This window comes from Oxyura jamaicensis, chromosome 1, assembly GCF_011077185.1.
Source record: "Oxyura jamaicensis isolate SHBP4307 breed ruddy duck chromosome 1, BPBGC_Ojam_1.0, whole genome shotgun sequence".
In the NCBI taxonomy this organism is placed as follows: Eukaryota; Metazoa; Chordata; class Aves; order Anseriformes; family Anatidae; genus Oxyura; species Oxyura jamaicensis.
Window position 1 is genome coordinate 53,397,932 of NC_048893.1, and position 130,866 is coordinate 53,528,797.

Here is a 130,866-nt window from a genome sequence, read left to right on the forward strand (position 1 = left end):
GTCTTCAGGTTTTTATGGGTGACCTCTCATGGTTAGGGGGTTGGTGCTGCTCTTTGACAGCCCGGTGAGAAAGGAACAACAACCAGCGGTATCTGGGAGGGGAAGTAAGCTAGAAAATGGAAGAAGTGATGGCAACATCCTAGCATGCTCAGTGCTGAGAACCTGTACGTGTCCCAGCAAGGTGTGAGTGTGAGAGAGTCCTTCTCACCAGATGTCCCCTCTTTCCTTGTGGAACACCCCACATTTGCGTTCGGGAGCAATCCATCACGTCCGAGGAAGCTCAGCTTGGTTGTTTTTCTGAGAACCCACAGAAATTAAGGCATTGTGAGGCTCCCAGCTCTAGGGTGCAAGAGACCTAAGCAGGTTCAAGCTGGTATACGCTGCCCAGCGGTGTGGTATTCTCCCTGGACCTAATGTCCTCCATTCTCAGGACACTCCTGACCTCCTGCAACATCTTGACGCCGGGGTCCTGGGCCAGCTTGTTGCAGTGCACTGGGGTCCCATCAGACTCCGTGACGGGGACAAGGGATAAGTTGGGAACGTGGGGGCCGCAATGCCCTGCAAGAACAAGGATGATGGCAGGGGGAAGAAGGGGAGCCCAGCCACATCCCTCCTTACACCCCAATCTGCTGGGGGGTTTCATTCTTCATCCTTGATCTCCGTCCAAGCAGCCGGTGCTGGTGGAAAGTGGGGAAGGCTGAGTTGGGGTGGGGGGCTTCCCACGTCCCCTCCCCAGCGGCCTGACCGTGTCCTGGCTCTGAGAAACGCTTGGCTCCACCTTCCGCCCTTCCCTCCCCCGGTGCTAAGCAGCAAAGCCAGCGAGAGGCATCCAGCCGGGGTATTAGAAAAAACCAAGCCTCCCTCCAGGAATGGCACTCGCCTGAGCGCCTCCCCGGCAGCGCACCCCGAAGCCGGAGGGAGAGCAGGGGGGCGACTGGGATTCTGCAGCCCTCGCAGGATTTGCCGGCCGCACCAGCCAGCAACGTAAGTTTTCCTACCTGAGCTCCCTGGCACGCACACATGCACATTCACTCCATTTTTTTTTTTTCTTTTACCTACTTTCTGCCAGTTTTTCAATTTCTCCAGCAAAGCTCCGTGCCACCCTCTGCAAACAGGGTGACAGCAGCCTTTGCTCCCCATTGACTTTCTCAGCTAAACCAGAAGCATGCTTTTCTAAAACTTTTTTTTTTCTTCTTTTTATTTCTGGTTGGGGGGGGGGGAGTGGATAAGGAGGCCTTTATTTTCGGAGCGTTTCTTTCTCAAAGAGGGCAGCGGCTGTGCCGTGGCAGGGACTTTTAGAGGTGACTGCAGACAGCGAGAGAGGAGGGGTGCGCGGGGCAGGCAGCTCGGATCCGTGGCTTCTCTCAAAGTTCAACTTCACATGTGCTTGCATCTGAATATCTATATGTATGTGATATACATGTATCCCCACGGATGTGAGTGGGGATGCGATGTAGATATATTTTAAGCCTTTGCTTCGAGAGCAGTGAGCGGTGGCCGAGGGATGGGGTGTCCCCGCGGAGGCACTTTCCGCTGCCTGCTGGTGCCTTGTGTCTCTGGAGGTGGCCAGGAGATGTGAGACCCTTTGGTTTATCAACATGGTGCTGGTGCCCCCCTCTTCCTAGGCACTGTGCTGGTGTTATAAGGCACATCATCAAAAGAAAAGGGCACCTCCTGACACAAGTTTTGTGGCCGTTCCCCCAGTCCTGCTCGCTGTGGAGAGCTGTGGCTGGGCAGGAGGCTCCGTGCATCCCTCCTCTGGGGTCTCCAGACCCCCTTGTTCCACTGGTTCTTGGCACAGCTGGGCAGCTGCTGTAGGCCCCTCTGCAGACACCGGCTTGGGACGATTGCAAAGATAGGAGCTCTCAATTAATTGGGGCCCCAGCCCATCCCCACCCCCCTCGATCACGGGTTTTGTGGTGTGCATGGCAATTGCTTTGCTTGTGCTTTTATCAAGCAGCCCCTGTCTCGTGGTCAGCTCTTCGGAGAGCGCAGAGTCCCTGTTGGATTTGGTGGTCGCTTTTCCTTTTCTCTCTTTCCCCTTGTTTTTTTTTTTTTTTTCCTTTCTTTCCTTTGTTTTTGTCTTCCTCCCTCCCCTCCCCAGTGAGAAGAAGGACACCGAGAAGGAAGAGACCATGGCCGACGACCAAGACCTTTCAGAGGTGGAGATGAGCCCGGTGGGCTCCGAAGACCACCACTGCCTCTCGCCGGGACCCTCCATGGCATCGGACAACTCTCCTCACCTTGCCGGCTCCGGGAACGGAGAGATGGGCAAGGTCAAGAAGGAACAGCAAGACTCGGAGGCGGACGACGACAAGTTCCCCGTGTGCATCCGCGAGGCGGTCAGCCAGGTGCTGAGCGGCTATGACTGGACCCTGGTACCCATGCCCGTTCGGGTCAATGGAAGTAACAAGAGCAAACCCCACGTCAAGCGGCCCATGAACGCCTTCATGGTATGGGCACAGGCTGCCCGGAGGAAATTGGCTGACCAGTACCCGCACCTCCACAACGCCGAGCTCAGTAAGACCTTGGGGAAGCTCTGGAGGTAAGAGCGGGCGCGCGAGGGCTGAGGCCTGGAGGTGTTCTGGAGTGGAACATGTAGTCAGGAGGAAGGATGGGGACGGAGTGGGATGGAGGGGGTGTCCCCTGAGAAAGATTTTTTTCCCCCACAGCGAGCCTCCTCCATGGTGGCTGAGGGAACGGGGCAAGAGTGGCTGTTATGTACCCCGTATATATAGGGAAGGATTCCTCAGCAGAGCTCACCTCCACCCCAGATGGAGCACATGCCTCCCTTTTCCACCAGTTTCCCTCTAACTTTCCCTGACCAGGACACTCATCCTGGTCCTACCTGACTGTCAGGGGAGACCTTGCCTCCTTGGCTCACCCTCTGTTGGGCAAAGCTGTGCATGAACAGAAGCTGGGCTGAGCCCCGTCAAACTTATCTCGCTTGTGGCTGCCCTGAGCCTGTTTGATCTCGGGTGCCCACACCAGCAGGGGTTATCTTCTGTGCCACACCACAGAGCAAGTGGGAAACGAAGACATGGCTGAGGAGGAAGGCTGGGGGAGGAGAGACAGGGGTCGAGCCACCCACCCGTCCTCCCTGGGGCAGTGCTGGTTTCAGCAGGCCATGCAGGTGCAGCGAGGCCTGTGGTGGGGAGGGGTGAGCAAGGAGAGACCCTGCTACGAAGGGGTTTCATGCATGCAAGGCTGGCCATGCCGCTTCACTCCCGTTGGGCCATTTCTCCCAATAACCCCACTGACTTACCACAAGCACTTTCTGCTGCAGGCCCCCCGCACTGTCAGCCCCTTGCCTTGCACTGACCAACACTTATCATGGCTATCAGCCTCCTGTGGGGAAGCCCTTTCATTCCCTCTCCCATCCTGACAGCATTGCATGGGAGGAAGCCCTCAGCCTCAGATGGGCCACGAGACATTTTTCCAAGCAGAACTGAAACACACGCTGTCCGGCGGGTCTCCTCCTAACTCCAAACCTCCTTGCTCACAAGGGAGAACTGAGCCCTTGAGCATCGGTTTCACCCTCTGCTCTCTCCCCCCATTTACACCAACCCGCCAGTGTCTGCTGTAACTGAAGTAAATGGATTGGGAAGCTGAAGGCAGAGGTCTCCTCTGATGCTCTTTCCCTCCTTCCCGCTTTGTTCCCCGCTGCCTTCTTTTTCCTCTGCCCAGCCTGCTGCTCCGTTCTCGGGCTCTGCTGCCAGTCTCTGGTCTGCAGGCAAAACTACGATGCGCAGCTCTCAGCCCCCTGCCTGCTCTTTCACCTCCACCCTGGTAGCCCACTGGTTTGCCCCGTCCCCCCCAGCTTTTGTTGTCCCGACACAGCCATCTCCACCTAGTATCGCTTCGCTGTCCTCTTCCATTTGTGCCATTATGAACCGATCTCCTTCGTACACTTTACCCTCATTGCTCTGCTTCCCAGCTCCCTCTGGCTCCCCTCGCCCACATCTCCGCATCCGAATCCACCTTTTTTGCTCCCAGAGTGTCATTTCAAGCTATCGTTCCCTTGTTGCAAAATACTGCCAGATTTTAGGGCAGCAGCCTCCCTTCGGACACGGCATTTCCTCTGAAAACAGAGCAGAGTGGTAAATCCCTCCAAGCTGCCGTGGGAAGAGTGCACGGAGACGCAGCCCCCGGCCCGTGGTGACATTTGTGCACCCGAGCCGGAGTCGGCACGGCTCCTGCTGCCGGCAAACCAGCGTGAGAGCGGCCGGGTGCAGCAGGGGACGTGGCCGTCAGGTGATGGCTGAGGTCCTGCAGAGGGCCCCGGGTGTTTCGTAGGGCATTGTGCGGCCAGAGAGCGCGTGCGTCACGCGGAGGAGCTTGCAGGATCAGTCCTGGGGTCGCGGCTGCTGGGTGCTGGTGGCTTTGCTGGGACACGGATCCTTCCCGAGTCTGTGCTGCTAGGGCAGACAGCGGCTCTCGGAGCTGTGCCAGCTTGTACGGGGCTGTACCGCCAGGGTTATGGCTGCAGCAGCACGGTCAGCATCTGAGCTGGCTAGGACGACGTGTATGTGTCTTTCTGTGGGGCTGGGGGCAAACAATAGGTCACAAAAGTCCAAGGGAGGTGGCCTGAAGGTTTCCAGGATTGCAGCCCTGAGCTAAGCTTTTCGGCCACGGTGCAGTTGGGTTTTCCCCCATTTAGGTTCCTGCTGCCCCCAAGGTATCGCATCTATGTGCCGGTGTAACTGGGCAGCCTGGCTGAGCTCTGGCTTAGTATCAATCAGTTGACAAATACATGGTCCCCTGCAAAGGGACCCGGATGCTTACAGACCATCTACAAAGTGACCGCCCAAACCCAACAGCCTAAATCCCTAGTTGATTTGGAAAAGATGAGTGGCAAAGTATTTCCACGTAGGTGGCTGTGAGCTTGTACAGGTACGGGCTGCGTTAGCAGTGCAGGGAGCGAGAGCTGGTGAGCACAGAGGCTGCCTGCAGACCTTTAAGACAAATATGTGCCCAGCCAACAGTGATGGGTAGGGATGGCAGAGCCTGGAAAATCTTCATGAAGGCTGGTCCAAGTAGTTTTTCTATTAGAAAATCTTCGTGCCGTGTTTGCTCACGGGGCTCGTGATCTCCAGCCGCGCACTGCGGAAAGCACTGGGGAGCTGCAAAGTGAGAGTGGTGCTGTCCTGCAGGAAATATGGGGGAAAATGGGCCAGAGGGAGCCGGGGAGATCCCACTGCCACACGGCATCCCTGCTGCCTCGTCAGATATTCCCCGGGGAGGCCGCAGGGGGGAAGGAATAAGAGGAGGGGGATTCGGCTCCCAGCCTCTCTCCTCACCCTCTCCCAGCGCAGACTTGAGTTAGGAGCAGATGGGGGAGAAGGGAGCGGCCAAGGGGGGATGTACAAGGGGTGTGGGGGCTGCCTCCAGCCACCCACAAAGCGAGGAGCAAGGAGCACACAGCCCCAGAAGCCCGCAACGCTGGGGAAGAAGGAAGATGGAGGGTGTGCTGGTGGAGATAGCTGGTGGCCCCTCTGGCTCTGTGCCACCGCCGCATCCTCCACGGGTCCCAGCCCGTGGTGGGAAGGGCTGTAGGACCCCAGGACTGGGGGGGGGCTTATGGCCCCTGGTTTGTGTCCACTTGGGATGAGAAGGGTGTAGATGAAGAAGCGACCACACTAAAATGGAGGGCGAGGGAAAGGGGAGGAGAAGAAGGGAGGGTTTCCATGCTTGACGAAAGCTCGCCTTGGCTGCTTTCCTTCCCTGGGGTGGGATGAGGAACAGCTCGCAAATGGAGGCTGGCTGCTGAAAATGTCGGCGTGACTCTAAGCCAACACGCCACCCAGCACTGTCTAAAGGGCCGAAAACAAGCGGGACACGAGAAGAAGGGGACAACGGGGCTGTTCCCGGGGACGAAGAGACCCGATGAAGGGACCTTTGTCTGGGGGTGGCAGCTCCCTCATTTTCTGCACCCCACCTCACCAAGGAAACGTGCCCAGGACAGGGTGATGCCCATGAAATCCAGGGCTGTGGACGTGTAGGACAAACCATCCCCGGCTGTGCCCCGGGAGATCCCGACCCCATTCCCATCACACCAATTCATCGGTGGCGTTTGGTGCCGGGGTGGGTGGAGAGGGCTGCGTTAAGCCCCACAAGGGCTTTGCTCTGTGATCCATAAGTTCTCTGCCCGTGCGAGATTCCTGTGCGTTAATGACAGGGGAGCGTGGGGGGCGGAGGGGGAGGGCAGGAAGTGAGTGAAATCCAAATCCCCCAAATCTCCTGGCCTTTGCCTGCTTGCACCAGTTTCACTTTGCTAAAGCCGATTTGAGCTCTGATCCCAGCGGGAGGGAGGAGGGAGCAGGGAGGCTGGGGAAGAAGACAAAGGCACGGGGAGTGACGTCCCGCTGTCCTGCTGGTGGCACTGCTAGCGGGAGGCTGTCGAGGGGAGAGGCGGTGAGGAGACCAGGCGCAGACCAGAGGGCAGGGATTTGGCTCCTGCGTAGACACGGGTGGCTGTGGTTCAGGCCAGATGTGGAAGGCTGAGCTTCGGCCTTCACTGCTGGCCTCCACTGGAAGCTCTGCTTTGAGTTCACTGATACATCCAGCAGATCACAGCTGGCAGTCCGGCATCCAGCCTCTTACAGAAGCACCTCTTGGAGCAAAAGGCAACATTTTGTTCCCAACCACAGCATCTTAATAACTCTGGCACCATCTGGGTTGGGAGTGCAGAGAAGCCTGATCCCAGCTGCCCTGTAGTGAAGGGCTGTAAGGCTGCAGAGTTTGCCTCTGTTTCTTCATCTCCCATGGAGAAGGGGTGTCCTCAAGGATGGTGTGAGCTTGCCTCCCAGTCCTTGATGCTTCCAGAGGTCAGACAGGCTGACCCTTCAGACCTTTCAGGCAGCCTGGAGCAGGGCTGGCTGAGGGATTAGAGCCCTCCAGGACGTGTGAGCATGGTGTACAGGGGCAGGAGGGAGACAGGAAAGCTGGTGCTGGATTCATGGTGGCTCAGTTGCTTTAATCTGCAGGATTAAGGCAGCGGAGGAATGCGGCGTGTAGCTGCGACCTTCTCAAGCTGCCTGGAGTGAACCCAGGTCAGCACCATAACGTGCTCCAGGCCACACCACACACCTTCTGGCCGATGGTCAGGGGGATGCACAGGGAGCAGTAAGAAAGGGTGTGCTTAGAAACCAGCCAGTTACTTGCTGGTGACCCCTTGGTCCTCTGCAGTTTTATCTGTGTGATCTTTGAAACGTCCCTCCCCTCTGTCTTCAGCTTTTCAGGCCTTTTCTTCTTCCACAGTGCCTACGGTTTAACAGAATCGCTCACCTTTTAGTGCTGAGGGCTTTGGGGTGCTTGAGGTACAAGTCACAGGAAAAGACTGGCCCCTTCTGAGAGCACTGGTTTCTGCTTGGAAGCAGGTTGACCCTAAGTCACAAGGATATTTGAGGGGAAAAAATAAAATAAAATAATAATAATAATTAAAAAAAAAATTAAACTGAAGCACTTCCAACCGAAGCTGCTAAAGCCTCGTGCAACCAGATTGTTCTCTTCTTCAGGCTTTCTGAGCTGCCCTGCCTGCACATTTCATGATTTTCTTGGAGATCCTATCTTAACCAGGGTAGCTCATGATCTGGCAGGAATATAGAGAAGGAGCTTACATTTCTACAGACTTTCATCTAGAGACCAATGCTCATCGATTTGTACACGGTCTAGCAATGTAGAAGCTAATTTTTTACAAATACAAGGCCACGTTCAAGAAGGGCTGGGAATTTGTAACATTTTACATTACATTTTACATAACATAAAACATAACATTTTACATTACTCCTGTCTACAGTGAGCAGGAGCTTCGGGAGGAGCAGGATACACCATTTTCCCCCTTCTAATTTTTTTTTAAATTCAATTCTAGGATATTGCAAGAGGCTTAAAGGCCCAGCGAGCTCCAGGCCGTAGCTTGGGTGGAGCCAACACCAATTACTACCATTTATGTTCAGTAGAGCCCACAAGAAGACTTAAGTTGGAATAAAAACAGTCTGGGGAGGAGAAAGAGATGTGGAAGGCCACGGTATGGGTAGTAAGGGTGTGCCACACTGCCATCGTTTGAGGCCTGCTCCAGCTTCCCTTAATTTGCCCTAAATCTTTGAAAGCAGCTTGTCCAGCCTTATTTTCCACGGCTGTGAAAGGCTGGGTTTTCCTTTGGGGGTGAAACTAAAATGCAAGTGAGGCTGTTGAGAAGTTCCTGAGAAGTATAATGCAGCTGGGGCAGAGGAACCAGCACTGGCACTGACCATGACAATGAGTTATTAATGCTGACCATTAACAATGAGGAGGAAAACATTGCTGTCTCCATTGAATCACTCCCAGCTCTCCCTGTTGTTCTGGGAAATACCCTAAAACAGGTCAACGCCCCGATGCCTGGATTTATATGCTGTGTCCCTAATTTGATGTATTGGGATTTTTTTTTTTTCTCACACACCTGCCCCTCTCCTTCCCCTCTTCCTTACCACCTTGGCCCCTGCAGGCTGCTGAACGAAAGCGACAAGCGCCCCTTTATCGAAGAGGCGGAGCGGCTGAGGATGCAGCACAAGAAAGACCACCCCGACTACAAGTACCAGCCCCGCCGGCGGAAAAACGGCAAGGCCACGCAGGGAGAGGGCGAAGGCCAGGTGGAGGCGGAGGCTGGCGGGGCTGCTGCTATCCAGGCCCACTACAAGAACGCCCACCTGGACCACAGGCATCCCGGAGAAGGGTCGCCCATGTCCGACGGGCACCCAGAACACTCCTCAGGTGAGTCCCAGGTTTCTGTGAACCCGCTGGCAGGTTACAGCTGACGGGGAGGCTCAGGAAAACAAGCCATCGCTGTAAAAGCCTTAGTGGCGTGGCTCACACCTCGCTCACGACCCAGCAGACTGCTGGAGTTGCTGGTATAGGGGGATGTCTGAGTTTCATGGCACTTGCATTCCTCTGCTCTGGTGGGTATCATTTTACCCTTCCTTGGTTTTGGCAAGATGATATAAAAAGCTTTGGTTTTGGCTGGCCATTTCCCTCTCCCTCCACTGAAGTCTCTGTGCAGGTGCTGGCATACTGGGAGGAGCGGAGCTGGCCTGTTGAGCTGCCCAGGTTTAAAGCAGTAACTCACCTTCTCCTCTCTCTTTCCTCCTCAAAATGTTTTTCACCTTGCAGGTCAGAGCCACGGCCCCCCCACGCCTCCCACCACCCCTAAGACCGAGCTGCAGGCAGGCAAAGCCGACTCCAAACGGGAAGGGCGCTCCCTGGGGGAAGGGGGAAAGCCCCACATCGACTTCGGCAACGTGGACATCGGGGAGATCAGCCACGAGGTGATGTCCAACATGGAGACCTTTGACGTCAATGAGTTTGACCAATACCTGCCGCCCAACGGACACGCTGGCCACCCAGGCCATGTCGGGGGCTACGCGGCAGCCGCGGCTGCTGGCTACGGCCTCGGGAGCGCCCTGGCTGCGGCCAGCGGACACTCGGCCTGGATCTCCAAGCAGCATGGGGTCTCCTTGTCCGCCGCCACGTCACCGGTGGTGGACTCCAAGGCCCAGGTGAAAACGGAGGGGTCCGCCCCCGGAGGTCATTACACCGACCAGCCCTCCACCTCCCAGATAGCTTACACATCCCTGAGCCTGCCCCACTACGGTTCGGCCTTCCCTTCCATCTCCAGGCCCCAGTTTGACTACCCTGACCACCAGCCCTCGGGACCCTACTACAGCCACTCCAGCCAAGCCTCTGGCCTCTACTCTGCCTTCTCCTACATGGGACCTTCCCAACGTCCCCTTTACACCGCCATCTCTGACCCCGCACCCTCCGTGCCACAGTCCCACAGCCCCACACATTGGGAACAGCCTGTCTATACGACTCTCTCCAGACCGTAGGGAATGGGGAACAGTGACCGAAGCAGCGACGGAAAGGCTCCGAAGAATCAGCACAGGCAGAAGAGCCTCCGAACTCCGAGGTCACTCAGTGCCACCATCCAGCCACCAAAACCCACTGAGTATCTGGAAGTGCCTTTCTTGACCCCGGCTATCGCTGGCTCACCCGCCTCGAGGAAGGTTTTTCGTCCTTTCGCCCTTTACCGATTTCACGCAGGCCACGCCACTGGCCTGCAACACCGTATTGGCCTTCTAGATGAGGAGGATTCAAGACATGGAGTGACTGGTCCGTGGTGGGCTTCGTTGTGTGCACCCTGGACTTAAGAGAAGAGAGACTCTCCTTTCCTTCCCCTCCCCAGACTCCTCCAGTGAGTTAGCAAGTGCTTCCAAAAGACCACAACGGCCGACTCGTTGTCACCTGCTGTGGGTGAAGGGTGGCTGCTCAGCCGTGGTGAACATGTTGTGGGAGGAGGAGCGGGGAGGACGGCACTGCCGGCTTCCTTGCGATCAGTGTTGTGCAGCAGTCCTGCCTAAGATTCACACATGCATGAATCTCGATCCCCGTTTGAAGACCAACTTATGCTTGCTTCCCCGCTGATTTCCACGACCGCACCCTAGCTTTTCTCCTCGCCTCTTCTCTCCGTCCTGCCTCTGTTTAATCCCACGCTCCTTCCTGCATGGATTTTTTTGTAAGGCTTGATTGAACAATGCGTAGGACTCAGGAACTGCATTGTCACTCTTAGCCTTTCCCATATCATAGCCTGTGTGTGCACGTGTGTTCGTGTATGGGGATGAAGGAGAGGTGGGGCAGGACCTGTGGATCATTAAGGTGCTGTGAGTGAATCCTCCTTTCTTACAATTACTTTATATCGTTCACTTGTGTCTGGTATTTCTGGCATCTCAGTCCTTTCTAATCTCTTCAGCATCCCGAACAACCTCTGAGCAAACCTGATCCTTGCTCTTCCAGTGCCTGACCATGCCTCCCTGGAAGTGGAGGCACCAGGAAAGTTACTGCGCACTTGCCACCACCCAGAGGCAATTGCAATGCTCACTTTGAACCCCTGCTCCAAACTCAGGCTGAAGGGGTGTGCATCCCTGCTCGTTTGTTCATCGCACATTGCAATCCGTCAACACCGCCCTCCTACCTTCACCGAGGATGGAAAGATGAACCTGTGGCTTTAAACAAGGTAGACACGCACCCAGTCTAGGATGAGTATACAGAAAACAAGCCTGGTTAGGTGCAGAACTCATTTTTGCCTCTGGGATTCAAACTGGAAGCAAGCAACTCTTGCAGTCAGATCAACCCTCTTTTTTAAGCCCAACGCCTGAGGACAGTCTGCTGACTTCTCCTTTGACACCTCCAGGACTGGGGTGGTTTGCCATGCCAGGGAGTGAATTGGCACAGAAGTTGCTGCAGGAAAAAAAAATATGACTCCTGGCAACTGATCACAGAGAAGGGACCTTCCAATGGATAATGCAGTCTAGAAAGATAAAATACTTTGACCAAGCTTGGACTGTGATCCGTGCCGCTGTTTCCCTCTGCTGTTATGACTGTCGGATGCCCTTCCTGCCTCCCTTAGCTATGGATGCCTTCTCCTCGTGGTGTCTGAAAAGATCATGTAGAATGTTTGCTCCCTGTACGCATGTAACCTGTTCAAGCCCTGTCCCCTTATTTATGCAAGTAGCACCTTCCTCCCCCAGCTCCCTCTCCCCAGTCTCTATGCTGTCCTAGCACCATTAACTCTGCATTAAACATATGGAATAATAAACTTAAAAGTTTCATTTTAATGTCTCTGGATTTTTTTGACCTCTTTCATGAAAGTCTCTTCCCCCCCCCCCTCCATAAGTCTGTCATGTGTCGCTACAACACCGCACAGATCCCGTGCACAGCTTTCCTCTGCCTGTCACTGGGAGGACACAGGCAGAACTCCAGCTGGCTTACTGCACTCCTGCACGGAGATGAAACTCTGCTGTTCATAGCCCAGCTCCAACCGTTTCCTAAGTGAGAGGCGCAGTGACACTGAATCCTGTTCCTGTGCCATTAAGAAGAGCATGATTTTGCAAGAATTTCTTAGCGTCATCGTTGATTCTCTCCAGAATAGGCGTGTGGGGTTTCTCCTCTCAGTTCCGTATCTCCAGGTGGCCATTATGTGCCTTCATAAAAAACTTCTCTTACCTAAACTTGTGTAATTTGGAAGCACTTTGGAACAACCATTAGTTTCTCTGTAGAAACTCAACGCACCCAGCCTCAGAGCCTATTTAGAGCTTTATAAAACTCACGGCACTATTGTGGATGAAGTCCTACATAGGGCCAAGAGCATCAGCAGCGGAACAGCTTAATGACATTAGATGATGGTGATGTCAAGCTAAACCGTTCTGTGCAAAATAAATCTGTGACCACTCGGTGAGCTGGAGGAGAAATCTCTACCCCGAACTACAAGCTGTGAGGAGAGTCCAGCAGGGAACTTACTGCACCGCTGAGCAGGTCAGGAGCACGGAGGGGACAAGGGGAGCCACGGCAGAGTTAGGGGTAGGACAGCTAATCCCAGGGGTGAAGAAGGGCCGTGGTGTGGGTGAACAGAAGAGTGGGAAAAGAAAGTCCTTAACCATACACAAGTACCCTTCTCCGGCTCCTCAAAAAGCAAACTAAGAAAGCGATGGGGTTCCACATCAACCATCCTCTAGTGGAAGGGGATGCCTCCTCTCATCTAGGAGTGTCCCCACAACGAAGACAGGACTGAGAAGAGAGACATGGCGCTGGTAACAGAGGGGTTAAACACTCCTCCCGCAGCCTAGCAGGAGCTGGCCCAGCATCCTTCCCTATCCCTTTAATCGTATCTGATACAGATGCAAGGCTGGGGAGGGGAGGCGGGTAGGGAACAAAGAAGCCATTTAAAAAAAAAAAAAAAGAAAAAAAAAGGACAAGAAAACGACCCCCGCGCTCCATGGCGGACGCCAGAATGATTGCACAAAGGCACCATTTCAGGGCTGAAATTTCACCGCACCAACGTGATTAAAGGATTCCATGGAGGGTGGGGGGAGAAGGCTGAAGGCCACAGAGCTGCGAATTAACCTTTTCTTGGTAACGATGGCCGGGATCAGGAAGCACTTGCGTTCTTTGGGGTCAACCCCCTTCCCACACCTGCGAGCATCTCCACGTTCCCCGTGACCTGTCATTTTGCTCAGGGACCCGTTCAGCCCTTGCGTTCTCGCCTCCAAAACCAGCCCCTCCTGCACACATGGCATCCCTGCACGGACCGACAAAGGGAGGATGGAAGGGTGGGTGCTTTTACAGGGACCTGTAGGAGAATGGCATACACGGCAGGTTATATGAGCTGGGTCCCCGAGCAGGTGGATGTGAGCTCCCTTTGGGATGCGGATGTTTGTCTGCAGGCACCGACCGCACGTACAGCATGAAGAATGCATGCTTTAAATATGAGCACAAGCTTTAACGTGAGCCGGTTGGAAAAAGTCTTCCTGGACCAGTGTAAAGAAAAAAAAATCAACGTAAAGCAGAAACAACAGGTGCACCTTACCTTGTCTTCTCTTAAAAAAAAAAACAAAGGCAAAAATTCCAAGGGCACTTTTTAATACGATCACCTATTCTGCCTTCCTTGTGCAAAGCAAGAACCTTGAAGCACAGAGAAAATTAAGAAATGAAAACCAGGTATTCGCTGGCTGGAAGCCCGTGCAGATTTTAACACATCCAGCCAACCCTTTTTGATCTGAGCAGGGAGCTATACGATTTTTCTCCTCCTTGCACATCAGAGGCGAGAACACAGGTACCTTCAGAGGACAAATCACTGATCTGTCATCACACTGCAGATTACCAAGGGAACTCTAGAATATAACTACTGTCGTGCCACATTAAGATGCGCTGGGCTTCGCACAGCTGAGATGGCTTGGGAGAGCAGCCGTGCACCGACGAGCGCTGGTCCCATGGAGCATCAGAGAGGAGCTGAATGAGGAGCGAGCGCAGCAACCGAAGCTACCCTGCCAAGCTGGCGGGACCGCGGCTGGCGACGGAGCTTCCGGCTGGGGCAGTGCCACTGAAAGGGGATCCCCAGCACTGATAAGCAGCAGGAGCAGGGAAACAATAGGTGATTTGATGAGAGCTGCTCTACGATACTCCTGAGAAGCTCCACGGGCAGCTCTGGCCGGAGAGGAAATTGGGGGTTTCCACAGCAACCTGCTGAGGGCACAAAGGCCTGACTGTCTGGGGGGAAGCAATGGAGGTGTCTCACCCTCGTGTTTTAAGAAGGGGTAGCGGTGGAGGGCTGGAGTCTTTCTCCAGCCAAAGTACCTGCAAGAGCATTGCTGTACAGCAGTAGCTCCGTTGGCTGTTGGTCCTATAACTGGAGAGGAGTGACAGGTGGAAACAGAAGAAAAGCACAGCACTTTGCTCCCTTTAGTAGAGCCCACACAGACTGACGCAGAATGAAAGGATACGAACCAAGGTGGTGTACAGACATAAGAAAGGGTTCAAAAGAAATCCTGGGCAGGTAGGGCAGAGGTGGGAAAAAAAGTGGGGGAGAGGAAAAAAACACACGTTCAGCTTAAAATGGGAAGGCTTATAATTTATTTACACAAATATAAAGAAAAATAGAAACATCTGTTGGAGAAGGAAAGAACCAAAAGCAACGGCTGGTCAGTCTGTGATAATTAACTCATCCACGCCCCAGTCTTCATAGCTCCCGTCAGGTAGATAACGACGTATGATTATGGGGATCTTGCGTGCTCTGGAGGAAGGACAGAGAGGTGAAAAGAAATGCCACGGCCTTCACTATAGCATTTCAGCAGGCAATGAAATTGAGGTACGCTGCCTTGCTAGCTTCGGTAAAGCTCATCAGGTTTAAGTGAGAGATCTGTACGGCACCAGAGATTTGGCATTACGCAGTAGAGGGAAGTACCAACAAAGTTTTCTTTTGTAGGTGCAAAGCACTGAGCACCCTAAGTCTCAAAACAAAGACCTCCAGAAGGTCAGTACCCTGCTGCCACTGCAGGAATTGAGCCCTGTGACCTGAAACCACTATGAGACAACACCAAGCATCTAAAAAAAAGATGGGAGGGGAAAAAAAAGTGACTTAAATATTTTTTTTTTCCAAGAAAAACCCAGTGAAGATTTTTTCCCCCTACAAGACACTACAGAAGTGTCAGAATTCTATGAACCTTAATTTAATGCTGACATCTACAGAGTGTTTTGCATGTCTGGGGGCATCAGGTACATTTTAAAGAAGGGTATGTGAAATATTGTGGACTGTTCAGCCACCAAAAGCTGGTAAAGCTGGGACAGAACACAGCGTCTGCTAACAGCAGCTCCAATTAGAAAGCAAGAAAGTGCTGAACAGAATTTAACTTAGTGGAAGCAGATTTAAATCTGCAGAATGTAATTAAGCAGTCTGGAATCTAACCAGGGCATCAGGTTTACGACCATATCAGACGTGAAAAGTAATACAACGTCTTTAATGACCACAATCAGGGCTTCTGTTTTTCTAGTGCCAAAGCAGCTCCCTCATGCCAAGAATCACAATTGAATTTTGGCACAGCACAGGATGCCACTGTGTGTCACACTGACTGCTTTCTAGAGCTCGCACTCAGACAGTGACCAGAAGCAATTTAGGATCTTGGAGATCTGACAGGAGCATGACCCATGGAGGTTTTAGCAATGATAAAAGGAGCTGCTGTAATAGAGATATAGAGTCTGCAAGAGCAACTGCAACGCACTGCGAAACTGGGGGAGCAGAGGGACAACTCAACTCAAGCAGAGGGACTTAATCAGGAAGGGAGTCTGGCTGGTCTGCTTGAAAGAAGCCTGCCCATGGCATACTAGCTCGCTGACCACGTCAGCAAGCTGTGGGCCAGAACACTCTGCTGTGGAAAGGTGGGCCTGTCAGCAGCCATCGAGAAGCTGATTTTGCTAGTCAGAAAGGATTTATTTAATCTCTCTGTAAGCAAGGGTTGTGCCTCCTGCAAGCACAATAAGCCAGGTGTAGAAGGATGCAGGTAAAAAAGACATTCTTACCAGGGCTTTCACATTACTAACCTCACCTTATTTTTAATGTTGCCAGCACTCTGTTTGAACACAGGGCTGTTCAGAAGGCTCCTTTGCATCAGTCCCTTTCAGGGAATTAAACTGATTCCAGAAAGATGAGGACCTTGCGTTCTCATCACAGAAATAAAAGACACTTGGACTCCCAAGTAAAAGAGATCAGAGCACTGCTAATCATCAGCACTACGCAAGAGCTCCCATGATGGAAGAGCAGCTGTGGAGAAGTCCCAAGGAGCAGAAAAGGAAGGCAACTGTAGTACTCACAGTTACTGAGGGAACACAGTGTTTTCCTGGAATGAGCTGCATGGAATAAGCTGCTAAATGCTGGGATGAGGAGGAGAGTGCTTGCTTTATGGAAATCAATACACTCACTGCCAAAGGCCAGGACTTACTTGAGCTCTTTCATGGCAATCAGCAAGGGATCTGTCTCTCCTTCCAATTCCACCATCACGGGGGCACACATCCTGGAACAAAACATCCACAACCATGTGAGAGAACACGAAGAAGGGACAGCTAAGCACGTGCCTGCGTGTTGCACTCTCGTCCGCTTTGGGAAGAAAATTTCTCCAGGGGACTATGGACTGAGTTTTTGCTTGAATGTTCTTCTGGCCCGGCCAGCCAGCAGGCTGGGGGTGCACAAGGAGCTGGGACGGGACAGAACCAGGACAGCTGACCCAGACCAGCCAAAGGGATATTCTGTAACACATGGCATCCTGCTGAATTAACAGGTGGTGGCTGGCCAGGGGCAGGGGGAACGCTGCTCAGGGACGGGATGGCGAGCAATTGCATCATGCATCACTTGCTTTATATATTCTGTTATTATCATCATCATCATTATTTCTCTTCCTTTTCTGTTTTATTAAATTGTCTTTATATCCATGAGCTTTTACTTTTTTTCCCCCCTCCCAAATCTCTCCCCCGACCAGTGGGATGGGAAGTGAGCAAATGGCTGTGTGGTGCTTAGCTGCCTGCCAGGTTGCACCACCTCAGAGGAACAGAGTTATCAAAACTGACCTCAAATTGATCTAACAAAGAGGGGTTAAATAGGCATCCCCCATGTTCTCACTTGCTCACATCTTTCAGGCTTTCTTTAGGAGAAAATGAAAGAATGGATTTTTGATGCAGTCTATGCCTAGGGGAAAAAAAATGCATTTTGCAGAGGGTTGTAAAACTAGAGCAAGCACAGCTGACGACTGTCTCTGGTGGCAACAGCAACTGGAGCTCACGTTATGCGTGGGTAAGGCCACTGGGGGGCTGCTGCTGGCCTAGAGTCAGCACCGCGAGCAGAAGTACGCAGCTGGAGGAGCAGCAGGCACCAGAGTGCTTTGGATTACAGGCCTGGCACATCCCCATCCCATCTCACCCATTTTTCTGGTCTTTGACCAGTTGAAAGAACGCGCACAAAATAGCCTTCTGGAGTGATAACTGGGCAAAGAACAACTCAGCAAAGTGACGATTAAGGAAAGATCATTTAGGGGCTTGTAGATGGTGGTCAGATGTGGAGAAGCATTACTTTGGAAGGTGAACGTAGCTAAGATGAAATTCAGAGATGCCCTTTCAGACAAATTTTAACACAGTTTCATAGTCTCGCTTGTAGGGCGGTTTTTCAAAAAGCACAAAACTTTTTGAGATGTATTATTAAAACAGATCTGGACAGGTAAATGGAAGAGGTTGAGAGCAGCCAGCCTTAATAGCACTTCAAATAGGATTTAAGTGGTATCATCTATCGTCAATGATGCCACGCTACTCCAAACACTTAACCAACTTACAGTTTGCCACAACACAACTGCACTCGGAGCCTTCAGGATGGCTATGCCATTCCTAATTCTTAGCCATGTGCTAATAGATGAAGGTGTTGTAGAGCATCTCTCCCTAAAGCTTCAGCTTTTTAGCTCGAGCCCATGCTGGCTGCCTTAGGAAAGGCAAAAAGCAGGATCAGCGTGTCACGTTCCCCACTCTTTTTGCCCGTGACATCTGTTAGAGACGTAAGGGCTCACGGTGTTGCTTTTCAGTGCTGACTGTGACGGTGATCCACAAGCTCAGCTGTCAGGTCAGGGACTACGTGAGGCCCAGGAGGTTTTAAGGAAGGGAATAAGCAGCTTTAACAGGGCTGGGAGACATTAGGAGAGGACAGCCTTACCGTGGGGATGCTTGGGAGACAGCGGGGAATACTCACGCTATCTGGAGGGCGCGTGTGCCCAGGACTCTGGCCCGCTCGTACTTGGTCATGTAGGGGGTGGTGATCCGCTTCTGGTTAGCCGCCTGCCGCTCTCCCGAAGGCAGGATCTCCACGTTCTCCTGTCCCTCCTGGGGAAAACAGCACAACGCTACGGCTCGGCTGCGCCTCAGGCCCGAGCGGCGGGCGAGCCGGGGGGGGGGGGGACGGACGACACCCACCTCCTCCGCGTTCTCCAGGTCCTCCAGACCCTCGTCCTCCTCCACATCGTCGAAATCATCCCCGTCGAAGCTGAGCGGCAGGAGGGGAGGGCACGTCAGGCAACGCGCTCGGCTCCCGCCTCAGGATCCCGCTCCGGATCCCGCTCCGGATCCCGATCCCGATCGCGACCCCGACCCCCGTCGCGCAGCCCGCCCCCTGCCCCCTCTCCCCCCGCCGCTCTCACTTGTCCTCGTTGTCAGACATCTTGGCTCCTTCCTCGCCGGCCGCCCCCGGTCGCTCCCCGTGACGCGCCTAGCAGTCGCCCGGCGCCATGGCGCCGTTGCCGCGGCGACGCGCCGCCATTTTACCCCCCCCCCCGGGTCGGCACCGGCCGGCCCGGGCGGGCTCGGAGGGAGGAGGCCGAGCCCGGTACAGCCCCAAAACACGGGAGCTGCTGCGAGGTAACGGGGCCCGAGGCGGGGAAGGCCGCGTTAGGTGGTGGGAGACCCGTGTCTGTCTGTCTGGTCCCTAGGGATCCCCTCCCTGCGCCGTCCTGGGTGTTACGGGGACGCGGGGAGCCCTCTGGGGCCCTGTTTTTACACATAAACTCTGTTTTCCAGCCATGATGGAGGAGTCGAAGCTGACGAGCTTCCAGAGGCGATGCCTGATGGAGTGCCTGGAACGTGAGTGCCGTCCGCCTCCCGTTCCCCCCTCGCCGCTGTGGTGAGCAGCTCGTGCCCCTGGCCCCAAGTGATGGGGTGCTCGCCCGCGGGCCGCTCGGACGGAGGCGTCCCGCTGCCTTCCACACGGCAGCACAGCTGCTGCTGTTTTGTGTAAGTATCGGGTGAGGCGGCCCCAGAGGTCCACCCATGAGCAGCATCTGTGGCACCGTGGATACTTCTTGTCCGTGCTACACCGAATCTTCAGCTGGTGGTAGCTGGGGGCCATCCAGCCGGGCTCCTCTGCGTCTGACATCAGTATTTTGGGTTTGTTCTCCAGGGGGAGATGCCCTGCCCCTCCAGTGCCACCCCACATCCAGCAAACAACCAGCGCCCGTGCCGCCTGCTTCCTCCCCGCCGCTCTGTCAGCCGAGCAGGCTTTCAGCTAAACCGCATCTTCGGCCTGCCAAGGTCTGCCAGGCAGGAGATGCTTACACCCGAGAGAAGTTCAAGCCACGAGCAAGGAGTAAGTCAGAAAACGTCGCTAATCATGACACCCAGTCCCTCTCTCTTCCCCTTATGTCCACCCCCTGCCTGCAACCTCAGCAACCATGGGAGGTATTCTTAATTACTCTTCATCCTCGTACTTTCTGACTTCAAAGGTGCTTAAAAAAGATTTGTGAGGGAACGTTCACTGCAAACGCTCACTGACTTCTGCCCGCTAGCTAGGGAAATTATAACTGATAGGAACTTGTGCAGTCCTTGTGTAAGAAGGGGGTGCTATATAATTTTCTAGCTTATAAATGTGGGTTAAACCTTTGATGTCAGTTTGTTTTTCCTCTTCGCAATGAAGATGCTTGTACAATTCAGTCTGGGGATGCACTGTCATTAATGTCACACTTCTGCTGTCATTAGCAGGGCAGCAGGATGGCCAGGCTCCTTGGTGAGGAGACAGGCTGCTGAGCATTTATTTTATTCCTTGTCATTCACAGGAGATTTGGAAAGGGAGAAGCAAAGGCTCCAAAGTATCTTAGCGACTGGGAAGGATGTGGTGGAACAGCAAGTGAAGCAGACGCTTGTTCAGACAAAGGAAGAGAAGATAACTGAGACTGACCGCTTTGAAGAACGTATGTCGTCATGTAGTCTAGCAGGGGGTACAGGGGAAGCCTGGAAGGCTGCTCCCCCTGAGGGCCGTGAGGCAGGCTGTGTGGCCCCGAATCTGAAGCCCTGGCTGGAAGGGAGCACAAAGCCAGATTCCCAGAGGAAGGACTTGACACCATTCCTCTGCGATCCAGCCTTCCTCGCAGAATTTCTTCTGCAGAGGCTTCCTGGCAAATGCAAGCTGTCTGGGTTGCCCGCAGAACACAAACTGCTGGCAGAGGAATACCGTGGTGATTCGCAGGGGCAGCCTGGGCAGAAAGCCCAGGTACTGTGGATCCTTTCTCTAGCCAGTGTGACTCAGCGTAGGCTAGGATGTTTACCAGCCTGACCGTGGTTTGGGCTGTGTTTATCTTCACTCCAGGATCAGTAAAGTTACACTAGCAGAGCTTAAATGTAGGGCAGAATTTTAAGCAGTGGTGGACTTTGTCCTGCACAGTGATGGCAAAAGCCCTGGGATGGCAAAGCCCTGCCTTATGTCTCGCTGTGCTTGAGTCTCCTATGTGTGTGAGCACTCCAGACAGCCCTTCTTTAACTGGGACAGCACGGATCGATAGCTACCAAGTACAGAAAACTCTCACATTACAGAAAAAATAAATAAGGGAAGTCACTGTTCCTGCAGGATAGGGAAGGGAGCTGTGCAGGGGAGGGGGCTTCCCAGTGTGTGAGGGACTTCCAAGGTATTTTGGAAGATGGGTGGGTGTTACAGCAGATATCACCCCTCCCCTGGTGGGACTGCTGCTCCCACAGAGCCGGGAGGTTGAGGGTTTGCAGCTAGCCGTTTCCTTGCCTTTTGGCTGGATCCTCTTTTCGCAGTGTTTTCTCTTTGGCAGTGGTGAATGAAGTTCGGGAGAGGCAGGAGTTCCTGGCAGAGATGGAAGCTCTAGGACAGGGCAAGAAGTATCAGAGAATTATCCTCACTGAAATCTCCCAGGTATGTGAGGGCCCTGGCAGCCGCTTTCTTTCTACATCTGCATGCACCTTCATCAGGGAAGCAGAACCTTTGCTCTTGCAGTTTGCTAAAAAAAAAAAATAAAAAAAAAGAAAAAAGCTCCTGGCATTCTCCTCACTCAGCCCATCCCCTTTGTACTTCGCAGAAAATGCGCGAGATGGAGATCATTGACAAGAAGAGAAGTGAGGAAGTGAGAGAGACCATGACAAAAGACTTTCCTGCTGGGAACAAATCTGATTCCCATGACTAGGCCGAGGGAAAATCGCAAATGCAATTTGTTCCCACCTCTTCTCCCACACCCCTGGCACTGGAGTCTCAAGGGCTGGCCTGTGCCTGCCTTTCTCTCAGTGGTTCCCCTGAAGAGGGAGCAGTACCACCTGTTGCCTGAAGCCAGAAGGCAGGAACAGTTTGTTCACAGCTCGTAACAGAAGCAAGCTGTTGTAAAGTCCTACCCATGCACCAGATCCCTTCTTGCTCAACAATATTAAAAAGATGAAAACGCACAGCAGCGGCTATTAAAACATGACAAAGCCTTTCGGTTATGCAATGCCTCCGAGTACAGCGCTCCACACAGCTCCAAATGTCATTCCTTCTCCTGCATCTCCCCAGAGGTGGAGGTTTCTTGCGGCAGCATGGCACTAACGTGTCACCGCCCGCATCCAGCACCCGCTCCAGCCCGCACAGCTCCGGGAACGGCTGCGCTGGCAGATGGCGAGGAGGAAGATGCAGCCGCCTGGCCTTGCGCAAGCACGAGCCTCCAACATTACAGCAGGTCAGCGTGACCGCGTGCATCAGCAGACTTCTCCGTGGCAGCTGAACTGGGCAGGCGCTCAGGAACACAGATTCAGCGTCGGGGGAGAGGGGATTTCAGCCCGGAGCGTGGTGCGCTTTGCAGCAGGCTTGCTGTGGTTTTTTGGTTCCTGAAATCACGGTATGCTGAGCAGCCGTCAGTCCCCCACAAAGCCGGGAAACGGTCATTGAGTCACCACCTCTGCCCGTCAGCAGGCTGAAGCACGACGCCCCCCTATTCCCTCATAAAGTCCAGCGTAGGGAAATGCAGAGGCGGATTTTAAGATCCCATCATCTGCTTTTTAGCAATACTCATCAGCCCCTCCACGAGCCAGGCAGCATGCCCAGAACAGTGAGCACAGAAAGGAATAAGAAACCTAAGCCGTGATTGGTTTTTAAATCCTTTTTTTTTTTTTCTTTTTTTTTAATTTCTGTTCAGGTGAATGGAAGTCACGGAGTTAGTACAGCGTAATTTACAAATCAAGGTTCTGACCGGGCACAGGGCCAAGGGGTGTCAGGCTGCGGCGATCCTGACGGCCTTTGGCAACGGCGACGCGACAGCAGGCTCTAAAACGGACGCGTTTCTCCGCGGAGAAGAGTTGTGCTTTGGGTTCTCCCCTCCCCTACCACTGCTCCTGATCAGCCCGCTGAGGTGTGGCAGGAGTGGCACGGCATCTGGGGGGAGCGGGGGGGGGGGTGTTTCCAGAATGCTACGCCAGCCGCGTTGCAAGGCACTGCTCTGAGTGTTTTGGCTGAAGCCTGCTGTATTTTTGGAAGGGGGCGCAGCGGTTTGTTCGGGGCTGACATGACTGATTTGCTAACGGGAAGGCGTGACGAACAGCTGACCAACCAAACACCCGTGAAACAAAACGTCTAATTCAGACCGATCGCACGACTCAATAAATAGCTCCTCGCCTTGGAGGAGAAGGCAGGAAACAGAAATGGAAGGAAGAAGGGATGGGTGGAAGAATACTCTCCACCCATTCCCTCCCCTGATGTACACACACGCACGCATACAACAAATAAAATAGGGATTTAAAAAGTTTCAGGGCGGGTTTGGATTCACGTAGTAAAGGAGGTGTAAAAAAAAAAAAACCCAGCCAGCCAAACCCTCTTTACACACTTTTAAAGTATATACAGACAAAGCTGGGGAAAGGTCAGTTGTGACTCTGCCTCTCTCCCCAGCCGCTCAAGGGTGGCACTGGTGAGCAGGGGCTCGCCCCTTGCACTAAGTCAGTCTTGTGCTTTTCTGCCCTCGCCTGGAAAAGGAATGTTCCTCCCTCCCCCTGACGGCAGCAGGCAGCGGTGGTTAGCAGCAGCGGGGGTAAGATGTCCTGAGTAGGGCACGCGGGCTGCATCCGAGATGTACGCGGTCCCCTAGGGTCCTCTCAGCCCTGTCATGCTCAAGGGGGGGGAAGTCTTCAGGGGGAGGGGACAGCTCAGAATAAATAGGGCACCGGTTATGCTTTTGGCTCTGGCTCTAGAGCCTTGTGACGTGAGAGTGTTTTTTTTAACATTTTAGTTTAGGCCAGTAAAACTTAAAGAATCCCGCTTCCAATGCCAGGCTTTTCTCTTGCAGTTAAAAACGGGGCAGGAAGGGGACAAGAGTGGGCAGGGAGGGTCGACCAGATCCCCCCTGGCAGAGGATGGAGGCACACGGAGCTGTCACAGTAAGAGCGGGAGAAGGGGGAGGGGGGACAGTTAGTGCAAGTTTTCCCACAAACACCAAACTCCTCAGCTTGCTTCTCAGGCAGTAACACGGACACACGACAGGGCAGCATTTCTGAAAAGCGGATCCATTTGCTCCCTGCCCTGTTAGCGAGGCTTCAGAGGGGAAAGTCAGCCTCCTCCACAGCCTCGGGAAGGGCAGCGCTGCCGTCAGGCTCCCCCGCTGCGGGCAGGGGGCCGGAGGCACCCTGGGGTGGCAGTGCTGGCGCCTGGGGAGGGAGCGATGGATGGGGAGAGGCGAGGGGAGCAGAGGGAGCCCAGCCCCTCGTGGCAGGCACCCTGGCTGCGGGAGGCCAGGGCAGTCAGGCAGCACGTCCCTCCCACTGCTGGCGGCCCCTGCTCTAGCTTTTCTCCTTGGGTGACTTGCTCTTGGAGTCGTGTTTGTTGCCCAGCAGCTTGAGCACCTTCATGGGCTTGAATTTGCCTTTCTTCTTGCTCTCGGCCTCCGTCTCCTTGTGGAACTCTGGGGTGGCAAAGGAGGCTTGTTACTGCGAGAGGATGGTGGTTTGCACACACGTGCACACAACGACAGGGACAAGGAATCAAAGCTCCCCACTGCACGCACACTTCCTTCTGCGTAACAGGGCCTCACAGCACAGCTGTGCTCCAAACTTTTCAGGGCCCTACAGGAAAGGCTTCATTGTCTGCACAGAACAGTGTCACTTCCTCCTCCTGCACGCAATTTCATGAATGGTTTACACGCTGCCCCTCACCCAGGTCAGCAGCGAAACCACTGCTCCAAAATCCTCCTGCTAGTTTCTTACCTTTCCTTTTAATCATGGCTTCCAGCATTTTATCCTCCTCCTCTTCCCTGAAAGAAAGAGTGGGAGACAGGTCAGCGACTCAGCCTTGAGCAGCTGCTGCATTGTTTAGAGCCGGAGAACCTCCCCCTCGGAAGCCGTGGAGGTGTAGATCCACCAGTGTCGTGTGAGCAAGTCCCACACGCTGCGAGCGCGGCCCTGGCCGTCCCACACAAACCATTCAAAGAGACAAGGACCAGGAAGCCTGGGAAAGACTCCAGCAGCAGGGACGTCTCGGGACATGCCCACGAGCCATTTGTGTGGCTCTGAGTCAGACGGGCCCACTTCTCCCCTCGCCCCCAGCCCGCATCCCTCCTCACCTCTGCCGGTCCTCGTCCAGGCAGTTGACGATGGCGTTCCTCTGCTCGATGATGGTCACCAGCTCCTGCATCAGCACCTGCTCCCTCACCCGGTCCTCCTCAGTCCAGTCCTTCTCTGCCGAGCCAAACCCCAAGGAAGGACAGGCAGTTAGATGGCTGCAGGAGCTCTGAAATTCAGAGCTCGGGGCAGAGATCCCAGAGATGAAGCCCGGGGGAAAAGCAGAGGCAGCTAGAGCCGGCACCACGCTTTACCTGGCTTGTTGAGGAGGCAGCGCAGCTCGTACTCCACGTCCGCCTGCCGCTGCTCCAGGTTCTGCTGCTTGAAGCTGCAAGGGAAGGGGGCACCGCTGGGACCTGCTGCGAGGCTCCAGAAAGGCAGAACGTCATCCCAAAATAGGGGGTGGCCTTGGGAAGAGCCGCCAAGGTGCCCGTCTGATCCTGGATAGCCAAGCCCCACCAGGGACCAACCCCGGCTGCTCGAGGCCTTCCTGGAAGAGACGCTGCAGGGACTTTGGGGATGTGCAGCGGGTCATTTTTGAGCATGTTTGGACACTTTTGTCTGCTTGCCCTCCTTCCCCTACTTCTCCAGGCCCTCCAGTTTTAGCAGCACTGAGACAGGACTTCCCACAGCACCGTCGGTGTCGCCTGCCGCACACACACACACACACACACGCTTACATGTAGATGAGCTCTGACTCGTGGCGCACCAGCATGTGCTTCTCGTGGATGAGTTTGAACCAGTCCACCAGCAGGCTGTCCTCGGGGCTGTCTGCCAAGCAAAAGGACAGTTCAGAGCCAGCCCCAGCCCTGCAGGATCCCGTCAGCACTCCGCGAGAGTCAGCCTGACCTCATCCTGTTCCTGAGCCCCAGGAAAAAACCTCGTCTCCTCTTTCACCTGCTTCCACTCCACGAGCGTGGCTGCGACCTTTCCTGGAGCCCCGCACAGTTCTTTGTGCTCTCCCACCCCCACCATCAGCGGGGAGGAAGCCGCCGCTGCCAACTCCCCAGCTGGACGCAGAGCAGCCCGCGGGTCCGTCCCGCCCCACGTACCATTCTCAGCGCTGCGAAGCTTCTCCTCCAAGGCCACCCCGCGGTGCTCCAGCTGGTCCAGCTGGTGCTCGATGGCATCCATCTCTCCGTAGATGTCTTCCTCGGGGATGTACTGATCTGTCTGCACCTGCCAAACCCCACAGCAGGGACTGCCATTACCACCAACCCCTGGCTTCTAGTGGTAACCCTAAGGCTGCTCTCAACTAATGGGTGCAGGAGGACAGCAGGACACCCCCCGGCTTCTCCAAGGGCCCTTTTACCTTGCGTTTGATCAGCGGGAAGCCGTGGCCCGGCGCAGGAGGACGCACTGGCTTGGAGCCTTTGGGAGGTTTCTTTGCGGAGGGCGAGGCAGCAGGCGATGGCTTTCGGTTGAAGGGGTTCTCTTTGCAGGAGGACTGGAGCGAGAGGACAAAGGGAGATCCGTGAGGGTCCGGCAAAGGGAAGGGACCGAGTATCCCAACAGCTGGGATCGAGCAGACGGGCAGCCCTAGAGCCTGTCCTACCCCACGCCCTCCCAGAGGAGGCACACAGCACCGATCTCCACCAGGAGCCCAGCCACGGGGTGACAAACAGCTCTCCTCACGTTTGGTGTGGGTTCCCCAGCCTCCCTCTAATGAGAACACCAAATTATTTTCTGTGATGGTTCCCTTCCCGTTTGCTTTGAGCACGCGGAATTTAGCACTTGGGGCAAGCAGAACAGGAGCACAGCCACCACTTAACCAACACATGCCCGAGCCTTGCTTTTGGGACACACACACACACACACACACAAAAAAACCTATGTAAGGGGCAAGCCTGGACTCAACCCCCCCTTTGAGGTCACCACCTCACCTTCAGCTGGGGTTTGGGTGAAGAGGGCGGCTTCGGGCTCCCGGCACCCCCATCGGAAGCCAAGAGGATGGGCGTAGGGCTAGCCCCAGCAGGAGGCCTGGGGGGCAGCCGGCTGGGGCTGGTCTTTAAGCTGCCAGCAGAGACGCTCCTGCTGGCGTGCGGGGCGCTGGGCTGCGCCTCCGCGCTGAAGCTGGCCAGTTCGCTGGAGGAGGAGAAGGAGGAGGTGGTGGAGAGGCTGGCTGGGGCGGCAGGGCTCTCGCTGGAGGAGACGCTGGCCAGCGGCGCGTCAGCGCTGGAGGTCTTGGTGGCCGTTGGCGTGTGGACAGTGGGCTCGGAGGAGCTCTTAGGCACCGGGGCCTCGTCGGTGTCGCCCAGCACCTTGGCCGAACTCTCGGAATTGATGCTCTCGAGGCTGAGGGCCGGAGACGGAGTGGAGGAGGATGGCTCGGAGTGCGACAGCCTGGAGATGGGGTGGTGGGCTGCAAAGCAAAGGGGGAGCTCGGGGAGTAAGGGGGGCAGCCAGGAGAGAAGGGGGGGAACATACTGGGGTTAGGGGTGTGTGGAAGGGGAAGCGGTGAGGAGGAGGGGTAGGGGGGTGGGGGAAAGCTCACCTAGCGGGGAAGCACTGGGGGCTCGCGGGGCTGGCCGCTTCTTTGCCTTGGGGCTGCTGGTGGGAGTGATCCCGTACCAGGGGTGGAGGGACTTGGCAGCAGCCTCCCCCTGCTCCTGCTCAGGCGTGCTCTTTTGGGCAGCAGCAACCTCCTCTTCCTCCTCCTCCTCCTCAAAGGGGTTGTACGGTTTGGGCTCTGCGGCATCAGGCTTGCTCTCCTCGCTCTTGGCTTTGCCCACCTCCTCCCCATCCTCCTCCTCCGCAGTCCTGCTTGGGGTCTCGTGGCCGCTCCCCGGGGGAGGAGGAGGAGGAGCTGGCTTCTTCTTGGGCTCTGCCTGCACTAAGGCCATCCACGGCGGGTCCTTGGCTCTTGCAGCAGCTCCAGCACTGGGAGAAGAGAGGAAAAGATAGTGAGAGGTGGCAGGGAGCTGCCCGTCCCGCAGCTCGGAGGATCCCTGCTCATCAGGGAAGCGGCACGGATCCGCTCCTCGGCACCGCGAACGCACTGTGCTTGTGCAACCTCTGTCTCAAGAGCGGGCAGCAGCAGGCTCCTGGAAGGAGCCCGGTAGGTATAAAGGTTCCCAACAGCAGCCAAGCACCCGCAATGTCCTTGCACTGGACCTTTCCCTGGACAAACCCTCCACAAGGCTGCCACGTGTCTCCTTCTCAGCATGCACAAGCAGGGCTGTTTCAGCAGGAAACGCTGAAATCATTTTCTGCACTCCTGGAGCCCCCAAGATTTTTATTGGCCCTAAGGGACAGAGCCCCTGGGAGGTACAAGCACCAACAGCGCGACTAACACTGGGCTGGCACTGGCCAGGGGAGGGACTCGATCACGACCTCCATCCTCCCAAGAGCTGGGGCTGACGGAGGGGGGAGAGGAGACCAGAGCCGAGCCATCCCCACAGCCCCACCTCGCGTGGGGGGTTCCAGGTGAGCCATGAACAGAAGGACGTACCGATCAGAGGAGCAGGGTCTCCCTCGGGGTTTTGGGACAGGGAGACTGGGTTCAGGTCCCCTACCTGGAAAGACACGGGCAGACTGTCACAACACCAGAACGACACATCGAAAGAGGTTAAATCAACACAAGGTGCATCTCCCTGTGGGAGGCTGGTTGTTCCCACTTTCTGCAAACCTCGTGGCATTTCTCCCCCGGGCAGTGCAGTCAGTCTCCCCCAAACACCCCCCTTTTTCTCCCAGTCTTATGCTGGAGTTGCAGCTGGAAGACTGATGTATCCCTCTGTTTTCACCCCTGCATGCTGCCCTAACACTGCCGCCCCGCAGCACCCTCTGGAAAGCTCCAGAGAAATAAAATGGAGCAGGCAGGCGCGACACCGAGCACCGTTCTCTCCTCCACGTGGTCTGCAGGCAGCTAAGGCTCAGTGTCCGAGCCCAAGACTTAACTGGAGGCAGAAGGGCGCCAGGCGGCAGAGAAGGAAGGAAACTCGTGGACGTGGGCAGCACCCCCGTGCTCTCACCGTTCACCATGCCGGGCGCGCAGTCGCTTGCCTCGCCCTGGATGGTGGAGCGGGGCCGGGGCACGGGGTGGGAGGCTGGAGGGGAGAGGGCTGAGGCATCCGTCGACCTCCTCGGGGCCGGGGTGGGCCGAGGGTCTCTGAGGCGTCCGTCCAGAGGGCTGGCTTTGTCCTGGCTGGGCGCTGAGGGCTTGCTGGGAAGGGGAGGCCTGGGGGGTATTTGGGAGGTGGGTGCCCCGCTTCCCGCGTGGGGCGTCGCTGTCTCTGCTTTGCTGGGTGCGCTGTCCTTCTCCTCCGGGCTGGCCGTCCCCTCTGCAGGCGTCTGGGTCTCCGCCACGTTCTCCACGGCAGTGCTGTTGTCCTTCCCCACCTCTGCTCCCGCAGGGAGCCCATCCTCACCCACGCTGCCGGCAGCAATTTCAGTTCTTAGCTCCGGCGACTGCCGGTCGGGGCTGGCCCTCCTGTCCATCTTGCCGCTCACGGCCAATTTACCACGATGGTGTGTGCAGACAAACGTCCCCGCCTCTGCGCCGGGCTTGTATGACCCTGGGAGCAGGGTGCTGGAGCACTCCTTGCACCTGCCAACGAGAAGAAAGAGCCCCGTGAGGTGGGAGAGGCCATCCTGCCCTCCAGGGAACCGACGGGGCTGAGGAGAAAGGCTGGCACTCAGAGATCTCTTCACCCCGGCTACCAAATCGCATCGTGATCTCGGGGAAGTCATGCAGGAAAGGAGAGGAAGAGAAAACCATCACCACACCAGCGTGTGCCCCCGGTGAGCTCACAACTCAAATCCTGCATGCATCTGGGTTCCTCTTTCAGCTCAGAAAGGATATAATGAAGGGCAGCATTGGTGCTGGGGTACGGCATGGTTTCCAGAGCCAGGAGAATGAGACTTGCCAGGCTGGAAAAGATGCACCTGGTGGGGGCCAGGAGAAGGGACAAACACTGAGCATTAAATAAAACAATACTACTTCTGACTCAGGAAATCCCTAAGCTGGAGGCTTGAAGAGAAGTCAGGAGAAGCAACGTTCACGCCTGGTCTGACGCTCGTCCACTCTCTCCCTGCTGAACCTTTGAATCCTCCCTAATGAAGCACTCTGGGTGCAACCCTAAGTACACAGCACTGGCATCCAGCTCAGCCCTTTTCCACCTGGGAAGGGAGGAGGACAGCGTGTATGAAAAAGAGCCGAGGGCAAGGGGCTGATGAAGCAGCCCCATGAAAGCCGAGCTTGTTTCTTCTTGCCTGAACACTTGGTGCTCACAGCAGCCAGCCGCCCTGCGCTGCAATCAGATAATTTTGGTGAGGAATTCTGCTCTGGGTGTCCACTTGGCTGCTGCTTCCTTTGAAATGCAGAGCAGAAGCGTGAAGACACAGGGGCGGGGAGAAGGGCTATGACGAAATGAAGAGGTAACAAGTTTGGACATGGGGAGAAAAGAAGTTTGTTTTGGTTTTATCTCTGTCAGCCCACAGAGCACGCTGCCACAGAACGTTCCCAGGCAAGCAGCAGCCATGAATCAGCAGGGAAAAATAAAAAGGCACGGAAAGCACACAGAGAAAAAATACTTAGGATGAAGTTTGGGGACTCTCACTGCTGAGTCTGAAAGGCCACGAGCTGTGCCAAGACAGGCACTGCAACTCTCCTGTCCCTGGCCCAAGACCAATGCTGCACCTGCACTCCAAAGCTCCTGCTTTTGCCCTAGCTGCAGACAAGAAGCATGTTGAGTCCCAGCACAGCTCCTCTCTCACAATACTGTTTCAGGCTTAGTCAGGAGCTGCTCACACAGTTAAATGAGGCCTCCCATAACTTTCCTGTGGCTCAGCTCTTCTGTCCTCAGACGCCGGCTGCCCGCTTGCAGGCTCTTGTCCTGTGATCCAGAGGAAAGATCTCACCCCCTCGTCATCCGAGCAGGGAAAGCGAAGTGAAATGACTTCACTGGTGCTGCAGGTAAGGACCTGCACCCAGGGAGTAACCGCAGGGCTGCTGACGTCTCATCCCTCGTTCCTTGGCTTGGTAACAGCTTGTAGCTCCCCACACGCTCCCCCTGAGAGCCCAGCACCGCCCCGGGCAGCACAGGAGGAAGGAGATCTGCAGGGCTGATGGTCCACCTCGGACCTCATCATGGTGGGGGTGTTACTTGGTAGGGAGGCAGTAAGGAGGCAAAACATCCTGGTTTTGGGGGGCAGGAGAAGCACAAGAAGCTGGTCAGCAGAGGGGGAAAGAGCAGGAGAGGCAGGGAGCAGGGACAGCAAGCAGCACGGGGCTGCACTCAAGGAACCAGCCAGACCTCTGGGACACGGGGCTGCGAGGGAAACACCATCAGTGACCCCCATCCCTCGAGGCCCTGTGTTGCAAAAAGACACACAGGAATGGGGTCTGGCTGGCTGCAGAGCTCCAGCAGCTGCCCAGCACGTACCTGAAGCACTGGCGGTGGTAGAGCTTGCCCTCGGCCAGGTAGCGCTGCACCAGGTGGACGTGCTGCTGGCAGGCGGCGCAGGTACTGCTGAGCGTGGTGCGCTGCGACGGCTCCGCCGGCTCCAAGGGGACATCGTTCTGAGGGGGGACACGCGGGGAGCTCAGCGAGGGGGACCACGAGGTGCTCGCCACCAGCCCGTGGCTCCTCCGGGGCAGCTGCTGCCCGTGCTATGCCCGCTGCCAAGCGCTTGTGGCATGGGGGCTGACCTCAGGGCCAAGCAATGCGCACAACAGCTGCCCCCAACTCAAATTAGAATGGAAACCCTCCAAAAGGTGCCTTGTCCCTGTCTGGAGGCAGGGCTGAAGGGCTGTGCAAGGAACTAATCTAAACCCTAGGAAGCAGGGACCTCTAGGGGGTCTCCCCGCTCTTTGCCATCCCAGAGACCCACCGTACCCTGAAATAAAAGGCCAAGGAGACATTTTTTCTGCTCACCTAATCCCACATTCCTGCTCCTTCCTCATCTACAGCATTATGCTTCCGTAGGAGGGAAGATGTTCGTGCCCTGGGTGCCCAAAAAACCACCCGGTACCCATCCCTCTCAACCTCTTCCTTACCAGAGGCTAATTTCAGTCCAGAGATCCCTAAAGAACACACACTCTCTCAGCAGAAACTCCCGAGGTCCCAAAACCCCCAAATCCCTCCTACCCCAAAACACACAGCTGCTAGCCCCCTGCCCAGATCCATCTCACCACGATGGGCTCTCTCCCCTCCCCTCACGCCCAGCGCAGGGAGGACCCCTGCCTCAGGCCGACTTAAAAATCAAGAAACTGGTCGGTACCTGCGGCGTGGAGGAGCTCTCGGCCGCAGCCACGGGCTTCTTGTGGGACAGCAGAGGCGGCGAGGCGGCCGCGGCCGGGCGCTTCATAGGCGGAGGGACTCTGGCTGGAGACAGAAGGCAAAAGGAGGATCAGGCGAGAGCGGTGACTCATGCCACGCATGTGGGGGAAGGGGAGGGGAGGGGAAAAAAAAAGGCAGCCTTGTGACACACAGGACTTGCCACTCCTGACACTTCACTGCCTATTTTAGGGGGCAGAGGGAAAGGCAGGCTAATAACGGGGCAGCCACGGGCCTGCAGCAGGTCCCCTTCTGTGGCCCACGGACACCAGCCGCCCACTGTCATTTGATTTACCCATCAAATGCCACTTGGCTTCCTTGCTATCAGCTTCCCGAACAATGCTTAAAGAGCAGAGCACCCTAAATACCTGCTGCTAATGCATTATTGCTCCCCACTGGGTTCCGGGGTGCCAGCAGGTCTGTGGAGCACCCCTTGCCCAACAGCCCTGGAGGCAGTCCTTGGCTGGGAGGGCCGGCATCCCAGGAGAAGTGCTCACATCCACGCACGTGGGAGAGATTTATCTGAGATTGTGGCTGACGTGCTGGAGCTAGAGAGCAGAGCAGAGACCTGGAGCTCCGATCTCCACCCTGGAGGGATGCCCTGGGAGAGCTGTCTCAGAGCAGCACTCAGCTTAGGTTGCAGCTGCAAGGACAGATGAGCTGATTTAAGACACCCCACCCTGGTTCCCCTCCCCCTGTCACTTCAAGCTTACTAAGGTGATAAAAACTAGCTGTGGTAGGCACGTTCCCTATCTAGCTTTCCTCCACTTCAGTGGGTTAAGGTAGATCACAAAGGGGTCTGATGTGCTCCAGGGGCAACCCAAGTGGCAGGAATGCAGCACGGAGGGAGGAGAAGCAAGGCGTTCCCCTTTCCCCAGGTGAGCTGTTAAATCATTCCCTGCCTCTTGTGAAACCTCGCCCTGCCCTACTCCCAGTTCGAGGCTCGACTCACCAGCACCACCAAGATCCAGAACAGGCAGGTGTTAGCTGTCCCTCTCCCACTTTCTACAGAAAGGAAGGTTTCTACCACCTCCAGGCCCACAAACCTCCAAACACCCGACCCCAGAGTGGCTGCAGGACCCCACAGATGCTGAACTGCAAAACCACCACGCAGGATTCCTTCCCAGATGTCAGCCCCACCTCCCATAAAATCTCACTTCTAGATGTAATGCGCTCCATGCACAGAAAATAAAGGTTTGGGCTAGGAATCTCTGACACATTTACTGAACGGAGGGAATTCAGAAGACTTCTCTCAGCACGCGGTGCCTCTGGGTTTCTGGAGCCAATCTGGGGGCAAACTGGAAGGCAAAGGTGGGGAAGGGCACTCACCTTGGCTGGGGTTGTTGAAATGGTTGTAATACTGAGACACGTAAGTCATGATGCTGAGGCAGTCGGGGACTTTCATGGAGACCATGTCATTGGGATCTAGCAGGGCTGGGATGCCCAGCTCCCGCTCTGCCAACTCGAAGGCCTGCAGGAACAGCAGAAAGAGGTGGTAACGAGAGAAAATTGATACCCTCTGACAAATAATACAGAAATCAAGCCGGGAGGATCCTGCTGGAGATTAAGCAGTAAGCCTACGGCATCCCAGGTAGATGGAGGATCCCAGACGTGCTGCTTGACTGGAAAGAAGGCAGCAGGAGAGCAAGGGAACAAGTCGCTGCAGCTGCCCCGGTGTCATTTCAGCTGTCTGTGCCCCTGCAGCTCCCTCCCAAGTGCTCTTGTCATTCAGCTACCGCTCTGAGGGGGCCTCTCAGGAGGTCTCAGCACTGAAAAAATGTGTTTTTTCAACCTGTGAAACAGGCACACCACCACTTATCCTCAAGCAAGAGCCTGGCAGAGCCAATGAAAATGGCCATATGAAGTAAGTGGGGCTGTAATCCTCACTAGAGACATCATCTTGGCAACTACCAGCATAACCACCTGATCTTCTCTTTAGTACAGGCTGGATGTTGATGTTTCAGACACTTCCAGCTCCTGCCTGCTGCTTACCAGCAGATTTTTCTCGCCCCCCCCCCCCCCCCCCCACTGTCACTAAGTTCTTCCCCACTGCATGACCTCCATCCAGTCATTCTCGTGTTCCTTCTTCCTCCTGTGCATGGTGCAGCTGGGACTTACCAAGCGGTTATTTTCGTAGACATTTTCCTTGGAGAGAGAATCAAAGTCTCTGAAATGAGAAAGCAAAAACAAGCGACGTGAGACACAGAGCTGAGACGTGCGCACCCCAGTGCCACCACATGAAGGTTCTCGGGACGGACAACCTTCCTCAGGCATTTCAGCAAGTCGGCACGTAAGAAGCTAGATAAAGAAAACTTTGATAAAGCAGAAAAACTGTTAGGGAAATTAGAATTAAAAAAAAGAAAGTCCCAAACGGGTGTTGGGCAGGAAATCAACCTTTTCCACCTCTCATTTCTGCCCGTGCAGGCACAGGCTGAAGAAATAACTGGGGCACAGAGAGGAACCCCAACAGCTCCCATCATGGGCACACTGTGGGATTTCACCTGTCCCCTTTGGGAAATCAAATCTGCCTGACCACGGGGATCGAGCAGCTCCCCTTGCCAGAGGAGCAAGGCCACAGCAGGGGACCGAGGGTTAAAAACGGTCTGCAGGTTTTCCAGAGAGGGCAAGAAATACAGGAAGGAGTTAGCTACGCCTTCTGCACGTTCACGGGGGCATTATGTGTGAAAGCAGCATCACGCTAAACCAAACATAACCCCTTCCTGTCGAAGATCTCAGCTTCGTTACAAAAAAAGCCCCTCGCGCAGCAGCACGGTGTGCCTGTGAGAACGTTCACAGCCCAGAGGGGTTCAGTGTCAGGTGAAACGAACCTGGTGGCGCAGCGAAAGGTGCCGAAATTTGGGACGCTGATGCAGGATTCCCCCCGCTGCCCCCGTGCTGTCCCGCAGGCACCCGGGGCCCTCCTCAGAGCCTTTCACGTGCCTGTCCCAAGGCTGCGGAGGAAGTCCCCGATGAGCTCGGGGAGGTTCTCCCAGCTGCCCGCGACCCCATAAAATTACACTTCCTCCATTCAAAAGCGAGAGGCTGCTGGTGCCGTTTCCTCCGAGACGAACCAAGCTGCAAGAGCGAAGGCAGGAGGCGTGCAGGAGGCGGGCTGGGCGTCCTGCAGAAGCTCCTTGCACAAAGCACAGGCAGACGAGCCCACAGAACTCAGCCTGGTCGAAACACCGCAACTTTCCCCCTCCTGCACGTTGCTGAGAAAAGGTTTCCGTGGCAGGCTTCACTTTGGTGTGAACGCTGGGGCCTTTTCTGTATTTATGACCAGTTTCCACTGGGAGATGTTTTTCCTCTGAGTCTTTTTTTTGCCTCGAGAACTCCTTGAACCTTGCTGCATTTATTTATTATTTCTCTTTTAAAGAAAATACCAGCTTGGGAAGGGAGAAGAAGTGATGACAGCGGAGCTGGGGATCGGCTGCCCTCTAAGCATTAACAAGCTTCATTCGGAATGCCCTCGCTTTCAGGATATGGGAGTGGCGCAGCTTGAAGGCTCCTTGGTGGCCTGGGCTGGGAGTTTTTGACAGACAAAACACATGTCCACTCCACCCCACCCTAGCAAACCGAGGCCTTTTTAGAAAACCAAGTCAAATCTGCCTGGGAAAGCGGATGACGGCGGGGAGGACGTGACGCTCAGAAGGCAGCAGGAGGGCTCCTAAGCAGCGAGGGAATACAAGGATGGTTTTCCCACTAATGCAAGGGTGAAAAGTCTCTGCTTTTACCCTGGATATTGAGTTCCACCAGTACGAGGCCCTGGGGGATCACAGTTTGTTTGGTTGCTCTCCGAGGCCTCTTCTAGCTCTCTCCAGGCACAAACTGGACCACGCCGGTCTCCATCACCCGTAAGGACGTGCAGAGAGTGCAGGAGGGTTTCCCCACACATAATCTCCTCTCCCGAGGAAACACCAGGAAACACCGGTCCAAGGCATCGGACGTGAGAATAAGAGAGACTCTGGACATCCCAGTCGATGGGATGCCTCGGCTCAGCAAACCCCGGCGTGGCAGCGTATCCTGGAGGAACATTTCCATGCAAATAACATCCCGAGCACTTCCCTAATTAGATACACACCAAGCCACTAAGTACTCCGGGGTTTAGGGCAGCTGCCAGTGAGTGCAGCAGGCCCAGGGAAGGGGGAAGGGTGTGCTGCTCTGCTAAAACCAAAGCAAATCCCTGGATTCCTCAAATATCAATCACGAGCTCGCTAACGGCAGCGCCGCAGAACGAGGCCTTCAGCTTCCCAGAGCTTGTCAGGGAAACGCGGGCAGGACACGGGGGGGAACAAGTGGGATTTGTGAGCCTGCCTGTAAGCGATCCCGCGGCTGCTGGGACGCCGGGCAGCCTTCCTAGCACGGCTCTCCTCGCCCGTTTTCCTCAAGCCTCCATCTCTCCCGGTGCTCAAAAGGCGTGTGCCATGCCCTCTTGTTCTTCTGGTCCTGAGCGCCAAAACCCCTCCTGAGCTCTAGGAAGCCAAAAGATGCTTGTCGCTTCACTAAGCTGGCACAGGCGCCTTGCAAACATTAATTTCATGCTTCAGATTTCAAGAACGCTAAGAAAACAAACTTGTTAAGCCCCGCAGTCTGCTGTCAAGTCGGCCTGGACGCTTCCAGCTTAACTGACAAGGGGAAAGAAGGGATTAAATGTCTTGCCCCAAGATCACGGTCAGACTAAAGCCAGGTTGCGCCCGAGGGAGCAGGTTTGCCAAAGGAGTGCCTCAGCTGCTGCCAGCTCCCAGATAGGGAGAGCGAGGCAGCGAAACCAAGATGTGTACTCAGTGGAACAAGAGCTGGAAGGCCTGGATGCAGACGTTCAGCCTCGTGGTTAAACACACAAACCCCACAAGCACGCAGCCTGTCTTCGGTGGGCAGTTCAAGATGTTCTGGATTCAGCAGACACCGAGCACTTCCAGCTTTGGCTGCTTCGTTCAGAAAAATCAGTGCTCCCAGAGGAGCGTCCCTCCAGTGCCACCTGCCTCAGTCCTGGGGGGCTGTGATCGAAACAGGGGTTATGCTGAAAATTATTCCAGCTTCACTAATCTCTGTGGCCTCTCCTTCCTTTTGAGACAGGGCCGGACAAGCAGGACAGACAAACAGCCGACACGACAGCCAAAGAAAGCCCCGAGGGTCCGGGTGGCAGAGCAGCAGCATCACGCAGGTACACGAGAGGGCTCCGGCTGTATGGACACGCTCACTCTTCCGTTCTGTGGCGGAACGGAAAGGCAGCAGGAAAGGGGGAGGCAGCTGAATGCAGACGAACCTCAGCCTTTGGGGCTCACGGGAGCAGCACGGTCGTCTCAGGAGAGCCCCTCGCAGAGGAAGACCCTGCCAGGTCAGAAACGTGTTGGTAGTCTTTGCCAAGTCCCGTCACCAAGCTGACTGAAAGCACTTCAGAAGAAAAGGAGGGCCGTTACTTTTACTCTGCCATCGGGAGATTTTCTGCCTCTGATCCAAAGCTCCCACTTCCAAATCAGGACAGGCTGAGGAAGCTGGAATCAGATGAAATGGTGCTGCTCCTGACCACCCTGCGAAAATCCTTCCACAAGATGCCATGTCCTTGTAAGGCACTGGGCTTTGCCTTTACGCTGCGGCTCGTGCAGAGCAACTGTGAAGCATTTTGTTAGGACATCTGCCAGGAGCCGATTTAAGCCCACCGACAACTTAAGAGCAGTGGCTGCTGCTCAATGGGATGGTAAATACGGTCAACGGGAAGCCAGCAGGTGGTTTTAGTGGTCTTTATTGTCAGCTTTTGCTAAACCTTCGCTTTTCGGTTCTATTACCGTGCTACCGACCAAAAAATCAGAAACACAGGAGCTGCTGGTGTTCCGGTCCTTGATTTGCCTCTTCCTCTCCAGCAGCTGAAGCAGAGGCACGTAGCACCCTTGAGACCAGGAGCATTGTCAGAGGCTCTGTTCTGTCTGGTCAGTGTCAAACACTGGATAGCTGGGCTCTCAGTGACTCCTCAACACCAGGCTGCGGGTTTCAAGGTGTCCACCCCAAAAAAGGCAGACAGCAGCAGGGTTTCTAGCCTACCTCTTCAGCTTCTGCTTGTACCAACACAGGCACTGCAGCTCCACTGGGGCATCGCTGCTCCCCTGCTGCCTGCCATAGACCATCTTTGCTGCTCTTGTGACAAAAAGCTACCCCGGGGCCAGCTCAGAAAAGAGGATTTGGTCAGCTGAGGCAGCCTCGGCTGACAGCAGGAAGAAGAACCAGCCCAGGAGCAGAACGTGACAGGGGACGCAGTGCTGTTGGCGGGGCTGGGAAGCCTGGCTGACAGGTGAGGAGCGTGTGTACATGTGCACACCAGGGGCACAGCAAGGTGGGGCAAAGTGAAAGGTGAGGGCTAGCGAAGACTGGAGCAGACAGGAGGCGGATTCCCAGCAGCGTCAGGGCAGGCAGGGTTACAGCAGCAGCGGCAGGTCGGGGCAGATTCCTTCCATGGCTCAGCCAGTTTCGCCAGCGTGACAGCGTGCCCCGCAGCGATCCCAAGCTCACGTCTGCCTCATCGAGCTCCCATTCCCTCTGCTCTCCCAGAAACCTCGCACAAGGGAGGCGGACGGGGAGAAGTAACCGAATTACAAGGCGTTTAGTGGAGGGAGGCCAGCAGAGCTCGATAACCCTGGTGGCATTCGCTGCAACAGGAATCGGGCTGGAAGCATCCCAGCCTGGGGCTCGGCGTGTTACGGGCTGGGCTGGCCACCTCTGGAGAGCCAGGAGCAGCCCTGCGCCAGGCCAGGATGCTGCTCCTTGGGAAGAGGGATTGCCCACCTCCCTCCGCTGCAAAACACCCCCTCAGGGACCCAGAAATAACCAGCGCCCGCCAGCCCCACAAATCCTCCCTGACAGCTGAGCTCAGCCCAGCACCAACCCCTCTCCACCCTGCACAGCCCCCAAGCTCAGACCCAGCTCCCCCGACCCCCGAAACCCCCCAGCCCCAAAACCCCCCGGGGGACGGATGGGGGGGGGGGGTGGGCACCCCTCCGCCTCCTCCCCGTCCCCCGCCGCCCCTGCCCGGCTGGGCGGCCGAGGCGAGGCCGGTGCTGCGCGGCCTGTTTCGCCGCCCTACTCACAGCAGGTCGGGCCGGTGCCGGTGCAGGATGGCGCAGAAGGCCAGGCCGTCGCGGAACGAGGAGCTGAGGTCGCGGATCTCCACGCCGCGGTAACCCTCGCACTGCCGCCGGCACCAGGCTTGCAGGGCGCCCCGCGGGCCCGACATGGGGGCTGCCGCTCCGCCGCCCGGGGAGCCGACGAGGGGAAAGGGAGGCACGGAGCGAGCGGGGAGGGCGGCGGCGCGGCCCCGCCTGCGGGGAGGAGGAGGAGGAGGAGGAGGGAGACGGGGCCTCGGCGAGGGACGGCCCCGAAGGCCGGGGACCGAAGATGTTGGGGTCCCCCTCGGCGGTGGGGAAGCTGAGGGCGCCGCTGCTAACGCCCCGGTTTGGTTGTCCCCACGGGAACGCCCAGGCTTTGTGCTGCGGCAGGCTGGGGGGGAGCCTCCCCTGCTGCTTCTCCCCACGGCGCGGGGAAGGCTGAACGCCTGGAGAAAAGTGCCTCAAGTCAACGAAGCCACCAGCCCTCGCTCCTGCCTTTTTTTCTGCTCAGCCCTTGGAGGAGTGGGAGAGAACAGTATAAGCAGGAACGGAAAACGGTTTGGAGTGAACCCTAGTTTATTTATTTATTTTTTATAAAAAAGGAAAAGGCAACCTAATTTCTGGATCCTGTTCAGGCTTAGATGAGGCTGCTCTTGACATCGGCAGAGCTCAGCATTGCTAGGGCATAAGCTGCGGCAGCAGAGGATGTGAAAACATCGGACAGTGAAGTACATATGGGACATGGGAGTCTCCAGGGATAGGCTCTGGGCCAGGGAGGGCTTTGAAGATAAGGACACTTGGAGTTGCAGGCAGTACTTTGCAGGAAGTCCTGGAAGAAGTGGAGGAAGAGCACGATACGATCTCAGGAACTCATGACAGTGAGAAGATGGATTGTCACAAGTGTTGGCTTGTATGCTGAGTGTAACGATCTGACCGGGGGGGAAAGCACGCTATTAAGCATTTGCTTATTTTGCTAAAGCTTTTTTTCCATTTCCAGTCAGGCAATCTATACCTACCCCTGTGGAAGACTGATCCATCACACACAGATGTGGAGCTTATTGCTGCCAATCCCAAATCTGGAGTCCCCTCTTCCTCTGCACATTTTTTTTTAAGTGGGCTGTGCATTCCGTTCTCCTGTCAGATCTCATGCTTAGCACCATCCATACTCCACTCCTTCCTTTGTCTGTTTCATTCTATCACTCCCTGCCCCAAAAGCTGTAACAGGTAAAAATATACATTCTCTAAGGTTCAGCCCCTCTTTAAGCGCCCAAGCCAAGCTGTGGCATAAATCTCTAGAAGAGATACTATGTAAAGAAAGGAAGGAAGTTTTGCCACGACTTTGTAGCAACAGAGCTGGCTGCTCAGCCTTCCCCAGACCTGCCTGACAGCATCTTCCTGCTGTATCCTAAGGGAGCACAGGCTCAGGGATGTTTACTTAACTGCCTTTTCCAGGGTTGCTCGCTCCATTCTTGCTCCCTTCACGACTGCAGGTCAGAGAGACAAAGTAGATAAATGTGCTGTGGCTCCCTCTTAAAACCACGTTGACCAGAACCGCCTGAGAGCACATCTGTTATCCGAACCTTGCTGCGGCACGCGAGGCTGAGGTATAACAAACCCGCCCTGCCTCCCTGCAGAGCGCAATTCCAGCAGCAAGACTCTGCAGATGCTGCATGAGCGCCCTGCATTCCTCCAGTTTCAAGCGGTGCCAGGCGCCACGTCTCACTGAGCCCATCTTTCCGCTCTGTGAGAGAGCTGCGGCTCTTCCTGGCTTCATTCCACAAGTGCCAGCCCCGGTCAGTTAACCTTCAGCAGTCCCTCACGAGGCGGGGAGCCAGGCAGCCCAGCTGTGCCGGGCAGCGGATGGTCTCTGTGCATCCTCAGGAAGAGACTCTGGCAGCACAAGCAGCACCTTACTCATGTATCTGAAAACAGCCTGAAAACACTGGAAGGTGTAAGTTGGTACATACATGCACTGAAAGTTTGTCATCCAAACACATCAATCACAGATTAAAAATGGACTAACTCCCAGCAACACATTTGATTCGTTTGCTATGCTGTGAATGAGATCATGGAGATGCTGCCTTGCCAGAGGTTCCTCTGTTGTATATCACATCTATCTTAGCACATTATCTGTGAAAAACTTGGGCTTTGGATCATGAGAAAGCGAGAGGGGTGTTGCTGTTGACAGCTCTAGTCACTGTGCTGCTGTTGGTAAATATACTCAGGCAGAAGAGCCAGCCCTAAAAATAAAAAGGACCAGATTCTCTTGGAACACCACCCAGCTCCTGTTTTGCTGCAGTGCAGCGGCATCTCAGTCCTTCCATTTAATGATTTGGTTGCCCCAAACCTTTCAAAACCAGGCACAATTTCTGAGCAAGCACAACACCAGCAGCAGCTAGAAATCCAACAGGAGTTACCCACTTAAACCTCGCCTGTGCCCTGCCTGCTTGAGTTACAGGACTTCGTGATGGGGAATGCAACTTCTGAAGTTATCTAGGACAGCAGAAACTTGACCCTTGTTCAAACACAGCGTATAGTCCAACAAAGGCTTATTATTCCTGACTTCCAAACAGAATCACACATGAAGCCACGCTGGACTGCCAGGACCCTCTCTCAGTGGAAAGGAATGAAAGGGAGGGGTACCAGGAGGCAGACGGGGTACAGGAAGCGTGCTTTGTGTAGCTTTCCCATTACACACACAGGTTTTTTCTCTTGCACCTGTTGTTTCCACTCAAACACAAAACTATTTAAAGGCAGTCTGCAAAAGGAGAGGGGGGAGAGAGGGTGTGGAGGACTGAGGAGATGCAGTTCATTCTTTGCATCCATTCCTCTTCCCCAATATTTATAGATCCTTGCTTCCCCTTTACAGGGCTAGTTTTCAGCTGCTCTTTCAAGGCGCTGCAAGTTTGCCTGGAAGAATCCAGGGTGGCTAGAGAGCTAGGAAAACATTTGAAGCTTAAAGCATTTAAAAGGTTTTAACAAATGGAATGCTGTCAGGCAATTTCTGGGGAAAATGAACTCCATTAAATTAAGGGCCAGGTCTTGGGCATTGCCTGTGCTGAAATAAAACACAGCCTCCAGCAAGGACATCTCATCAGATGACCAAAGTTAATATTGGTTGAACGTTTAAAAATATCCTCCCCTTCCTTTAAAAACATGTTGATCCACTTGGGAGCATTTCTGCTTCTTAAGAGCTAAAAAAAAAAGAGGGGTGGGAAGGCAAAAAGGCAGCCTTCTAGGAAAACAACCAGGACTCAGGTTTATTCAACGTGGAACAACAGCTAAAAGGAGTAATATTAGCTTGCAGCTTTTTCCATATCCTGTGGAAATGCTGTGGAACAGCTCCTTTTCTCCCTGTTCACCAGCCCTGCAGCCTCACTGAGCACGTAGAGCTGTTCCCCGTTACCTGCTACAGCCTCAGCCACACACAGCACAAACCGACAGTAGCTGCCCGTATCTCCGGATGCAATTATGTTCTTACGTGAAGGGGAGAAAGAAAAAAAATGAGAATAGCAGATACCAAATGCTCACCAGGAAAATTCCACTCCTTTATTAGATGTCTCGTCCTTCGTAGGATGGTTTGAGCCAAATGAGTCTGCTTATTTAAAGTACAAAAACCTTTTGAGCCACAGAGGATTCCAGAAATGCCAGAACCCTGAGCTCCCTTCCCTCACAAAGAGAATAGTATCTCCCACCCACGTCTCTGCTCAGGCCAACTGTTGCATCCACAGAAGGTTCAGGGTCTCTGGCCCATCTTCTTCAAGGTTCGGTTCAGCTGGAATTAGAAAAAGCAAAGGTCAGAAAAATACACAGTGATCGACACACACTACTGTTCTCCTTAGCAGCCTTAAGCCAATGGCTCTACTCCTTCCTCTGCAACTCACTGCCAAAAGAGCTCTCATGTAGGTGCAGGCAGTGTTTGGAATAGAACTAGAGAAACTCCCTCCTCCTCTCCAAGACAGCAGAGGAAGATGTGGGGAGAAGAGAGGCTGCAAAGTTCCAGCAATGGTATCTTAACAGGGTAACCCTCAGCCACGTGCTGCTCACAGTCCCCCGTCTCAGGATTTTGCTGCCAAAGTTTCCAACCCCACAGCAGCCTCTGCTGGGAGAGCGGGGCAGCGACAGCACGTCACCTCCTGTCATGTCTTTGAGGATGCTTTCTTGAGCCTTAGTTAGCAGGGCAGAGATGTGAGGAACACCACACTTCTCTAGGGACAATGCAGTCCGCAGCATGAGAAAGTAAAACCCTCCTTTTCAGTGTGGCTCAACTGGGTGAGCACTTCTGACCTGAGAACATACCATTCCTCAGAAGTGAGCAGCTGCTGCTCCAACCACTTGCCTTTGCGCAGCAAGGCACAGCACAGCTGTCACACACAAAGTACTCCTTCATCAGGCTCTCCAGAGCCCAAACCTTCCCCTACTCTTCCCACAGAGCGACGCAGTTTTCCTGCCTGGCCTCACCTCCTCAAACTTGTGGATCTGGCGGATGAAGAAGTCCCCGTAGCGCCGAGCAACCTTTGTGTCTGCGATGTGGATCATGTCCTGGGGAAGGAAGAGCAGGAAGTCAGGAAACGGACTGCGCTGGCAGTGAGCAGCAGGCACTGCCAAACAGGAGGGGCAACGGAAGGGGCTCGACTCCGGCCCCAGTTCAGCACCACACACATACCTACCTGACCTGTGCTAGTCCCACAGCAAGCGCCGTTCTCTGGGGACTGCCTTCCCTTTACCCTCGCTTGTGGTGGGTCCCAAACTTGTATTGTATTTGTTTCCCATGTTCTCGCACCCTCTGCATATTTTCAGCTCCCTTGGCAGCAGTTTGACAGCCCCAACCCCAATTCACACTCTGCTTCCCTCTACCAGCAGCTAAGAGTGGCTCCACCTACCAGGAGAGCTGGGCTGCCGTGCAAGTCAGACACAAATCCATTTGGTTGAGGTAAACAGGGAAGACAAAGCAACAGTGAGGCCTTGCAGGTCCAGGCCTGCTCTAAGGACCGAGAGCAAGGGGCAACCTTTTCTCCTTGTTTGGCAGGCAGCAAGAAACCCAATTGCTTTGAAACAAAATCCTGAAAGGGTCTTTCCCATGTTTCCTACTGCCCTAAGCTGCACGGGTAGGTTGGTGACAGGACCATAGCTTGCATTCAGATTCCTCCTGGGGCAGACAGGGACAAATGATGCTTCTGGGAGAAACAGAACTGTACCATGACAGAGACAGAGCCCTCCTTTGTCAAGCAAAGGAGAGACACAGGGGGCTCACCTTCAGAACTGCTAATCTCACCTGCCTCTGACAGCACTATCTGTCACCCCGCCACCACCCCCTGAGAACACTGACAAATGATTCACTCTGTCCTGGGGAAGGCATTTAGGGCCTTTTCTCCTGGGTGTGATACCTGCCAAAGCTGCGTGCAGCACCCTATCACCATCCATCCACCAGCACTTCCACTAAGCACGGCTACAGCTTCATCGTGGGCGGCCGCGCCCATCACACGGCAAGGGAATGTTTCCCACAGGCTGGAGCAAAACCCGGTGCTGCCAAAATTTGCCGGGTGAAGGAACTTCCCAGCCAGCAAGGGGCAGATACCAACCTTGTCGATGTAGAAGTCGACCTCAGAGGCGGACTGGAACTCCCCATCCAGCGCAGATATGCCGCTGGTCCAAACCAAGTTCTTCATCTTGTGCTTGAAGACAAGCAGCTGGATGCGAAACTCCTGTTCGGTGAGGTCCAAGAAGCCGGCGAGCTTGGCCACGGGCATGGTGGTATAGAGCTTGAGGAAGCTACGGATGGTGGAGAGCTGAGCCTGCTGCTGAACCTCGTCAGCAAAGACCTTGAGTTGCTGCAGGAAGGGCTCCTTGTGATAGTTCGGGTGCACATTGTCATAGTTGGGCACCACAGGGGAGAGGAACTTGGGGCAAGCGTAACTGAAGAGCTCCTCGTAGACTTGAGCGTCCCCCTTCTGCATGCGCAGCATCTTGTCCCCGTACTTCTCTCGCAGCTGCAGGTGGATGCTCTCGTCTATGCGCATGGGGTACATGGTGAGGGCGATGGCAAGGAGCGCGTGCATCTGCTCGTTCTGCTTGTTAATCTGAGGCAGAGAGGAGAACCTGTTAGCCTCTCGGTGGGCTCAGGATTTACGGCACAGGAGAGAGGTGGGAGCTGTGTTTTTCAGAGACAGAGCCTTTACCCAGAGCACTGCCGCTCCTAATGCTCAAGGGAACAGCACCAAGGAGAAGTGCTTCTGGGCAAAGCAGATGAATGCTGTAGCAAGGCTAACGTCACTGAAAAAGGGGAAATGACAAGAGGAAAGCGCAGAGGAGTGAACGTATCCACAGCCACACAGAGCTTGGATGCAGTTTGATTGCTTTGGTGCAAGAAAGTGCAGAGGAGCAGGTACAGGAAAGGAAAGGTTTCACAGTCACCTCCTACACGGACAGGCAAGGGATTGTTATTAGGGAGGCCAGCGAAGAAAAGAGTTAGAAGGAAAATTTGTATGAGTGAGGGACGGAACAGTTATGCGGCTAAAACTTGCACGCCAAGTTTCTGAAGTGCCATGGAAATAGGAACTGCCTGATTTGGCTACACAAGGAGGTGTAAATGAATCATAAGGATGAAGAGGAGAAAATAGCAGCAAGGTAGTTTAAAAAAAAAGGCATCAGAGGAAGCTTAGGTGGAGAAAGACAGAAGCTTTGTTTCAGCCACGATGAATTTAAACAATTTGCATGCGACAAGCTGATAATGGAAATATATCTGATAACAGAAGCAGCCTGAAACACGGGACTGAACAGGACTGAGTTTTAAGGAGCTTTGGCAAGAATGTCCTTCGCAGCTGACATTCCTTAACAACCTTGCCCACAGGAAAAATGCAGGTGGAACAGGGGCAACTGCACAGTGAACAGCTAAAAGAACCAGTAACACAGCTAAAAGAAAATATCGGCACAAATGGCAAAGGAGGTCAAAGGATCTCCAGTCACCATCAGTCTAGAAAATAAAGCTGGACTATTAGATGTACGTTATTGGGTGACAGAGGAGGGACAGGAAAGGAGAGAGCAGCCTCTTTTGGGAAGCCTAGACCTATTCTCTTACCATCTCGTACTTGTAGGTTGTCCTCTGAAACATGCTCTTGGTCCTCTGGATGTAGAGGAGGATGTTGGCAAAGACGCGGATGGCATCCTGGTAACGCCGCATCATGAGGTAGGCGAAGCCCACGTAGTAATAAGTGGTCACCTGGCACTCAGGCACCCGGGAGTACATGCTCTGAGAAGGATGGAGGAACCGTTAGAGGGGAGACAACCACCTCTGAGCCCAGCAGCTCGTTACCCACCATCCAGCCACCTCTGCCTTTCCTCCAGTCTCAAATATTGTAGGAAACCTCATCTCACACCCATCCCTGCATTGGTTTCCTCACTGCTTGTTAGATCGTCCCGCCTCCTACGTTTTCCATGGCTTCCTGCAAGCAGAAGACCCCTGCACTGTGCCTAGTACTGCTTCACTCAACTCCCCTTCTCGCTATTTCCTGCCGAGCCTTGGACCAAGCCCGTGCTGCAGATGGACTCTTTTTAGCTGATGTTGTCACAAGTAGCACCCAGTTCTAGAGCAAACACATGCAGCGTGGGAGTGGGCACAGTGAGAACAGGAGAGTCAAAAAGAAGACGAATGAGCCATAAACCAAGGTGGGAGCGATGTATCCCGCTAGCACTGTGCTACCGCTTACAATTCAATTAATATTCCCCATAATGATGCTGCCTTGCACAACACAGCAAACAAATCTCCTAAAGAATCGGGCGTATGTGCTACAACAGCAGCAGTCATTATCATATGGCTTGATTTGCTGCCAAAGCTCCAGCTGTGCTCAGCACACACAAGTGTGGAACTAGACGTTTCTTCCAGCTAATCCTATAAACAATCTCCTGACAACAGCAACAAGCTCTTCCTCAGCTACAGGATCAATTATGGCAAGTTTTCAGGAGCCTATCTGAACAGAGGCATTTGGAAAACTGCAGCGGAGGGTTTGCTGCCTCATTACCTTCTTGTTGAGCTCAATGTTCTCCAGAACCTTGATCGCTTGGTAGTAATCCCCCAGCAGGGAGTGCAGACGCAGCAGCCCAACCAGGCTGAAATAGCCCAGCATCTTGTAGAGGGAGTGGCGACCATACTCACCAGCCACGCTTTCAGGATCACCTAGGAACAAAAAAGGAGCCATTACGCTGTCCCTCCAAGGGAACGAGCTCTCCTTTCCACACCTCTGTGTTCACAAATAAAGGAGCAAGACCTCGAGTGCAATCATTGCCCACGTAAGGCCTATGAGAACGTAAGAACCTCTTCAAAGTCCATCCATCCGATGACTAAGGGGTTGATCCAGCTCCCGTACAAAGAGAACAGAGCTTGGTCAAACCAAAGCAAGGCAGCAGAGACACCAACCTTGCTTGGCTTCACCCAGCTATCTCACCTCCACTTGTGTAGACCTCCAGCTGTCGGTTGATGTTGGATTTGTCCACCAGAGAGTGCAGCACGTTAAGGACACTGTGGACGTTCCAGATCTTGGGGTTGGAACGAAGGAAATCAATTTCTTCTTCAGACTTCTTGGCTGTCTTGCAGCGGTACTGGCTGAAAGACTGGAACTGTGGGGAAAAAGCAGATTTGATGTCGAGGGGCTAGTTTGGAGATGTTCATCTAAGTGCAGTAAGCTCATGAGCTGATCACACAAATGCAGTACGATAATCTATGAGTCCCGTGGAAAAGAAGGAGGAGGGTTTAATTTGAGACCACCTGGCAAACAAAGCGGCCAATTATGCCACCATTAAAGCACCTACGGAAAAATCTGGTACTGTGCAGTGGCAATCTGAGGGAAAACGCCAGAAAACACAAACAAGTGAAAGATCTCTTAGACAGTTAGGACAGGCAACTAAACACAAATTTGCTGTCTAAAGAAGCAACAAAAGGAATGGCCAAGTCATAAGATGTGCCCGCACACACACGCACACACCCTTTTTCGTATCAGCTTCACAAGACTGCACTTGAGGAGTTCGAAGCACCTCTACAATATTAAGTTACACAGAAAGGAGTCCGTAGAGAAAAACCAATAGTATTTGAGATCTGAATTACTGCACTTTGAACAGGAAGCATAAAAATGCTTCCTGACATCGAGATCTTAGACCATGGATTTCAAATAAGGTCAGTAATCATTCAGTGCATGCATAAAGGCCCTGCAAACTACAAAACTGAAGTAAAACCATGTAACACAACAGAACTAGCATGAACAAGTACATTAATAAAGTCTTTGTGGTTATAGCAGCAGATTTCAGTCAGGCTTTGTACAAACCAGGCAAAAACGAAGCTGAAAAAAAACAAACCAAATGAGAAAAAAAACCACCACCACCACCACAAAAACAAGGCAACAACTGAAACAGAAATATCAGTAGCAGTTCAGCACTCCCTAATTGGCTCCCAGTAGCTTAAAAGCCTACATATTTACAACTATTTCATCTACCCAGTGTCACATCTACACAGTGTCACTTAGCGTCACATACCTGGTATATGAATTCATCGATGATATCCCAGAGCCACTGGTTGGGCAGTTCCAGAGGAGCAGGACCATCAGCATCTGCAAAAGACCGTTAGTAACAGATGAGAAATTAACGCCTCGAGCAAGAGCAGAGGCAGAACTGGAGGGAGAGGCAGAATTGGGAATACAAGAACTTTACTGAGCTGGGAAATACAGCAGCAGATGAATTAAGCTTGCAGCAGGGAGGTGATATGTAGCTCTGGCTACCTCAGCTACCCTCCTTTTTAAAGAATACAAGTATATATAGGGCTAATGTCCAGAGCGTGACTGCTCAGCAGCAATGAGTCTCAGAAACTGCACACAAATTCTACGGGTTTATCCCAGCCGCTTTTCTTCGCAAGATGACTGGCAGGAAGTCACAAGCATTTAAATTTATCCCAAGTGGAGTCAACAACAGTAAAGAGCTGTGAAACGCTGCTGCTGTTTCCTAGCTTACCTTTACTTTACCTTAAAAGCAAAATTAAGCTGTAAGCGAAAATTCAAGGAAGACAGAAAACTAGGTGGGCTTTGTTTTGATTTCTTTCTTTCTCTTCTCTCTCTTTAGAACATTTCAGAAAGCACTGTAAAATGTTTAGCTTTTTGTGGTTTAAAGTTCCTGGGTATAAAGTTCAATAAATTCAAATATATGGAAAGCTCACAGACTACTTTTCTCTACACCATCTATAAGGAAACATCCTCCAGTTTCTCCCCCTTTCTCCAGCTTTATCCTCTCCGCCTATTCTTTCTCTCCAAAGCACACGAACCAAAACAGAACTGCAGCAACTCACTCAGGATGTAGTTGAAGAGATTGCAGTAGTTGTAGTAAGATTCAAATCTCTGCTCCAGAGTGGGGCCCCCCTGCAACAGAAGGCAGTTCGGTCCGTTCAGTTTGAAGCACAGCAGGACTGGATTTATGGGCAATAACGTAGGAAGGACAGTCAATGGTCACAGCAGTTAAGAGTTTAATTTAGCAATGTTAGCTCCAATTTTCAACCTCGACACCATGAGCACCACCCAGAAAACCTGAAATTGTCTCATTATTGTCCAGTAGAAGAGGGCTAGCCTTAGGTGGCTTCTAGCACTGAATCTCCTGCAAATACAATGCCTTCACTCTCCTTGTCCAGACTGAGGAGCTTCATATTACATTCCACAGCTTCTTGTCCTTCTCCCCTTGTGAAAGACCTTGGGCCCTTGACAATATTTTAAAATGCTTTTGAAAGGCCAATGCACACAGTAGGGAATCACTCTTCCTAGAGCCATCTTGTTTCCTGTAGATACCCACGGGCAGTTTGAGAACCTCTTACAGAGCAACTCAAGAAACCAGTCTCTCCTGTTAAAGCAAGCCTTGGTACTTGGGTTAATAAAGCAACCGTTTTGAAGTTCCCATTTCTCCACCCTCTGGTCCCCATCAAAGCTACAGCTATTATTCATTTACCCTGTAAGCCACATGTCTGTTCTGTTTCTTTCTTTCAACAACAAAAAAACTACTTTGATTTTCCTACTGATTTCAAATTAGCCTTTTTAAGGGGAAGGAAAAAAAAAGTGGTTTTGTATAGATCATTATTTCTTTTGCTTCCTTCTCCTCTTTGGTGCCCCTATTTCCCTCTCCACTAGGCACTCTGACCCCACGGGGTCTTTTAATCACAAACAACGCGGCCTGCTCCTGCGACACCCGCTCTCATGACACCCCCTCTCATCCACCCGCTAATCTGAAGAACAAATAAAGAACCACAAAGGAACACGCTAAACAAAAGGATCTGTAAGTCTTGTATTTACAGCTCTATCCAGGAGAAATCTAGCTCCCTCCCAGCACCTCCTTCTTCCCTACCTCACCAACACTGCGTGAGTGTTATGGCCCAGAGAAGCCAGCATCCAACCCAAAGGAAGACACGGGGCAAATACTCACGCTGACTTTGGCATAGATGTGCCTGTAATACAGCTCCTTGTACAGGATGAGGAAAACTGCATCTGTAAAAGGTGAGAGAACTGAACGTTAGCAAACCACAGGGCTTAGGCACCTGGAACTCTCAGAGATGCTGGTGATGCTCTTACTGGCACGGCAATAAAGAGAGGCAAAAGAGGACACTGTGTTCAATTTTGACTTCCTGACAGGCATCTACTGATGGAGCTGCCACAGTGAGCAAAGATGAGCGACTCAGAAATCAGCGACAGCGTGCTCCAGCTCACTAATAAATCAGAAGTGATTTAGTTCCTTAGCTCTCTGATAAGGAAAGAGGAAGAAATGCTTACCGTTGCCAACCTGGGGGGCAATGGCCTCTGCCTCTGGCCATGGGGTGTTCTTGAAAAACCTTTCTGTCAGCTTCGTCCAGCTGCAAGATAGACACACACACGGCATGAGAAACTGTTTAGCAGTACCACAGAGTGGGAGCTAGAGTTCATGATACAGAAGGCTTGGACTTGACGGGAAGTAGAGCAACATCCCCCTTTATTAAGACCAGTGTTGAAGCAAAGAAGAAGGGCAAACAGGGAAATTAAATTCTTTAATTTGTCTGTAAAGTACAGAACAATTGCATGTGTTACTTTTACATTCTCTTTATGCTAAAGTAACGCAGCTACAGGCACAAACGGAAGAACCTGTAGAGAACGGACGTGATTATAGCTCATCAGTTTCTGTGAACTGGCACTGCTGGGCTCACTTTTTGCTGCCAACATCCCACAGGAACTGTATGTTCTTTTGGATGGGTCACAACTCACCGAGGGTTATGTTAAATATCTGTTTTTTAAACCAATTTAATTCAAGCCACAGGCTGTATTTTAAAGAAAACCCAGAGCTGGAACAAGACCATTAGTGATTCCTTTTGCAAACTGGGAGTGGTTTCATCCCATTTGGAGGGGCGATTCCCCCCCGTGGGAAGGCCGGCCTGGTACCTGTTCTCGTAGATGTCCTGGATCTCGTACACCTTCTGGTCAATGACGTCGCTGGAGACGCGGCTGGCCTGCAGCTCGTACACCTTCTGGTCGATGAGATCCGACACGGTCTTGTGGAAGTACTGGATGAAGTTCTTGATCACCTCGGGGATCACCTGGTACGTCTGCTGCTCGTACTGCCGCTCATAGGCCAGGTCCTGCTTCGGGTCCCCTGCGAGGGGCAGAGGGAGCGGCGGTCAGGGGGGTGTGTGGCAGCCCCCCAGGGCCTGCTCACCCCCCTCCCGTGGGCTGCGGCCCGCACTCACCCGTGTGCAGGTCGTAGTCGGCCGAGTAGGCGTACGGGTCGTAGGCGGCCTGCGGGAGAGAGCAGGGAGGTCACCAACGTGAGCCCCGATCCGGATCCGGATCAGAACGCCGATCCGGATCCGGATCCCGATCCCAATCCCAATTCGGATCCCGATCCGGATTCAGGATCCGGATCCCGATCCCGATCCGGGCCCGGCCCGGCCCCCACCCCCGAGCCCCTCACATCGTTGTCGTAGTCCTCGCCCGGGTAGGCCATGGCTGCGGCGCGGCAGGAAGGAGGAAGGCCGGGCAACCCGGCGTACGGCTATCGCAGAGGTGAGAGGCCTCGCACTGCTATTGGTTGAATTATCTGTCTGTCTTCAGATATCCTCTCTGATTGGACACTCTGACTGCCCATCATCCCCTCCCGGCTCCCGCCTCCGCGGCTGCACCCGGTGCGTGCTGCGCCTCCGATTGGCGGAGCCGAGCCGTTGCCATGGCGACGGGCTCGTCCCGCCCCCCCCGACGGTCGGGCCCGCTCCGTGAGGGGATGGAGGAGGGCGGCGGCGGCTCGGGGCCGGCAGCGGCGCCAGGCCCGGGGCTGGGCCCGGCGGTGGCGGCGGGGGGCGGCCCGCTGGGCTGCCTGCACGTCCTGTGGCAGCGGGACGAGCCCGCCGGCAAGATCCCGGCCCGCCGCCTGCGCAGGGCCGCCCGCCTCCACCGCCGCCTGGGGCCTACGGGCAAGGAGAGCCACGGTGAGGGGGGGCGGGAGGGGAGCGGGGGGCTGCGGCGGGCCCGGGGGGAGCTTCCCGGCCCTTCCCGGGCCTGCACGGTAACCGCCGGCTTCTCTCCACAGCTCTGAAGAGGCTGCGCGAAGCCGCCAACGGGAACGATTTGGATACAGGTGAGGCTCCGGGCTGCGGGCACCGGTATAAGGCGGGGTGACAGTGGTTGGTCGGCCGCCTGTCAGCGTCCTGGCCTGCTCTGTGCTGTCCCCTCGGCCCAACTGCGCACCAGGCCCTGTGGGGACGGAGCTGGAAGCTGAGCTGGCGTGTGGGAGCTCCTGAGATGTCAGACGGGGGGTTGCCGGGCACCCTTCAACCCCAAAATATGCCCAGCATCACAGACTGATGGGTACAGCACCCGTGAGCTCTCTCAGGGCAGGAAGGACACAGCTTGGCTTCAGTCACCAAGTCGAGATGAAGACCAGAAGAGTCGGGCTTTATGAAAATCCTGTTTCTTTCATTTTAGTTCTGGACCTGTATTTGATGCACGGGTTCCCCTCTTTATAATCCCGAGGTGTTCCGTGTACCCCACAGCTTGAGGAAAAGTAGGCAGCTCTGCGGGAGGAGCAGCTGGGTGGAAGAGCAAGGGGAACAACTGCAAGCAGATGATGATAAGGCTGCCAGGGCTGTTCGATAACTCACTTCCATACATCATCTCTTAGGGGTATCTTTATACCACTCTTGGCATCTGTCTCTCACCTGCCTGCCTCCCAGGCAGTAGCAGCCACTCGTAGGGCAAAAACCAGGAGCTGCAGGTGAACCCAGGAAGTGGCCTATTCAAAACAGATGCAAAGAGGTAGTTTCTCCTCACTGGGTGGGGTTACACTGTGAAACTTCTCACCACGGGTCCACACCGATGGGCAGAGTTCATGCAGATGCAAAAAATGGCTGCAGAAATCTGTGAAGACAGCCCATGGAGGGCTCCACACGTTGCTATTTCTGGCTTGGGAAGTGCCTGGGATATGGGTGACTCAAGGCTGTGAGAGCTAGCCTCGCATCCTTGGCATCTTTTTATACTCAATTTGCTGCTGATTGTTCTTGGAGCCTGAATATTTGGCTAGGTGGATCTGGAGCATTAGCTGTTACAGCCGTTGGCTTGTCTTTTAAGGCAGTACGTACGAGCTGACGAAGGCTGTAGCAGGGGGAGGAGGGCGTGTTGCTGGTTCTGCTGAGCCTGGGTGCTTGCTGCAGCTGGCTCACACTCAGCTGACAGCGTGCAAAGTCCATAATTAGCTGCAGAAGAGCGGGTGGCGTCACCCCTTTCTGGTCAGGTGCCGCCCCAACTCACCTGCGTCCTTCTCTTCCTTGGCACCGTCAGTGCAGCAACTCCTGGAGGATGGAGCCGACCCCTGCGCTGCAGACGACAAAGGCCGGACAGCCCTGCACTTCGCCTCCTGCAACGGCAACGACCACATCGGTGAGTGGGGAGGGGTCGCTTCTGGGGGACGTTCTTTCATTTGCTGCAGCATGTAACGGAAATCGTCGGTTCCGTGTGTTTTGTGGCAAAGCTGCCAGCTGGGCTCTAGCTCTGGGACTTGCAGTCCCCGTGCTGGGGTGGGAGCAGCAGCAGCTCCCAGCTGTAGGGCTGTGCTGGCGCAGAAGGAAGGATGTCTTTAGCCCCAGTCCTTCCTCTCCGGGAGTGAGGGAGCTGGAGAGCTGAGAGAAGCACCCCTAATGCAGCTGCGGACCGGAGGCACAGCCAAACGAGGCTTCTTTCAGCAGCGAGGTGCAGTCACGGGGCAGAGGGAAGGGACCAACGTGGCTCTGTTTCATTGTTTACAGTGCAACTGCTTCTGGACCACGGCGCTGACCCGAACCAGAGGGACGGGCTGGGGAACACTCCCTTGCACCTGGGTAAGTGCCGCACAGCTCAGCTCTGTATGTGGGGAGGTGAGGCGAGCACTGCATTGCTCTTTTTCCTTTGCATCTTCTATCCTGTGCATCACAGTACGCATCCCCAGCTTTAAGAACTTCAGAGGGATTCTTTGTGTTCAATACCTTCATCCCTCATGAGGGCTTAGGGTCAGACGTAGAGAAAATCCATTTCCCTGCCTCTGCCGGCCCCAAGGAGCGTGAGATCTGTTCCGGAGAGAGTACCCAGGCTGGAGAACAAGGTTACCCTTAACAGTGGGGCTCTTCCTCTTTCTCATGGCAAAGAGCCTTGGGAAAGTGGCAGAAATTTTGCCGTTTGCTCCTACCTCTGAGTTGCGTGTCCTGTGTTTTCCCTCCCCAGCTGCCTGCACGAACCACGTTCCTGTCATCACCACGCTGCTGCGCGGAGGTAACGTTTCCTCTCTAACAATTACAGCCTGCCCCTGCCCTGTTGACGTTCCCCAGGGACACTAAGCCTTTAAGACAGACCTCGCTTTCTGTCCTTGCTCCTGCAGGGGCCAGAGTCGACGCCTTGGATCGAGCTGGCAGAACCCCGCTGCACCTCGCTAAATCGAAGCTCAACATCCTGCAGGAAGGGCTCTCCCACAGCCTGGAGGCCGTACGCCTCGAAGTGAAACAGGTAAAAGAAACGGTCCCACGTCCTGCTGAGGTGCTGCAGCCGCTGGCAGCCTCCTGCGTGCTACAGGTCACATTTAGCAGCTTTTAAATACCCGTCTCTAGTCTTTTAGCTGCTCTGCGGAGAGTTTGACTTTTTCCTTCTGTTTTTGGAGACCTTCCTTTTTCCAACCACTGCTCTGAATTTTATGTGCTCTTCCTGCAAAAACATCCCAGCCTGACAGAGCTGTCTGATGTTCTTCTCTTCTCCCTGTTGGTTTCAGATTATCCAGATGTTGCGGGAATACCTGGACCGCCTGGGGAGGCATGAGCAGAAGGAACAGCTGGACGACCTCTGCTCTAAGTTACAGATGACCAGCACGAAGGAGCAGGTAGGCAGCGTCGGGCTACGGTGACTCACCTTGCGTTGTGGCTTCTGCGTTCAAGAGAGTTGCTACGTGAGCAAAAGACAGGCTTGTGGACGTGTTCTTGCCCACGCTGGGTGACGTGGCCAAGTTATGTGGTGACTGGAATTCAAAATGCAGAAGGCATCGGTGTGCCTAGCAGCTCAGCAGAGAAGCTGGAAATCAGGTGTGCTGAGTGCACAGGTGTTTTAAGGCCAGGAGGCAGCACAAACGCACAGGGTTTCGGTGCCTTTGTTTTACCCATTTGGTTGGTTTTATTTTGCTTTCGTTTCTTTTTCTGGTACCAAAGATTGGCCCTCGAAAACAGGCTTAGAGGCCATGGCCGTGATACTCGGTGTTGGGTTCTGAGTAATGCCCCAACACGCTTCTGTTTCAAGGGCTGGTTAGATGAGGTGGAGGTCAAGCATCAGTCTCCTGAGGAAGGGGGAAAAGCTCCTCTGCCTTAGATTAGGACTTGTTTGAGTGTGAGGACAGAAGTCCTCCTGCATGGTTGTGGAACCAATCGCTCAGCACGGGTGTTCTTGCTGATCCATAGTCCCTGCTGCGTGGGGGTTTTCTCCGTGGTGGTGGGCAGCTGCTTTCCGTGCCTGATGTCCAGCTGTATTCTTGTGGCAGGTGGATGAGGTTACGGACCTCCTCACCAGCTTCACGTCACTCAGCCTGCAGATGCAGAAGATGGAAAAGAGGTAACGGGCTTCCGACCCACGTCTCTGACCCAGAAGGAGAAGCCTTAGAGAAGAAGGCGCGCTTCGCAGACTGATTGATGAACGTCAGACAGACTGATGAACATTGCTGCCTCAGCTGTTCCTGCCAGATCCGCGCTCTGGCTGGTGCTCAGACTGTCCCTGTGGCTGCTGCCACAGTTGCCTCGTGGGGAGGCAGCGGGATTTGGACAGCAGAGTTCTGCGGCTGAGACTTTTGGGGAAGAAAAAAAAAAAAGAGTTGTTCTTTTTATCAGATGGGCTGGCGCTGAATAGGATACCCCTCTCAGAGGTATTCTGCCTTGTCCTAAGCACTTAGCTCAATGCAGGCGGTGGCTGATGCCACAGGCCCGCTCAGCTCACTGCTGGCCACCGTCACAGACCTGCCTGGAACAGGCATCTTCTGCCACCACCGCAGTACCAAACAGCATGGGGGGTGGGAAGTGGGCGCCTCGGACAACAGAAGGCTCTGCGCTGTGAGAATTACATGCACTTTATTCTGCATGGTAGCAGCTGAGCAAACATACTGCCTTCAGAAACGCGCACCCAGGCTTAATCCTAACTGCCCCCAGAGCCTGCAGTCCGAGGGCAGAGAATCTGGCCTTGTTACGAATGGGAATACAAAGCTTTTAATCAACACGTTCCTCTGGGCACAGTTTATAAATCACTGCTGAAAGTTAATGCTTAAATACTAGAGTGAATCACTTGTGAAAGTTACCCAGGTAGACAGTTAGCAGGTCAGGGTTGCCCCGATGCAAAGATAAGGATTAGGGGATGACTTAATATTAGCGCGGTTTCAGGCAGACATCTGTATCTTGTAAGAAATCAAAACAACCAAAGCAACAAAACCCCACTGTAACTGACTTTTCTGTTTCCTGCAGTCTCGGGCAGGAGGTCCAGCAGCAAGAGGAGCTGCTGTGTATTCAGCCGTATTGTCGGGCTGGGATGAAGGAGGATTTGTGGCTGCCAAACCCAGAGCTGACACTCAGGCTGGGCTTCTTGCTTGTAGAGACATGCTGCTCCTGGGTCTTGAGTTCCTTTTGAGGATTAAGTTATGACTTCTGCTTGGGGTGATGCAGCTATGGAGGACGCAGGGAATTGCCCTTGCTGCTCTGCCCCGCTGTGATTAGTAATGAAGACATGGGTTGATTTGTTTTGAAGCAGAGGTGTGAAATCTCATAGGTAGGGCACGGACAACAGCAGGGTGATAAGAACATGCCCAATAGTTCCCACCTGTGCAGCACACCTACATGAGGAGGTGTGCTGGTAGCAATACCAACCCCACAGCTTGGGAACTGACGGTTTGGAGAGTCTGTTCTTAGGATCCAGCTGAACTGGGTAACGGCTGCAGTCTGGAGCATTCCTCAGCGGCATCTTCGCTAACATCTGGCCTCCTGTCCAGGAAGAGGCCAGCTGGACCTCAAAGCTGAGAGACCAGAATACGCATTGCTTTTACATGGGGTCATCCACTGCGTGCTGGAAGCCACGGTTAAGACACAGCGCTGTGGTAGGGCTGGAGCTGTCACTGTGAATAATGTTCCTTTGTTAGGGTATGCTGGATGGGAAGGATACGGAGGGGGTGGGAGACAATCTGACCTTTTTGTATTTTGAACTTCAATAAAATCCTGTCAGCCTTTTTTGGACTCCTCAGCCAGTTCTCTCTTTTCGGAGCGGCTCATTCCTCTTTACCTCTGTTCCAGTCCCCAGGCACAGCACCAGGCTCTGTAACCGCTACTCTCAAACCTGGTATTGAAATTAGAAGTGACGACACGAAATTGTTTGAATTCAAACAACAGTCTGTTTGCAGACCAAGGTACGCGGCTGCTGGCTCACTTTCTGATCTTTACTCCCACGGTGAAGAAATCCAAACTTTAAATCTAGGTAGTTGCTGTGAAACCGTACAAGCAGAGGGAAGAAGATCTGGGGGGGATTGCTTCAAGCTGGAAGATGGCATGCTGTGCAACGAGGAAAAGCTGCCTTGCCCGGTCTGCGCTCCTGCATTGGTACGGAGCTGGTGGGGAGGAGGCAGCGGAACTCAAGCCTTGCCCTGTGCCGAGTAAAACGTCTGTGCTGTGAAGAGGGTGAATGGATTAATTAGGTGCTAGGGAGGACATTGGGCAGGGCAGAGACTTCACAAAGAGGTCCCTGTGAGAGGAGCAGGTGACCTGTGTCTGGCCTGTCCCGGTCGTGCTTCCTCCCACCTCAGCCTAGGCTCGGTGACCACATTCACCCGGCCGTCACCACTTCTGCGCTCAACAGCCTTGTTGCTGAGGAGACCATTAAGGTGCCTGCAGAGCAGGCGGATGAGGTGCTCTTATCACTGCAGTTACCTTGGCTGCTGATGGTGTCTGCAAACTAGACGTGGCTTGGAAGCTTTCCACCCAACCGGGAATTCACTTAGCGGAGATCCGGCGCTAAGCTTTTAGCCCGAGCACTCAGGACCACGTTGCCCACAGCTCTTCAGGCATTTGTTTTGCCTGGTGCTGGAGTTTTCTGTAACTGCTCCTCACTGTATGCGTGGAGTGGAAAGGTGAGGGTGCTGCAGCCAGCCTGGAGTGTTTTTGCCTTGCCTCCCACAGCACTGCCACCTCCATGGGAGGTGAGGTAGCAGTGGCGGGCCCCTGGAGGCCGGCACAAAGAGTTGAGGCAACTAAGAGCAGCCTTGTAGCTGGCTTTGCTGCTGCTGCTTCAGCAGTAACAGATAAAGAAAATGGGATCTGATTTTCACTGGGGAGAAAAATACATAGGAATCACCACACTCAATCTGTTGGGTCAGCTGGCCGTGCTCTGCAGCTCTGTCTCAGAAGAGAGTCAGGTGCTGGGGGAGGGAGAAGAGGTTCAGGGGGAGAAAGCGAGCGTGGCTTCACACTGTGCTGGGAGCTGCTCCCGGGCTCCATCTGCTTTTCCTTCTGCTCCTGGCACAGAGTTTTGAGCCTCACCCAGCAGCTTTCCCCCCTGCCCTTGCACCCTGGCCATGGATTTGCCTGTGCAGCCCATAGGTGTGAGGTTGGTGGCAGCTTTCCCACAGAGGTGTCTGCTAGTGTAATGATGAAAATGACAGCACAGGGCTTCACTCTGCTGTTTATTTTGCCATTAAATGTGGTCCAACCTCCCCTTTTCCCTTGCATTACACCGCCAAGCACCACATTTCAGGCCTTTCTCCAGTGGCGGTGCCCATCCTCCTCCTCAGGGCCGTGGCGCCAGGCTGCCAGCAGGCTCTGGCAGACAGGACCTGACCCAAAGCCCTTCTCCCCCCTCATCACTGCCTGGCCTCCAAATGTACTCCAATTCCCCTCTTCATTCAGAGCACAGCCCTGCAGTGACATGCTGAATCTCCAGCCACTGACCCCACCAGCGACCTCACCGGCCCCTCAGCCCTGCGTGAAGCGCTTGTGCTGTAAGACACAAATAAAACCAGCCAGGCTGAGGATCTGGCTCATCCGAGCAAGTGACAACTGAAACCTGCTTGCGTGTCACTGAGGACCCACGGCAGAAGCAACAGCCCCGTACAAAGCCTCCCAACAAAGCCGCATGGATGTTTCAAAGCAAAAGGCCTTGCTCTGAAGCAGCCACTCACCCACGCTAGTGAACGCGAAGCGTGTGCTGCGGTAATGCGTGAACATCAAGAAGCTGTTACCTTTCACTCTTCAGCAGTTGAAATAATTAAACTCCAGAGTATCGAGCCAACATCTGAACACCATTACTTCCTCCGCTTTTACCTTTCCAGCGGACTCCAAATCCATCATGGTAATTATCCTCTGTGCTGCTTAGGAAGCCCCACGAAGCATCCCCAGCAAACCTTCCACCCTTTCATCTGCTTCCTCCGCTCATTCAGCGAGCAAGCTGGATTTCATCTCCTCCGTCATGGAAAGGTACTGGCAGAGAGATGCTTTCCTCGTGTGCTGCACCCAGCCAGTGTGGGAGAGCAGCCCCGAGCAGCTCAGGGCCCAGGGGATGGCTAGGTGGAAGAGCCAGCAGTTTTGATTAGGAAGCTGATGAAGGAGATGCAGCAAATAGCACTCATCTGTTGTTTTCTTTCTTTCTTTTTTTTTTTTTTTTTTTTTTTTTTTTTTTTTTTCCTGAAAGCTTTGAGAGGGGAAGAAAGCATGTGGTTTGCAGAAGAGCTGAAATAATCAGCTGGCGGCCTGCTAAGCCTGGTCATGGATTAAGAACCAGAAGACAGGCGGCTAAACCCAAAAGCAAATAAGCAGAGTTTCCTATAGCTAACGGGCTCACTGGGAAAGGCCCAGGTACCAGAAGCAGCACAAAACCTATAGGACATGCTGCCCACGACTGTCACCTCACCCCAAAGCTGTCCCTTCCCTGCTTTTATGGCAGAGGCAGCTGCCCAACCTGCCCTCACCGTCCCACTGAGCTGTGCTCAGCCACTGCCCAGGTGTGGCCAGCCCTGAGAGGGTTAAAGCCAAGCTCATCAGCCCGAGTGATGACAAGTAGGGAAGAAAATATAAGCAAGTAATCATTAATTAAGGTGAAAAGCTGGAAGCAGAGACCGCCGAATGCTAATCAGTCTGACGGGGAGGCTGCGTGCAGAACAGCAATCAAGCTCCTTCAGCTTTAATTACAGCCAGCTCGGTATCAAGGATAAGTCACATTTTCTTCTCCCCTAGCTTTGAGCTGTTGGACCAGTTGGAGCGTGCATGCTGTTACTGGGCAGACTGGAATTCCCTCCTGGCTATGGGAGCTCCCCAAGCCAGACACAGCGTCTGCCCTTCCCGATCACGTGCTCCCCAAAACAGGGGCTCAGCCCCAGAGAGCTAAGGAATGGGAGGCAGGGCTTGCAGAGGCTTGCTGGGCTAAATGAACCTTCTCACGTAGGTTTTCCCCGTCTTCTTTGTCCCGTGTTATTTAGGCTTCACCCCGATATGCAACACTCAGCCCTGACCTGGTCTGCTCCTTTTGCAAGCAGGGACCACGAGGAGCAGGACTGGAGCATCACCGCTCCTGACCACAGTTCTCTTCTCCCTCTCTCGTATGCTTTGGGCTGTGAAGTGGGCCCTCACACCTGGAAACAATGCAGATTTTTGCAGATTTTTGCACCCGGAGGCTGGTGTGACATGCCAGCTGGCCACCAGCCACTGTGTCACACACAAAGGGTGGTGGCAGCGAGCTGCAGGACTAGCAAACCGCTGGGGAGGCGGGCAAAGCACACCGGAGATATTTCCAGAGGAGCAGCAGCCACCACAGAAAAAGAGAGCCAGAGGAGTCAGGAAGGCGAGGGAGGCTCGAGGTGCAGAAAGCAACATCAAACACTTAAGTGGGAAAAGAAGAATAATCCCCAGCGCAGCAACAGAGTTGACCTCAGCACGGGGAAGGGGGTGTCCTTGCAGCTGAGCTCTAACAAGCTGCACAACAGCGTCAGCGAGGGTTAGAAATGCCACGTCGCCTGGGAATTTGATGAGTGGGCAGGACAAAGCAATAAGGGAAGATTTATGCAAGCAGGGGATGCAAAGAGAAGAGGGATAAAGGGGGGGTTGTGGCTCAGCTGTGTGGCCCGCAGTGGCTTGCACGCACCAGAGCCCTTCAAACCCCCAGCTCCCGTTGCTGCCAGGTGTCCTCATTCCCACTCCACAGTGGCCAAAGCACTGAAAGTGTCAGAGGACAAAGACGGGGCCAAAATCTTTTCACCTGTGACCGCAGCCTCCAGCTGCATCTCCAAGGTCCCACCACACCCAGGGGCAAGGAAGGATGCCAGGGTTTCCACAGCCCGCGCACGGCTCAGGGCACCACTGACGGGGCCGTGCTGCCTCCAAGGACTTTGCATTTGGCACAGGCTCACACTGGCGTTTGGCAGTGGGCTGGCAGTAAATGGCTCCTCTCTGCCAGCTGGGGCTCCCTCGCTGTCTGAATTAGCTGTAAAGTGAGCAGCGCGGTCCCCGCTGATTTCCAGCCTGCAGTCTGCCGCACCACCTGGCCTCTGCGTCTCCTCCTGGAAAATCAGCCTTCGGGGCTTTGCTAGGAGGGTTAGCTCCATGCACTTGCTGGCTGCGGGCAGCAGGGCAGCGAGAAGTGAACTGTCAGGAAAGAATTGCCATCCGCCCCATTCAGGGCAAGCAAGTTCACTCTGAAACCTACTGATGCCATGACAGCTCCAGCACAAAATTCGAGTGTCCCACAATGTCACTGCTCTCACTAGACACTTTTTGCCAAGCTTTCTCTTTTTCACTTGCTTCACACTAGAGGTTACACACTCAGGAGCCACACAGCACTGAGCAAATGCCATCTGCAATTAAGGAAAACGAGGACTGTTGCAAGCATGCAATATTTACTGTAAATATTGAGCTGGAACAGTGCAGTGGCAGGTTTAACACTTTGCAGATAAGGCATCTGAGGTCTGGCTGTGAGATTTTGGAGGGGGTTGTTGAGCTCTGCCATGCCTGAACTCAGCTTTGTGGGTTTGAATGAGAGAATTCTCTATCGCTGCCCAGAGAAAACCATCTCAGTGGGGATAAAGCATGGGCCTGATGATCCTTGCCTCTCCTGGAGGAAAGCAAAGCCCCTGGGATGTGATCAGAAAGTGTGATGCTAACAGATTTCTCCTTCATCTCTCACTATGGACTTCCTTCATGGCCCTTCCCAGAGCTTGTCTGTGCTGGCAAATGGAGGAGGACCTGGACCACTTGCACTCACAAGCCAAGTACACCACAGAGCCATGTCTCCATGGCAAAGCTGTCTCATCCCCACAGAAGATGGCTGCCAACATCTGCTGCACATGACTACGCATGCTGGGGAAACAGAGTTCCCCTGGCTCTTCCCCTCCTTGTCCACTCTTGTCACAACTGTGGATATCCACTCATGACAGAAGTGGAGCCGTGCGAAGGCCCCACAGGGCCACATGGTGCTCACCCCACCTCCGGAGCTGCATGACGCTGTGAGGACTCCTGCAAAAATGTGGCTGCTCTGCCAGCATGCTGCTCTCGCCTCCTTCATGCCTCCTTATCTCCCTCCTGCCCTCTGCTCCTTGCCCCTCCTTTGCCCTTCTTACTGCTGCTTTCAGTCCCTGTGAAGCCTCCATCACCAGCCTCCATCAGCCCATGCTGAGAGCCCTGTGCCAGGCAGAGACTATGTCCAGCACATGTCAGATGCAGCAGGCAAAGGAAATAATCAGGGTTTACTTGGGTCAAGCAGGAGAGAAATTCCAGCACCCTCTGGTGAACGTGGTTTCTTGTCCCCCATAACCCCAAAGCACTTTCCATCCATCCCATGGTCAGGCCGCAGGGATGCTCAGCCATCCTGTGGGGTGTCGTTCAACTGCTACCACAAACAAAATCTCCTCTGTGGTTGTTCAGGTTAGGGTGGCCAACAGGGAACAAAGCAGGGGTAAGTTTTGCTCCCAGGAGGATATGGGTCCCACAGCAATCCCACAGTGATGACCGTTGTGGAAGATGTCCCAGCCCACCGACTGGTGCAGGCCTCACGCTCTCCTGGAAGCCCTCTCCATTAGGTTGGAAGGGGCACTGAGGAGAAAAGATTGAACTAAGTGCACATGGGTGCCACTACAATTGTCATTACATGGAAAAAAGTGTCTTGCCAAGTCAGTAAACCACACACATGGAGCTAATTCTACCAAATAACATCACCACTCAGAGAGCAACAGGTCCTTCAGCCCCAGAAGGAAGAGATGAAACTCTGCATGATGAACAAATATCAAGGAGAAGGCAGCAATCCTTCAGGAATTTGCAAAAGGCAGACAGAAAGTAAGCAGAGGGATGAACCCGGTGGAACAACATGGTGGGAGGAGGAGTTACGGGGTTTTTTTAGGAAGAACTGAGGGACAGACCTCTAGGAGACATCCTCCAGCAAGTACTTCTGGTGGAGCAGGGTCAAGGGAAGAGGCCTGTCCTTTTCTCCTTGAACTTCAGAGAAGCCCCAGGGAGGGCACACAAGCCTGCCCACTCTTCACCTGCCATGGCATAAATCATCAGGGTATGAGTAGTGAGTGCTGCAGAGGTTGTATAATCAAGCTGATGACACAGATGGCTGACTTCTTTACATGAGGCAGTGTTTCAAAGGCCCTCTCTGTTCTGGATGCAGGGGCTAGAGAAGGGAAAGTGGACCAGGACCTGGCCCATGCGAAATACCATCACGTTAACGTGTTCCTCTCTTCTGCATTTGTATGGTGGATTGTGCCAGTCCTAAAGTGGTCCAGTAAGTGGAGGTGAGTTTGAACAACTGGTTGACCACTGCCATGGGAACTTGCAGCTTTGCTGTGCCCCTCATTCTTCCTGCTTGGGAATGGAGTGTTGACTCACTGTCTGGAAAAGAGGTTTCTTTGCTTTGCTCATTTGTAGTGAACAGTCAGACACTCCTGAGATCTTCTTGGAGGGGTCATGGCTAGGAGATTGCCAGCTGTTACCAAGCTTTCCTCCTCCAGCAGTTCTTTTTGAGCAGAGACCGTGGCATCGTGCAGCTGGTGAGTCCATGCTCTGGCGTGGGTGGCACCTTCAGTGTCCCTCCTCCTGGTGTTCTCCCGTGGGACCTGGGTCACCTCTGTGTTGCCTCCATAGAATCCTCTGGTGCTGTTGGTGAAGCCTTTGCCCACGTTGACCACATGGACTTTATTTCCGACTCGCTTCTTCTTCTTCCTGTTCTTGTTCTGGAAGAAGAGGCAGGTGAAGACCTGCTTGAAACGCTTTCGGAAATGTTTGGAGATGAGGGCATAGACGATGGGGTTGAGGCAGGAATTGGCGTACGAGAGGCAATGGGAAGCCAGGCGGCAGGCATAAGTGGCTCTGTTGAAGGGGAAGTGGCCAAACCAGAAGCAGAGGATGACCAGATGGTGGGGAAGCCAACAGAGGCAGAACAGGATGGCGACAGCCACAATCATCTTGGTGACCTTACGCTTGGCCTTACGGGACTCTGAGATCCTTTCAACGGGGTCTACAGAGGTCCAGAGGAACTTGATGGTCCTGGCGTATGCCAAGCTCACCACAGTCACGGGTAAGAGGTATCCAAAGACAAACGTGAGGATGTCCAGAATCTTTCGGCGCTGGTCCTCCCAGATGGGGACGCAGATGGGCACCCCGTGGTAATGGACAATCTGGTAGTAACTTAGGTAAGGCCCTGCAAAGAGCAGCGACAGCGACCAGATCACTACGATGGCCACTCCTGCGTTTCGGGTGGTGCGGAGATCCCGGGACTTCAGTGGATAGCGGATGGCCAGGTACCTGGTGGGGAGGGGAAGGAGAGACCAAGCATAATGTGGGTGAGATATCTCATTGCCCTCCTGCCCCGTGGAGCTGCCAGCTGTGCAGCCTTTCCCATGCAGCCTCCCACTTCTCCTCTTCCCTACCTTTCACGAGGGAAGGTTATGGTGAGCTCACATAGCTAATGGGATCATCCCAACATGGAGCTGGGGATCTCCATCGTGCACTAGGCTGTGCTAGCTCAGGAAGGGCAAGCAACGTGCCTCTTGAACCAGGGAGGAGGACACAGAGAGCCCCCTGTTTCTCCTCTGGTGCATTGCTTCCCTGGGTTTTAGCACTCTTGGTTTCGTATGATGGACACCAAGCCTCAATGCATGCCTGCACTCCTTCTGCTCAAATGAGAAAGGGAAAGGGCTGGGTAACCAGGCTGAGAGCTTGGCTGGGTGCTGGGAGAAGGCATGAGGAGATGTGGAGCAACAGTGAGAAGCTGGATCTGCTGGCTCTGCCTCTAAGGAGACCCTATTTGCTCTTTACAGGACATTCAACAAGGTAGGGACTGGTCTTTGTCTTACCCCTTAGCTTGAGAGTGGCAAACACATTGTCCCTGAGCTAAGGGACCGAGATGGGAGGGGACACTTGCCTGTCAATGGAGACCGCAGCCAGGGTGAAGCTGCTGGCGTACATGGTGAGGTAGATCAGAAAATGCACGGCCTTGCAGGCAAAGGCCCCGAAGAGCCACCCGTCCAGGGTGTAAATGGTGGCCTGGAAGGGGACACAGCAGACGATGAAGCACAGGTCAGCCATGGCCAGGTTGAGGATGAAGAGGTTGGTGGTGTTGTACTTCACTTGGCCATTCCGTAGCAGCACGGCCAGCACCAGCCCATTCCCCACGGTGCCCAGAAGAAAGATGAGGGAGAAGATGATGGGCACGATGATCCCTGCTGCTCGCAGCTCTGGGCTATTGGAGGAGGCGTTCCAGCCCCCTGGCATCTCCCCATCTGACAGCAGGGCCCTGCAGGCAGGGACAGAGAGACAGCCTGTATTCACGTTCCCATCACAGTGTCCCCTCTCCCACCAACTCACCCACATTTCTCCTACAATCCCAAAGCTGCTTTTAAACCTTTCAGGATTTCTTGCTTTGGCAAGTCTTCATCCCAGCTGACATTCAACCAGGCTTGGCCAGGGCTGCGAGGACACGGAGAAGGAACACCCCCCGGCAGCAGCACCCTGCACTGTGCTGTGTCGCCTTTAATGTGCTTTCAAATCAGAGTTCAACAGGTCTCTGAAAAGTGCTGGTGGGACGCATTTGATCTGTGGGTGTGGGGTATTGCTGACCCGATAGAAGGTGCAAACAAGGGGAATCTGGCTGCCGGGTCCTGTCTTGTCCTTGCCTGCTGGCAGGACTCACTCGTGCTCTCTGATCTCTGCTCTTTGTGCAGCTCTGTGCTGCCAAGCATCCCCCCTGTGATGTGGGAGAGGATGGGGGGGAGACCTCGAAACACAAGCCGATAGTCATCACAAAGGAGTGATTTATCCCAGAGCTCGAGGAGCAGCGAGGTGCTGACATTTGCTGCCAAACTTCCTCCAGCACTGAGTAACACCGTGCTCAGGCGGGGAGCGCAAACACCCTATCTCCTAATGAGCCTTCGCCTTATTGTTCTATCATTAGAACAAATTGTCCTTCGCTGAGCAGCAACCAAGAAGGAAAGACACCGTTATCTAGCAACTGTTGACATGCAATTAACTCTTTTTGGGTCGTGCGAGCTCTTTCACCCCGTGCTTCCCCATCTCTCTTCTCATGCCACTTCTTCACATCAACCTCTGCTGGAAACTCGTCCCTGGCTCTGAGCTCCCCTCTGTCCTACTGGTGACTGCCCAGCTCCTCCATCCTGGCCCCATGGGACCTTCTTGCACGAGCAGAAGACCATGGTGTCCCTCTGGGCCCACACCTCGCATGTAGGCTGTGAGGAGCTGTGGGCACACGCTCACCCCTGCCCAGGGAGCCCCGAGGCTCGTGAAGCTGGCACTCACCTTTGCGAGGAAGGGCCTTCAGCTTCTCTGCTTGCTCAGGGGAAACCTCCAGAAGAGCCTGGGCAGCAGCGGCGAGGAGGAGGCAGCTCTTCATCCACGTGGGACAAGGACAGTTTGAGCAGCGCCGTCACCCCTGCCCGGTGCTCCAGCGCTCCCCGCCAGCCGCCAGCTCTGCTCTCTTCTCCTCCTCACTCCCGCACTCGCCTCTCTCCTCCTGGAGCTCCTCACACGCTCTCTCTCTCTCTGTCTCCCCCTTTTCCCTCCCTCTGCTCTTGCTGCTGATCCATTGATCTCTCTCTGTATTTTTTTTCCCCTCTCCCTGTCGTTGGGTTTGGAATTAACTCCTCTCTGCCCAGCCTTCCTGTGGGTTCAGCAGCTTCCCCGCTCCCACAAGGAGGGGACAGCGGAGAACAAGGGTGCTGCTCCTTGCTGGGAGAGGCAGGATAGGGTCCTGCAGACCCCTCACCTCTGTGTGTTCGGGAGGTGCTTCCCAACACCTCCAGGGAATGTGGATGTCCCGCCATGCCTGACCCTTATCTCCTCCTTGATCTATGGGGCTAAAACCTCTGAAGCAAGAGCAATTAGTTGCTATTTCTGGCTGTTATTAATTGCTAGCAGCGTGGCAAAAAGGGCTTGTAGCACAGATCAGACCAAATCACACCCAGCATCAGACCTGGAGACGGAGGGCAAAGCAGGCTTTTGTTTTCGGTCCAGTGCAGGTCTGACCTCTCACCAGAATTTTTCTCCCAGGGGAGGGAGGACAAGCAGTCCAGGGACGGCCCCAGCAGACATCCAGCTCTGTTATCACCACGCAGGACAGCCTGTGCTCCGGCTGATGTGACAAGAAACAACTGTGACCCACACAGCCATCCTGCACTGAATCCTTCCCCGGGGTGCGACACATGCCCTGCAGACCTCCAGGAGCACCAGGGCCGAGCATGGCTTGGGGGTCCTTTCTGAGCAAGGCCCAAAATCCAGCAGCTCCCCTTTGCTGGGAAGGTCCCGGGTGCCTCTTCAAGCATGGGAGTGGGCAGGATATGGAGGTGCCAGACCCTTCCCCTCTGTGGCAGCCTCTTCTCCCTGGGGCAGCGCGGGTACAGGCAGCTGGGGAGAAAAGAAGCAGAGGTGAGGGTCCCGCTGCCCCTGCCCACATTCACCCCACCCGCTGCACCTCGGCCCGGTGGGAGGCCCCCGCTGCCCCCCCGATGTCTGGAGGGAGCAGGGTGTCCCCGGGCAGGCGGGCGGGCGGGCGGCCGGGTATCAGCATCCGCAACCAGGGAAAAGGGGAAGGCCGCGCTCGGGACGCGGCGATAACCCGGGGGACGCGGCCACAGCCCGCAGCCCCGCTCGCCATGCAAGGCCCCTGCCGCTGCCTCCTCCTCCTCCTCCTCTTCCTCCTCCTCCTCTGCCTGCTGCCGCTGCCGCCGCCGGGTGCCTCAGGCCTGGCACCGCCGCCGCCGGAGGACCCTCGAGACCTGCCACCGCCGCCCGGCACCGCTGACCCCGCAGCCCGCCTGCTGCGCGGCCGCCCCTCGGCCCCGGTGCGGCCCTACAGCCTCTCGCTCTCCCCCGAGGACTACCGCTACGCGCCCAAGCCCCGCCATCTACGGCCCGGGCGGCTTCGCCGGCTGCTGGGCTCGGCCTTCGACCCCTTCTGGATGTCGGCCGAGGAGCCGGCAGGTCGCAACGGCACCGCCGCCACCACCGAGGACCTGGAGACCCAGAGCCAGGAGCTGGCGGAGGGTGCCGGGCGGTACCGCCGCAAGCTGTGGAGAGAGGCCGAGGGGCTGGAGCTGCCCACCCTGCTGCCCCCTGTGCCCGGGCTGCCCCCCGAGCTGCCCGCCGCCGTGGCGCGGCGCCTGCGGCAGTGGCTGGTGGAGCGGGCCGCTTGCCGCCTCACCTCCGCCTGGGTGGACCTGGGGCCCGTCTTCTGGCCCCGCTGGGTGCGCCATACCGCCTGCCAGCCCGACCCCTCTGGCTGCTCCTGGCCCCCCGGCATGGCCTGCCGTCCTGCCCAGCTCACCCACCTCAAGCTGCTGGCCTGGCACTGCTGGGCCCCACGGCCGCCTGGTCCCCAGCACTGCGCCTGGCGTCAGATCCCCTACCCCGTGGTGGTGGCCTGCAAGTGCTCCTGCCGCTGAGGGGCTGGGGAGCGGGAGGAATAAACTGCCAGAAGCCAAGCGGGCCGCCCTCTGGGTGTTTATTTGGGGTAAAGGATGGGGGTGGGTTAGTCCATGGCACCCCCGTGGACGGGGGACTGAGGGTGGTGGGAGTGGGGCTGAGGTGCAGGGAAGACATGGGGGGATGTGGGTTGAACTTCAAGGTGGACACTGTGATGTGGAGAAGGGCTGCAAGAGGGGCAGGTTTGGGACTGAGCTACAGCAGCACGGTGAGGTGTGGTTATGAGGGTGGGTGGAAGTGAGGCAGGCAGGAATCCAGGGCTGGAAGCGTCCTTGTTTGTACGGGAGCTGGATGGGATGCAGTACTCCGGTAGCTTAAAGCACAACAGGAGAGATAGGTGAACCCACACCTGCCCCACGTTGCCTAGAGAGGGTGGTGGCTCGGGATGGGGATGGACCAGCATCTGGTCCCACCTGAGATGGGTCGGGCTGGGGACTACAGCCTGGAAATGCAGCACCTCCTGCCTTCGTGTCCTAACGAGCAAAAAGTCCTCTGCTTTCTGAGCTAAAGGCCATAAACAGCCAGGGAGCCTTGAAGAAAATAAAGAGCTGGAGGATTCGCCTGGGAACGAAACGTTCTTGCACCTCCTGCGGTCGGCAGCGGCTGCGTTATTCAATCGCGGCGCTTTGTGGCCTGAACCGCCTGCCTCCCCGGCGCTGCAGCTCCCGGCGCCGCGCAGACCGCAGCCTGCCGCACAGCTCGGCCTTGAAGCGGCTGGGAGAGGCAGCGGGGACGGAGGGGAGAGGCTGGGGTGTCCAGAGGAGATGAGGAGGATGGGGAGTGTACGTGTGCGTGCAAGGACACGGGAGGGAGGCTGCATGACACACGGTTGGAGCAGAGGCAATTTGAACAAAGTCATCCTGCGATGCCCAGGACCCGGCGCGTGCCTGCTCGAGTGCTAAATCACCGCCTCGGCAGGGCTTGGAGGAATAAATGCAGAGATGCCAGCCTGCTGTGTGTTCTCTGCCGTGTCAAAATTGCACTTGATGGAGGGAAATTACAGGTTTCTGTCACCTGCTCAGATGCATGCCCTCTTGCCCATCTCCTGGGCTGTGCCACGTGGGGCGAGATGCAGCTCCCGGGGCTGGGGTGGGAGCCCTGCGGTGGGGGTAAAGTTGTAGGGCTGATCTCAGGCACCAAACAAGCCCGGGAGCAAGGAGCAGCAGTGCTGGGGCCAGCCTCTGCCCTCTTTCCCAAATCGGCTGCTGGTGGCACAGGTTGCCAGGGGCTGATGCACAGCCTGGGAAACCGCAGCTCCCCAGTGAGAAAGCAAGAGCCGGACATCTACCCACTGCACTGCAGGAAGCCTTTAATGACACAGGAGCTGCTGCTAGCACTGCTGCCAGCACACCGCAACAGCCAGAGCCTTCCACCAGCCGGATGCCTTCAGGTCCTGCGTCCAGCAGCACGGTGCTCGAGCCTTCCCCCCCGGCACAGGCACTTGTGTTGGTCACGGGCAGGAAAGGCACCGAGGAACGCATCTGGTGGCCCCTCAAGGCAGCGCTCCGTGTTTCCGTCCCACCTCGGTGAAGGCCTCCACGCAGCGGTCGATGTCCTCGTCGCTGTGCACAGCCGAAATCTGGACCCGGATGCGGGCTTTCCCCTTGGGGACCACGGGGTAGCTGAAGCCAATGACGTAAATGCCTGGGGAGAAAGAGCACAGAGAGCTGGAGCTGGCCAGGAGGGAAGGCTGAGGTGGCAGTGGGTGACAGAAAGGCTCCTGGCTCCCCTCCTTCAATCTCAGCAAACATTTCCAAGCTTTGAGGCTTTCAAGTGGTGCCTGCTTCCAAGCTCTGATGGAATAATGGAAAATCTCCTCCCCTCTAGGGAGAACCAAGAGGACATTTGCAGCTGAAGGGTACAGAGCTAACAGATTTTGTGCAGGAATCTCTCTGGAGGAGAGACGATGGTGGTGGTGGCACCATCAGACGTCAATTCCATTGAGGCACGTGCCTGCAGCCAGAGCTCCCTGCCCCTCTCACCTCTGCTCAGCATGTCCTCAGCCATCACTGCAGCCAGCCGGGCGTCCCCGAGCATGACAGGACAGATGGGATGGTCTTTCCCTGAGATGGTGAAGCCGGCTGCTGTCATCTTGCTTCTGAAGCTGGTGAGGAGAACGAGAGGAGGAGTAAATTCGTCATCCCTGTCCTCGGGGACCACTGCTGTGTTTTCCCTGGGAGCTGTGGCCACTGAGGGCCAGGTGTGATTCTGGTTCACATCTCCTTCCCCCGAGGACCTCCAGCCATGGCTGCAAAGTGCCTCACGGCTGTCAGCACAGGGTGAGCACACACACAACGTGCTCCTAACGAGTCCCCTCCCGTGTTCCCACCCCACCCGGGGCAGGAGGAGCAGAGACACGGCCTCTCACCGCTGGGTCTTGGCGGCCATGGACTGGGCGATGGCGTTGCTCTCCATGAGCAGGTCCAGGGCCTTGGACGCGCAGCCCACCACGGCGGGGGGCAGGCTGTTGGAGAAGAGGTAGGGGCGGGAGCGCTGGCGGAGCAGATCGATGAGGGGTTTGGGGCCCGTCGTGTACCCACCTGCGGAGGCAGGGAAGAGGAATGGGCGAGGCACCCTTGGTCCTGTGGCAGGGTCCCAAACTGAGCCTTGTGCCACCAGCAGGACAAGGAGATCATGCATTTGCTGTGGAGCCCTAGGGCATGGCCAAGGAAATGCCTTCACCTGCAGCTCCTCCAAGAGCTTTTCCCAGGGTGGAGTTGATGATGGTGACCTTGTCCATCACTCCCAGGAGCTCATCAGTACCCCTGCAGAAAAAGGAACGTCACGTTAGGACCCATGCCAGCACGTACCAGGGAAACTGCTCTGCACCTGGCACCTCGAGGGAAACAAAGCACCACCAGGCAGGTGGCCAGGCAATGACACCAAACCCCCAAGACCCAAGGGGGCCTTCCACGAGGGTGAAACGACCCCTTACCGGCCGTTGGGCCCGAGGAACCCTGTCGCATGGCATTCATCGATGAAGACCAGGGCGTCATACTTCTGGGCCAGCTGGCAGATCTCCCGCAGGGGCGCGATGTCACCGTCCATGGAGAAGGCACCATCGGTGGCCACCAGCCGCAGGCGGTGTTTCTGCGGAAGGGAAGAGTGGCACGCTGCGAGGACATCACCTTGAGGAACGGGGCTGGTGAAGGAGACCAGGATGGAGCCCTCATCCCACGTGCTGTAGGGAATGAGTACATCTAACCGAGATGGGGGGTTAGGTTTCAGCCAGCTGCATCCCCACGTGGCTTATCCATGCCAAACAGCAAAAAAATGATGCCCATGGCATGGGAAAAGGCCGAATCCTTCAGGGCTGGGTACTGCCCAGACACGTGGGAGCCTTGGGGTGGGAGCGCAGCCCCGTACCTGCGCGTCCTGCAGCTTGGCCTCCAGGTCCTGCATGTCCATGTGCTTGTAGCGGTACTTGTTTGCCTTGCACAGGCGGATGCCGTCGATGATGGAGGCATGGTTCAGCTCGTCGGACAGCACCGCGTCCTCCGGGGTGAGCAGAGCCTGTCCGTGCCAAACAGATGGGATGAGCCTCTGCTGCAGGGCACCACCTCACCCGGATTGGGCAGCCCGTCCCGGTGTGGAGGACAAAGCTGCATTTGACTGCAGCTGCCACGTCTCTCCTGACGCTGCTAAATTTTCCACTTTCCTGCCCAGCTCCCTTATCCCCTGGTTTTCTGAGGGCTGAGTAAACAGCTCTGCACGGCCAAGGGCACCAGGCCTGGGCTCTCTACCAAGGAACCTCTGCAGGACGCGGCAGGCTCCTTGCTGTCCTTCCCCTCCTCTTCGCCAAGCACTACAAACCTCAAAGATGCCGGCGTTTGCATCGAAGCAGCTGGCGTAGAGGATGGCGTCCTCCCTCTGGTGGAAGCGCGCGATCTTCTCCTCCAGGTCCTTGTGTATGCTCTGAGAAGAAAGAGAAAAATCAAGCATCACCGCTCGGGCAGCGCGAGTTCTTGCTTGCCCGCTGCTGATGGGTGCATTCTGCAGAGGGAGAGCACAGACGTGTTTTATCCAGGAAAGGTGTGTGGGGGAAAAGTTAATGGGCCCTAAAACCACAGTGATTGGTTTGGGTGCCAAAAACCCAGCAGGGAGACTCCAGCCTCCCTGCCACGAGGCAGCAGCTGTGGGTTTTGTGCATTTAACCCACAGGGGCTCTGCGAGGGATGCAGGGGGGATAAAGTGGGGTAGGTTTGACCGAGTTGGTTCAAGTCTAGGATTTTTAAGAGAGCCTGGCTGCAACCCTGAGCGCTGGCACGGGTGGGGAATGGCATATGCTTTCTGAATGCAGGGGGGATTTTGATTCTTCTCTTCTCCAGGGTGGGGAATAGTTTAAGCGGGCTCATTTCTAGGACGAGAAATGGATGAGAGAGGGGAAACTTTTCTTGCACCCTAATGCCAAAAAGCAGCCCGGTGCCCGGTACCTGCGTGCCGCAGATGAAGCGCACGGAGCTGAGGCCGGCGCCGAACTCCTCGAGGGCTCGCACGGCGGCGCGGATCACCTGCGGGTGGCTGGACAGCCCCAGGTAGTTGTTGGCGCAGAAGTTGAGGATCCCTGCGGGGCACACGTTGCAGCCGCCAGCGCCGCCACCGCGACGGCCACCGGGGAACCCCGGGGGACCCCCCCGGGGACCGTCCCCGCCGCCTCCCCGCACTCACCGGCGCCGCCGCCTCCCGCCAGGCGGAGGTGGGGGCCCTGCGGGGAGGCGATGACCCTCTCGCTCTTCCAGGTGCCGGCGCCGCGGATCCCCTCCAGCTCCCCCTCCAGCCGCCGCCGGAGCTGCGCCGCCGCCGCCCCCGAAGCCAAGCGGGAGCCCCCGGCCCCGGCCCCGGCCGCCCGCGCCGCCGCCCGGAGCCACATCCCCGAGCCCCGACCCGCTGGGGGCGGTGCCTGCACGGCCAATGGCAGGGAGCTGCTGGGGAGGGACGGGAAGGGGAGGGAAAGAAAGGGGAGGGAGTACACGGGTTGGAGCCCCCGGTGGGTCGGCACCCCGGGTGGGTCGGCACCCCCCGGGCTTGGGGAGCCCGAGGGTCTGCCCCGCTGCCCGCCCCGTTTTGGGGTGTGTCGGGGTGGGGATGCCCCGCAGTGGGGGTGGTGGGATCGTGGCACCAGGTCACGGTGCGGCACTGGGCACCCCACGAAGCAGGCGTTGGCTCCCGCTCCCAATCGGAGCGGGCTCCGCTCAAGGGCAGCCAAAGGGCTCTGGGCCAGGGGACAGCGAAGAGCAAATGTCCCTTTATCGGTCGGGGGTGGTGGTGTGGGCAGACAAGGGTGCGATGTGCTGGGGCTGCAGGTGCTGTGCGCAGCAGGATCCTGGAGAATGGCTGGTGTCCAAAGCATGGCTTTGCTCCTGGGGCTGCATGCCAGGAGCATACACCCCATGCCAGAGGGCAGAGACACCTTTGGCTGGCCCCAAGCCATGGCTGGGATGGCCACCAGCAGCCCAGCCTGTATTTTACACCCAGGAGTACCTGCTTACCCTAGCTGCTGCCCCCATTCCCCCTGGCCTTTGCAGCCTGCAGATCTTGCTGGGAGGTCCCCAACATGTCCCAGGCTGTCAGCACCCCAAAGGACTCCAGGAGCCTCCAGCCCAGTGAATTGGGGTCCTGCAGGCAAATGGGGTCAGGAGCCCTCAACTCAAAGGGGTGGGACATCTTGCTCCTGAGGGATTTTGCTTCTTAACCATGGTGTTTGGATCCTGGAGAGGAGGGGATTTGGGATGCCTGTGGCTGAAGGGGCTTGGACACCCCCTTTGAGAGGTGTGGTGGCCTTTTGGCCCAGGTGAACCAAAGGAATTTAGGGATTTATGGATGTCCAGCAAAGGGGACAATGAGCTAAGGGCTTGCGGGATTACCCGCAATGAGTTTGGGTGTATCCAGCTGAGATGACAGAGAACCCTATGGTCAGAGAGGCTTAGGGCCTACCAGCTGAAGATCAGGTGCTTGAGCTCAAAGAATTTGAATGCCTTTGGCCAAAGGGATTTTTGACCCACAGGCCCAATGGGTTTAGACACCAGAATCCCAGCTGGATCAGGTACCTCTATCCTCTACTGTAGCTGATTAGGGATCCTGTGGCCCCTCCTGTCCTGGAGGATTGGGCACCTGAATCTTGAAAGGGGCTTTGGCTCTTCAGCATAGGTAATCTGGAGCCCTTTGGTCCGAGTGTCTTAAGAACAAGAGCCCAAAAGGGTTCATGTGCCTCCAGACGAAGGATTTCAGTAACCTGAGCTACAGGGTGCTGTACTGGGGTCTTCTAAGGCTAAGAGGCTCACGCACCATCTACCTGAGTAATTTGGGATCATCAGGCCAGTGGATCTGGGAATGAACCACCGGGAGGATAAAGACCCTGGGACCAAGGTACAGCAAGCCTAAGGTTGTTCTCCCAGGTCATGGTGGATCCTGATGTCCAAGGATTTTCCAGCCTGTATGATTTGAGATCATTTGGGCAGATCCCACCCGCGGCTCTCGGACCCAGCACAGCAGTAGGGCTGTCCCGTGGGCTCCCTGCCAGCCCCGTGGGGAGGGACGCTGCGGGGCCGGGTCGGCCCTGGGCCTGTGCCAAGGCCCTGGTGACAGCGGGGCCTTGCCCATCCCCACACCCCAATGGTCCCTGCCACCACCCGTCTGCACCCTTATCTCCAGCCCTCACCCGCTGGGTGGCGGGCTGACGGGGACGTGGGGCGGGAAGGCAGCGGGGAACCCATTTTCCTCCTCCTGGAAGGGCTGCAGCTCCTGCCAGGCTGTCCTCCCTCCCCTCTGAGTCCTTAGCCTGCCCACCACAACCCCCCCAGACCCGCAGGAACTGAAGTCCTGCCCGGCCCCAGCAGACACACGGGGCCACGCGCGCTCTCAGCACACAGCCAGCAGCCCAGACGGTAAGAAAAGAGACACACAAAGCTTCCGAGATGAAATAAAAACCCAGACCAGCGGCTCTTAAAAATGGGAACTCTTCATACTGAAGATGTTCCTTTTTTTTTCTTTTTTTTTTCCTTTCTTTCATTAATTGCCTTATTTTAGCTGTTTCCAGACAGGAATAGATCGATTCGTTACAAAACGCAATAGTAAGAGGTAAAAATAAAGGCAAAAGCTATTTACAGAAACCAACGGGGAGAGTCTGGACAAAGGCCTCCAGACTTCTCACTTCTTTTTGGGTGATTTCCGGGCGCTGGATTTGGCTCTGGGTTTCGACCGCTTTGCCTTCTTCAGCTTGGAAGCCTTCAGCGACTTGGCCCTAACAGTCTTTGGCTTCTTGGCTTTCTTCGGACTGGCCCTTGACTTCTTCCTGGCTTTCCTGGCGGCGGCTTTGGGCTTCTTCGCCGGTGACCTGGCTTTCCTGGGCCTCGCCGCCTTCCTGGGCGACGTGGACTTTCTGGCAGCCTTCTTCTTCTTCTTCCTCCCGGCCGGGGACCTCTTGGCCTTGTCTCCCTTGGCCAGGCGGAAGGAGCCGGAGGCCCCGACCCCTTTGGTCTGCTTGAGGATGCCAGTGGCGAGCAGGCGCCGGATGGAGAGCTTGATCTGGAGGTCAGCGTTCTGGCCCACCTTGTAGTGGCTCTTCACGTACTTCTGGATGGACTGCCGGGAGGACCCACCGCGGCTCTTCTCAGCCCGGATGGCCGCCGTGATCATCTCCGAGTAGGTGGGGTGGGACGCCGGCTTCCGAGGTGCCTTCGCCCGCTTGGGCTTGGCGGCCGGGGCCGGGGCTGGGATGGGGCTGTCCGTCATGGCCAGCGCTTCTCCCGGTGCGGCGGTGGAAACCGGGACCGGGTCGGCCACCCGCGGCGGGGGCACCGGGGCAGGCTACGAAAAGGAGCCGCGGGCAACACGGGACGCCGTGCTGCTACTTCTGCTGCCTCTGCCGCCTCTGCGGGCGCACCCGCCGCTGCCCCACATTTAAGGGTGTGGTGCGGACGGCCGTGAGGACTGCCTGTCCCCCGTGTCCCCCCCCGTCCTGTCCCGTCCCGCCCCGCCCCGGCACACTGGGGTGCACTGGGCAGATGGGGAGGGACACCGTGGGGACAGGGAGGGACACCGTGGGGACAGGGGAGGACACTGGGGTGGACACCAGGGGATGGGGAGGGACACTGTGGGGACAAGGAGCGCTTTGGGGGGACACTGGATGGGATAAAGGCACTGGGAGGGATATCAGGGGACAGGGAGGAATGCTTGATGGGGACACTGAAGGGACAGGGAGGGAAAGTGGAGGGGACAAGGAGGGATATGGCAAGGATATGCAGAGGAATTTTAGGGGACAAGGAGGGACATGGGGAGGAACAACGGGGGAGAAGGAGGGGGGCACTAGATGGACAAGGAGGGACACTTGGGGTCTCTCCCTTCCCTCTGCCCCGAGCTACTATGGTGTCACCCTGGGGTGGCTGTCAGGCCACCCGCTGTCCTCAGGGCACACACAGGGGTTGTGTGTGGGGGGTAATTTTTCCCTGCAAAAAAGCTCAAAAATTGGTTTGGTGGCCGTACCCCGTGGTCCAATGCCTCTGTCCCCACTCCTCTGTCCCGTCTGCTCCCCACCAAGGGGCTTTGGGGATATCATCTCAACCCTTGTGCACGGGTCACAAACAAAAGGCTGTCACTTGTTCTGGGGACAGACAACTCTTTGCTGGGGGACAGAGCAGGGACGTGAATTCTCACAAGCCATCGCTTCCCAGCTGGGTCTGCATTCAGCTGCCCCCAGGAGAGTAAACGTGGCCGTGACCATCACCTTCCTGGAGGATTCAGATGATCTTTTCCTCCTTCCGTCTGAAAAACATCTGGTTGCCCACAGTGAAGGGGGATGAAACCTGGCAGCTCGGAACATCTTGGCACGTCCAATGCACGCCGAGCACCCTCCTGCAACACTGCTGGCACCTGGGTGGATTCGTGCCACCAGCCAGGGACACTCAGGCATAGGGAAAGGAAAAGGGGACCCTGGTAGAGGACTCTGGCCTCTCCGTGACACCCTGACCGGGTGAAGCACCCTGTGTTTTCTGAGCGGGAAATGAAGCGCCGTTGCTGGCTGCCTGCACGTAGGCACTCAGGCGCGGGGAGATAAGGCCCCATCTGGTTTTATTTGCATTCAAGCTTTAAACCGCCAGCAGCACCCGGGCTTGCCCGCCAACTGTGGAAAACAGAGGTGTAGGGGGGTGCCAAGAGCATCTCTGAGCCCCGCTCCTTCCCTGCGGAGCCTCCAAAAAAGAGGCAGCAGTTATCAGGGCAGCGCAGTGCCTGGGCAGGGAGGAGGACAAAAGGCTTCACCTTGCTGGAGCCAGCTGAAAATGGGCTGTCTTATCTGAGCCCATCACCTGGGCACCTCCGGCAGCTGGCAGGGACGCGGCCTCTCTGTTGTACATGGGGGGAGGGACCCCAGCCCTTTATCCCGACCAGCTCCCTCATTTTCAGCAAGACAAAACAGGGAAGGTCGTACGGGTGGTCACAGTTCTTTGGGGTCCCCCATGGGCAAATCCTGGCCAAGGCAACCCCGAGGGTCCCTGAACCACCCTTGATGGTGGAGAGCATCCCTCGCACCCTGCATGGGTGCACCGGTGTGTCCTTAACGTGCAGGACCAGCTCTGGAGCTGGAGGTGTAATGGAAAAGGTGCAGAGGCCGATGCTGCACGTTTCCGGCATTAAATCGGATTTGGAGGTTGGGAAACATCCCTCTATCACCAACCTCGGAGTTAGGAGCCTGGCAGAGGAATCTTCCAGTAATCCCAATGTCTTCATCCACCTCCTCCTCCCTCCCCGTGCCTCATCTGACCAGACTCCCTTGGGATTTCTGCACGTCCAGCCCAGGACTTCTTCTTAAATGGTCAAAGCACACACGTTGTGGACGTGCTGCGATCCACCGGGTACCGACCCGTGCCTCGCAGGGCCAGGGCTGTTGTTTAACAGCATCCAAGCACACCAGGGGGAGCACGCAGCGCTCCTGGCGATTAACGCCAGCGAATCCATCCCGGCAAAATTTAATTCAACCCGCTTTCCCTTTTCAAAGGGGCTCAAAACATGCAGAAAAGCAGCCCTCAGGCTGCCGAGCCCGCCGACATTTCGGCTGCCTGTCCCTCCCGTGCCCCTGCGGCCGGGCGATAGCGCTGCGGGGCCGACGTGGGGCCGGTATCGCCCCGCTGCACGCTGTGCCGCGGGGTGACGGGGCTGATCTGCAGCACCCACGCGTTTCGGCGCGACGTCTTTATCAGGGGCAGCAGCCCCCGGCCAGGAAAAGAAAAGAAAAAAAAAACACAAACCCAAAACCCCAAACCCAAACAAACACAGATGGCGAGCGCCTGGGGAAGGGGATGGCCGGCCATTTGCATCCCCCGTGGGTAGTTAGGACCATGCAGCCTTAATTCAGCCACAGGGGCCACGCAAGCATGTTTATTCCTAAAAAAACACATGTATAAGGCTTTTGCCCTCCTAACTTGGTTCCTATAAGTCCCTAAGTTCGAGATGGATATCCACAGCCTGGAAGCTCTCTCCTTCCCATCTCTGGCCACATGTGCCAAACTCATCCCATCTTTAAACCGGCGTTTTGGGCACGACAGGAGCCAGGTCCCACATCCCACCATCATTTCTCCCTCCTCCCAGCCCAGGCACAGCTCTGGCTGGCGCAGAACTTTTGGACCGGTGACACGATGCAGATTATTCGCCCCCAAAACCCAAATACCGAGCAGGCAGCTGGATAACTGCTTTGCACGGCTTCCTTCAGTCTCCGTGCGGGGACTGGGGGGGCTCTGCTCCTCTCTTAGCAGTCAGCATTCCTGCACCAGGAGAAACCCTGAGCAAACAGCGGTGCCTGGCCCTGCAAGCCCAGCAGAGGCTGCTGCAAAGTTCAGCACTGCACACCAGGAGGAGAATTCGGGTTTACCAGTTGTTGCAGAGAGCGTGCCGGCCCCAAAACTGTTGGCTGTAGGTTCTTCACACAGGAAGCTGCAAAAATTGCCCCCGCTGCCATACCAAGCCCTGCCCTCTGCAAACACTTTTTTTTTTTTTTTTTCCTCAGCAAAATGGAAAGATTTTATTAAGTTAAGAAGTGAAGGGCACGGCAGAGCAGCGGCTCCCACCTCGGGGGTGGGTGTGCAGCACGGCAGCAGCTCCTCTGCCCCCCAAAAAAGGCGGGTTCTCCCCATCCCAAGGGAGGGCGGGTGGGGAGGTGCCAGAGGGTTGAGGCTCTGCCAAGGCAGAGCTGAAGGACAGTCACTGAGAGCTTGATCTCGCAGCCCCGTGCCAAGGTCTCCTCTTTCAAAGTTCCGGGCAAGCGCAGCTGCGGCCCTGTCGGCTCCCTCCTATGGCTTTGGGTGTCTTCTCCCCCGGGGAGCGGTGTCCTCGCCGCATGTCCCATGGAGACGTGGGGAAGAGAGGGCGCAAGAAGTGCCAGAGGTGGCTGCACGGCCGGAAGCAACGGGGCTGGGGAAAGAAATCCTCTTTTTTTCTCTCAAGTTAGAAAACGCTGGTGATGTCAAAGCTTTCCCCCTCCTCTTCCCCTTCTTCCCGGGGGAAGGCAAAAATTCCTCTATAAAATATAATTTTCACATATAAAATCCCGAAGAAGGTGCATGTAAGGAGGCAGTCCAAACAACGTGCTCAGGTACACAGGCGAGAGGGAGATGAAGGGCTTCATCGAAAGCTTCAGGAGGGGCGTGAGGGGAGGCTGGCTGGGGAGGGGGGGCGTCGTGCCAAGGCGATAACGGATGGGATTCAACCTCCCCCTCCCCACACGTGAGGAACGGAGCAAATTAAAAACAAGAATAGATAAACAAACGGAGAGCAGACCTGGAGAGAGAGAGAGAAGGAGAAAAAAAAAAGGGGGGGGGAGGTTGAAAAGATCCCACCCAGAGCAAAAACACCGAGCCTTCTGCCACCCCAGGAGATGGCCGCTGGGTGACCCGCTATGGTCCCACGTGTCCTGGGACCGCTCCGTGCCCTGTGGCGAGCACTGGTGGAGCAGGGTGATCCCAAGCCTGATGGCCACGGCCCCCAAGGAAGCAGCAGGCTTGCTCTGGACAACAGGAACCTGCCTTGCCTCCATCCCTCTGCTAAAACTCGGCGGATCTCAGCCACCCGCACTCGGAGGGGACACGGCAGCTCCCCGGCGCTCACCGTTACTCTCTGAGGCTGTTGCACAGTGATTCCTTCTCCTGCAGGGCCGCCATGGCCAGGCGCAGATGCTCCTTCAGCTGCTCGATCTCCCGCTCCGAGCGCACCTTAATGTGATTCAGCTCCGCGTAGACGTCCTGGTATTTCCCTGAGGCAAATCTCTTGTCCTGCCAGGGAGGGGGAAGAGTCAGCAAACCCTCACGCTGGTATTCGGGTGCCGAGGTGAGGCCAGTGGGAGAAAGGCTAGCAGGTGAAGGAGGAACCAGCCCAAGACCTGAACCTCAGCAGCAATTTTGTAAAAGTATTTAACCGCCCGGGTTGGAAGGGACCTCGAAAAATCATCAGGACCAATATTTTGTGGGAAAAGGGAGCCTACACACGAGATTACTGAGCACCCCATCCAACTGTGTCTTGAAAACCTCCAGTGGTGGGGACTCCACCACACACTTGGGGAGGTTGATCCATTAATTCATTGTTTCCACTGTAAAAAAAAAAAAAAAATTCTATCAAGATGAAACATCTCCCAGTGCAGCCTGCACCCACCGCCCCTCGTCTTCTGCACGTGGCTCCTTGTGAGGGGAGAGGAGCCTTTTACAGGCACCCTTTGAGGACTGGGATACTGCCACGAGGTCACAGCCCTTTGGGGGGCCAGCAGGGACAAGGAGCACAGGTGACGAGAGGGTTTGGCCCGAGCACCCAAGTGAACCTAGTTGAAACCTGCTGCCTCCCAGCCCCTTTCTCTCTTCTCCTGTGAGGGCCTTGGCGTGCCCAGCCCTAGCAAGCAGGGGAGGAAGGCTCCAGGAAAGCACCCACCTTTTGCATCATCTGAAGCTCCTCCCGGAGGCACTGCACCTCCTTCTTCACGTACTGCAGCTCGTTCTCCTTCACGCGTAGCAGCACCTGGGCCGGGGAGAGAGGAGCCAGAGGTGACTCGAGGCAGGGGGAAGCAGAGAGCCGCAGGATGACCGCTGCCCCGGGCGCAAGCGCGGCGGTGGGAGAGGAAGGAAGAGGGAAGTGATGCGAGGTGCCCCGGGAGAGGCACGGAGGGGAAGCTTGCGCACCTCCTTCCTGCGCGGCTCCTGGCCGCCCCGCGGCTCCCCTCCGAGCCGAAATCGCCGCCAGGATGAGACCCCGTCAGCCCCGTACCTCCAGCTCGCAGGAGCTGCGCTCGTTGTTTTGTGATCCGTCCCCGGAGCACCGCGAGGAGATGAAGCTCCGCAGCTTCCCGATCTCGTCCGAGAGGCGGGTCTGCAGCTCCTGCGGGCAAGCCCCAATAAAATATTGGAAGAATAGGACTGAAAAAGGGGAGTTTTAGCAGCCAGGTTAGATAGGGGCAGCCCCCAGCGGAAGGAAGATGCTCTGTGGTCCCCGTGGGCAGGGAAAGCCCCTCTCTTGCCTGGTTCTTCCGCAGGAGCTGCTTCCCCTCTTGCTGGCAGCGCTGCAGTGTCTGCTCCCGCTCCTCCGCTTTCTCCGTGAGCTGCCCGATTTCCAGGCACTTCTGGGAGTACTGCTCGGAAAGCACCTGCAGCTCCCGCTTCAGGGAGTCCACGTCCGACCTGCCAAAGAGGCGCCGGGTCATTGCTGCCCTGCCACCATCGCTGGCCTTGTCATCAGCATCGCCTGCCCCCGTGCCACGGACAGGCTCTTCCCAAAGCCTCCGACGTGTCTTTGCCACACTGCTCCGTGTGGATCCAGGCTTCATTCTCCACCCTCCCAACACGAGGACGGGGCTTCTGGGAGCTTCTAGTCATGCAGGAGAAGTGGAGGAGCTTTGCATATCACACACAGAGGTTTTGAGCTTGTAGGGGAAACACGCCAGGAATAGCGAGACCTCGGCTAGTGCTGGGGGGCCAGGCAGCTGCTTATTCCTCTGCGGATCAATCCTGCTTTGCTGGCACCAAGCAGGGGTAAAGCTCTCTGCCGTATAGCTGGCTTTACGGCAGCAACCCCGGCTGTTACCCACCACCCCTGGAGAGGCCGACGCAGATGGGTGCGATAAGACCAGCACGGGGCTCGGCGAGGGCAGCAGCACTGAGCAAGGGGAGCAGGAGAGGAGATTTCTTACTGGTGCTGCTTCTGGAGGGCATCCGAGATGGAGCCGCACTGCTGAAAGCTTCGTGTCCTGCCCAGCTCCTTGTTCATCTCCTCCCGGTGGGCTTTCTTCAGTGCTTCGATGGCTGCAGAGAGGGACAATGGGAGACAGGGGATCAGGCTGTGCCTGCTCAGCACGTCTGGGGAAACCAAGCCAGGGAGCTGACCGAGCTCCTGCGGACTCAAAGACCTCCGTCTGCAGATCCTCCTCCTTCCCTTCTGCCCTCTGGGCATCCCCCGCCTTCTCCACTTCCCAAGACCACCCAAAACACCCGCTCCTACCCGCTGCTGTGGCTGCAGCCTCCTCTGCCAGGAGCCGCTCCTTCTCCTGCCGCAGCCGCTCCAGCTCCCGCTGGTGGTGCCTCTGGAGCTCCTCCATCACCTGCTGGTGGGACGACTCCATCTCGGCCAGGCTGCGCTCGCAGGCCTCCTGCCGTGCCGGGGGAAAGGACAAGAGGCAGGAGGGGTGAGGGGCTTGGAGGTGCCAGGCTCGTTTGACTTGGCAAACCTTACTCCAGCCCAGGGCCAGAGACCGCTTCCCAGGATGGTTTGTCCCTCCTGAAAGCGAGGTGCTGCTTTTATCGCCAAACACGTCAAGAGATCGAACATCTCTCTTTGGCCAAGGGGGGAGCTGGGCCAGACCCTTCCTCCAGGCCGCCCTGCCTGGCTGAAGGAGATTAACAGCTGGAACTGCATCTCGCTATTTGCCTTTTAAATGAAGCAGCGACCCCAGAACCGATGGAAACTGAGCCTCTTCTTCAGAAAAGTGACACCTCCCATTGCCACATGACTTGGCTGGGCGCTGTTAAAGAGCCCTTCTTCCCCAAAGCCTGGCCATTAGAGATCTTCCCCCCCAGCTTGCTTTCCTTTCTGCTGGCCCGGAGCTGCAGGACAGTTCTCCCAGTGCCCAGCACTGTAGATTAGCAGTGTTCCAAAAAAAAAAAAGCAAAGCAAGACATTCCCCTCTCAGCCCCCAACGCCCTCGGGAAGGACAGTTTTGCCACCTAACCACACCAGAACATTACTTTTAAGAAGGCATCCCTCAACTTGCTGTCCCCAGTTCCTTCCCCTGGCACTAAGGTGGATGCTGATATAAAGGGCGCTGCTGTCAGGCGATGTTAAAGCAGCAGGCTGCAGGGACACAAGCCCTCCCTGGCTTCCCTGCGTGCTGAGGTGCTGGAAGCTGGCAGCTGCCTTGCAGATCAAAAAGGGGGAGGGATCAGGTTGGCCACGAACGCTGAAAAATCCATGGAGAGGGAGCCCTTTTAGGAAAGGTGAAGTTTGGCTTTATGTATGAAGCCCTGGAAGAGAAGATGCCGTTTCTCCCCACTCCTTTTCCTTTATTTATTTTTTTGAACATACGGAGGCCTGTGAGCTGTAAATGTTACCCAAGATCCCAGAGCACCTGAGAACCGGCTCCACGTGACTTGTGGTTTCCTTCATCTGGGCTAGAAGCAGCCAGCCCGTTGCAACAGGCGGCTCACCAGGAGCCCGAATTTCCTTCCCCTGGCCGCCTGCGACACATCCTGAAATCCCAGCAGCGTGCTCGCGCCGCTGCCTCCCCGCCAGGAAGCGGGAAGCACCAGCTCCCCCGGCTCCAGCCCCTTTAGGGACGGGCAGTACGCACACCAGCCTTTACGTAATTAACATTGATTACAGCCGAGCCCCGTTAGGGTCACCAAGGCAACCCAACGATTAGCGATGCCCGCTCGGCAGTGAGTCCGGGCGGTGGCATTTTTTCCCATCTGGGGGCTCACCTGAGAGATGTACCCCCGGGGCACGTGGCCGTCCCCCTGGGATTTTGTCGCCTCCCGAAGGCTCTCGTTTTTGGCCCGGCAGGACTCCAGCTGCGCCCGCAGTGACTGGACCTGTGCCAGGGAGGGGAGAGAGAGAGGTGCTGAGCCCCGGGGGCAGGGCGGGGAGGAGGTGGCAGCCTGGAAAGAGAGCAGCGTGGCGAAGCCAGCCCCACAGCCACAGCCTGCTAAGCGCCAGCACGGAGGGGAGGAGACGGACACGCTCTCCTCCAGAGGTAGATCTGTGCTTGAGGATGCTTAGCTCCGACAGACACACACGCTGCTCTTTTCCAGGGCTCGGAGGTGAAGCTTTTGTAAGCCTGGGAGCAGCTCGAAAAAGGAGGCAGCAAACGCAAACTGCAACAAAACGCAGCTCCGTGCAAGTGATGCCACCAATGTGGGTGGCCTTGCTCTTCTGCGGAGCCTCCTGCTGCCAGGGAGGCAGAAAGCCCCGGGGCATGCACTAAGAAACCACCTCTCCAAGAGGACGGATGCTCTCACCTCCTTTCTCAGCGCCTCGCTGGGGTCCCCCTGGCTTCCCTTGCCCTGGTTCAGCAGTGCTGTCAAGGGCACCCGCCGCGAGTCCTTCAAGGGCAGGCGTTCCAGCTCCAGCCACTTCTTCTCTATCTCCTCGTTCAGCCGAGCCCGCTGCTCCTCCGAAAGCGGGGCGGTGGGCAGATCCAGCTCCCCCGCCTTGCGGGATGAGTCCCCCCCCAGGCCGTCGGAGCTGGGGACCCCGCCGTCGGGGCTCTCGAACCACTTGCGCCTCTCCTCCGAGCGGAGAGCCAGATCCCGCTCCAGATCCTCGTGCCTGGGAGCTCGCTCCGAGACCCTCAAGCTCCCTCTCGTCCTCGGCGGCGACCCCTGACTGTGGGGGTCCTGCTGCAAGGGGGACAGTTCCACGTAGTCGAAGGCATGGCGCTGCCCGTCCGCTTTCCAGGGGCTGCCCTTGGCGCTGCCCTCGGAGCCCGGCCGCTGCTGCTCCTCTGCCCGCAGCGAGCCCTTTGTCGGGACGCAGTTACGGATCGAGTTCTCCTTGTTGCAGTCGGAGAGCCTGAAAGCAGAGCAGTGGCACATGAAGGAGAGGCGCAGAGCGGGGACGGACAGACAGCCCCCGCGCACTGCCGGCCAAAACACACAGCTCAGCTTTTGCTCAACCCAGCCTTGCGAAAAACACCGCGTGAGCGCCGAGCAGTTTCATCACGGTACTTGGCAGCTCTGTCTGCGTGCGTGGGGAGACGGGCTTTCCCCACGGGGTGCAGAGGATCTGCCCTGAGCCCCAGCCGTGCCAGGTTCCAGCGGGGAAGGGGGGACGGCGAGGGGACCTGACACCAGGCAGCTCTTACTTGGTGACATCCGGAGCGCTGACGGGGCGCACGTTCTTCCTCAGCGCCTCGATCCAGTTGCGCCGGATGCCCGAGGTCATCGCCGACAGCGTGAAGATGGCATCTTTTGTCTGCAATGGAGATGGGATGGAGGCTCTGTCATTGCTCACCAGAGGCATGGACAGCTCCTGGTGGTCTCCCAGGACCACCAGGTGCCCACTTGCACAGTGTCAGCTCACCGAGAGCTTTCTACAAAACCCTGCAGCCCCTCTCCGTTCCCCTGCTGCACCCACTAGGAATGCCACCCTATATCTTGGGCTCCCGGGGATGCACGGAGGGGTGACAGTGGAGACGTGCTCTCTGTGGGGAAGCCACTTTCACACCCCTCAGGAGACCGTCTCCAAGCAAAGGCAAAAGGAACACTGGCAGCAAGCAAACATGAGCCACCAGAGGCCAACTCTAGGTGCTGGGCACATCACCGACTACCCTGCCACCCTGGCACGAGGGTTGCACTGCCCAAATCTCTGGATCAGAGACGTGGATGGCAAGGGAGGAGCCGTTCGCAGCCGGCATCCCTCTGTGCCCGCCGGGCACTCACGTGTATCTGGAAGCCGTAGTTGCGCTGCACCGCAAATTCTGTCACGTCTGTGCAGGAGCGGAGATCGATTTCGCCATCGAGGTCATCGGCCTGAAAGCACAACCGCCCTCCAGGGCATAAATGCAAGCCCGGCTCTGAAAAAGCCCCAGCCACCTGCCTGCACCCTAAATAAAGCATGGGCCACCTTCGTTCTGCGGGAGGAGGAAGAGTCGGAGAGCATCAGAGCAGCTCCTCTCACAGAGGTCAGCCCTTCTCTTCTCTCCCCACCACGACAACCCCCCATTGACTCCTTGGGATGAATGACGGACCAGGGTGAGGTCTCAAAGAGACACTGGCCACCTCTGGCTCCTTTCACAAGGACAGGACACTCTCCCTTGCATGGTGGCCATGCCAGCGGTCGCGTCCCTCTCCCCCTCACCACGTGGACGCCACCAGGAAAGAACAGAGGGTTTGGGAAACGCTGCCAGCGCTCACCTCCTCGGCGTTCGAGTCCCTGTAATACCTCAGGCTCGAGTCAGTCAGCACGAACCAGTGCTTCTTCCACTGCCAGCAGACCGGTTAGGGGGAGGGAATGGAAAAGACAGGAGGGAAACGGATAGACGGTTACCGAGGGAAGCACAGGAACAGGGAGGGACATGCTGCTCCGCGACCTCTCAGCCTCCAGGCTCTGCCCCCTTCTCCGGTTCCCTTCCAGCTCCCCCTCGCGCCCCTCGGCTCCGAGCGGTGCCGCCGGCCCCTCGAGCAGAGGTTCCCCACAGTGGGAGAGACCGAAACAAGAGGGGAAAGAAAAACCACTGCTCACACGGGGACCCTGACCAACAGGGCTGGGGCAAGAGGCAGAATCCAGGCCGGGCTTACCTCTCCTGGCTCGTCCAGGATGGACATCCATCCCTTCTTGAAATTGAGGAGATCTGGCTGGAGAAGAAAGGAGAAAACAGAGGGTTACTTTGTGCTGGAACCCAGAGAAGTTCCCATGCGCCAGCGGATGGGAGCCAGAGGGGGAATAAAGAGTGAGAAGAGCCCCACAACGCGTGTAGGAAGCGCGTGGGGGTTTAGGACCCAGTGACGGGATTTAGCTCTCAGCAACAGGCAATCATTCCCGTAAGAGGAAACAGGAGATAAGAGTAAAAAAAAAAAAAAAAAAAAGGAAAATATGCAGCAGGGAGGTTTCCACAAGGTGCCTTGGAGATATTTATTCTGAGATAAGAGCGGGAGGCAGGGGCGAGGGGACTGTGCGGAAGGGAATGCTGCTCTGCCGCCGGACAGGCTGGGGTTGGAGAAGGAAGCGAAGAAGCGGACACACCTCGTCCCAACCCCGGGCATCCGTGCCCCAGGGGTACATCCCGCCAGCGACTTCGCCGCCGACCGCTTATTAAAGACACGAGCGGCTCGCAATAAAGCAGCCCTCAGCGCAGCCGCGCAGGAGGCAGATTAACAGCTGGGGAAACACGCTGCGTTAAAACACTCCGCCCGGGGCTGGAGAACAAACCGGAGTGGGAGAAGAAATCCTCCCCGAGCTGCTGCGGGCTCCTCTCCTTCTGCAGAGCCTTCCCTCGGGCCACGGCTACTGAGGATGAGCGGAGTTTCACCCAGCTCACCCCCTGTTTAAAAGAAGCTTTCCCCCCCTCTGCCTCCTCCTAACCTCACGCCAGCGGTACGGCATCCCAACCAGTTTCTCTCCTCGCAGAAGCGCCACGCCAGAGCTGACTCAGGGGAACCGCTCTCCCTGGCTTCGCCCTTGGCCGAACAGGCTGGAGCCGCTCCTCCTCCTGACTCCACCAGCTCGGGAGGAGCTGCACCAGCAAATAATTCAGCCCAGAGCCTCTTCTTCCCGGGCGGCTCCAATGGGCGAAGGGAGCAGAGGCAACGAGCGGTGCCGGCAGCCGGGCACCGAGGGGGCCGTGCACATCCCTTCGGCCGCTCCCCCGGACCCGCACGTCGCTGCCGCCCTGCGAGAGCGCTCTGGAAATTAATTCCTTCCCCGTGGTGGCGGCTCCACCCTTCTCGCCGTTATCCCTTCCAATCCAGTGACTTCAGCGCTGGCCCCGGACTGGGAGCGGCAGGAGGGAAGGAAAGGAGGCGAAGCGTTCGGCTCGGCCGCCCCTCCCGGCACGCACGTGTGCGGGGCAGGCCCGCTGGGCTCCCCAAGGTGGGGGGAATCAGCACGAGGGCTGCGTTTTCTCATTTTTCCATTTGGGAAAGTGTTCTGGGGTCGGCTGTAGTGTGGGCTCCGTGTCCTGGGGGCCAAGAGGCAGCTCGGCTCAGGGAGCGGAAGAAAAACAGACCGAGAGAGGGAGCAAAAGGATTTCTGGGGGGGGGCTTCTGTGCAGGTCAGCTAGGGCTCCAATATCGATGATTTACAATGCCAGGGCATTAATTGCTGAAATAATGAGCCCGATGTATGCCACTGGGAAAACAAACCGCAAAAAGATCCGGCCAGCCCTGTCGGAGCCCCTGCCAACACTCGCTGCCCTAGTACTGCCCCTCATGCATTACCAGGACCAGCAAATCCCCGCCGCAGGCTTTCCCTGAGCACGTGAATGTCACCGGGCAGAACGGGCCCCTTTTTTCCCTGCCAGCCTCAGCTCTGCAACCACCTCTGCAGTATTTTTGCTGTAGCAGGGCTGGTAGCACAGGACAGGACACCGGTCACCGCAGAAAGCGTGTAAAGCTGCCTGTATCCCCCCTCTCCACGACCAAATCCAGCTTCGTCGGCTGGAGCAAAGAGCTCGGGAGATGAGCAGAGAACAGAGCGAGGTTCGGGCTGAATCCCCCCTCGGAGGAAAAGGCCAGGGGCAGGAGGAGGAAACGGGCAGGAAAGCAGAGCCACGAAGAGATCCGGGGGCTGGTCGACAACCAGCTGAGATGCAAGGATGGGGCAGGATGTGTCCGCAGCAAAACATCCCGCCCTGGGAGTGAGAGGCAGGCTGTGCCCGGCCCTACGCCGGTTATACCCGGCCCTGCACTGGGGGGGACAGCACCAAGTGGCTGGGGACACGGGTGACATTCAGAGGGACGGGGTTATAGCTCGGCAGGTTGCGGAGAGCCGGCTGCCTGCTCCGTCCGAGGAGGGGATAGGAGGGCCGTGATAACAGCCTGCAAGTATCTGAAGAATGTAAACACCAAAGAAGGGAAGGGGATGGGGTGGGAGTGGAGGAATCGCTCCCGGGTGGTACAAGGGAGCCGGAGCCCAGGGTGAAGAAATGGAGGAGAAGAGAAGGCGACAGACTGAACCTGAAGGATGGGAGGGACGGGAGGACCTCGGCGTGGTGGAGCCCTAGGGGGCAGAAAGCCCGGAGCCGACAGGGATGGGGTGGTCGGTCAGGTGCGCTCCTTCCTCTGCTGTCCCTGCACCTCCCGCTCCTCCTGCTCCCTTCGGGACCGCAGGCCCCGGAGCAATGCTTCCCTGACCACGGCGGCTGGAAGGAGGGACCTCTGGAGGTCACCCCCGCTCCGACAGGGCCACCCGCAGCAGGTTGCCCAGGGCTCCTTCCTCCCACCTCCTCCCCACCGCGGGGCTGGCAGCGGGGTTCTCGGCCTCCCCAAAAGCACGCTTCCTCCAAAAAAAAAGGGAACTCGCTCCACCAGGAAGGGGCCGCGGGCCAAAAGACAAAGCAAACTGCTCCGGCTCCGCTTAACAAAACCTCTCTGGGGCCGCAGGGGACACGCAGCCCAGCCTGCCACCCGTGTGTCCCCCCCGCTGTCGCACCCCGTCCCCCTGCCACCGGCGCGGCGAGCCTCAGCCGCTCGCACGCCCACCGGGGCTGCCTCCGCCTGTCCCCACGCGTGGGGGGCTGCCACTAAAGCTGCTCCATCACCAGCCCTGAGGGGACGGAGGGCAGCCCAAGCAGGGTGACGGGGAGAAGATGGTGGCGGCGAGGCCCGAGCCGAAGCGGGGGACCCCCGGTGCCGGACTCACCGTCATGGCGGGGGCGCGGCGGGAGCGGGCGCTGGCAGCCAGGGCGGCGGGGCGGCTTCAGAGGCCGGGTGGTTCCCGTGGCCCCACCATGCCTGCCTGAGTTTTTCCTCTTTTTTTTTTTTTTTTTTTAATTAAAAAAAAAAAAAGTTTTTCCTCCCACCCCAAACTTCCTGGGAGGACCCGGCCCGGCCAATGGGAGCCGCCCCGCAGCACGCAGCCAATGGAGCCGGCGGGGCGGGTGAGGCCGGCGGGCGCACGGAAGGACAAGTCGTGGGACTCCTGGGGTGACACCGTGACCCCTGCTTCATGGCCCCCTTCGTGCCCAAAAAGTCCCCGCTGCCACCAGGAGATAAAGGAAAGAAGGCAGCTCGGTGAGGGGCTCAGGCCCCGGCGTGCCGCTCGCCCCCCAGTCCGGCCTCGCCAAAAGGCTCCGTGCCTCAGTTTTCCCATCTGGGAAATGGGCACAGGGTGGCAGGGCTGGGGTGTGACCCCCGCCATCCCGCAGGGTGTGACAGCGAGCCCGGTGCCCAGGACGTGACAGTGCAGGGGGCGGGCAGCCCGCTGTGCTGCTTGGTGTGTGCTGAGCCCCCCCAGCCCCAGTCCCATGCCCGGCCCCCTACCTTGTTGCGTCTCTCACCGGCATTCGGGTGCGGGTGCTGGCTTCCCGAGGAGCTTTGTGCTGGGAAGGTGCCTCCACCCAGCTGGGGCTGCGGGGAGAGAAAACGAGAGGTAAAGGCAGGGGGTTTAATCCTCTCCTCGCTTCCCCAGACCCCACAGTCTCCATCCCAGCGCGGGGGCAGGAGGAAGCACCCCAGTGCCAGGAGGGTGGCACTGCTCCTCACACCCTGGGGAAAAGGGGATGCCAGAGGAGCAGGAAGGCTGTGTGTGCATGTGTGTGCGCGTGTGTGCAACTTAATTCTGCCCTGACCAGTGAGGAAAGCTGCAAACAGGGTCAGCACCCTGCTCTGTGCAGGCAAAGATGCTCGCTGGTTTTACGCCTGGCAGCAGGGTCCCCCACCAGCTCCGGCTCCTGCCCTTGTTTTCCCTCCTCTGCCATACTCACGTGATAAATAGGAAGCTTCTTGCTCCCCCAGTCACTTTCCAAGGGCTTTTCAGGGTTGTTTGAGTCCTGGGTGCGCTCGGTAGCCTTCCAGTCATCTTCCAGCTGCTGCACTGGACTCTCAGGCCTTCTCCAGCTGTCATCAGGCCGCGGCCAGACATCTAGGCATCTCCCAGGGCTTCTCCAGTCCTTTTCCAGCTGGTGCATCAAGTCTACATGGCACAGGGGCTTCTCCTGGGGCTTCGAGTCCTTCTCTGGCTTCTGAGCTTGGTAGGCATCTCCACGGCCCTTCCAGTCCTGCTCCAGCGGGCGCGTCGGGCTCATGGGACGCAGGGGCTTCCCTCGGCCTCTCCAGTCACCGTCCGTGCCCTTCCCGGGGAGGGGAGGCTGCAGTTTTTCCCGGAGGCTCTGCCAGCCACATTCGGGCTGTTTCCCGGAGCCCCTGGCGTGCAGCAGCTCCCCCGGGTTCCCCCATCTCCTCTCTGCCCCCCGTGCTGGGCCAGCTGGGGAGATCTCCTTCTGGTTTTTCCACGTGCTCTCTGTCCGTCCCAGGAGACTCGTGGACTGCGGGGGCCTTGCCTGGCCCAGCCTGATGCTATCCGAGCCCTTCCCAAAGCTCAGGGGGTGCAGGGAATCCCCCCAGCTCTTCCTCTCTGTCGCTTTCCCCACGCTCCCAGCCTGCCAGGCAGCTCGGCCCCTCTCCGCTTGGCTCCTCCAGTCTTTCTCCGAGCGCTGGGGAGGGCTCGTGGCCCCCCCTGCCCTCCTCTCCGACCTGAAAGTGGGGCTGGGGAAGCGTGGGCTGCTGCTGCCCCTCTCCAGCTGCTGAGTGGGGCTCAAAGACTCCCTTGGCTTCTTCCAGTCCCTCTCCGCCCGTGGGGATGGGCACGTGGGGCGCAGGGGGGTCCTGGTCCTCTCCGGGTGCCGAGCTGGGCTGGGGGAGCGCCGGGGCTCCTTGGGGTCTCTGCTGCGCTGCTCGGGGTGCCAGGAGAGCCGCTGGCCCTAGGGACACAGGGGACAGAGAGCAAAGAGTCCTCTTGGGAGCAAAAATGCACTTGTGAGGGACAGCGAGGAGGGGGATAAGGTGGGATGAGGGCTAGGAGATGGCTGGGTTGGGTAATGCCAAGAGGCATTGCAGTAATTGCACCCCCATGCACAGAGGCAGCCTGTAGTGAGGGGAAACCTCTCGAACCCAAATGGGGAATAGGAGAAAACGTGGCAGGAGCAAGCAGCCAGGACTCACCTCCCTGGGCAGGCTGGGGCTGGACTGCCTCCGACCTAGCCGGCCTTTGCTGGGTGGCACCGGGGTCTTCCCATCCAGCCTCTCCACGCGGCCCTCCTCCAGGGCCTGGAAAGCCTCCAGCGTCTCCGATTTCCTGCGGGCACACGCAGCCCGTCCGGCCGCTGCTCCAGCTGGGGCCACCCCGATGGCACGTGGGGAGACCCCAGGGCAGCCCCCTTCACTTCTCACCTGCGCTCGCAGCCGAATATCCTCTCCACCTCCACCCGGCCGGGGCTGAGCGTGCGGGAGCCGCAGCGGTCGGCGGCGTCCCCGTGGCCGAGGCGCTTGGGTTTGGGCAGGTCCGCCAGCACCGTGTACTCCTGCCTCTCCAGCCCGCGCCTCCCCTCCGTGCCCCCGACGCCGGGGTGCCCGTGGGGCTCCCCAGCCCGGGAGGAGGACGCCAGGGGCCTGCCCGCTGGGGTCAGAGAGGAGCCACGGCTGGGATGTGGTGGGGAAGGAGCCCGGGGAGGGTCGGGTTTTCGGTGCTCCAGGGAGAAATAGCAGCTCCCTGTGCGGTGCTTCGCCCGGCTCTCCTCGGGCTTCTGGCTGGCAGGACCACGGTCTGGGATGGGGAGAAGGGTGTTACTGGGGGAGGTGTGGGCGATGCGGGATGCCACCAGGTTTAGGGGGAGAGCCAGGAACAGGCTGGGAGGGCAGAGGAAAGCCCCAGGCTCTCTGCAGGTGGGGGCACAGCACTGCAGAGCACGGGCACAGCAAGCCATGCAGGGAGGTAACACCCGGGGGACCTGGATTTCACAGTCAGCACACCAAGAGGTGCTGTCTCACAGCCTTAACCGTTTGTGATTCCCGTATCAAAAACCTCCTAGGACCAGGCTCTGGCTGAAGTGATGCTATATCTAGAGACCCGCTGTCAACTTCAGACACCCCCAGGCGGAAAGCAAACCAGAACCAGGGTCTAGCACGGGAGCAAACCAAGTGTACCTGCTTTCAGCGGGCAGATTTCTCTCCTAAAGCTTGGGGCCTCTGTCCTCACCCAGGATCCAGAGGGAAGGGGCTGACCCCACCTGGGTCTGTCTGCCTGCGGCGCCCGCACCTCGTCCTTGAGGCCCCTGTAGCTCATGGCGTCCCGCTTGGCCGATCCCAAAGAGCTGTCCCACAGCCTGGTCATTTCCCAGTCCTGGGAGACAAGACAGGGCAGGTCTCTGCAATGGGGGCAGCAAGCTCGTGGGCTGGAAGGAGGCAAAGAGGGCTGACAGCCCAGAGCTGCTGGTAAAACAGGACCAGGAGAGGAGCATAAGGTGGTCTCAGCCCCAAATCAGCTGGCACAGCAAGGAGTGACACAGGAAAACCCGCATGGGGGAGCCCAGCAGCGAATCTAGGGGCAGAGCCTGCTTTGTGGGATGAAAGAGCTCAGCTGAGCCCCTCTGCCATCTCGGGAGCTTCTGAACATGCCCAGCAGACGTGGCACTGAGGTGACGAGGGGCTGGGGACACTGACACCACCCGCACCAAGAGGGACGCCCATCTCACCCTGGTGAGCTCGGAGCTGGCTTCGGCACGGCCGCGGGCTTCAGTGCCGGTTTCTCCGTGCTCGCCCTCGGCTCCGGGGCTGAGCGGGGGACGTGCCCTGCCCTGGTGCCAGCTGCAGAGCGGGGAGAGAGGACAGCCAGCGGTCAGCAGAGCTTGGGGATGGGCAGCAGCACCCCGGGACAGCCCAGAGGAACCCAGACAGAGGGGATTGCTCAGCCCTATTGCCCAGGCAGAGCATCGGCAGCATCGCGCCCGATTTCCCCCTGCTCTTGTGGCTTGGCTTCCCTCTCCCCCCACTGCATCGCTCACTCCGAGGGGCTTCATTTGAGCACGGCAGCTGCTGGTGGCACTCACCGCGCCGCCCCGTCGGCTCGTCCCACGCAGACGTACACCTCGCACCGGGGTGCTACGATGCGGACGGCGTCCCAGGGCCCACCCGGCTCTGCGTCGGGGCCAGCGCTGCGCCCTGCCACCTCCACGGCATGCTCCTGCGGGGAGGGGGAGGATGCAGCGGTGCCGTCACCGCGGTGAAGATGAGGAGGAAGGAAAACACAGCTCCCCTGGGAAACACCTTGCTTCTTCTACCTCCTCCGAGAGCAGGATGGTTTTGGAGGCTCTCGGAGAAAGCGCATGTGGATGTGAGCTCGGGGAACCCCCCTCACTGCTGCTGCTCCCTCGCCACGCAGACAGCCCCAGGAGAGGACGCAGCACCCAGAAGAGGATGATTTCCACAGGGCAGGTTGCGGCCCCAGCCCCTGCACCTTGGCATCTCCCCCCGGTTACCTGCAGGGCTTCGGAGCGGCAGTGGGGGGCCTGCGCCGCCCTCCCTCCAGCATCTCGCCCGTGCCGGGATTCGCTCAGAGGCAGCTCTGAGCAGGCAAAGGGCTGCAGTAACCTTAGAGGGCCCACGACCAGGGGTAGAGGGCAGGAAAGAGAGCGGGAGGCTCATTACTATTTCATGATCCCAGGCCAGTTGCTCTGGGAGGGCAGCGAACAACACGAAACCCTCCGCGAACATGAAACCGGCTGATGCCTGGTTGGATGCAGCTTGCCGCAGCCAAGCAGCTCGTGCTGAAGGACCGGGTTGGACTGAGGCATCCAGAGCCCCAAATCCCATGAGATTTATCCCCTTCCACCTTCCCTCTGGGAACAGCTCGCTGCAGCAAGGTCTGCCAGGACCCTACTTTAGGTGAGGTGGGCTGTGGATGCCAGCAGGCGCCAAGCAGGGATTAAATCCAGGGTTGGTCCCTGCTTTGCCAATCCCCTTTCCCCTGGAAAGCCCGGCTGAGCCTTTCCATTAGGGATTTCCACCTCTGTGGAATCCTAAGGCAGAACAAAGAGGCCCTCGATGCAGCATTCACAGCCTCCAGGTGGGATGGAGGAGCTCACCTGGTTAGCGTGCTGGTGAGCCCCTGCGGCGCGGAAACAGTGCTGGCACAGGCTCTTCGCGAATACGTTGGCCTCGAAACTGGCGCAGGGCACGTCACCCAGCGAACCCGACATCACCCATAGCGGGGACGAGGATGCCGTGGCTGCCGGGCTGCGGGGAGCAGCCCGGAGGAAGAGGAGGAAGGAACGGCAGTGGAAAGGCAGCGCTTCCAACCCCCCTCCCCGGCTCAGGCTCCTGTGGAAGCACAAATGTTATCCGCAGGGTGAAGTTTGCTGCTCTTGGCTGGCAAAGCTGGAATCGAAGGGCATCCAGATGCGAGGCCATCAGCACGACCCACGTAATTGCACATAATAAAAGGGTATGTTCCAGCAGAGGCCTTTTTTAGAAGGGGGCACTGCTCTGCACCCTCAAACGACTGCTGACACAGTCAGTTTGGGAGTCCCTGAGGACGGAGGGAACAATGCTCAGGTCCTGCTTTTTTTCTTTGCAGAAAGTTTTCTTAATTCAAGCTCTGCTAAAAGGCACAAAAAGGAAATCTTTCTTATGTTGCTCATAAAGAGCTATCTATTAGCATCTTAGGACATTTGGAAACCCACTAAGGCTTTTCCTAAGCTTATTGATCCCACTAAAATATCTGAGACCTATGAGATAGTTACTGGCAACACTGCGAAGGGCAACAAGCATTGCTAGCACAGCAGCCGGGCTCCACACGTATATCCTGGCTTTCCCTCAAGCATCCTGCACATCATCACCTCCTCTATCCCTCCTGGTTTGAGGATGAGCCCTTTAATTTGGGGATGGGATCCATGCCGGGATCTGCTGAACTCATCCCAGCAGAAGGGCAGGAGATCAGTGTGGGGATGAGCCCAGCATCCCTGATGTGAGCGTGCCACTGCTCCCCTAAACGTGGATGCTCGAGTCAGAGCAGCTGACTGAGACTACGTGCCAGCTGTCAGTGGCAGAACCGAGCTGTAACTTGTGCCTGCCAGTGCTCTCGCTTGCAGGGCTGCAAATTGCATGCACCAGCGCTGCCCTTGCAGTCTCCCTCCTTGCACTCAGGCATGTTTTCTTGACTCAGTCACACCGGACGTGAGCCTAGGCACTGACCTGCAAGGGAGGCAGCAGGAAAGAGCCAAACATCGCCATCCACCACTGCCCACGGATTGTCACCCGTGGCCCACAGTGTGTCACTGCCTGATGGGCAAATCATCACTCTCACATCCCATGGGGCGCTTGGGGCCTGCTGCCAGGGTCATGCTGCGCCCCCCCATGGCCTCTGACACGCATGCATACAGCCAGGCAGCCGGACCCGCTGCTCCCAGTGCCTCCCAGTGCTTCCCAGTATCCCCAGTACCTCGACTCCCCCACGGCTCCCAGGACCTCGCTGCCCGCCGAGCTCCCCCTTGAATGAAGCTCGCCGTGGGAACTGCGGGCAGCGAGGCCACACCCCCTCCCCTCTCATTGGCCACCACCCAGCATTCATTTGAATACCGCCCTCTGATTGGCTGGCTGGCGGCGCGCCGGCGCCACGTGTACGGGCACCCACGTGTCGGCGGCAGCGGGAGGGCGATCGACCCGGGCCGGGCTGGGCTCGGTGGCCCCGGGGCTACGGCTCGCCCCCGGCCCTCGGTCCCTGGCCCCCGGTCCTCGCCCTGCGTCTCCCCGCGGCTCCATCCCCTCCGTCCCGGGGCAGGCCCGCTGCTCCCCCCGCAGGCATCACCCCAGGAGCAGGTTAAGGCGGGTAGGACCAGGCAAGCACCAGGGTAGCCCAGAGTGCCCACAGCCCAGCGCCGGTGTGGGGTGGCCCTACCCACAGTGCTCCCCGGAGAGCTTCGGCTGATCTGGGCATTGCCCACGAGCCCTGCGTGGGCCTCTCTTGGCCTGTCCTCAGGTGCTCCTGCTACAGATCAATTTACTTCTCTGCCCAGTCCTCATGAGCATTAAAATATACATAAATCTCAGTTTTGCTCCATTAATTCCCCAAAGTTCTCATCTCTTTCCCAGTAACTTCTCTCCCTGGTTCCTTTCTGCAGGCAGAAGTGGGACCGCGCTGGATGCAGCCTGGAGCTCGATACGCTACTTAGGAGCAACAAGCACAGAGCAATGATTGATACAAGCTCGTGCACACACCGCAACTCCATCTGTGCACTGAGCTCCAATTCTTCCACAGCCGTCTGCCCTTTTCGGCTCCCGGCCTGCTTTTGATCCCCTCTAATCCCAATTATATTTTTGTGTGGAAGTCACAGGCTGGTATGAACCGTGATGTGTCTGGGATCTCGTATCCCTCACCCAACGTAGCCCAGTTCCACCCCGTAACACAGACACTGCGCCAGGGAGGAGTCAGGAATTCACGTTACAAAATCAAGCTTGGATCGATCGGATGGAGAAATCAATACCGCTGCCAGCAACACTGGTGGTTGACTCCATGTAGGATTTCACGGTTATGTTTGTTTGTTTTCCATATACTTACTTGAAAACAGCTTCCAAGAGGAACCTGAAGTTTTCAGAGCGTGGAGAAGCTGTTGGAAATTTCAGCTGACACTGGAGAAAGGCTCGGAAGTTATTAGGGCCGGGGAAACAAGCAAACTAAAAGGGCGATTCTTCTAAATCGCCTGGCAGTAAAACCACAAACACTTAAACGCTGTTGAGGCCACTCAAGGTCCCGTCAGGATTATAATGAGGTGCTTCAGAGCTGTCCCACTGCCATCCCAGGCTTTCTGTGAGCCAGAAGAGGCAACCCAACCCCAAGTTCACCCTCGGCATTTCGGCAGGCTTCACAGCTGTGACAAACACGGGAACTGCAAACAGCGGCCATTCCAGCTCCAGAGCAAACTCCTTGGGGACAAAGTGCAGTCACATCCCGCCTCTGGTCTCCCGGCGAGGCATCGCATGCCGCGCCGCGGAGGAGGGAAGGCTGCTGCGTGACCCCGACCACCGTGGTCCCAGCGTTGGACCAGCCCAACCACCATTTCAGACCTTCGCTGCTTCTCATTTGCTCACGTCTGCATTATTTATTTATTTTTGCATTACCCCTTATCCTCCTCCCCAACACACTGAAGGGCTTCTCTGTACGTTTGCGTGCGCACACAGGTGTGCGTGCCCCTAAAAACCCGCTGAGATACCCATCAAATACGCCATCAGCTTTACAGGCTGCTGGCCATTACCGTTGACGCGCCTCCACAAAGCCCCAGGCGTGGTTACTCTTCCCCCTCCCATTTCTGGCGTGGGGAATCCACTCACCCATCGCCGAGTTTCCAATTTTCGGGGAGGGATTTTGGCCATAAAGGCCTTTTCCCCGTCGTCATTTCTTTGCCAGCACACATGCAGGAAGGGAGGAGGCCCCATCACGGTCAAGAGCTGACAGCCAGACGGCCGCCACCTCCTGCAGACACTCCGGGACAGAGGTAAGCTCAGTTTTGCCAAAACCATTTCCCACAGTCCCAACCATGCAAACATTTATTCCCCCCCACCCCTTCTTGAAGGCACCTGTGCTAAAACATATACACGGAGGTCCCCAGAAGAAAGACAACGGCCCTGAGGTGAAGGGCAGCCTCTGCTGCTCCCACCCCAGGGAGGGCCACACGCACACAGCAAGGGCATTAAGGGATTTTGTTCTCCTCTGAGCTATCGGGACTGGGATCGGCACAGTCAGCAGACAATGCAATGAGCCGTTCCTGCTCTGGCGCGTTCTGTATTACCACAGAACGCCTCCCGGCTATTCCCTTTCCTGGGCACCAGCGGAGATTCTTACAGCAACAGGAGGCATCTACCCTCTTCTCAGCTGGTACTGGCATTAGCACAGCTGCTGTCAGACTTCAAGTCATGTTTTTCTTTAGCAAAATTTATAAAGATTTACTCAGGGAATCACTAAATTTCACCGGGGTCAGGTACCGACCCCCCCCCCAAAAAAAAATACCACAAATATTCAGGTGTGACACTGGAGAAGAAACACACGAGACAAGAAAATTCCACGTCTTCACGGAAGAAGGATTTACTGTAGAGCAGAAACACCAAGGCACTGGTGCTTGAGTGGGAGCAGAGCTCTTCCTGGTTTCACAAGTTGCCCTGGTGGTGTGCCTGCTGCACTCAGCGCTAGATCCCCTCCTTTGATAAACCAAGATAAAACCTCTGGAAGGGGAGGCTCAGGGACAGAAGGGTTATGCCAAACAGAGAATCTGACCGCCAGCACGAGTTTTTAGAGACTTCAGGGCAGACACTTAGGTTGGAGACACTGCAGAAATAAATAGGCAGAGCATCTAGTGCCCCTGGCCAGCACTCAGGTGAGAGAAGGGCTGAACTGGGCTCACTGCTGGTCAGAGAGCCGAGTAAACAAGGTCCTTGCCCGTGATGAAGAGACCACAAAGAGCAGCAGGTCAGATGCAAACTGTCCCAGCGGCTGCTCTGAGCACCAGGCTCTCCGTTAATCCTGGTCGCAGCCCATTTTGCCCGTCAGTCTCCGTCGCTGAGTCTTGGTGGTTCGCCTCATGGCGGGTTTCTGGATTTTCTGCCGTGGGCCTTGCCCACGTTGGGGTCGCTTTCCTTTTGACTTTTTCCGGCTGTGCATGTGCAGTGTGGCGGTAAGAGCAGAGATCCTGGGCAGGGCAAGAAAAGAGAAATGTTTGGGGACCAAATCTACAGGAGCAAGGCAACACCACAACAACAGCAGGACAGACTTGTGTGGCCCAGAAGGAATGGATGCTAGCAATCGCGTGTCCCAGGGGAGCTCTGCTGTGCCAGGCATCATCCTGAGAGGGCAGAAAACTTGAGCTTTTTGAGCAGCGTGCAGCCCAGCCATCAGAGAGTTAAGTAATTCTCTGCAACCCCAAAGCAGCTGTAAAGCCTGGATACTCAAAAATGCAGAGAATGCCAAAGCTTTAAGCTTTAGGGTCATTTGACCTTCCTCCTAGGTACAAACTCTGCACCCTGCAACACACCCTTCCCTGCATTATCTGACAAGGAGGAGGACAAGACAAACAGTTCAGGGCAAAGCCCACCCTGCACCATCTCCTCCTCCTGCTGCTGTCATCAGAGATCAATGCGATAGGAACAGAGTGTCCCAGGCAGGCTTGCGCTCTGCCGCTGCCCTCTGCTGGCTCCTGCCCACCGGCATCCTAGACACACAGCATCCCCCCTCCGGCAACAAGATCCTCCCGGATCAGCTCACAGAGCCTAGCAGCAAGAAGTTGAATGAATTTATACGTACTTTTCAGACAGGAGGGGGTTTCTGGACTTCTTGGGCACTGTTCTTACAGGCTTGTTCACCACTTCTTCCCCCTTCTCTTCTGAACCATCACTTTTTCCCTTAAAAATGAAAAAACATCGTTAAAAAAACTATTAAAATAGGCAGTCATTATTCCAGTGTTTCTGCTGCCTTCTTGATTTCATCCTGTTTAGTGAAACATCAAGACTTTAACTCTCAGACAGCCATTCTTGTTCAAGTCTCACGGTTTCTTACTGGGGCCATTCAAACAGGGACAACCAGTACAAAGTCCTACATTATTCCACCCCAAGAACCAACAACTTCAGCATGATATTAATGGACACACAATTGAAGCCTAACCTATGAATTGAAGGTTTCAGCTTTCCCCCCCCCCCTCTTAAAATAATCTTAAAACTTCTTTGCGTGGATTTTCATTTTAAAAGATGCCCTTAAAAATATAAAAAGCTAACTACTCAACACAGGCAGTTCGCCAAAAATTAAACCCAGCCACAAAGATCAAAAGGGTCATGTCAACTTGTGCCATAATACCTTTATGAAACAAACATGAGATCTCAGTTAATATCTGTTCCAAAAATAGAAATGACCCCAACCAGAATCAAATGGTTTCTTTATTTGTGGTCCAAACATGGGATCACAGAGAGCAAAATCCCTCCTCACCCTAGCAGTAATTTTTCCTGGACAGACCACAGGAAAGACACGTTGGATCGTCCATGCAGTGAAGCCTATATTTTCTCACTGCTTGTGTCATGCCTGCTTTGAAAATATTATGCTCTCGCCATCCACCTCTGTGGCACCTTCTACTAACACAAGATCAGTTCACAAAGGACTCCAGGGTGGTTTGGAGTGAGGGGTTCAAGTACAACACTTCTCCACAAACACTGCGCCACTAAGAAATATGTAAATTATGAGTTTCCTTTTTCATCCATGCTCCCAGCCAGCTGCAAGTCTTTTGGTCATTCCTACCTAGCCAGCCCCCAAAATGTCTAAGGCTGATACTATGAGAGAGGCAGCACGTGGCCGTACCTCAGGGGTGGTCAGTCCCAGCTGGCGTGCACCTGAGAGGTCCAGGTCACTGATGGTGGTCACCGTTACAATGTGGTTTGGGTGGTCGATGTTCACTGACTCTGTCCGTGAGGTTACCAAGTGCTCCAGCTCATCAAACTCTTCTGGGGAGATAAAAAAAACAAAACAAAACAAAAACCCACTTAACTTTCCGCAAGGTGCACACACACATTACTGCGCGTCATACTGGAGGGGAAGACCCACACAGGCTGCTGCCCAGATTCCTGAGGGGATGCGAGAAGAGCGAGGTGCCAACCCTGTGGGGCAGCACTACTACCCCACAGGCAGACCCCTAGCTTCCTGGCATGTTCAGTGCCTCTCCAGTTCCTCACAGGCTCCTCTGACACCCTCCCTGCTGTGACAGAGCCCAAATCCTGCGACCGAAGAGCACGTACCGAGCGCTTCCTCCCTCTCGCTCAGCATCTTCAGGTACTCCTTGTGCCGCTGAGGGAGGAAAACAAGACACTGCAGCACCCCTGATAAACCAGGTACCCATCCCATCCCAATTCCTCGCTCGGGAGGAACCTTTTCTCCCCAAAAGCTAGAAGGGGGGAACCCGAGGGCCCCGGCGAGCGGTCGCGGCGTGCCTGCCCCCCAGCCCGGGCTCCCTCTGCCATGGCGAGGGGGGGGGCTTCTCAGAGAGCTGGGGGGGCTGTACCTCCTCCTTCATCTTCCTCTGCTCCTCCTTCAGCTTCTTTTTGATCTCCTCCAGGGCCACCTTCCTCCGCTCCACCTTCCGTTTGTGGAAGCCGGTCAGGTACTCCCTGGAAGAGAGGAAACCTTCAGCTCCCAGCGCCTCTCCCCAGACCCGGGGGGGGGGGCTTCCCCGGCACTCCCGCCCGCTCTCACCTCCGCCTCTCCTCATCGAAAGTCACCACCAGCCGCGAAGCCGCTCCCCCCGACCCCTTCTTCTTCTTCTTACGCCCCATGGCTGCCCCACGCGGCTCCTTGTCCCACCGCCCGCCCCTTCCGTCGCCTCCCGGCCGCGAGGGGCGGTGCGGCGCGACATGGCGGGGGGCGTCCCCCGGCCCGGCCCGGCCCGGCCCCGCCCGCCATTTTGTGCCTCGCCTCGCTCCGCCGAGTGTGATGGGGGCGAGCCGCCCCTGGGGCGGTGTGGGGACCTGTGTGTGTCCCCCCGCCGTGTCATTGCACACTTCTTTCCCTTGGGGTGGGAGCAGGAGAGGGGAGCTGACGTCGTGGGCCTCGCTGGTGTCATCTGCCAGCTCCTGAGGCTTCTTCAGGCTTCGGTGCCTCCAGCTCGTGCCCCCCTTCAGGATGTTCGCAGCAGAGTTGTTAAAAAGCTCTTGTTGTGCTGCTTTGTGCGGCTGGTGTGGTACGTGCGCCATCCCCATGAGGTTTGCTTACAGCGTTTCACTTCCATGTGTCTATAATAAAGGTCTGAAAGGATTTCAAGGTGCCTTCATTGTCTGGTGTCAGTGGCACATGTACCACTCCTCTTGGGGAGGTGAGCGTGAGGATGGGTCTCAGCTCTGAGGCTGAGCCTCCAGGATGCAGGACCTGTCCAAGCAGCCATAGAATCATAAAGGTTTGAAATGACCTTCGGTACTATCTGGTCCAACCATCCCCCTACTACCAACATCACCCACTAAACCATGTCCCTAAGCACCATGCCCAACCTATCCTTGAACACCCCCAGGGACAGTGACTCCACCAGCTCCCCAGGCAACCCGTCCCAATGCCCGACTACTCTCTCTGAGAAGAAACATCTCCAAATTTCCAACTTAAACCACCATTGGCGCAACTTGAGACCAATCCCACCAGTTATCTGTGAGAAGAGGCCGACTTCCAGCTCCCCACAACTTCCTTTCAGGTAGTTGTAGGGAGCAATAAGGCCATGGCAGGAGAGGTCCAAGCACCAGCTGGTGGTGGCGTGGGGACGCCCACCGTCCTCATTGCTAACCGGGGTGACTTTTGCTGAACTTCTGAACCTCTTCTGACCTCTAGTCCTTCCCTTAAAATGGGTGTAAGGCTTGTGTGGTGGCCAGCTGACTTTATGGGAGCTTCCCAAGTGCTGTTGGGTCAGGGACAGAACCAGCCCCAAGCCCACAGAGTGTGACAAGTCCCGACATGGCCCGGCAGCCGCTTGTCCCAAGCCGCCTTGCCTTTATCAGCTCCCTGTCTGCTTGCTCTTTTTTCCTGGGTTGTCCTCTGCCCAGCAGAAATGCAGAAAAACCAGTTCTGTGGTTAATTGCTGCACTTCCCTCCACGCCCATGGGGTAGGCTGCCTCCTCCTCCTTCTCCTCCTCTTTTTTCACAGCCTGGGTGCACTTCGTCCTCCAGCCTCTTTAGACCAGCCTGCGCCCTGCCGGCTCAGGTGCAGCCAGGCCTCCGCGCTCCGTCCATCAACCTCACGGCTTCTCCTGCCTCCCTCCTCCCCTTCCTTCTGCCAGCCCTTCTGGTGCTCTGGTGGCCCCTTCTCCCTTGGGGTGGACTGCAGGTGCAAGACCCAGGCACCTGCCCTGCCCGGAGGCGGGGGTGGCATTCAGATACAATGGCTGGAGGTGAGAAGAGCATGAAGGCCCTGAGGGAGGTGTGGAGAAGAGCAGAAAACTCTTTGTGCGCAGACTGCAGGAAGCCGGGTGAGTCCCCGAGGGTTGCTGGAGGACAGGTCAGAGGCAGGACTTGGTCTCTTGGTCTCATCCTGGCCTGGCCGTGCTTTGGAGCAACCTATGGAAGGAGGATTGTGAGCACGGGAAGGGATGATGCTGGGAGGGCAGTTGTTGGGAGCTGTGCAGTGCCCTGCAGCTCTCATGGTGTGGGCTGGTCCAGACTGAAGAGGACCCCAGAGATGAGATAGCAAGGGAGGAGTAAGGAGATGCAGCACTGGTGGGAAGGACAGGGACACAGCAGTGCCAGAGGAGCAGGGCCTGTGCAGTGGCAGCACTGTGGGTTGGAATCATGGTGGATCTCAGATACAAATCAAGGTCATGCCCAGTCAGGACCCGACAGGAAAGCTCGCAGTGAAAGCCTAACCGCTCCACAAAGAAGGCGTGATTCAGGAGAGCACGGTCTTTTCTGTGACTCAGTGCTGAACTGACAACCTTCCACAGGCGCCTGGGAGATGTCTTTCAGTGAAGAGCTTGTCCTCTTGAAAGGGTACTGCTTTGAGGTATTACAAGCACTGCTAAAAAATGCCCACTGTACTCCTCCCAAAAGGGGTGTGTTCTTAAAATCTTAATTTTTCCCTGGATGATTTTGGTTTTAAGGTTGCTTTTCACTTCCTGAGCTAAATACTGTTGTGGGTTTGCTGTGTTGCACTAAACAGCTCCTGGAGTCTATTCGCAGAGGTGGTTGCATTTTTGTCTCAGATGATTCTTTACCCAAAGGGAGTTTGCAGAGCACTTTGAAGTTTTACAAGGTTCAAGTCAACAGAGATTCATATTAAGCAGTTGAAGCACAGGGAATGAGGCAATATTAACTATACTTTTTCCACACAGACATCTGTACCCTGAGTTAATTAATCCACTCAGGTGGAACCATGGTCATAAAGCTCTCTGTTTCTCAGGGATATGTTCTGAGTTGAGACATTTTCCCTGGGGGAATCTACCACTTCCAGTCATACCCCTTTTTATACTCTCAGATCCTGACTGGGCATCCTCTACCTTGGGTGTCTTTATATGCCTCAGCTGCTCAGGAATTCACCGCAACATCCCTAGCATCAGCAAAGTCAAATCCCTGAAGATGGACCACTGGGATGATGCTCAGGTGAAGGTGAGATTTTTATCCTGTCGGTACGTCAGGTAGGTTGGGTCTAGGCTGTATACTAGTGCTTCTTTTGGCCTTTGGCCTCACCGAGTTGGAGATTAATGTGGTAAGTAGTCACTTTTCTAGTGCTCTGGATACACAAGCGGAGATAATTCCTCTTAACTCACTGGAAGAGGGAAGATGCACTTGCCTTTGTGTGTCTCCCCATTTCCTGTTACTTTGTGGCTGACACAGATCTCTTGCAGTGTGTCACGCCAAGGTTCAGTGTCTTTTATCATTCATGGTTACTCATTTCCTACTCACCTGCTCCATCCTGGCTCATTGTTTTCTCCTGGTTTCAGCAATGTGAAGGGAAAATCTTGGACAATTCCATGCTCTGAGAAGAGGTTTGAGATATGGTGTGATCTCTTGAGAATAATGACACTTCTGCGGACTTGACCTCTTCCTGTTACATCCCCCCTTGACCCCATTAATTTTCAGGGGACTGACAAAATTTTCCAGAGATCCAAGGAAAATAATCTGTATATTGCTGCTCCTTGGAGAGGAGCAAAGAGGTTTAGAAAGTCAAAGCTCTTGTTAAGCTCAGTCTCCAGCAAATCCACTGAACGTGCATGTACCCAGCACCACAGAATTGGCATTCGAGGCATTCTGGTGATTCAGGTGCAATCGGTGTAATTTCTTCTCAGACAGGTCCTTTGAGACCCACCTTTCTGTAGCCAGACTTTGCAGGGGTGTTGCAAAGGAGGGAAGTGAGTATGGTCCATGAGAGCTCAATGCATACCTCACCCTGTAATAGATAAGAAAAGAAAAAGGCCTGACATGAGTCTGCATCAAAGGGAAGGCACTAACTTTCTGTCTAACTCTGCAGTTTCTGGCCAAGCATGGGAATGCTGTGAGTAAAGCCACTTACGAAGCTCACATCCCTATTTACTACTATCAGCCAACCTACAATGACTGCCAGTAAGTTGCTGCATATAAAAGAAAAGGGGGAAGGGCAGTTCTGGGCTCCTCTGGTTCATTTCTCAGCTACCTGTCACCTCTCCCTACAGGGTGCTGAGAGAACAGTGGATACGGGCCAAATATGAACGCAAAGAGTTCACCGAGCCAGGAAAACAGCTGCCATATACTGGTGGTAAGAGCAGGGCACAGCTTCAAAATGTCCTCCTTGTTGCCTTTACTGGAAGCTTTTGAGTGTTATGAGGACAAAGCGCCTTGTGTCAGTGTTGCAAATCCCACAGGGACTCCTGAGAACCTGCCTGATATTTACAAAGCATGGCTCGGGGAGAGTTTAAATTGTGGACAGTGTAGGTTTGCACTGTCGTAGGTTGCTTCCAAGTGTTTTATTACCAGCTGGCATTGTTCAAAGGCATTTGCTGTGCTGGTGAAGCCAGAATTCTGCAACAAGGAATGTCTGTCCTGCTGCGTGCCACCCCCTTCAGCCACAGCAGTTGTCTCTGAAATGTCACTGCCAGTGTTGTGACACAAAGGGTAGGAGCCTAAGGGCCTGCAGAGACAAATGGGAAGAGTTCTGGTTCCACGCCAGCTCTCTGCATGGGCCAGGGCTGTGGTGTTCACAGGAGAGGCGGCTCTCACACAGACAGAGGCAGTTGTAGGAACCAGCCTAGAAGGTGGGAAGCATCGCATGTTCTGTCCCAGGGTGGGGCTGGGACTCCTGGCTGGATACAACTCTCTGATGCCTGTGGAGGGATGCTCTTAAAACTGACCTTTCTGTTCCTAGGGGTGAAGGAAGGCATCCTCTGGAAGCGAGGCCGAGACAATGGACAGTTCCTACCCCGCAAGTTCCTCTTGTCTGAGAGAGAGGGATGCCTGAAGTATTTCACCAAGCAGGATGTGAGCATGGTGGACAACTCCCACCTCATTGCATATTCCACCCAGGGCAGTGGTGTCATGGAGATGTGTCTCTCTTATGTGTGTTTCTGAGACTTCCTTAGTCACCCAGGCCAGGGATGATAAAAGAAAGATGTGTCACAGAGGACGGGTTCCCTTGCAACTCTCTGAGTGACATTTCTGACACATCTTCATTTTGTGTTCTCCTACATCCTTCCCTCTTCAACAGTCCTTTTGCTGGTGACAAGGCAGAAATGGCACTTCCATGAGACTCCCCCTTTCTTGTCTTACTGGTGAATCTCAGGGTACAGTGCTGACACACAATCCTACTGTTGATTAAAGGGATCATCTTTCACTTCACCCCTATCCATCTTCCTATTTGTGCAATCCTGCACCATCCCTGGAACCAGCCTCACCCTACTGTGAACTAAGTTGCCAAAAACCTGTTGCTTTGTGTTGCATAGAGCTACTTTTCTGCCTGTTCACTTCCCTGAAATGAATGGGGCAAGTGCTAGTAGATTGTCGCAAGGGAGGAAATGGCTTGGGGTAGGGAGGAGCAGGAGTGGGGGCTCTCCTTTTGGAGTCTGTTAGCCTTTAGACTGGGTCAGCTGTCAAGTCAGATGTACTTTCAGCTCTCACTGGCAGTTCCAGAGTAGGCGTGGCTCAAATCTAAACTGGAGGGGCTGAGCCACTGTTTGGGCTTGAGCATGCCACACACAGTGAAGGGGGTGTGTACTACAGCAATTTTGATGGGAAGGGGGCAGTTGATACCTTTTAACACCCTCTGGCCCCGCCTTACTTCACTAACTCAGTACCTTAGATCTCTTTCCCACTACGACTGCTCATGCATGGTCAATGCCTTTCTGTTCTCAGTCCAAAGAACCCAAAATCAGCGTCAAAATAGATGTCATCAATGCCACGTTCCAACCAGCGAAGATTGGGCATCCCAATGGCCTGCAGATCACCTATCTCAAAGACAACAAGACTCGGAATATATTTGTGTACCACAAAAGTGGAAAGGTATCTTGGCTTAGTATCAAACGCTGCAAAACAATTGAGCTGACTGGAAAAGCTGCTGGTTATGAGTGGTATGAGGTACGGGAAGGACGGCGTGCGTGTTTGCGAGTTGCTGTAGGAAAACAGGTTGAGGGTTCTGGCACTGTGCTTGCATGTCTGCGAGAGTTTTGCGGCAGGGAGCAGGGCAGGAGCACTGGCTGAGTGGGTTTGTGTGGGAGGAGCTGCTGCAGAAGATGTGCAGATGTGCTGGCTGCGTGTGTGCGAGGGAGATGCTGTAGGGCCTGCGGAGGGAGAGCTAGCTGTGTTTGCAGCTGACATAGGGTTGGGTGCAGCTGGGGGAATTTGGGTGGCTCACTGTTGCTCTAAGCTTTTTGTTCTGTTTTGTTTTCAGGAGGTAGTGGACTGGTTCAACGCCATTCGCTCGGTGCAGTTCCATTACCTGAAGGTAGCATTTCCCATAGCCAGCGATAACGAGGTAAGGCAGCACTAGCGCAGAGTGCTGAGTTTCTTGCCGGTACTCAGCTATTTTGATAAAAGAGCCCATTAGTCATTGTTAGATCCTAGAGACAGAAGTAGAAATTGCAGTATGTAGGTAGAAGGATAGGAAAGTGTGCGCACAAAGGCTTAGGATGGCCAGAGAACAGCCACTCTCTGCTATTTCAAGACACATTGCAAACAGAAGTGACTCGTGGCTAGGCAGTTCTGCAAATATGAACTTAAAAGGGAGGTGAATTTGGGCAAAGAGAGGGAAGGGGATGAGTTTGGAAATGAATAGCAAAGACACATGGCTGAGTGACTGTTACTCTCACCTTTTTGTCAGATTAAAAGCCGGCTGACAAGAAACTTCCTGAAGGAGGGATACATGGAGAAGACAGGTCCCAAGGTGAGCTGTGGTGGGAGAAGAAACCTAGCAGGGACTTGCCAGAGAGCCAGCGACTTTCCCTACTCCATCGTTTTTTCTCCTGTTGTTTCCCCACTCCCCCCTACTCTTTAGACACTAATGGGAACAGTGTGTGTGCACTCAAGGGAGAGGAAAATAAAAGGAAGGGGAAGGACATATGTGAAACTAGATGAAACCAGACACCCTGCTTTCTCCCAGAACATCCAATCTCTCTGAATGTGTCTGTGTGTGCAGGCCTTTACAGGTATTTGGAACCTAGATTTCTCCTGTCTCAACTCTGGGGTCCTTCACAGAAGTCCAAGCGTTAGGGTCAGCAGTTGGGACTGGAGAATTGGTCACTGATCCCCACTTACTCAGAAGGGGAGAGAGGGAGGTTGCTGTTAAGGCAGGGACTTGATTGATATGTTTGGGATGAATTTTGGGTATCCATTTGCACAGCTCACAGCAGAGGGCACTGTCACCTTACAAATGTCACCTCTTCCCTCCACAGCAGAGAGAGGCTTTTAAGAAGCGCTGGTTCACGCTGGATCACCGCCGGCTCATGTACTTCAAGGACCCTTTGGTGAGGGGGAGATCTGACCTCTGCAGGCAACAGTGCTGAGGACAGGGTCAAAGCGCAACCATAGTCTTGCTTCTTTGCTTTGCTCTGTTGTAAGGGAGGCTGGCGGGTTCCCCAAAGTCCCTGAATGGACTCTAGGTCTGTCCCTTTCCATCCCACTTCATTCACCCCACACTTCATTTGTTTCACTGCCTGCAAACAACGGGAACAGGAAGGGCAGGGGTGTAAAGGCAGTGGGGGCGAGGAGAGTGACATGGTGAGTGTCATGGAGAGACAGATGCAGCAGTTCCTCTCTTGGACCTCTTGAGGTCTATACTCCTAAATTTTCCCTTCTGTCACTGTCTTTGAGCGTAGCCTTTACCTTTTGAATCCCCTGACCTGATCTTTTTGCTGCTACATCCCTGGTCCTCACCCTGCCCGTAGGAGCACTGCTATTATTCGCTGCTTCTTCTTGGATTCAGTAAAACCCTCTCTTTCCCTCCTGATGTGCAGGATGCTTTTGCTAAGGGCGAGGTATTTGTGGGCAGCAGAGAGAATGGCTATAGTGTCCAAAAGGGATTGCCTGCGGGGACGCAGGGCAACTTCTCTTGGTACTATGGCCTCACCATTGTCACCCCTGACCGGGATTACCTCTTCACCTGCGAGACGGAGACTGAGCAGCTGGACTGGATTGCAGCCTTCACTAGTGTCATCAACCAGGCCATGACACCACAGGAATATGCAAGTAAGTGCCTGGATGATATTTCCTTCCCCTCCCGCTGCTCCACTTCAGAGTATTGCCCTAATGCACTTCCTTTTTCCTTCACTACAGTTGAAGCCTACTTCAAGTTTAAATCCTAGGAAGCCATGTGGAAACTTCTCTATTACTCGACTCTACCTGGTCCTCTTGGGTGGGCTGACAAGACAGGAGGGGAAATTGACATCAAAGAAACAAAGTGCTCTTGCAGCCTACCCTTTGAAGCACCTTTTTTTTTTTTTTTTTTTTTCCCCTCATGGACATTTCTCTTTGTTCTGAGGCCCGATTAAGCTGCTTCTTTTCAAGTCCAAGACTTCGTGAGACTGAATTCTCAGTGCTGTGATCTAACCGGATGCTGGCAGTCCTTGCCTATCGATCGGGCCTTGAACACTTGGCACTTGCTGTGGTGGACATAGGACCTCACATCACATCTACATTAAACTGCAGGCAGCCACCTACCTTCTGTAAGAAAACTGCTGCTTTGCTGGAGCTGAGGCCCAGTGGGCTGTGGGGGCTGCTGGACTAGGGGAGACGGGAGACAATTTCATTACAAGAAGTGGTTTCTCTGCTGGTGACAGAGATACGAAACATCTAGTTATTCAATCAGCTAATTTAATAGCTGATAAAGGTCACTTGAAAGATGTAATCTAACAGCCAACTGTGAAGCCTGTTTCCTCCCACGTGTACGGGCTTGAAAGTTTCTTCAGACCGCGTTTGTTTGTAGATCATCCTCTGACTGCTACTGCGCAGATTAAGAAACCGGCTCAGAAACAGTGTGTACACGTGTGTACGTGGACAATATGTGTGTGTGTACAAAGCAAAAACGTGGTGGGAGGTGGAGTATTGCCTTAGGGAAGATACTGTGAAGGATATTTGTGTTATTGATGTTCAGCTGCCAAATCTGAGTCGCTGTAGTCAAACCAATGGGGAGAGGTTGGATCCTGGAGAGACCAGCCTATGGCATGTCTGCTACAGACTTTGGACTCTCTGTTGACTTTACGAGAGCCTAGGAACTGATGTCTGAAGTAAAGAATATATGGGTCTCTGCTCCCTCATTCTCTGTATGTCAAAGGCCTGGCACTTGCATTCTGATCTACACGTTACGTATGTATATGAATATTACATATACTGGTAGGCAGTAGTGTAGCAAGGAAGTCTCTATGTTCATGTCCTTCTAGAAACAGACCTAACCACTAAATCAACCCATGATTCATATCTTAAAGATCATCTCTTAAAGCTCTCCAGCGTGTTTCACATGCTGGAAGGACCGGCTGAGTTCTGGCTGTAGTATCTAATGTGTCTGCAGTTTTACACAGGCAATGTGAGAACAGGCATTTAGGGTGCTAAGGGAAGCTAAATGGAATTAATGAGTCAACTATGATTTTAATTAGCTCCTAAATAAATGAATAAAAAATCCCATTTTAATCTGTTGTAACTTACTAAAGGAGCAGAGCTGCTGGCTTCTAAGGCATGAGCAGTTTCTTGAAAAAGGACAGACAATCACAGCAAGGAGCTGTGGCTATTCAGTGCATTTTCCAGCATGCTTGGACTGTGACTTTGGGCAAAGATGTGACCCCCTCTGTTTTTCTGGTGATCTCTCTGTGCTGAGACCACCGCAACCTGCTGGGAGCACCAGCTTCTTGGATGAGAAACAGTATTACTCATCCTGCTGCTATGACACAGCAAATCTTTCCACCCATAAGTATATTTCACTGCAGTTTTGCTGATCGCTCCCAGTTTGGAGCATGACTGTCCCAGAAACTGAAGGCCACTGCAAAGCTTGTGTTCAAAAGTAAAGTGCTTTTCAGTTTTGATAATACGAAAATGGGACAGTGTATTAGAAAAACAAACAAACAAACAAACAGAAAAAGGTCAAGCCCCATCTGAACATCTAGGTCATTCAATTCTCTTCTAGAAAGGAAAGAGAGAGGGACCCATGCCAAGTGCTGGCACATATAATTCAGAGGGAGGCCTCTGAAGTCACCTCCATCATTGCCATATGTGCCATACTCCTGTGGCATGGTCATGTTGAAGCTGCTGCTGTTGCATGTCATACATTGTTTGGGAGGTGCTTGGATCTTACTGCAGCAAGGGCAGTTCTGCTGGGATGCTTCCTTCTCCTATCTGCTGCTGAGATGTTGCTGCTGGAGGTAGGTGGAGGCATCTAACTCAGCCACAACAAAGCTAATGCACTCACTGAGAGTGCAAAAAAAGTGTATCTTGAGTGACCTAAAAACCCCTGCAGACTAGCAGTAGATCAGCAGTGGCACATCTGTCTGCTTCCTGTGACAAATGTGGTTCAGATGTGGTTTATTAAAAAAAAGAGTGGGGCAGTGCTGGGTGCAGAAGACTTTGGGGCATAGGTGTCATACAGTGATACTCCAGTAGAAGGCAATGGTGCCTAACACACTTCTGCTCTGAGGGGAGGCAGGAGGATGGTCTTTGGGGAAAGGAAAGAAGTAGTCTGGTCTAAAATACCCAGCCCTTTGAGCCTCTAGGAGCTTGATGCTGACTGGGGACAAGGGTGGAACAGGGCCAGGTCATAGACCATGGGAGATGTCCTACCATCTGGTGGTCTGTGGGGGTCTTTGCTTGCAAAACTGGGGGCTAAATCCATTGCCTACACCTCAAAGGGGTCCTGCTGACCTTGGAAATGACTTGGGGGCAGGTCTTCTTGCCCTGGTTTAGCTAGGGGCCAAGGAGCAGTGTAGCAATCTTTGCATTTTCAGTGCTGACCCTGGTTTCCCTTCTAAATCCATGGCACAATTCTTTTGTCTCCTGCCAGCCTGGGAAGGCTTATTTTTCAGCCATATCCTGCCTCAAAGGAGGAAAACTGGGCAAGGGGAAATAGGGAAAAGAAACAGAGAAAAGAATGAGAAGGAAGAGAGAGCAGGAGGAAGGCACTGAGGAAGAAGGAGTGTGTCTGAAAGAAAGGAGGGAGCCATCACGGCTCCTCAGCTAGTGGCTAGCAGCCTGGTATGAATCGTGACTGCGATCACACTGGTGTGTGAAGCTGAGTCAGACACATTCCTGTGCACTGGGCAAGGCGACTCTCCAGGGGTGGGTTAAGGGGGGTGGGTGGGTGTCACACCTCTCCAGCATCTGAGCTGAAAGAAGAGAGGCTAGGGAGAAGGAGAAACCCACTTGTCCATGGAGTCGGCTGTTTTTCTGCCCAGCAAACACTGGAGGAGCAAGAAAGTGAGGAGCTGGTGAAGAGCACAGACCTTTCCTCCTGGCCGTCAGCAGTTACTTTGCACCTGTCAGCCTTGAAGGGGTGGGTGGTGTCCCTTCCTCAACTTTTAATTGACGAAAACCGCTGGACGGAGCTTCTGATGGACAAGATCAGCAAAATGGACTGGATGGCTGGAGGTGAGGAATAGACTTCTCTGGAGCACCTTATGTCTGTCGAGCTCACACCATTCATCCGTTCCTGGGCTTCTCTTAAGAATATTTGTGTCTCATATAGCAAGCAGGGAGGGCAGAGATAAGGAACAGGTCTCTCACAGCCCGATTGCTCTCCCACCCCAATCCCCAAGATGTCTTGTGACCCTGCCCTCATCAGTGTAAAGCCTGGAGAGGATCCTGAGGGTGGCGGCTTCTCAGAGGAAAGTGGCAGTGGGGGTGACAGCAGTAGTGCCCTGGGAGAGGACAGCCCAGTCACAGGGCCGCTGGGCACAGTGCTGCTGCTCATGTGCCTTGTTGGGATGGTCGGGAACATCTACACGGTGCTGGTGGCCTCCGGCAGGGTGGTGGGCCGCTCAGCGGGCTCCCTGGGGGTCTACGTGATCAACCTCGCCCTGGCCGACCTCCTGTACCTCTCCACCATCCCCTTCGTGGTCTGCACCTACTTTGCCCACGACTGGTTCTTCGGGGACGCAGGCTGTAGGATTTTATTCAGCCTGGACCTCCTTACCATGCATGCCAGCATTTTCCTTCTGACCGCCATGAGCCTGGAGAGGTACTGGGCAGTGATCAGGCCGCTGCGGGCCAGGCGGGCCAGCAACGCTTACCGCAGGCTGGCCAGCGCCGTTCTCTGGCTCCTTGCGCTCCTGCTTACGGCCCCCATGATGGCGATGACCCAGCTGCGGGAGGGGGATGGCCCCCACAAGCGCATCTGCGTCCCCACCTGGACGCCGGCAGCCTTCCGTCTCTACCTGACGGTGCTCTTCGCCACCAGTGTCCTGGTGCCCGGCATGGTGCTGGGCATCGTCTACACCCGCCTGGCCCAGGCATACCGCTCCTCCGCCTGGCCCTCGGGGCTGCCGGCGGCTGGCCGGGCTCCCACCAGGTGTCTCTCCTCCAGGATCTCTGCCATCGTGGTGGCCTACTGGGCCTGCTTCCTTCCCTTCTGGGGCTGGCAGCTGGCTGGGCTGTACTGGGGCGAGGGCCTGGGCATTGGCCCCACCGCCCAGGCCTACCTCAACTTTGGTGTCACCTGCCTGGCCTATGGCAACAGCTGCGTCAACCCCTTCCTCTACACCCTGCTGGCCAGCAGCTACCGCCGGCGCCCTGGCCGCAGAGGGTCAGGGATGGTGTGGCCCCACGCACCCTTCCTGGATGCCACGGGAGGCCACAGCATCCCCCTGGCTTCGGGGGAAATGTTGGGGTCCATGGGGGAAAGCGTGGGAAGCCCCAGACCTTGAGCAGTTCCCTGGGTGAGGGGCATCTGCCAGGCTTTTGTGAGGGCTGAGACATGAAATAAAAGTGTATTGTCTTCTGCGCTGGCTCGTGGTGTTTTCCATCCTTGTCATCAACCTGGTGCATTCCCCTTCATGACTTGCATTTTGTGAGGCTGCTTGAGGATGCTCATCCGCTGGCATGTGTGAGAAGTCAGTCCAAGCTCTGGTCCTCCAAGCCTTCATGTGCTGGCCTTGTGCAAGGCCAGGGAGTAGGTGGAAGGGAGCCATCAGCCTCCGTATGTCTAAATTATACCACCAAGGAACTCTCACCACCCTCACCTCCTCGCTGGCAACGGACAGAGCCATAACAAAACAGGGACAACAGTGACTCACAGATTTCACAGGACCAGTGAGTCACTTTGAGAAGCAGGCACACTAGTGGGAGACCTGATTAAAGTGCATCCTCTAGCTTGTGGTGAAATTCTCATTCAGTTTTTTTTTTTTTTTTTTTTCCACCCACCCTCACCGAAATCTTTGAAGAGTCTTTCTGAAAAATGACTCCCAAGTACAGTTTGGAGACACTGTGGGATGTGCGAGATTGCCCCACAGTATAGCTCAGGGAGCAGAGCATGCCTGCTTAGCTTTCAAGGTCAGACCAGCAAAGGAAGCTACAAGGAGAGAGCTTCTCCATGTGGCCTTCATCACAGCTTATGAAAGGGCCTGTCACCAGCACTGTGTCCCTACTGTGGTCTGGTCAAGGAGATACCCAACCTAGCAGCCTAGCTTTGAGTAACATGACGCTCCAAGTGAGATCCAGTTGCAGAGTCTCAGTCTGTTTTTACTCCCCAAATGTTCCTGCCTCCCCTAAAAGCCCATCTCAAGCCCTTATCTCCAGCTTGCCTCTCTCCTCTTCCTCATACCCAGTTCCTAGCAGCCAAGTCTCTCTCTGCATGGGTACCTGAGACACAGGACCTGGCACACCCTCATGAATTATGGAGCAAGAACGAGAGGTGCTGCTGCCTTAGGAACAAGCTCCCGTGCACCAGCTGCTCTGCAACTGCCTAATGGGAGGAATCAGCCTGGCCAAGCCTGCAGGGTGCCCTTGCAGAACATCAAATTGTCGTTCACATTGCTTGTGGCCAGCCTGGAAGCGAGGGCCCAAAGATTACATGCTTCCATGCCAGCTCCACCAGGCACACCACCAGTCATTACTGCTAAATTAGCATTAGGCTAAGAGAGCCCCCAAGGCAGCTGTTGGCTGATGCCTTGGGTAAGCCACAGCCCATTGAGCAATATGCTCAAATAATATCAAGCACGCTTCATATTCTTCTGCCCCTTCAGAGGCTAGCCTAAGATTAGACTGAGGAATACTCAGGCTTATGTGGGCTAATACGTGAGTGAAGGGGTAACAGAAGTGTAGTGGGGGCATCCTCATCATCCCACACCCTAGCTGGGCTTTACTACCTCTCTAGCTCTTGGGATACAGTAGGGCAGTAAGCTATGTCTCAAGTACATTTATGCTTATTCATATTATTTGGTTGAAGAGCCAACTGCAGACACTCCCAAGGTCAGCAATACATTCCTTTCCACTGCCATTCCTGTGCAGAAGCAAGTCACATCTATCTGGCCACACTATATTGCTTCCTACTCAGACTCTTCCTATCATTTTTACCTTGTCTTCCCAGGCTCTTGCCCCCACCAACCTCCTCTCCACCCATGACATCAAGGGCCAAGGCTATATTTAGTTAATCTCACCCACATGTGATTCTCCAGCAAAGCAGGTTATACCACTCCAAGTCCCCCAGCTGACTAACCCCTGTAAGCCTGCAAAAATTAGTTTGAGACCGGGTAGACCAAAACATGTTTATTGATTGTTTTTTTGTATTTGAAACAGATGTGAGGGGGAGTTACTCCCAGCTGAGGGACTGCAGTGTGAAGTCCCCCTGTGTATCAAAGTAATCAAAGACAGAAAGACCCAGTCGGTTGGGGAATGTGAACTGGTGGCCTGTCAGGTGGACAGTCACATCACTTGGGTTGATGCTGAAAGTGACCTACAAAACAAAGGGAGAAGTCAGAGAAAGCTTCTGCCAAGATACTCTCAGCCCTCCCCTGATCCGCAGCATTGCTGCACCAGCCTCTGTTCTGCAAGGTGAACGTGCTCAGCAGCAAAACCTGCTCTTCAGCAGCATGAGCATGCTTCTGGTGTCCCAAGCAATGCCTATTCCCTGCTCAGTTCAGTAGTAACATCCCTTGGAGCTAGATGGAGCTTGCACATTTGATCCCCACCCGTCACCACTGCTCAGAGCCCTGGATGGGGGCACTGGCCGAGCAGGAGAAGCCAGCCACCTCCGGGACAGCCCTGAGCTAGCCACTGCAGTTGGGTGCCCTGTGCCAAACGCCCTCCCTTCACCACATCCCAGGTCTCACCTCTGCGGGGGCTCCCTTCTGGAAAGGGAAGACCGTCTCCCTTTGCTCCGCACCCCACTCTTCCACTTTCTTTGAGTTGCACACGATGGTGTTCACATCGCCATGAGCATCAAAGCGGGGGTTGAAGTGAAGGCCCAGGTGGGTCGAGTCCTTCCCCAGATTCATCACAAAGCTGAAGAGAAAGGAGACAGACACCACAGTAGCACATCACTCATTACGATGACTGGCTCTGGGTCTGCTCCCTCAAGCCCAGAGGCGGGTGTCTGAGGAGAAATCCTTTAGAAAAACTGGGCAGTTTTGCAAAAGAGATGGTGCTGTCAATGCAAGATACTCTCCACTACGCTTTTAACAGGAGAAAGATTCAGTGCTTAGCCCTGAACATGGAATTACTCTGCACCCAAACCAACTCCCAAGGAGTCAGTTGCTTGTCCCAGCTTTCCTTCCAGCCTCAAACAGTTAGTTGGGGCTGCACCCTGCTTGACAGCCACTGCCTTCTCCCAACCCTGCAGGCAGCTGAAATAATTACCATCTCATTAGCTATCCCAGAGCATCTTGCAATGGCAGTGGGAGGAAACAGCTTCCCAGCCCAGTGTCCACCTTGCCTCCAGGCCTCTTACTGAAGTGAGAAGTGAGGAGGCATACTGTTTGGCAAGAGAAAGCCCAAGAGGCTTCTCTCCAATGGTATCAAACTTCAAAGGCACTGGGAAGAGCTGGAACATGTTTCCTGGAACACCACTAGTGCTGGTACAGCAGCTATGGGCTCCACCTTACTCACCAAGGGGCCCCACCAGACACAGACCTGCAAGAGGGCTGGGGTTGCTGCAGAGGCTTCCTTGATGGCCACAGCCAGTGATTCCCAAAGAACTAGGAGTATTTTTCCATCTTAGCACACCTGCCCACTGACCATTTCTCCCCATTCCTTCCCCAACAGCACCCAAGAGGTGTCACCACTGAGTGGAAGTAGATTTTGACACCCTGATACCCTCACCACCGCTGGGACCTTGCAGCCTTTCCCTTTACACCATTAAGGGAGCTGTGGCTCTGAGCATCCATGGCACCAGAGCACCCAAGATCTCCTAGGTGCTTGGGACAGGATCTTCTGCCCAAGGCCCTTGCTCCTCAGCCACCTTCATGCAGGGGAGAGGATGTTGTGGCTGTTGGGTTGGTCTCGAGCCATATCTCAGTACAGATACAGCTTCAATTTCCCTCACCCTGTGCTAGAGAGGATGTGGTCATTGCCAGTTCATGCAGCTGGGGCTTCACATCTGCTTTGGCTTAGCCCCTTGGCAGCAGAGCCACGTCTGCAATGTACATTAGGCAATGACTCACTAGGAAGCGCTGCTGCTGTTAACCCCTCTGAGAGCTGCTCCTCTCCCACCCAAGGGACAAGGCTCCCTCGGTCCCCGGCAGCAGAGGCCAGCTCAGCACGGGGCTTTGGCACAGCTTACCTCTTGGCGTTGGGTGGAATCGTCCCCTTGACCGTGAGGCGCTGGCCAGGCTTGAGGCCCAAGTTGGAGCACACGGGTCCCTGGGGAATGGGAAGGCAGAGACGTTAGCTCAGTACCTGCTGGCTCACTTGCTCCGACTTGGCAGCTCTCCCCGCTGCCTCACCAGGCGGTGCGGTGCTTTGGACTGCAGGAGAGACAGGGATGCTCCCTTCCCTTAGGGGGAGGCGCATGGGACTCCCTCCAGAAGTCACCCCAATCACATGGGCCATGTGCCTGACTTCCCAACCTTCCTCCTGCTGCTCTCATCAACATATCTGTGTTTCGTGGCAGTGAAGAGAGTACCTGCAAGCTCCCACCACACCCACCCTGTCCTGAACACACCCATGTGCCTTGTGGGTCTCACGACATCCCACAGAAGTCTGGCTGTGCAGGGACGGCCAGAAGTTTTGCTCCCCAGCTTCCAAGGGCTTTTTTTTTTTTCCAGGTTTAACATTTGCAAGAACTTTTTCCTGCTCCATGCATGCTCTTTTCCCTGCTTTCTCTAGGAGAAGGAAAACACCCTGGTACTCATTTCTTAATAGCACCAGAGGCAAGAACACAAGAATGCAAGAACACAAGAATACCAAGAGGTTTTCCCCACCCCGGTTCCATTTGCACTTGGGACACTCCCTGATTTTCCCCCCCTCAGTCTGGTGAAAGAAACCCAAGTGCAAACACTCTGCTGACACAAGTATCCCTCCAGCAGTCCTTGGTACTCACAGGACACACTTCAGGAGAGCACATTTTCTTACGAGAAATAATAATTGAGTGACTCATGAAAACTGCAGCCAGGAAGCAAGTGGCAAGGCTGCCCAGAGGAGAAGATGCTCAGAGAGCAATAAATATTCCTGCAGATACTTCCCCAGAGCAGAACTGCTATAAAGCAGGTTTCCCCCAGCTTGGGAACCAACCTAGCAAGGACCCTCACCACATTCCTCCCCAGAGGGACCCTGGAGGGAAAAAACTCCCCTGCCAGAACAAAAAATAGCAGCCACTCTTCTGTAATAGATGCAGCAGGGATCCTGACTCCCCCCCAGCAGCAGGCACCCAGCTCTCGCAGAGCCTTTGGCACGGGGACAGATGAGCAGCTGGAGGAGGATCGTGCAAGCACCCTCCTGCCAAGCCAACATCTTCCCCATCGTCCTGCTCTGTGAAGCAGAACCTCCCATTAAGCAGCACCCCCAAAAAAGCTGCCCCTGCAGCCCCTCTCCCTGCTCCCCATCGCTCCCTGCACTCACACAAGACATGGTGCTGCTCTTCGGGCTGCTGCTCCTCTCCTCCAAGGTGCAAAAGTCCCAGGCAAGTAGCTCAGGGGCCCCACCCTGGCCTTTAAATAGATGGAGAGCTGAGCTGTGCCAGCCCTTTCGCCACCCGGCTCGCCAATCAGATGGAGGATGAAGAGGGAGGGGTTGGTTTTTGGGGAGGGAGGACCTGTCAGGCACGGCTGCCTCCTCCCACCCTCACCCAGGCCCCTCTCCAGGATGCTAAATCCCAACCCTTCCAAGCAGGCAGCCGGCCGCTCCAGGAGGAGATCCAGCCGCGTGTGGCCTCCAAGCCAATGGAAAATAGTTTTACAATGAGTGTTTTGCTCTCCAAGGTTTTTATCCCACATGGAAAATGCTCAGAGGGACTGAGATTCGGCGGGAAGGGTCTGGGAGGCAGGCTGGGCTCCTCAGCTCCGCTTAAACTGGGAGCAGGAGAAATACCACTGGGGGTATACGCTGCCTCAGAAACTCTCTGCAGCCCAGGTGAAACACCGGGAGCAGGAGACTGATGCTGGATCCAGGGTCTCCCAGCTGCACTACCAAGCCTTGCTGTCCCCCGGCTGCTGACCCAGCCCTTACCAGCAGCCCTTGTAGCTATTGGAGCCAAAGAAGGGACACCAGCCCCTATTCTGCAGAACCCCTAAACACCCTCAAAACTATGTGTCTTTTTTTTTTTTTTTCGTGGCTGTAGGGTGCAGCAAACCTGGAGGAAGCCCTCTCAGAGGGGTGGAGAGGGATCATCCAAGAATGCTCAGTGTTCTTGCATCGACTCTGGACACATCTAAGGGGCTGAGGAACAAGGGGATGGGGGCAAAACGCTCCATGATAATAAAACATAGGGTCTACATGTCTTTTAGCTGCCTCCACATTCCCTTTGTGGCAAGTATGACTCACGCTGAGTGAAAAGATTCCTTTGGAAAAAGTTACCCAATTACTACATGGCTCAACTGTAATTATGCTGAAAGAGGAGGGGAAAAAAATCGGGCGGCGGGCCAGGCTTGTGGCTTAAAGCTTTCCTTGTCTTGCATATTTGTCTCTAAATCACAAGACGCTCTGCGATTTCCTCAAGAGGCCCAGAACAGAAACACACTGAAACACTTTCTTCTTCCCTTTCTATGAGGCCCATCGGTTCCCCATCCGCTCAGGACGTGACAGTCCCCATCCCTCTTACCCCCACCAAGCACGGCCCCAGAGGATGTCGCTGCTGGGTACTTTTATTTGGTGCCATCTATGCCAGCAGAGGTAGCAGGGAGAAACTCCTACCTGCTGGAACTCAGGAGGGCATGGAAAGGCTCCGGCCTTTGGCCATGTTGCTGACCCCCCTGCTCCACAAGTGAATGGAGTGAAGACCAAAAGAGGTCTCCTTCCCCGAGACTGAGCCGTGGGTTTCTCCACCCTGACATGCCCGCTCCCTGCTCTGGAAAAGAGACTCAGCGCTCAGCCCTGGAGCCTGATTCCTTCCATGGGGTGCGGGACAATGAGAAGTGCTCCATGCCAGCAGGAGAAAAGATAACTCTGCTGCGGAAGAGCCAGTTGCCTTCTGCTTGGGTTATGTGCGTGATTAAATCAGGCCCTTTCAAATGCAAGATTTCGTGAGACCAGGCCTGTGTACGGGACCCCAGACATCCCTTCCAAGATGACAAACTGCTGCTGGAGCTGTGGTCTAGCAGGCTGCAAGGGCTGGATAAGAAGAGGTTGTTCTTTTGTAAGAAGTGGTGGACAGAGAAGGGGATTTTCTAGATATTTGCTCACTTAGGGCTGGAGATGGGAGAGGCCACTCAAAAGGTGAAGGATAGGTTCTGTGTTTCTGCCAGCCGTGCACCGTAACCCAGCCTTAGCCGTCACCAGCCCCTCGAGTCATGCATGCCCAGGGACCTTTCTCCAAAAGCTGCTGGGAAGATTAGAGAGCAGCTAATGGATAACAGGCGAGGGAATAACAAAGGGGGGAATATCATCTCGGAGGAGATGCTGGGAGGGCTGTTCACATCAAGGCATTTCAGCCTTTAGACCTGAGTCTCCCTTGGGCAGCCCATGCTTGTTTGTTGGAGGACCAGGGCTCTCCGCTGGCTTTTTGAGGAGCCCTGAACTAAATGCCTGACACTAGCACAACAGGAATATCCCCTCCTGCAGTTTGGCACAGGCTCTACCAGCAGGAAAGGGGCCTATGTGGCATCCCGTTGCCTGTAGGTCTACCAATGGGCTACCTGCACTGGCACAACGCCGTGTTGCCCTTCCTACTGCTCGGTTGGAGCGGTGACAGGTGACAAAACCTAAAGCTCCAGGACTGGTATCCTTACAAGGTACGGCTGAATTCAAGGAAGGGAAGGTCTCTGCCACCCATTCCACCACAGTGAAGATGCAGAGGTGCTTGCCCGTTATTTTCAGGAGAGAACTGGCACAGGAAGGGCCGCTGTGGGTTGAGAAAGGCAGAGCCAGGCTAGTTAGAGCTGGTAATCTTCACCGCCCATCACCTCAGTCCTTACCAGCGTGTGGCTGGTCAGCCACCAGGGGAATGGTTATCAGCACATTCAGTCTGCTAAGGATGGAGGCGAGGAAGATGAAGACAGGTCACAGCAGACCCTGGTGGCACAGGATTATCCTGCTGTGGGGGAGCTCTGCAGTGGTGCGGGTCTCTTCTCCTCCAGCCTTCCAGCCAGGCTCTTCCTCACCAGGAGAGCTTTCCTGCACTGCTCTGCAGACCCTTCCCTCGTATTACAGGCAGAGACACTGATCTTTATCGGATCTTGGGAAGCAAAAGGCCATCTTTATCCAAGCCAAAGGGAGTGAGCTGACCTTATGCTGTTGCTGCAAACAGTGCCCTTGGCCACGCCAAGCTCTTTGGCCAGAGAGAGCTGCAGATATGGAGAAGGGAGCATTGCCTGTGGGATACTACTTCTGGTTAAGAGTGTGAGGCAAGTGGTATCTATGACTGCACCTCCTTTCCCCAGGCTGTGATAGCATGCCCCAAATAGAATGGGGCCAGGAGAAGGGAAGATGGGAGAGCCACCTACTGTGGCAAGGGCACACCAAATTAACATGAGCGTGAGGTCAGAAATCACAGCAAGGGGAGACCCTGCCAAGCATGTCCTGTGCTAGGAGCTGGGCATCACAACCAGGTCCTGACCCAGGGCACCTCAGTGGCTCATGCTTCAGAGGCAGCCTGGCTCCTGGGAGTGACTTGCTGCCCTCTCGTTAGCCCTTTCCTTGCACAATGTCCCCGTCTCCTCGCTCCTCTTTGGAAAGCACAAATTACCCTTGCTGGTGAGAAATCTCAGACAATCCTCAAAGAATTGCTGCTGCCTCTGGGGCCTGAGATCGTCCTTTGATGCTGGCTGTGACCCCACCATTCCTGTAGAAGGAACCAGACCCCCATCTGTTGCTGGGTCTGCCCATGGTTTTCATCGTAGCTCTTCCCTCAGAGCCTCAGCTTGATGCCAAAAGCACCTGTGCTGAGCTCTCCATGCTGAGGTGGCACCGTTCCTTGAGCTTCCAGCTTCCCTCGTGGCCATCCCCACCCTTCCCAACGTCCAGGCTGTAATTCAGCTTGGGCTGAAGTGGGAAACACGATTGCTAAAGGTGAGTTTCATCACTGCGGGTAGCTTTGATTGAAGGTCTGCCTTCTGGCCTCGCTGAGAGGCATTGCTATGGATCAGCATACCTGGATGGATCCTGTGTGCTGAGGGCCGGAGTCCAGCTACTGCAAGCTAAGGGGTAGAGCCGACCCGCTGGACATTGGGTTGAGCTGTTGGGTGGCTCTAACCAAGGTGGTTTGGCAGCTGCTGAAGACATATCCTGGTCAGGCAAGCATCTGAGGCAGAAGAAGGAAGATCTGCCCCCAGATCTGCTTGTGAAGGAGGCAGTGATGGACTGGGCATCCCGAGTCATGACCTTGGAGAACTGGAGAAGGGCCTGGCCGAAAAGCCCGTGGACTACGTGAGCAAGGTCCACCTGTACGCATCACTCCCCAGCTGGCAAGGGCCTGTTCAGGCAGCAATTACTCCCTCACCGATTTATTTGCAACATCTTTCCACTGGGAGAGCATCTTTGTACCTGTTCCTCCACTTTGTGTTACGTGAGCTGTGGTTTTCTGAATTCAGGATTAGGTGCACTAAACTCGGGTTTATTATCTCGCAGGCTCCGAGCCTCACGTCTTCAATGAGCCACAGCAGGATCTCTCAAGCTTTCCTGCTGAAATGTTTCCAACCACATCCAGTTTCCTGGAACGAGAGCTGCTTGTAAGGCTCCTGCTCTTGCTGACTCCGGAATCTCTGCTTTCATTAAATCAGTATGGAAATACGTTCCCCGGTGGTGAAGATAATTCCACAAATGTTATCAAAGGCTACCTGGGCATGGTGATTTATCTGGGAGAGCCTGAAATTACAGCTTGGGGAAGCGGGGATGAGTCCTGCTCACGCTAATGACATCGGGATGTGTTGGACACACCTCAAAGTGCGGCCGGGGAGTTTCCCAAATCGGTGCTCCCCACCTCCACCCCCGCACCTCCACCATGAGGAGCTCACATCGGGCTCCATCTCACCTCCGGGGGATCAACCCCCTCGGGGCACAGCCTGGTTTGTGCACCTGGTCTCCTGGCTGGGGTGGGCTCCCCGTGGCTGCAGGATGGGCTCAGCAGCTCAGGTCTGGCTGCTGGGCTGCGGGTGGGCAGCACGGATCACCCCATGCCAGCCCATGGAGATCATCGTCCCGAGCCATTCAAGGGCTTTCCTAGCATGCAAGTACAGTGAGAAGCCACTGACGGTGCTAGAAATAGTGATGGTACAGCAAAGAAAAAAAAAAAAATTGATTAACTCAGGCATGAAGGAGCCTGACTCCACGGAAGCGGTGGAGTTAGCAGATCTTTAAAGCCAGCAACACGGTGACTGGTGGTGGAGGCTTCGTGCCACTTGCATTTTGGTTTAGGGGCACTCGGCACAGGGCGGCAAGTAAAAGCAAAGCAGTGCAAGCAAAGGTGGCCGGGTGATTTAGGAAAGGACCTCCTTGTTTTGGACACAGGGATGTTGCTGGCAGTGACACAGCCTGGCCCAGGTGGTTGTTGTACGTAGAGGGATTCCCTCAGCTGCAAACGCGGGTGGAGGAAAGCCTTGCGTCATGTAGGGCAGCAGCTGCTGAACCAGACCGGCGCAGGGAGGGCCGGGAGATAAGCAGGAGGAGATATGAGCTCTCCTGCAGGCGAAGTACGGGTAGGGACCTTGTCCAACTCTGCCACGCAGTTTGAAACTGATAATTTGCTTTTGAAAAGAAATGGGAAATTGAATTTGGGACGGTGCATTGAATTTCCATTTTTCTTTAAATAAATACAGTTAAAGAAGCAGAAAGATAAAAAAAGTAGAAGTGTTGGGGTGCAGCATGTGCTGTTCAGGCTGTGCAGGCACTGCAGGCAAGCCCTCAATCCTGAACTTTAAGAAATGACAAGTTTCGAAAGCAGACCTACAAGCTCAGCAGACGCTGACTCTAGAGGGGAAAGGATTGCCACCGCTTGGCTGGATGTTGGCTAATGCCACCCAGAGGACCGGCAACACCAGCCCATTGCAAGCGCTGCAGGAGAAAAAGGCAATATTTTACTAAAATATGACCCCGTGCTTTAGGTAAGGACTATTCCTGCGCTAACGGCTAGCACTGGGAGCACAAGGGAAAGAAAATGCAACTCCCTGCTTGCTGCTGGAGGCTCGGGTATGTTGTTACTGACGTGCAGGAGAGCTGCAGGCTACGGGCTGGCTGTGATCACCGGCTCTGCGCTGCTGTAATACCCAAACCAGCATCCTTGCAGTAGCTAAGAAACCTGCCATTTATTAAGCCTATTTCAAGCCTAGAAACTACCCGCTGAGGCATATTACCCGTCTCGGATTGCTGTCTGCAAAAGTGACTTTTGAGACATGCCGTGCAGAGGTTTGTTTGCTGTGTTTAATATGTAGATTGCAAGTGGGTGCTGTGCTTGAACAAGTCGGGGCAGCCCAGGTGCTGGTTTCAGCTCTCCCAAGAGCAGTGGAGCAGTGTGCTTGTGGAATAAAGGCACGTTTCTCCTGCAACACCCTGGAGACCGAAACTCAGCCGCTTGCTGTTTTTCAGCAAGCGATGGGCGCAAAGACGAGTCTGCCATGATGGTCCCGAAGAAAGGGGTTCCCTTGAATCGTTTTGTTTTAGGAGCTGCTGGAAGAGGAGGATGTTTCGGCAGGGCTGGGCTCCCTCCCTTCCCCGAGGTGTGGCGGGCAGACCAGACGTGCTGCTCAGGGAGAGAAAGTGCAGGGTGCTCCGCTCCGATGCTATCGCGGCTTGGAGGCAGCGGGAGGTGCTGGGGTGCGTCATCCCCTGGGATGCTGCTGGCTCCAGCCCCCTCGCAAGGGGACTCAGGTGCAGAACTGGGCTCCTCAGCCTCTGTCCATCACATTTTTCTGGAAGGAAGCCCAGCTCTCATCCCAGCACGGCTGGGAGGCTTGGGAGAAGGGAGGGAAGCATGTTGATGCACTTAGCAGCAAAATAAGCAGGACAACATCACTGTATGGGATCCTTAGTGTTGTTCTCGTTATGACAGACATCAAGGCTGAGCATTGACATGCTCCTGACTTGGCTGGGGTGCAGACCTTGACCTGCCAACTGACTGCCTGGCCATGCGCACAGACCTCAGGGCTTGCCTGTGGCACAGCCTCTAGGATTTTACTAAGCACCGATGGCCCAGAGGCTACTGTTTGAGCGGTGTTTCGTTAGGGAGCAGGGTCACAGCTGGGCTGATTAGATGTCATGTCTACTTCTGCTTGGCCTCCTCACAGCAGGAGCCTGGGGGAAGAGGGGTGGAAGCTGACCTGCAGCACCCATGCGCCAGTGATTTGGTGGCAAGTGCTGCTCGCAGCATGAAGCCTGCTCTTCTCTACCACTGTAGAAGGTTTGCAAACAGCCAGGCTGTTTTGGATGAGCCCTACAGGAAAAATTAGGGGGGTTCTCCTGGCCTCTGAGCTCATGTAATCAGGGGGCTCAAGCTGCAATATAATGCTCTTCCTCCCCCATGAGGAGTACTGAGGGTGCAGAGGTAGGGTTGGAGCAGCATGAGCTCCCTGCTGGGCTTCTGCTCACAGCCCCAAGGGAAGGGTACCTCCTCTGAGCTCAGTTTTGGTGGAAAGATGCTTCTCTGTGTCCCCAAGGGGCATGTAGGGTGGTCCAGAAAGCACACACACACCCCCTCCCACACCCCTGAGCGAGAGCCAGGCTGGTGTCTGTTTTGGAGAGGGAGGTCTATGGGCAAGCAGGCTCCATCCGTGACTTTCCTGGAGAGAAACACGCAGGGAGAAACAGCCCCAGCCCCCCCAGTGCACCCCTTCCTAACAATAGCATTGTCAGCAAGGACGGGTGCTGTGTGCCAGGGCTCCCCGAGGCCCTTGGGGACCGGACAGGCCCCTGACGAGACACAGGGAGAAATGCCATTCTGACAGCGTGCCCTGCGCGGAAACAAAGGCGTTTGTCTCGCTTTGTGGCAGCCTGTTTATTTGGGGTAAAGAGAAGGAAAAGCAGCAGAGAGCAGAAAGGGACCTCCCTCCACACAGGGCCTTATTCAGCCACCCTCGGGGTCCCAGCCCCTCTGCTGAGGGGGGCATGGAGGCAACAGGGCGAAGCTGCTCCCTGACCGGCTCGATGAGCCACACTGTCCCTCACAGAGGAGCTCAACATGCTGGGCAGGACCCTCCAAGGAGGGCCACCAGGGCTGCTGGCAGCCCTGTCCCTGCTGCCCAGACCCCCAGGGACTGGTGCTCTTCCCCAGATCCCTGGAGCAGAACACGAGGGATCTGGAGGGATCTGGGCTCAACGGGCCCCAGCCTTAATCTCTTGGTCTGCAATGTCCATCAGACCGAGGTTTCCTGAAAACCACCTCCTCAGGTTCTCAGACCAGCCAGGGAAGCCATGTGAGCTTCTAATAGCCTGGACTGAGATAATTTTTAGGTGCTGCAAGCTGTTAGAGGATCAGCGTTGCAAAATACCCACCTCAGGTACCTTTCATGAAGGCCTGAGGGCTCAGGCAGGCCTGAGACGGGGGTTTTTTGGAGGAGGATTTTGTGGCATGAACGACAGCTCCAGAATTACGGGAGGGAGTGACAAAGGAGCAAGAGGGCATGGGGAGAGGAGCCTTTCTTGATTTGGAAGATCTCTTTTGGGGAGAACCAATCTCTCTCTTGCTCCTGGTCCCTGCATGCGTTGCAGGCTGAGCATTAAACCGAGGCCAGCAGGCTGTGATGCTCTTGAGGATGCTGACCAGCTCCCTGCAGAGTCACCGTTCCCACTTTGGGAAACCAGAGCTCCAGCCACATTTACAGCACGGTGGGAGGATGAAAATGGCCCTGGACAGGAGGGCATCCCAGCCCAACAGCTTGCAGCTGGGCCGGGAGGCACTGCAGCAACACAGCTCCCCGCTAACACCAAAGTTTGACCTCCCTTGGTCCCTGGAAGCACTGCGAGAAGGTCGGGATGCTTCTCAGCTCAGCTGGGGGATGGATGTTGTACCCATCAGAATGAAACCGAGATGCTTGGGTCAGCGCTGCTGTCCCCAGAAGCAGAAGCTGGTGAGGATGCCAGCACCTCGTGCACCCAGGAAGGTGGCCGCTAGCTCAGAGTGATACCGCCTGCGGGGAAATGGGATGCTTTCTGAAAAAAGGCAGGCTTTCCAAAAAAAAAAAAAAAAAAAGGCAGACAAGGCAGACTAAGCAGACTTTCTGCAAGCAGTGTGCTGGGCAGGGCTAAGATCTGCCAGTGATGGGGTGGCCTGGTTTGCTGGGCCAACATGCACTAACCCTTTTCAAGGAGGCAGGAAGGGTCTTGGAGGGTCTTGCAAATGGCTCACAAAGGGTTGATTTCTCATTTTTTTGACCTGCAGAGGTCTGCCAAAGGCAGAGCAACATCCCTGTGGGCTTGCAGGGCCCCCCTGTGCCCCATGTGCCCGGGGAAGGGTGTCTCAGGCCAGCCCCATGGCAGGCAGGAGCTGCCCACAGCCGGTGTTTGTAGTGCCAGGGAGGGATGAGTCCCAGGGGAAGGTGGAAAGCAGAGCTTGCTCTGTGGTTAACAGACAAAATTATATATATATAAAATATATATATATAATTTATTTTATTATTATTTTTTAAAACTTTATAGGAATGTTTTTTAAAGACAAGATTCTCTTTGATCCCTCCAAGAGGCTGAAATGGGAAACGCACTGCTCTGCCTTTTTTTTTTAAAAAATAAAAAGAAATAAAAAAAAAATCAGTGTCTTTCAGCCTTTTGGGCTTTGTGCTTCTGGGAACACCATGACTCCCAGCCAGGAACATCCCCCGGCGTTGTAACACCACAGATCGGGCCCCAGCAGCCAGAGCAGAGCTGATGGGAGGCACAGGCTGAGGTGAGGCCCCGCTAAGAGCAACGGGAGGCAGGGCAGCAGATG

The 130,866-nt window shown here is 55.5% G+C and overlaps 15 protein-coding genes and 2 long non-coding RNA genes across 28 annotated transcripts in view; 8 read left to right on the forward strand and 9 right to left on the reverse strand.

Annotated features, from left to right (window-relative positions):
* The first annotated feature begins 808 nt into the window (after window positions 1-808).
* SOX10 (SRY-box transcription factor 10) lies at window positions 809-11,645 on the forward strand. 2 transcript variants are annotated; one of them, XM_035339466.1, is made up of 4 exons: window positions 809-984; window positions 2,105-2,545; window positions 8,483-8,748; window positions 9,145-11,645. In XM_035339466.1, the coding sequence occupies exons 2-4, from the start codon at window positions 2,136-2,138 to the stop codon at window positions 9,858-9,860; spliced, it is 1,392 nt and encodes a 463-aa protein (XP_035195357.1). In that variant the 5' UTR covers window positions 809-984; window positions 2,105-2,135; the 3' UTR covers window positions 9,861-11,645. The 2 variants fall into 2 exon arrangements, with proteins under 2 accessions (XP_035195357.1, XP_035195365.1); XM_035339474.1 differs by lacking the exon at window positions 809-984 and having other exon boundaries at window positions 994-2,545.
* Window positions 11,646-14,413: 2,768 nt separating this feature from the next.
* Window positions 14,414-18,661, reverse strand: POLR2F (RNA polymerase II, I and III subunit F). The gene is made up of 5 exons (XM_035339534.1): window positions 18,528-18,661; window positions 18,304-18,373; window positions 18,083-18,213; window positions 16,299-16,370; window positions 14,414-14,596 (listed from the first exon to the last, which is right to left on the reverse strand). Exons 1-5 carry the CDS (start codon window positions 18,545-18,547, stop codon window positions 14,506-14,508), a joined length of 384 nt encoding a protein of 127 aa, XP_035195425.1. The 5' UTR covers window positions 18,548-18,661; the 3' UTR covers window positions 14,414-14,505.
* C1H22orf23 (chromosome 1 C22orf23 homolog) lies at window positions 18,610-22,934 on the forward strand. Of its 2 annotated transcripts, none has more exons than XM_035339512.1 (7): window positions 18,610-18,744; window positions 18,850-18,966; window positions 19,283-19,468; window positions 19,935-20,069; window positions 20,934-21,034; window positions 21,198-21,824; window positions 22,281-22,934. In XM_035339512.1, exons 1-6 carry the CDS (start codon window positions 18,615-18,617, stop codon window positions 21,300-21,302), a joined length of 774 nt encoding a protein of 257 aa, XP_035195403.1. In that variant the 5' UTR covers window positions 18,610-18,614; the 3' UTR covers window positions 21,303-21,824; window positions 22,281-22,934. The 2 variants fall into 2 exon arrangements, with proteins under 2 accessions (XP_035195403.1, XP_035195413.1); XM_035339522.1 differs by having other exon boundaries at window positions 18,904-18,966.
* Window positions 22,935-23,498: 564 nt separating this feature from the next.
* LOC118174280 lies at window positions 23,499-38,122 on the forward strand. Its single transcript, XR_004754597.1, has 4 exons — window positions 23,499-23,679; window positions 27,069-27,076; window positions 29,252-29,257; window positions 38,111-38,122. It is a non-coding gene; the product is annotated as an uncharacterized LOC118174280 (long non-coding RNA).
* MICALL1 (MICAL like 1) lies at window positions 23,845-39,256 on the reverse strand. 2 transcript variants are annotated; one of them, XM_035339488.1, is made up of 16 exons: window positions 39,044-39,256; window positions 34,083-34,131; window positions 33,294-33,435; window positions 31,909-32,012; window positions 31,071-31,207; window positions 28,659-29,233; window positions 28,139-28,202; window positions 27,182-27,567; window positions 26,571-27,049; window positions 26,000-26,134; window positions 25,740-25,866; window positions 25,368-25,458; window positions 24,942-25,015; window positions 24,690-24,804; window positions 24,334-24,380; window positions 23,845-24,032 (listed from the first exon to the last, which is right to left on the reverse strand). In XM_035339488.1, the coding sequence occupies exons 1-16, from the start codon at window positions 39,187-39,189 to the stop codon at window positions 23,911-23,913; spliced, it is 2,793 nt and encodes a 930-aa protein (XP_035195379.1). In that variant the 5' UTR covers window positions 39,190-39,256; the 3' UTR covers window positions 23,845-23,910. The 2 variants fall into 2 exon arrangements, with proteins under 2 accessions (XP_035195379.1, XP_035195389.1); XM_035339498.1 differs by lacking the exons at window positions 23,845-24,032; window positions 24,334-24,380; window positions 24,690-24,804; window positions 24,942-25,015; window positions 25,368-25,458 and adding an exon at window positions 25,495-25,648 and having other exon boundaries at window positions 25,724-25,866.
* Window positions 39,257-42,583: 3,327 nt separating this feature from the next.
* Window positions 42,584-52,084, reverse strand: EIF3L (eukaryotic translation initiation factor 3 subunit L). The gene is made up of 13 exons (XM_035340828.1): window positions 52,016-52,084; window positions 51,792-51,840; window positions 51,487-51,697; window positions 50,848-50,927; window positions 50,504-50,565; window positions 49,386-49,455; window positions 48,584-48,657; window positions 47,503-47,674; window positions 47,080-47,234; window positions 46,140-46,310; window positions 44,644-45,141; window positions 43,523-43,603; window positions 42,584-42,836 (listed from the first exon to the last, which is right to left on the reverse strand). The coding sequence occupies exons 1-13, from the start codon at window positions 52,046-52,048 to the stop codon at window positions 42,798-42,800; spliced, it is 1,695 nt and encodes a 564-aa protein (XP_035196719.1). The 5' UTR covers window positions 52,049-52,084; the 3' UTR covers window positions 42,584-42,797.
* A 229-nt stretch (window positions 52,085-52,313) lies between these two features.
* ANKRD54 (ankyrin repeat domain 54) lies at window positions 52,314-56,407 on the forward strand. Its single transcript, XM_035310584.1, has 8 exons — window positions 52,314-52,526; window positions 52,628-52,675; window positions 53,875-53,973; window positions 54,339-54,410; window positions 54,790-54,837; window positions 54,944-55,068; window positions 55,328-55,435; window positions 56,084-56,407. The coding sequence occupies exons 1-8, from the start codon at window positions 52,322-52,324 to the stop codon at window positions 56,156-56,158; spliced, it is 780 nt and encodes a 259-aa protein (XP_035166475.1). The 5' UTR covers window positions 52,314-52,321; the 3' UTR covers window positions 56,159-56,407.
* A 7,000-nt stretch (window positions 56,408-63,407) lies between these two features.
* On the reverse strand, window positions 63,408-66,703 carry GALR3 (galanin receptor 3). 7 transcript variants are annotated; one of them, XM_035315347.1, is made up of 5 exons: window positions 66,421-66,703; window positions 66,180-66,345; window positions 65,974-66,095; window positions 64,398-65,354; window positions 63,408-63,838 (listed from the first exon to the last, which is right to left on the reverse strand). In XM_035315347.1, coding segments are annotated over exons 1-4 (1,176 nt in total). In that variant the 5' UTR covers window positions 66,423-66,703; the 3' UTR covers window positions 63,408-63,838; window positions 64,398-64,468. The 7 variants fall into 7 exon arrangements, with proteins under 7 accessions (XP_035171238.1, XP_035171231.1, XP_035171233.1 ...); XM_035315340.1 differs by having other exon boundaries at window positions 65,974-66,345; window positions 66,421-66,701; XM_035315342.1 differs by having other exon boundaries at window positions 65,974-66,345; window positions 66,454-66,700.
* Window positions 66,704-67,629: 926 nt separating this feature from the next.
* Window positions 67,630-69,797, forward strand: LOC118174321 (noggin-like). The gene is made up of 2 exons (XM_035339597.1): window positions 67,630-68,245; window positions 68,487-69,797. Exon 2 carries the CDS (start codon window positions 68,570-68,572, stop codon window positions 69,503-69,505), a length of 936 nt encoding a protein of 311 aa, XP_035195488.1. The 5' UTR covers window positions 67,630-68,245; window positions 68,487-68,569; the 3' UTR covers window positions 69,506-69,797.
* Window positions 69,798-70,963: 1,166 nt separating this feature from the next.
* Window positions 70,964-74,425, reverse strand: GCAT (glycine C-acetyltransferase). The gene is made up of 9 exons (XM_035339576.1): window positions 74,214-74,425; window positions 73,979-74,109; window positions 73,359-73,460; window positions 72,912-73,058; window positions 72,481-72,635; window positions 72,228-72,310; window positions 71,914-72,085; window positions 71,528-71,649; window positions 70,964-71,189 (listed from the first exon to the last, which is right to left on the reverse strand). Exons 1-9 carry the CDS (start codon window positions 74,413-74,415, stop codon window positions 71,038-71,040), a joined length of 1,266 nt encoding a protein of 421 aa, XP_035195467.1. The 5' UTR covers window positions 74,416-74,425; the 3' UTR covers window positions 70,964-71,037.
* A 2,060-nt stretch (window positions 74,426-76,485) lies between these two features.
* Window positions 76,486-77,430, reverse strand: LOC118174337 (histone H5). Its single transcript, XM_035339621.1, has one exon. The coding sequence runs from the start codon at window positions 77,274-77,276 to the stop codon at window positions 76,692-76,694; it is 585 nt and encodes a 194-aa protein (XP_035195512.1). The 5' UTR covers window positions 77,277-77,430; the 3' UTR covers window positions 76,486-76,691.
* Window positions 77,431-80,518: 3,088 nt separating this feature from the next.
* TRIOBP (TRIO and F-actin binding protein) lies at window positions 80,519-98,025 on the reverse strand. Of its 3 annotated transcripts, XM_035339550.1 has the most exons (22): window positions 97,935-98,025; window positions 96,580-96,730; window positions 95,545-95,678; window positions 95,191-95,302; window positions 94,643-94,838; window positions 93,890-94,262; window positions 93,662-93,794; window positions 92,425-93,420; window positions 91,982-92,068; window positions 88,301-88,357; window positions 87,917-87,985; window positions 87,443-87,532; window positions 86,866-86,975; window positions 86,021-86,573; window positions 85,484-85,594; window positions 84,009-84,156; window positions 83,701-83,812; window positions 83,032-83,191; window positions 82,782-82,892; window positions 82,449-82,535; window positions 81,639-81,802; window positions 80,519-81,311 (listed from the first exon to the last, which is right to left on the reverse strand). In XM_035339550.1, exons 2-21 carry the CDS (start codon window positions 96,691-96,693, stop codon window positions 81,641-81,643), a joined length of 3,915 nt encoding a protein of 1,304 aa, XP_035195441.1. In that variant the 5' UTR covers window positions 96,694-96,730; window positions 97,935-98,025; the 3' UTR covers window positions 80,519-81,311; window positions 81,639-81,640. The 3 variants fall into 3 exon arrangements, with proteins under 3 accessions (XP_035195441.1, XP_035195449.1, XP_035195459.1); XM_035339558.1 differs by lacking the exon at window positions 95,191-95,302 and having other exon boundaries at window positions 94,643-94,890; XM_035339568.1 differs by lacking the exons at window positions 96,580-96,730; window positions 97,935-98,025 and having other exon boundaries at window positions 94,643-94,890; window positions 95,545-95,555.
* Window positions 98,026-100,546: 2,521 nt separating this feature from the next.
* NOL12 (nucleolar protein 12) lies at window positions 100,547-103,856 on the reverse strand. The gene is made up of 6 exons (XM_035339607.1): window positions 103,713-103,856; window positions 103,522-103,627; window positions 103,259-103,307; window positions 102,825-102,967; window positions 101,784-101,881; window positions 100,547-101,172 (listed from the first exon to the last, which is right to left on the reverse strand). Exons 1-6 carry the CDS (start codon window positions 103,790-103,792, stop codon window positions 101,001-101,003), a joined length of 648 nt encoding a protein of 215 aa, XP_035195498.1. The 5' UTR covers window positions 103,793-103,856; the 3' UTR covers window positions 100,547-101,000.
* A 1,259-nt stretch (window positions 103,857-105,115) lies between these two features.
* On the forward strand, window positions 105,116-113,058 carry LOC118174314 (arf-GAP with dual PH domain-containing protein 1-like). The gene is made up of 11 exons (XM_035339585.1): window positions 105,116-105,463; window positions 106,465-106,595; window positions 107,458-107,549; window positions 107,639-107,721; window positions 108,328-108,440; window positions 109,311-109,457; window positions 109,846-109,929; window positions 110,275-110,337; window positions 110,846-110,917; window positions 111,407-111,638; window positions 111,726-113,058. The coding sequence occupies exons 1-11, from the start codon at window positions 105,376-105,378 to the stop codon at window positions 111,752-111,754; spliced, it is 1,134 nt and encodes a 377-aa protein (XP_035195476.1). The 5' UTR covers window positions 105,116-105,375; the 3' UTR covers window positions 111,755-113,058.
* Window positions 113,059-114,085: 1,027 nt separating this feature from the next.
* Window positions 114,086-116,312, forward strand: LOC118156088 (urotensin-2 receptor-like). The gene has a single exon (XM_035309862.1). The coding sequence runs from the start codon at window positions 115,187-115,189 to the stop codon at window positions 116,291-116,293; it is 1,107 nt and encodes a 368-aa protein (XP_035165753.1). The 5' UTR covers window positions 114,086-115,186; the 3' UTR covers window positions 116,294-116,312.
* A 1,806-nt stretch (window positions 116,313-118,118) lies between these two features.
* LGALS1 (galectin 1) lies at window positions 118,119-121,574 on the reverse strand. Its single transcript, XM_035315009.1, has 4 exons — window positions 121,422-121,574; window positions 120,145-120,224; window positions 118,697-118,868; window positions 118,119-118,320 (listed from the first exon to the last, which is right to left on the reverse strand). The coding sequence occupies exons 1-4, from the start codon at window positions 121,428-121,430 to the stop codon at window positions 118,177-118,179; spliced, it is 405 nt and encodes a 134-aa protein (XP_035170900.1). The 5' UTR covers window positions 121,431-121,574; the 3' UTR covers window positions 118,119-118,176.
* A 4,293-nt stretch (window positions 121,575-125,867) lies between these two features.
* Window positions 125,868-130,866, forward strand: part of LOC118155846 — a 12,044-nt gene continuing 7,045 nt past the window's right edge. The window contains exon 1 of the long non-coding RNA XR_004746044.1: window positions 125,868-125,878. This is a non-coding gene — a long non-coding RNA (uncharacterized LOC118155846). The remainder of the gene's footprint in view (window positions 125,879-130,866) is intronic.

What these genes read in the sequence shown, in the direction of transcription:
- SOX10 (XM_035339474.1), top strand. Translation starts at nt 1,926, where the DNA reads ATGGCAATTGCTTTGCTTGTGCTTTTATCAAGCAGCCCCTGTCTCGTG. An exon ending in ACCTTGGGGAAGCTCTGGAG is followed by an intron (nt 2,546 to 8,482) that starts GTAAGAGCGGGC and finishes TGGCCCCTGCAG; the next exon opens with GCTGCTGAACGAAAGCGACA. An exon ending in GCACCCAGAACACTCCTCAG is followed by an intron (nt 8,749 to 9,144) that starts GTGAGTCCCAGG and finishes TTCACCTTGCAG; the next exon opens with GTCAGAGCCACGGCCCCCCC.
- POLR2F (XM_035339534.1), bottom strand. Translation starts at nt 18,547, where the DNA reads ATGTCTGACAACGAGGACAA. An exon ending in ACCTGGAGAACGCGGAGGAG is followed by an intron (nt 18,214 to 18,303) that starts GTGGGTGTCGTC and finishes TGTTTTCCCCAG; the next exon opens with GAGGGACAGGAGAACGTGGA. An exon ending in ACACGCGCCCTCCAGATAGC is followed by an intron (nt 16,371 to 18,082) that starts GTGAGTATTCCC and finishes GTTTTGTTCCAG; the next exon opens with GATGTGTGCCCCCGTGATGG.
- C1H22orf23 (XM_035339512.1), top strand. Translation starts at nt 18,615, where the DNA reads ATGGCGCCGTTGCCGCGGCGACGCGCCGCCATTTTACCCCCCCCCCCG. An exon ending in CCTGATGGAGTGCCTGGAAC is followed by an intron (nt 18,967 to 19,282) that starts GTGAGTGCCGTC and finishes TTTGTTCTCCAG; the next exon opens with GGGGAGATGCCCTGCCCCTC. An exon ending in GTTCAAGCCACGAGCAAGGA is followed by an intron (nt 19,469 to 19,934) that starts GTAAGTCAGAAA and finishes TGTCATTCACAG; the next exon opens with GAGATTTGGAAAGGGAGAAG.
- MICALL1 (XM_035339488.1), bottom strand. Translation starts at nt 39,189, where the DNA reads ATGTCGGGCCCGCGGGGCGCCCTGCAAGCCTGGTGCCGGCGGCAGTGC. An exon ending in AGAGCTCCTCCACGCCGCAG is followed by an intron (nt 31,208 to 31,908) that starts GTACCGACCAGT and finishes GTCCCCCCTCAG; the next exon opens with AACGATGTCCCCTTGGAGCC. An exon ending in CCCCAGTGCTTCCCCGCTAG is followed by an intron (nt 27,050 to 27,181) that starts GTGAGCTTTCCC and finishes TTTGCTTTGCAG; the next exon opens with CCCACCACCCCATCTCCAGG.
- EIF3L (XM_035340828.1), bottom strand. Translation starts at nt 52,048, where the DNA reads ATGGCCTACCCGGGCGAGGACTACGACAACGAT. An exon ending in TCTCTTCAACTACATCCTGA is followed by an intron (nt 48,658 to 49,385) that starts GTGAGTTGCTGC and finishes GGTCTTTTGCAG; the next exon opens with ATGCTGATGGTCCTGCTCCT. An exon ending in TCGATGAATTCATATACCAG is followed by an intron (nt 47,675 to 48,583) that starts GTATGTGACGCT and finishes TTTTCCCCACAG; the next exon opens with TTCCAGTCTTTCAGCCAGTA.
- ANKRD54 (XM_035310584.1), top strand. Translation starts at nt 52,322, where the DNA reads ATGGAGGAGGGCGGCGGCGGCTCGGGGCCGGCAGCGGCGCCAGGCCCG. An exon ending in TACGGGCAAGGAGAGCCACG is followed by an intron (nt 52,527 to 52,627) that starts GTGAGGGGGGGC and finishes TTCTCTCCACAG; the next exon opens with CTCTGAAGAGGCTGCGCGAA. An exon ending in TGACCAGCACGAAGGAGCAG is followed by an intron (nt 55,436 to 56,083) that starts GTAGGCAGCGTC and finishes TTCTTGTGGCAG; the next exon opens with GTGGATGAGGTTACGGACCT.
- GALR3 (XM_035315340.1), bottom strand. An exon ending in GCTGCGGTCTCCATTGACAG is followed by an intron (nt 65,355 to 65,973) that starts GCAAGTGTCCCC and finishes CCTCCCCACCAG; the next exon opens with GTACCTGGCCATCCGCTATC.
- LOC118174321 (XM_035339597.1), top strand. Translation starts at nt 68,570, where the DNA reads ATGTCTGGAGGGAGCAGGGTGTCCCCGGGCAGGCGGGCGGGCGGGCGG.
- GCAT (XM_035339576.1), bottom strand. Translation starts at nt 74,415, where the DNA reads ATGTGGCTCCGGGCGGCGGCGCGGGCGGCCGGGGCCGGGGCCGGGGGC. An exon ending in AGCTCTTGGAGGAGCTGCAG is followed by an intron (nt 72,086 to 72,227) that starts GTGAAGGCATTT and finishes CTGCCTCCGCAG; the next exon opens with GTGGGTACACGACGGGCCCC. An exon ending in TGAGGACATGCTGAGCAGAG is followed by an intron (nt 71,190 to 71,527) that starts GTGAGAGGGGCA and finishes CTTTCTCCCCAG; the next exon opens with GCATTTACGTCATTGGCTTC.
- LOC118174337 (XM_035339621.1), bottom strand. Translation starts at nt 77,276, where the DNA reads ATGACGGACAGCCCCATCCCAGCCCCGGCCCCGGCCGCCAAGCCCAAG.
- TRIOBP (XM_035339550.1), bottom strand. Translation starts at nt 96,693, where the DNA reads ATGTCGGGTTCGCTGGGTGACGTGCCCTGCGCCAGTTTCGAGGCCAAC. An exon ending in CGAGCCGACGGGGCGGCGCG is followed by an intron (nt 95,303 to 95,544) that starts GTGAGTGCCACC and finishes CCCGCTCTGCAG; the next exon opens with CTGGCACCAGGGCAGGGCAC. An exon ending in AGCTCCTGCGGAAGAACCAG is followed by an intron (nt 82,893 to 83,031) that starts GCAAGAGAGGGG and finishes GCTTGCCCGCAG; the next exon opens with GAGCTGCAGACCCGCCTCTC.
- NOL12 (XM_035339607.1), bottom strand. Translation starts at nt 103,792, where the DNA reads ATGGGGCGTAAGAAGAAGAAGAAGGGGTCGGGGGGAGCGGCTTCGCGG. An exon ending in TTCGATGAGGAGAGGCGGAG is followed by an intron (nt 103,628 to 103,712) that starts GTGAGAGCGGGC and finishes CCTCTCTTCCAG; the next exon opens with GGAGTACCTGACCGGCTTCC. An exon ending in AGAGGAAGATGAAGGAGGAG is followed by an intron (nt 103,308 to 103,521) that starts GTACAGCCCCCC and finishes TTCCTCCCTCAG; the next exon opens with CGGCACAAGGAGTACCTGAA.
- LOC118174314 (XM_035339585.1), top strand. Translation starts at nt 105,376, where the DNA reads ATGGCTGGAGGTGAGAAGAGCATGAAGGCCCTGAGGGAGGTGTGGAGA. An exon ending in GGGATGATGCTCAGGTGAAG is followed by an intron (nt 106,596 to 107,457) that starts GTGAGATTTTTA and finishes CTAACTCTGCAG; the next exon opens with TTTCTGGCCAAGCATGGGAA. An exon ending in TGTACCACAAAAGTGGAAAG is followed by an intron (nt 109,458 to 109,845) that starts GTATCTTGGCTT and finishes TTTTGTTTTCAG; the next exon opens with GAGGTAGTGGACTGGTTCAA.
- LOC118156088 (XM_035309862.1), top strand. Translation starts at nt 115,187, where the DNA reads ATGTCTTGTGACCCTGCCCTCATCAGTGTAAAGCCTGGAGAGGATCCT.
- LGALS1 (XM_035315009.1), bottom strand. An exon ending in ATTCCACCCAACGCCAAGAG is followed by an intron (nt 118,869 to 120,144) that starts GTAAGCTGTGCC and finishes CTTTCTCTTCAG; the next exon opens with CTTTGTGATGAATCTGGGGA. An exon ending in AGAAGGGAGCCCCCGCAGAG is followed by an intron (nt 118,321 to 118,696) that starts GTGAGACCTGGG and finishes TTTGTTTTGTAG; the next exon opens with GTCACTTTCAGCATCAACCC.